We start from the raw sequence: 144,179 nt of genomic DNA, 5'->3' as shown, positions 1-144,179 counted from the left end.
AGTATTATAGTAGCTATATTCGTGTACATAGGGGCAGTATTATAGTAGTTATATTCTTGTACATAGGGGCAGTATTATAGTAGTTATATTCTTGTACATAGGAGCAGTATTATAGTAGTTATATTCTTGTACATAGGAGCAGTATTATAGTAGTTATATTCTTGTACATAGGAGCAGTATTATAGTAGTTATATTCTTGTACATAGGGGCAGTATTATAGTAGTTATATTCTTGTACATAGGGGGCAGTATTATAGTAGTTATGTTCTTGTACATAGGGGCAGTATTATAGTAGTTATATTCTTGTACATAGGGGCAGTATTATAGTAGTTATATTCTTGTACATAGGAGCAGTATTATAGTAGTTATATTCTTGTACATAGGAGCAGTATTATAGTAGTTATATTCTTGTACATAGGGGCAGTATTATAGTAGTTATATTCTTGTACATAGGGACAGTATTATAGTAGTTATATTCTTGTACATAGAGGCAGTATTATAGTAGCTATATTCGTGTACATAGGGGCAGTATTATAGTAGTTATATTCTTGTACATAGGAGCAGTATTATAGTAGTTATATTCCTGTATATAGGGGGCAGTATTATAGTAGTTATATTCTTGTACATAGGGGGCAGTATTATAGTAGTTATATTCTTGTACATAGGGGGCAGTATTATAGTAGTTATGTTCTTGTACATAGGGGGCAGTATTATAGTAGTTATATTCTTGTACATAGGGGCAGTATTATAGTAGTTATATTCTTGTACATAGGAGCAGTATTATAGTAGTTATATTCTTGTACATAGGAGCAGTATTATAGTAGTTATATTCTAGTCCATAGGGGCAGTATTATAGTAGTTATATTCTTGTACATAGGGGCAGTATTATAGTAGTTATATTCTTGTATATAGAGGGCAGTATTATAGTAGCTATATTCTTGTACATAGGGGGCAGTATTTTAGTAGTTATATTCTTGTACATAGGGGGCAGTATTATAGTAGTTATATTCTAGTCCATAGGGGCAGTATTATAGTAGTTATATTCTTGTACATAGGGGCAGTATTATAGTAGTTATATTCTTGTACATAGGGGCAGTATTATAGTAGTTATATTCTTGTACATAGGGGCAGTATTATAGTAGTTATATTCTTGTACATAGGGGCAGTATTATAGTAGTTATATTCTTGTACATAGGGACAGTATTATAGTAGTTATATTCTTGTACATAGGGGCAGTATTATAGTAGCTATATTCGTGTACATAGGGGCAGTATTATAGTAGTTATATTCTTGTACATAGGGGCAGTATTATAGTAGTTATATTCTTGTACATAGGAGCAGTATTATAGTAGTTATATTCTTGTACATAGGGGGCAGTATTATAGTAGTTATGTTCTTGTACATAGGGGCAGTATTATAGTAGCTATATTCGTGTACATAGGGGCAGTATTATAGTAGTTATATTCTTGTACATAGGGGCAGTATTATAGTAGTTATATTCTTGTACATAGGGGGCAGTATTATAGTAGTTATATTCTTGTACATAGGGGGCAGTATTATAGTAGTTATGTTCTTGTACATAGGGGCAGTATTATAGTAGTTATATTCTTGTACATAGGGGCAGTATTATAGTAGTTATATTCTTGTACATAGGAGCAGTATTATAGTAGTTATATTCTTGTACATAGGAGCAGTATTATAGTAGTTATATTCTTGTACATAGGAGCAGTATTATAGTAGTTATATTCTTGTACATAGGGGGCAGTATTATAGTAGTTATATTCTTGTACATAGGGACAGTATTATAGTAGTTATATTCTTGTACATAGGGGCAGTATTATAGTAGCTATATTCGTGTACATAGGGGCAGTATTATAGTAGTTATATTCTTGTACATAGGGGCAGTATTATAGTAGTTATATTCTTGTACATAGGAGCAGTATTATAGTAGTTATATTCTTGTACATAGGAGCAGTATTATAGTAGTTATATTCTTGTACATAGGAGCAGTATTATAGTAGTTATATTCTTGTACATAGGGGCAGTATTATAGTAGTTATATTCTTGTACATAGGGGGCAGTATTATAGTAGTTATGTTCTTGTACATAGGGGCAGTATTATAGTAGTTATATTCTTGTACATAGGGGCAGTATTATAGTAGTTATATTCTTGTACATAGGAGCAGTATTATAGTAGTTATATTCTTGTACATAGGAGCAGTATTATAGTAGTTATATTCTTGTACATAGGGGCAGTATTATAGTAGTTATATTCTTGTACATAGGGACAGTATTATAGTAGTTATATTCTTGTACATAGAGGCAGTATTATAGTAGCTATATTCGTGTACATAGGGGCAGTATTATAGTAGTTATATTCTTGTACATAGGAGCAGTATTATAGTAGTTATATTCTTGTATATAGGAGGCAGTATTATAGTAGTTATATTCTTGTACATAGGGGCAGTATTATAGTAGTTATATTCTTGTACATAGGAGCAGTATTATAGTAGTTATATTCTTGTACATAGGGGGCAGTATTATAGTAGTTATATTCTTGTACATAGGAGCAGTATTATAGTAGTTATATTCTTGTACATAGGAGCAGTATTATAGTAGTTATATTCTTGTACATAGGGGCAGTATTATAGTAGTTACATTCTTGTACATAGGGGCAGTATTATAGTAGTTATATTCTTGTGCATAGTAGGCAGTATTATAGTAGTTTCATAAGACACTGACACGTTGAATAGAAAGAATAAACATTTCACTTTATTTGGTGTAACATTACACTATAATAACAGATTATATACCTTTATTTTCACAACCACAACACATTAATCTCCAGCCTTATACTTTCTGTACTGGACATTGACATTTCCCATTTCTATCAGCAGCTCAATAAATAAATGATGGGTGACGACCTTTCTTAATCCTGGGCCTCATGTACAAGGACCAGGCGTTAGCCAAGCAGCCAATCACAACCGTCCTGTAATTCTGGTCTCTGGTCGTTAGCGGCGCCCTGCGCAGTTTATAAATGAGTTTTAGGAACATTCATTCTTTTTATGGAGAAAATGCTGAAAAATATCTGGATAATTTATAGAATTTCTCTGTTAAATATATAGATATTTTATTGTAAAAAAATAGGACACAGCTATAAAACTGCGGATAGCGCGGTACAATATATATATTCTGTGTATCACATTCAATAATTTATGATTGGGGGATTATTTTCAGCTCTTTATGTGCTTTGAAAACCAATGGACCTATTGAATATATACACTCACCGGCCACTTTATTAGGTACACCTGTCCAACTTCTTGTTAACACTTAATTTCTAATCAGCCAATCACATGGCGGCAACTCAGTGCATTTAGGCATGTAGACATGGTCAAGACAATCTCCTGCAGTTCAAACCGAGCATCAGTATGGGGAAGAAAGGTGATTTGAGTGCCTTTGAACGTGGCATGGTTGTTGGTGCCAGAAGGGCTGGTCTGAGTATTTCAGAAACTGCTGATCTACTGGGATTTTCACGCACAACCATCTCTAGGGTTTACAGAGAATGGTCCGAAAAAAAAAAAAAATCCAGTGAGCGGCAGTTCTGTGGGCGGAAATGCCTTGTTGATGCCAGAGGTCAGAGGAGAATGGGCAGACTGGTTCGAGCTGATAGAAAGGCAACAGTGACTCAAATCGCCACCCGTTACAACCAAGGTAGGCCTAAGAGCATCTCTGAACGCACAGTGCGTCGAACTTTGAGGCAGATGGGCTACAGCAGCAGAAGACCACACCGGGTACCACTCCTTTCAGCTAAGAACAGGAAACTGAGGCTACAATTTGTACAAGCTCATCGAAATTGGACAGTAGAAGATTGGAAAAACGTTGCTTGGTCTGATGAGTCTCGATTTCTGCTGCGACATTCGGATGGTAGGGTCAGAATTTGGCATAAACAACATGAAAGCATGGATCCATCCTGCCTTGTATGGAGCATCTTTGGGATGTGCAGCCGACAAATCTGCGGCAACTGTGTGATGCCATCATGTCAATATGGACCAAAATCTCTGAGGAATGCTTCCAGCACCTTGTTGAATCTATGCCACGAAGAATTGAGGCAGTTCTGAAGGCAAAAGGGGTCCAACCCGTTACTAGCATGGTGTACCTAATAAAGTGGCCGGTGAGTGTATATGAGGAGTGGTACTGTGCAGTATATATATATATATATATATATATATATATATATATATATATATATATATATATATATATATATATATATATATATATATATATATATATATATATATATATATATATATATATAGGAGGAGTGGTACTGTGCAGTGTATATATATATATATATATATATATATATATAAAAAAAAAATGCGAAACGCGTTTCTTCATTGTCGAGTTCACATTCCCGGTCGGCATGCGGTAAGAGTCCGTCACAATTCACACGTGTCACACATATCACGACATGCAAGAGATTGACACCCAGGACCCCCACGCGTTTCACGTTCCGGCATTCCCCTGCTGCATGCATATTGCACTGATAAACGAGGCCACGGAAAGCGCTGAGCTGCTGTTTGTTTTCTTGCCGCGGTATCACCTAGGACTGACTGTCCGCCACACTTTACACTACAGCCCCGCTCGCTGTGCAGTGTGTTCTCTTATGTGCACATTATAGGAGGTGGCGGTGGCTTTACGCACAAAGATAATTTAATGAAAAAGCAAAGTGATTTGGGGGCGATTAAACGACCCCTGAAGTCACTGTATTCAAGAGGGTCTCGGATGGACATGGAGATGCTGAGCTGCCCTACAGCCGATCCATGGATCCCGCGAGTCCTCTGCCCGGAGGATCTTCTCCTCGCGGCACTGACCGCTGCAGACGCTCGTCTCCCCTCCCAGCATCTCCACCTTCGTACCGTTGTCCCGAATCTTTGATCTTTGGTGATTCAGCTCCTTTTATTGGATTTTTTCCTCCTCTTCTCCGCCATCTTTCCCTTTAGTCTCTTGTAATTTACTTTCTAAGCGCTGAAGTTTGGCGAGGTTTTCTCGCAGTAATTTGCTGTCGGGGTCCAGCGTGGCGGCCTTCTTATAATAGGTTCGGGCAGCGTTATAATCCCCCTGGAGGAGATATATATAGTGAGAAGATCAGTAACGTCATAAAGTGAAGGTGTCTGTACATTAGGTCTCTAGTCACATCCAAAGCTGCAAGAGAAGATCAGTTCTGTCTCTATCGGGAGCAATTACCCCTGTAACCCTGCCTCAGTTACAGTAGAAAAAAAATGCACAGTAAAGTCATCAATATGGGGGGCGATGCATCAAGACCAGCAATTCTCTCACCGGTCTTGACGAGGGGACATGTTGGATCGGATGTTCCTGATTTATTAAAAGGCGTGCACCTATTAATGAGTCAGGCGCGCCGCTATGTGGGTCTCGCTACAAATCTTACTCCAGTTTAGATGAGTCGCCCCCATTTCCTTTATGCCATCTTAATAAACAAATTATATCAAGTAAATCATTTTTTATTTTACCCATGTAATAAAGTTTTTTTTTCCTTTTTAAATATTTTACTAGCATGCACTATATTTATTTTTCTACTTTTTACCGCATGCATGTACTAATATATATTTTGGCTTTTGCATTTAATTTACCTATTTATAAAATTTTTTTTTTTACAGATGTTACAGTTGTGGCCAAAAGTATTGACACCCCTGCAATTCTGTCAGATAATACTCAGTTTCTTCCTGAAAATGATTGCAAACACAAATTCTTTGTTATTATTATCTTCATTTAATTTGTCTTAAATGAAAAAACACAAAAAAAAATTGTCCTAAAGCCAAATTGGATATAATTCCACACCAAACATAAAAAGGGGGTGGACAAAAGTATTGGCACTGTTGGAAAAATCCTGTGATGCTTCTCTAATTAGTGTAATTAACAGCCCCTGTAACTTACCTGTGGCACCTAACAGGTGTTGGTAATAACTAAATCTCACTTGCAGCCAGTTGACATGGATTAAAGTTGACTCAACCTCTGTCCTGTGTCCTTGTGTGTACCACATTGAGCATGGAGAAAAGAAAGAAGACCAAAGAACTGTCTGAGGACTTGAGAAACCAAATTGTGAGGAAGCATGAGCAATCTCAAGGCTACAAGTCCATCTCCAAAGACCTGAATGTTCCTGTGTCTACCGTGCGCAGTGTCATCAAGAAGTGTAAAGCCCATGGCACTGTGGCTAACCTCCCTAGATGTGGACGGAAAAGAAAAATTGACAAGAGATTTCAACGCAAGATTGTGCGGATGTTGGATAAAGAACCTCGACTAACATCCAAACAAGTTCAAGCTGCCCTGCAGTCCGAGGGTACAACAGTGCCAACCCGTACTATCTGTCGGCGTCTGCATGAAAAGGGACTGTATGGTAGGAGACCCAGGAAGACCCCACTTCTTACCCCGAGACATAAAAAAGCCAGGCTGGAGTTTGCCAAAACTTACCTGAAAAAGCCTAAAACGTTTTGGAAGAATGTTCTCTGGTCAGATGAGACAAAAGTAGAGCTTTTTGGGCAAAGGCATCAACATAGAGTTTACAGGAGAAAAAAAAGAGGCATTCAAAGAAAAGAACACGGTCCCTACAGTCAAACATGGCGGAAGTTCCCTGATGTTTTGGGGTTGCTTTGCTGCCTCTGGCACTGGACTGCTTGACCGTGTGCATGGCATTATGAAGTCTGAAGACTACCAACAAATTTTGCAGCATAATGTAGGGCCCAGTGTGAGAAAGCTGGGTCTCCCTCAGAGGTCATGGGTCTTCCAGCAGGACAATGACCCAAAACACACTTCAAAAAGCACTAGAAAATGGTTTGAGAGACAGCACTGGAGACTTCTAAGGTGGCCAGCAATGAGTCCAGACCTGAATCCCATAGAACACCTGTGGAGAGATCTAAAAATGGCAGTTTGGAGAAGGCCCCCTTCAAATATCAGGGACCTGGAGCAGTTTGCCAACGAAGAATGGTCTAAAATTCCAGCAGAGCATTGTAAGAAACTCATTGGTGGTTACCGGAAGCGGTTGGTCGCAGTTATTTTGGCTAAAGGTTGTGCAACCAAGTATTAGACTGAGGGTGCCAATACTTTTGTCTGGCCCATTTTTGGAGTTTTGTGTGAAATGATCAATGTTTTGCTTTTTGCTTCATTCTCTTTTGTGTTTTTTCATTTAAGACAAATTAATTGAAGATAATAATAACAAAGAATTTGTGTTTGCAATCATTTTCAGGAAGAAACTGAGTATTATCTGACAGAATTGCAGGGGTGTCAATACTTTTGGCCACAACTGTATATATATATATATATATATAATACTTACTTTTCAATATATGCATGTATGTATATATATATATATATATATATATATATATATATATATATATATATATATATTTTTTTTTTTTTTACACAAAATAAAAAAAGTTGACAAAGAAAAAAATATGAAAAAAATGTTTCCATAGATGAAACTTAGATGTCGGTAATGGCCACACTCACAACTGTAAAATTAATCGAACAGGAGTAAAATGTCCAGGATAAAAAAAATATAAAAGAAAAAATAAAATGAAACCAAAAATACCATACATTTTTTTTGCGATATAGAGGACAGTATTTTATATGTACAAAATTTTTTTCAATAAATATATATTTCTTTTCAATATAAGTTCAATATGAATTTCTTTGTACCATGTGCAGCTTTGGACGTGACTGAGGTACAGGCCACTATGAGACTCAAAATCCATTTCTCCACATGATGATAAAAGCCAATAGAATGGGGAAACAGTCAGTACGCTGGTGTCAGATTGGTCTTTCGGAGTTACCTGAATGTGCTTGATGCCCCCCATATTCATCCAGGCCTGGGCTTGTTTGGGACTCAGATCAGTCACACGACTGTAGCTCTAACAGACAAAAGGGGGAAATGTTACCTGGAGCGTTATAACTGTAGATTATAAGGTGATTGTAATACACCAGGGGAGGTACCTGGAAGGCCTCGTCCAGCCGGTTCAGCTCCCGCAACTGATTCCCTTTGGTGAAGTACAGCTCTGAGATTATTTTAGAATCCTGAGATTTCATCTGCAGAGCAATGTCAATCATGTCCAGAGCCTGAGAAAAAAAAAGAGAGGGGATGGGTCCATCAGAGCGGAGGGTCCGTCACAGAGGGGATGGGTCCATCAGGGAGAGGAGGGTCCGTCACAGAGGGGATGGGTCCATCAGAGAGAGGAGGGTCCGTCACAGAGGGGATGGGTCCATCAGAGAGAGGAGGGTCCGTCACAGAGGGGATGGGTCCGTCAGAGAGAGGAGGGTCCGTCACAGAGGGGATGGGTCCATCAGAGAGAGGAGGGTCCGTCACAGAGGGGATGGATCCATCAGAGAGAGGAGGGTCCGTCACAGAGGGGGATGGGTCCATCAGAGAGAGGAGGGTCCGTCACAGAGGGGATGGGTCCATCAGAGAGAGGAGGGTCCGTCACAGAGGGGATGGGTCCATCAGAGAGAGGAGGGTCCGTCACAGAGGGGATGGGTCCATCAGAGAGAGGAGGGTCCGTCACAGAGGGGATGGGTCCATCAGAGAGAGGAGGGTCCGTCAGAGAGGGGATGGGGCCATCAGAGAGAGGAGGGTCCGTCACAGAGGGGATGGGGCCATCAGAGAGAGGAGGGTCCGTCACAGAGGGGATGGGTCCATCAGAGAGAGGAGGGTCCATCACAGAGGGGATGGGTCCATCAGAGAGAGGAGGATCCGTCACAGAGGGGATGGGTCCATCAGAGAGAGGAGGGTCCGTCACAGAGGGGATGGGTCCATCAGAGAGAGGAGGGTCCGTCACAGAGGGGATGGGTCCATCAGAGAGAGGAGGGTCCGTCACAGAGGGGATGGGTCCATCAGAGAGAGGAGGGTCCCTCACAGAGGGGATGGGTCCATCAGAGAGAGGAGGGTCAGTCAGAGAGGGGATGGGTCCATCAGAGAGAGGAGGGTCCGTCAGAGAGGGGATGGGGCCATCAGAGAGAGGAGGGTCCGTCACAGAGGGGATGGGGCCATCAGAGAGAGGAGGGTCCGTCACAGAGGGTATGGGGCCATCAGAGAGAGGAGGGTCCGTCACAGAGGGGATGGGTCCATCAGAGAGAGGAGGGTCCGTCACAGAGGGGATGGCTCCATCAGAGAGAGGAGGGACCGTCAGAGAGAGGAGGATCCGTCAGAGAGAAGAGGGTCCATCAGTGAGAGGGGATGGGTCCGTCAGAGGGAGGAGGGTCCGTCAGAGAGAGGGGATGTGTCCGTCAGAGGGAAGAATGTCCATCAGAATTGGGAGGAGTTTGTCAGAATGGGGAGGGGTTTGTCAGAATGGGGAGGGGTTCGTCAGAATGGGGAGGAGTTCGTCAGAAAGAGTAGGGTCCAGCAGAGAGAAGGGCCTGTCAGATTGAAGAAGATTAGTGAGGGAGAGGAGGGCCCATCAGAAAAAGAAGGGTCCTGTCATGGGGATACCGCGAAAGAGAAAGGCCAGAAGATCGAGGAGTCTGGTTTCCCGAACTCCTGCATTGGTTGGAGTACTTCATCATCTTATTAAACAGTGCAGTTTTTTTTTTCTTACTGGTAGTGCAAAGGTTAATCAGTTCAGTTGAGCTCCTGGAGCTCTCCTACCTGGATTGTTTCAGTTGTTCAGTGTTGGCCACTCCCCTCTGCCATATATGCTCACCTCCTGTTGCACTTAGAAATTGCCAGTGTTAGTTCTTACTGCCTGGTTCTGGAGTTGGAGGTGCAGTTCGTGGTTGGCGGTGGCAATTGGAGATTTGTTCGGGAGATAGTTGCTTGGAGTTTTTGTGTGCACATCCTCATCTTCTCCTACTTTTTTTCTCCTTCCTTTAACATCCCTGTGTCCCACTGTGTTTTGTGAATGTATTTTGTATGACTGCTACTTTCATTTATCCCTGTCTGTCTTCCCTGGTTTGTCTGGTTAGTGTCATCTTATACACTTCAGCTTCCCACCTCCCTGGGTGGGGAAGGGGATAGATAAGGGTTGATACAGGAGCGTAGAAAGGAACAAGACCCTGGCATCTCCACCTTCAGGAGTAATGAGGGGACACGGATAGATTAGGGCACCCCTACTTCTAGGGCCAGATAAGCGCTCACAGTCCCAAGGCACTGCATGACAGGTACATCAGAGAGAAGGGCCTGGCAGATTAAAGAGAATTAGTCAGAAAGAGAAAGGTCCGTCAGAAAGAGGGGCATCTGTCAAGAGAGCGAGAAGGGTTTGTCAGAAAGATCCCATCAGAGAGGGAAGGATAAGTCAGAAGGGCCATTAGATAAACTAGTTCCTGTCAGAGAGAGAAAGGTCCATCCAACACATGAGGGCCCATCAGAGAGAAGCAGCAACTTATCCCAGCTCCCTGCTGCCGCTTATCTCAGGTGAATTATACTGAAAATCACGGCGATCAGATATGATCTGTTGAGAAACCTGGCAGCAAGTGCCCAGCTACACTGCCCCCACAGGTGAAAGGAAGTATTACATGTGCCTAGAGAAATAATGAGATGTATGTGTCGGTTCCAGAACAAGAGCAGCTCTGGCTAATAGATAGGGGTCCTGAATGCCCCCTCAGGTTAGATTATCAGTTAGTGGTTTCTACTGCATTTGGCAGAAGATTAGTCACCTTGGAGTGTTCTTCTTGTTTGCTGTAGATTGCGCTAAGCAGCCGGAAACATTCAGTACAGTCAGGAACCTCATCCGCTATGTGACGAGCAAGACCCTCGGCCTCATCTGTGAGACCCATCACAGCCTGGACCTGCGCCTGCAGAAATCCACAATACAGGGGTTACTCCAATACCAGGCAGATGGTGCACAGTTAATAATCACACTCAGCTGTCTGCTCACCAGTGACAGACGTAACTGCACACTATGGGGGTGAAGCGCTGTCGCCTCCTTGTACAGACGCAGAGCTTCATCGTATTGTCCTGTGTTATAATACAGAGCTCCAAGTGGGGAGATCACGTCAATATCCCGGGATAACTGCAGAGCCCTAAAGTGAGAACCAAGCAGAGAAGGTCACTAGATGGAACCAGAATCTTCACGTCTTTATGTAAGCAGTGTGCTCCCCCTAGTGGTGGCTGCAGACAGAATATTATCATGTATCTCTGTATACAGGGAGCTCCCCCTAGTGGTGGCTGCAGACAGGATTTTATCATGTATCTCTGTATACAGGGAGCTCCCCCTAGTGGTGGCTGCAGACAGGATCTTATCATGTATCTCTGTATACAGGGAGCTCCCCCTAGTGGTGACTGCAGACAGGATCTTATCATGTATCTCTGTATACAGGGAGCTCCCCCTAGTGGTGGCTGCAGACAGGATCTTATCATGTATCTCTGTATACAGGGAGCTCCCCCTAGTGGTGGCTGCAGGCAGGATCTTATCATGTATCTCTGTATACATGGAGCTCCCCCTAGTGGTTACTGCAGACAGGATCTTATCATGTATCTCTGTGTACAGGGAGCTCCCCCTAGTGGTGGCTGCAGACAGGATCTTATCATGTATCTCTGTATACAGGAAGCTCCCCCTAGTGGTGGCTGCAGACAGGATCTTATCATGTATCTCTGTATACAGGAAGCTCCCCCTAGTGGTGGCTGCAGACAGGATCTTATCATGTATCTCTGTATACAGGGAGCTCCCCCTAGTGGTGGCTGCAGACAGGATCTTATCATGTATCTCTGTATACAGGAAGCTCCCCCTAGTGGTGGCTGCAGACAGGATCTTATCATGTATCTCTGTATACAGGGAGCTCCCCCTAGTGGTGGCTGCAGACAGGATCTTATCATGTATCTCTGTATACAGGGAGCTCCCCCTAGTGGTGACTGCGGACAGGATCTTATCATGTATCTCTGTATACAGGGAGCTCCCCCTAGTGGTGGCTGCAGACAGGATCTTATCATGTATCTCTGTATACAGGGAGCTCCCCCTAGTGGTGGCTGCAGACAGAATCTTATCATGTATCTCTATACAGGGAGCTCCCCCTAGTGGTGGCTGCAGATAGGATCTTATCATGTATCTCTGTATACAGGGAGCTCCCCCTAGTGGTGGCTGCAGACAGGATCTTATCATGTATCTCTGTATACAGGGAGCTCCCCCTAGTGGTGGCTGCAGACAGGATCTTATCATGTATCTCTATACAGGGAGCTCCCCCTAGTGGTGGCTGCAGACAGGATCTTATCATGTATCTCTGTATACAGGGAGCTCCCCCTAGTGGTGGCTGCAGACAGAATCTTATCATGTATCTCTGTATACAGGGAGCTCCCCCTAGTGGTGACTGCAGACAGGATCTTATCATGTATCTCTGTATACAGGGAGCTCCCCCTAGTGGTGACTGCAGACAGGATCTTATCATGTATCTCTGTATACAGGGAGCTCCCCCTAGTGGTGACTGCAGACAGGATCTTATCATGTATCTCTGTATACAGGGAGCTCCCCCTAGTGGTGGCTGCAGACAGGATCTTATCATGTATCTCTGTATACATGGAGCTCCCTATAGTGGTGTCTACAGAGTCCTCCATAGTTCTTACTTTTTGTACCACATCTCTGCCTCCGAATTTTGGTTGAGTGACCGGTACAGGCGACCAAGATTGAGCATAGCCACGTGATGATTGGGGCGCAGTTGCAAAGCAAGAAGATAATGAGAAACGGCCTTCTGTGGAGCTCCTGAAAAACAACATCAGCTTTGTAAGTGAGAAATAATTTGCAATTACAATGTGTTTTATATTCTATTCCCTCCCAAAGCTGCATTAAAAAACTCCCACTCACCCACATCCACCAGAAACACCCCATAATTATTCTGCAGGTCTGAACTCTCAGGGCAGTTCTTGATTCCAGCCAGATACACTTCCTCAGCTTCCTCATATCTCTTCTGGGTAGGAAATAAGCAAGAAATAGCAGTTAAAAATGTTGTGGGGAGGGCGCAGCAGAAAATTTGTTCTACCCCCGATTCCTTGTATTTGACATGACCCAGTGTATCAATATGCTCTTTAAACAAAATACCTAAACAGTTACTCAGGGGTGGAGTTTGCCTGTAGTGAACCTCCAGGGAGGTCTAATTCTCATCCAATAGTGCTATGTGATTGGATGTTGAGGTGAAAGGGATGGACAATGGATGTTACTGATAGGAGTTATGACTGAAACATTGAAGTCAGAAGTAATCCCCCCATTTATACACGAGGTACATAGCTACTGCCCACTAGGGGAGCACCTTCACTTCCTCTTCATCAATACTGTATCACATCAGTTACGTTTCTGAGAATTTTATTAATACATTCCCTATGGTAGTCTGTATAAAGTATGGGTTACTCCTCAGGGTGGGCATAAATTACGCAAGAAATGCTGCCACCCTGGAGCTTTTAAAGAGTGTGTGTCGTGATCCAGGCCGGGTTTTGTATCCTGTTTCTTTTTTACTGTCTGATCAGGTCAAGGGTTAACTTTGCTCTGCCTTATTCTGGGTTCAGGTTTGTTATTTAGCTCTGATGCATCCTACAGGCGGTGTCAGTTATAGTTTCTGCCTGTGACTGCGTACCCCGATACATCCTGCTGCTTTTTATGACTGTACCCGTGTCTGTTTATTCCCTTCTTCCCGTCCCCACTCTGTGTTCCCCTTTCGTGTTTGGATTCTCTGGTACCCGACTTGGACTCTGACCTGCTGTTTTGTTTCTTGTCTTTGGCATATCTGCTCCTGACCGGTATTGACCCATGTGGCTTGTTTCTGACTCTGTGCTTGATTATTCCTTTGGTACTGCGCTACAGACTAATATCGACCCGGCTTGTTTACTATTCCGCTGGTGCGCTGCAGGTCTGCTCCTGCTGTGTGCAGTCTTCTCTCCACTCTAGTGGAGCTGCATCCACCTGCATAGCAGCAGCGTGACAGTGTGTAAACCAAAGAGTCTGGTATGTTAAAGAAGCGTAAAAGTTTCGTAAATCCACGAACAACTCATCCTAGAAGCAAGTACTTCCTGTCTGTTGGTCGTCCTCTGCTCCTGATGGGAGGGTCGATGACACAATGACATCATCAGGAGGAGGAGGAGGAGGAGTCAGCACAACATACAAGGCCGAATATACAGAATCTCGTCACAATCTCACCTGATCAGCCAGCAGGGACCCTAAACTGGAATATGCATCGGCAAAGTATGGACCATGGAGGAGAGACTCCTTCAGAATGACCTCAGCTTCTTCATTCCTGCCCTGAGTCCTGCAGAAAGTATGCACAGGCTGCACTACTGAGAGATTCTGAAGACGATATATCCCAAGGTTCAAGCTTGAGGGTGCACTACTGAGAGATTCTGGGGTCAGGAGGGGGGTCTGTGATGACTCGCTTACCTTAGTAAATTTCCCAGATTAAACAGTGCCCGGCTGTGATGCGGGCTGATTTCCAGCGCGTTCCGGTAATATTCCTCAGCCGCGGTAACGTTGGTGGTCAGGGTGCCGAGGTTGTTGAGAGCGCTGGGGTGCTGCGGATACAGCCTACGGCGGAGAGGAAATCCCTCAGCAAACAATCCGTATATCGAAATTATTTTTATACGCACTCATACAGTCATATCCAAAGCTGAATTCACAGTCCTGCTGCCTTCCTGTTAGCTCTCAGGACTAAGACCTGAGAATGAGGAGTAGAGGCGATCGGAACCTCCGCGTTGCATCGTCATATTCGCCACTATTGAATGCAGCTTTGGTGGTGACTGGAGAAGTGAATTAGATTGTAAGCTCTATGGGCGACAAGCGGCCATGCTTGTACCTTAGGACAGTTTTGTAGTGTTTTATCGCCTCCTCCTTCCGATTCTGGTCCTTAAGGAAATTGGCATAGTTGTAATGCACTTTGGCGTTATGCGGCAGCGTCTGAACTCCGGATCTGCGGCAGACGAGAGTCACTGATGACGGCAGCACAATGGCGCATTTCGACTTTACGGCTCCACTACATACCTGAACAGCGACTCCCGGGAGCGCCAGCACTCGCTCTGCGACACCGACTTACAGGAGAAGAGGACGAGGAGGAGGAGGAAGCCAAAAGTGGTGGCAGACGAGCCTCCAGGACCCGCCCGGGCAGAGAGTCTCTTCAGTCCATGGACGCAAAGAATACAGAAGCCCATGCTGGAGATGAAAGAAACAGAGTCCATGATCACCCAAACAAAAGTGACAGCAAGCAGACCTTTAACTTGCCAGTTCGTACCTGGGCATGTACAGGACGCGTTCGGCCACCACAAATCCAACCCTGAAGAAAAGATTACTGGCCGGTATGAAAGGGAAAATCAGGAAAAGAAGGCCGACTGTGACTTCCCGATGGCCCGTCCTCTGGGGAATGTTCCAGAAATACACATTACGATACAAGATGACATAGAAAATACTCAACATTATTGTTAAGTCTTGGCGAAGGATGATATGTGGTCGACCCGATGGATCCTCAGGGGTGGAGCTTGTGTACGTATCTTTGCATAGAATCTGACATGTTTGGGTAATCTGGCAGAAGTGTGTGTATTGTGTGTGTGTGTGTGTGTGTGTGTGTGTGTGTGTGTGTGTGTGTGTGTGTGTGTGTGTGTGTGTGTATATATATAGATAGATAGATAGATAGATAGAGAGAGAGAGATTACACAAGTATGCCAAGCTCCACCCCTGAGGTTCTGTCCAGGGTGCATGTATGTATGTATGTATATTATATATATCTTCTATGTTGTGCCTCATTACATCATTCTGTGACAAGAATAATAAAAAATGTGTAGTTTTCTTACCCTATAATGTAATAAATATATCTGTAATGTTCCGCAGCGAACAGGCTTTTTAGGTAGTGATACACCGCTATATGTTATATATACACACAGCACTACATTAAGGATATGATCCATGTGTGGATGTCACATTCATACTACTCCTCGGGGGCGGAGCTTAGGGAGATTTGGATAAAATGGGGTGTATCTGGAAATTTGGTAGTATTACAATGTGAAAGACAAAGTTATACTGTATACCCCCCATTGGGGGGTGAGAAGGAAGTAGAGAAGTGGTTTGTTTTTATGCGTATACATACATACACAGAACATTCCAGAAAAACTTATTATATTCCAGAACAATATGCAAAATACACACCTCTTATTTATTCTTGGCACAGGATGATGTAATGAGGCACAACTCTGAGGATAATATAATTCACAGTCACAGATATCAGTCATACCACCTAATAATAGTCCGGATGGAACCTCGGGGGTGGGGCTTGGGCAAATTTGCAATAAATGAAGCATAGCAGAAAATCTGTCAGTCTGAACGGCAGAGTAGTATCATGTCAGGTTTGTGTCTATATATATCTATGTATGTATATAAATATATTTCATTTCTCAGGTATCAGTATAGTACTACACATATGTGCTTTTCAGTAGTACAGGAAAGATGGGTGACATTAATTGGATTACAATCTGAAGAAATTCTGAGAAACTGCTTGCTAAATAGGAGAGTTAGGGGGTGTGAACACTGTCAGAGCAATGCGGTAAGAGCCAACCATAACAAGATCATTATGCAGCAGTGACCCGGGGTCGAGGTTATTAATACAAACTCGAGCGGGCGGTGTCCACGCCAATCAGATAAATTCTATAGCGGGTGTTGGAAAATATGGAGTTTCCAAGCGGTTATTTAACAGCATGAAATCTGCTTCCTGCTCAGACGATAACGATCAGGTACGAGAAGGAAACTCAGGGAGGAAGAATTGATTCTTGGGGCGGTTATTCACTGGCGGTGACCCTATTGGTCAGGGTGTGTTAATTACAAGTTACACTCAGTTTCAGCACATGAAATAATCTTAAAGGGACAGTAATCCTAAAAAGGAAAAAAATCTAATAAAAATATTGTACAAAAATAAAAAATGTATGTTCAATTTGCAGAGAATATGTAATCAACTACAATACATATTTCTACCACTAGAGGGCAATGTTTTAATAAAGGCTCCGGTGTCTGAACAGCACCCCCCATGGTCAGGAGTGGTATTGCAAATATTGTAATAAAAGGTTTCTTTCTGGAGATCTGCAGGACACCGTTGCAATAAAGAAATATAAAAATACCTTGCTCCCAGTCAAGCAGCGCAGGACGAGGGAGAGGAGGACGGCTGACAGCAGGAAAGTAGACATATTGCGGATGTCCAAGATGGAGTGGACGAGGGGAATGCTGCCCACCTGCCAGTCATAGCACAGAGTGAGAGGGCCGAGCAGCAGACAGGCATTGAACGCAAGGAGGTAGGAGAAGGTCAGGAACCTGCAATGCAGAAGAAAATATTATTATTATTTATTTATATAGCACCATTAATTCCATGGTGCTGTACATGAGAAAGGGGTTACATACAGGGTTATAGATATCAGTTACAGTAAACAAGTTTCCAGTGACGGACTGGTACAGAGGGGAGAGGACCCTGTCCTTGCGGACTTACATTCTATGGGATAGTGGGGAAGAGACAGAAGTTCGGAGGTGCAGCAGCTCTGACAGTGGTGAGGCGGCAGCTCTGGCGATGGCGAGGCGGCAGAATGGTTATTGTAGGCTGTAGGCTTTCCTGAAGAGATTGGTTTTCAGGTTCCGTCTGAAGGATCCGAGGGTGGTGGATAGTCGGACGTGTTGAGGCATGGAATTCCAGAGGATGGGGGATATTTGGGAGAAATCTTGGAGGCGGTTGTGTGAGGAACGAATAAGTGTGGAGGAGAGTAGGAGGTCTTGGGAGGATCGGAGATTACGTGAGGGTAGGTATTGGGAGATTAGTTCAGAGATATAGGGAGGGGACAGGTTGTGGATGGCTTTGTAGATCAGTGTTAGTAGTTTGAACTGGATTCGTTGGGGATTGGGAGCCAGTGGAGGGATTTGCAAAGGGGAGAAGCAGGGGAGTAGTGAGGAGAGAGGTGGATTAGCCGGGCAGCAGAGTTGAAGACAGACTGGAGCGGTGCAAGAGAGTTAGCGGGGAGGCCACAGAGGAGGGTGTTGCAGTAGTCGAGGCGGGAGATGATGAGGGCATGCACAAGAGTCTTAGTAGATTGTGGGGTGAGGAAGGGACGGATTCTGGCAATATTCTTGAGTTGGAGGCGACAGGAGGTGGCAAGAGTTTGAACGTGCGGTTTGAAGGACAGGGCAGAGTCGAGAGTTACCCCGCGGCAGCGGATTTCTGGTGCGGGAGAGAACGTGATGCCGTTTACCATAATAGATAGGTCAGGTAGGGGGGATACGCGAGATGGGGGAAAGATGATGAGTTCGGTTTTGTCTACATTGAGTTTTAGGAAGCGAGAGGTGAAGAAGGAGGATATGGCTGATAGACACTCTGGGATTCTGGACAGCAGAGAGGTGACATCTGGGCCAGAGAGGTAGATCTGAGTGTCGTCCGCATACAGGTGGTACTGGAAGCCATGGGACTTTATGAGTTGTCCTAGGCCAAGGGTATAGATGGAAAAAAGTAGGGGCCCTAGGACAGAGCCTTGAGGGACTCCAACAGAGAGAGGGCGGGATGAGGAGGTAGCGTGGGAGTAGGAAATGCTAAATGTGCAGTCGGAAAGGTATGAGGCAATCCAGGACAGGGCGAGGTCTTTGATGCCAAGGGAAGAAAGAATCTGTAGCAGTAGGCAGTGATCGACTGTGTCAAAAGCAGAGGACAGGTCAAGAAGGAGGAGGATGGAGAACTGTCTGTTAGCTTTGGCTGTGAGTAAGTCATTAGTAATTTTTGTCAGGGCAGTTTCGGTGGAGTGGTGGGGGCCGAAGCCAGATTGGAGGCTGTCAAGGAGAGAGTTAGATGAGAGGTGGGAGGAAATTTGAGCATGGACATGCTGCTCAAGGAGTTTTGAAGCAAACGGGAGCAGTGATATGGGGCGGTAGCTTTGCATAGCAGTTGGGTCAAGGTTAGTTTTTTTGAGGATGGGTGTGATGGTGGCATGTTTGAAAGCAGAGGGGAAGGTACCAGAAGATAGCGATAGGTTGAAGAGATGTGTTAGGGCTGGAATGAGCATGTTAGTGAGGTTGGGGAGCAAGTGGGAGCGGATGGGGTCAAGTGCTCAGGTGGTGAGGTGTGATTTGGAAAGGAGGTGAGTAAGCTCTCCTTCAGTGATGTTGGAGAGGGAGGTTATTAGGGAAGGGCAGAGGTCTGGTATATGGAGTGGTTGGGGTGGTGGAACAGTTAGGGTTTGCCTTGTTTGGTCGATCTTGTTTTTGAAGTAGGTGGCAAAGTCCTCGGAAGAGATGAGGGGAGTTGGAGGTGGCAGTGGTGGGCGGAGGAGGGAGTTAAATGTGCTGAACAGTTGTTTTGGGTTGTAGGATAGTGAAGATACAAGGTTAGTGAAATAGGTCTGTTTAGCGGAGGTGAGGGCTAATTTGAAGTCAAATGTAGCTTGTTTGAAAGCAGTGAAGTCGTCTGGCAGGCGTGTTTTCTTCCAACGTCGCTCTGCGACGAAAATATGATACATACTGTGTACCACAAAAGTGAGTAAACCCCACATGGTTTGGTACATATTTTATTATATCATTGTATCAAAGAGTTATATCTTCAATGTACAGTAGTCAGTGTACGCCTTGTATAACAGTGTAAAAGTGGTGTCCTCTAAATAGCTCAACACAAAGCCATTAATGTCTAAAAAGCTGGCAACAAAAGTGAGTACACCCCTAAGTAAAAATGGCCATATCGTGCCCAATTATCCATTTTACCTCCCCAGTGTCATGTGACTCATTAGTGTTATAAGATCTCAGGTGTGAATGAGGAGCAGATGTGTAACATTTGGAGTTATCGCTCTCACACTCTTTCATACCGATCACTGGAAGTTCAACATAGAGCCTCATGGCAAAGAACTCTCTGAGGACCTGAAAAAAGAATTGCTGCTCTGTACAAGACAAGCAGATTAAGGACATAGACTACTGGTCTGATGACACCAAGATAAACTTATTTGGTTCAAAAGCTGTCAAAGTGTGTGGCGGCAACCGAGTGCAGAGTACAAAGACAAGCGTGTCCTGCCTACAGTCAAGCATGGTGGAGAGAGTGTCTTGGTTTGGGGATGCATGAGTTCTGCCAGCAGTGGGGGCCACAGTTTTCATTGAGTGCCAACATGTACTGTGATATAGATGACGATCTCCTCCCTTCGGAAACTGGTCCACAGGGCAGTATCCAACATGATAAAAACCTCAAACACCTCCAAGACCCCTGCCTTGCTAAAGATACTGAGGGTAAAGGCGCTGGACTGGCCAAGCAGGTCTCCAGACCTAAACCCTTTTGAGCATCTGTGGAGAATCCTAAAACGGAATGTGGAGGAGCACAAGGTTTCTAATGTCCACCAGCTCCATGATGTCATCATGGAGGAAGGAAGAGGATTCCAGTGGCCACCGGGGATGCTCTAGTGGCCATCGGTGAAGCTCTAGTGACCTCCATGCCCAAGAGAAGTAAGGCTGTGCTTGAAAATACTAGTGGCCACACAAAATATTCACACTTTGGGCACAATTTGGCCATTTTCATTTAGGGGTGTACTCACTTTTGTTACCAGTTGTTTAGACTTTAATGGCGGTGTGTTGAGTTATTTGGAGGACACCACATTTACCCTGTTACACATTCCGCACACTGACTACTGTACATTGTATCCCAGGGTCAGATCTCCAGCGTTGTCACAAAGAATGATAGAACAAAATACTTAAAAAAAAAAAAAAAAAAGGGTGAGGGGTGTACTGACTTTTGTGATATACTGTAGAAGTAATGAGACCTATATTAGTTTGTGTCTGACGAACATGGAGATTATCATTGGATGCATCAGGTTACACACAGTGCGGCAACACCATTGTATGGACATTACTGGATTACACGTCCCACTCTTCCATTCCCAGGACCTGCACCGACAAGACGGCTCTCACCGCACAATGAGGATCCAGGCTGGATGCCGGCCACGTACCTGCTGAGGAGGTGAGGAGAGAAGGAGGCCGGATTGTCCTGCTCCGAGAACAATGGCATCGACCCTCCCATGATATAGACACGGAAACCCAACACCACAATCACCTGCGAGACACAAACATCAGTGCAGTATAGAAACCATTCAAGTAATTATATTCCTGTACATAGGGGCAGTATTATAGTAATTATATTCTTGTACATAGGGGGCAGTATTATAGTAGTTATATTCTTGTACATAGGAGGCAGTATTATAGTAGTTATATTCTTGTACATAGGAGCAGTATTATAGTAATTATATTCTTGTACATAGGGGGCAGTATTATAGTAGTTATATTCTTGTACATAGGGGGCAGTATTATAGTAGTTATATTCTTGTACATAGGGGCAGTATTATAGTAGTTATATTCTTGTACATAGGGGGCAGTATTATAGTAGTTATATTCTTGTACATAGGGGCAGTATTATAGTAGTTATATTCTTGTACATAGGGGCAGTATTATAGTAGTTATATTCTTGTACATAGGAGCAGTATTATAGTAGTTATATTCTTGTACATAGGGGCAGTATTATAGTAGTTATATTCTTGTATATAGGAGCAGTATTATAGTAGTTATATTCTTGTACATAGGGGCAGTATTATAGTAGTTATATTCTTGTACATAGGAGCAGTATTATAGTAGTTATATTCTTGTACATAGGGGCAGTATTATAGTAGTTATATTCTTGTATATAGGAGCAGTATTATAGTAGTTATATTCTTGTACATAGGGGCAGTATTATAGTAGTTATATTCTTGTACATAGGGGCAGTATTATAGTAGTTATATTCTTGTACATAGGAGCAGTATTATAGTAGTTATATTCTTGTACATAGGAGCAGTATTATAGTAGTTATATTCTTGTACATAGGAGCAGTATTATAGTAGTTATATTATTGTACATAGGGGCAGTATTATAGTAGTTATATTCTTGTATATAGAGGCAGTATTATAGTAGTTATATTCTTGTACATAGGGGCAGTATTATAGTAATTATATTCTTGTACATAGGGGCAGTATTATAGTAGTTATATTCTTGTACATAGGGGCAGTATTATAGTAGTTATATTCTTGTACATAGGGGCAGTATTATAGTAGTTATATTCATGTACATAGGGGCAGTATTATAGTAGTTATATTCTTGTACATAGGGGCAGTATTATAGTAGTTATATTCTTGTACATAGGGGCAGTATTATGGTAGTTATATTCCTGTACATAGGAGCAGTATTATAGTAGTTATATTCTTGTATATAGGAGCAGTATTATAGTAGTTATATTCTTGTACATAGGGGCAGTATTATAGTAGTTATATTCTTGTATATAGGAGCAGTATTATAGTAGTTATATTCTTGTACATAGGGGCAGTATTATAGTAGTTATATTCTTGTACATAGGGGCAGTATTATAGTAGTTATATTCTTGTATATAGGGGCAGTATTATAGTAGTTATATTCTTGTACATAGGGGCAGTATTATAGTAGTTATATTCTTGTACATAGGGGCAGTATTATAGTAGTTATATTCTTGTACATAGGGGCAGTATTATAGTAAAAAAGACCACTCAAAAATTATTAGTGGAATCCTAGAAACAACCAAAAAACCAAAACACAAGGATCCCTAAAATGTAACCTTTATTGATTATAAAAGCTAAAATCAGTTTGCTCCAATATAAGAGACAATAATGTTAGGAGAAAATTTTTTTTAAAAGATTAAAAACTAACTTACCCTATCAGGTGTCCTAATTACTGCACCCTACCTGACAGCGGAGGTTGGCACCCTAAGTTTCTGCGGTAGGCGCCCCCACTCCTCGACGGCTGGCCCTAATAGCCCTATTTACACCCTATATTCCCTAGTAGAGACCTAATCGTTCTCAGAAAAAATGAAATAAATATAAAAAAACAAGAAAATGCACAAATAAACTAGAAAAAAGCAAAAAATTGAACTCAGCAAAAAAACAGAATTATTTTTATCATATTAGACAAAAAAGGTCCCTAGTAGGGCATAACAAAACAAAATTATTGGATAACAATGCCAATATTTTGTAAAAATAAAAATTATCAATGTCTCGTTTATCCAACAAATATATCAGCGGGCCACTTCATCTCACACTGTTTCATATAGTCATATATATCCCGGGTTTTCAAACAATCAGATAGTACCCAAAAAAAGATATAATGTCCCTAATAGGACTACAGCCCACAAAAACAAAAACATCCCCGCAGGGGACCACCAGAGCAGATTGAGCAGTCAAAAAATAATAATAGTAATGCCACTCCACAGTATATTACTGTAGCATATGTTTCTACTCATCTGCATCCCAGAAGTGTTGTAGGTCCTGTGGTCATCCAGCTCCGCTGGTCTCCTGCCGGGATATTCACCCTAGATTGCCCGACGCGTTTCCCCCCCGTGGAAATCCTGGGGGTTCATCAGGGGACATGGAACAATGCCACAAAAAAAGATAGAGATGCAGGAGCGTATTCCATACCGTTGCCGTGTTATATGCCTGTCAGCTTCCTCCACGTGGGGATAGGCCACGCCCTCTCCTCGCGCACCCGGAAGTGTGTCATTGGAACGCACAAGCGTCACCGGGCGCCTGATATGACGCTCCAAGCAGGAACGCATACCAAGGGAATCACCCTCAATGGATACCTCTGCGCCTGCGTGTAGTCACAAACGAAAGTGCGTCACTGGAACGCACCTGCGCTCCAGCCACCTCACGTGACGTGTACCGAGGAAATCACCCTCACTTAATATAACACACCACGCATGCGTGGAGCTATAGCGTAGCGGTATACAACGCTACGGGGCTGCAAACTACATACCCCACCAGAGAATAACGTATGCAACGATCCAACCACAAAGCCGGATACGGGGCATGGGGAGCACACTGCCACATGACACAAATAAAAAAGGTTCGAACCCCTCACTCCTTATGAAGAGGAACACACAGATTTTACAATGAATAAACCGACATTCACCAAAAAGTAGGTATATTATGCCCAGATACCATAAACTAGCACCCATTGGATATCAGACCAGCAACATGATGAACCAACACTCCAAAAAAGAACATAATAGAATGAACAAACACAGAAGAACAAACTAATACATAAAAAAGAAAGAGATTAATATCCCCATTTATTGTAAGGGTACAAATCTACCCGACAGGTTAAATACTCATAGGGACCAAGATGGTTTTAGATGAAGCTCGCAAAGGAAATCTGCTCATTGAGGCCCAGAGGGCTCACCGACCTCAGCAGATAAATCCATCTCGTCTCCCGTTGTAGAATTTTTCTGTCCCAATCCCCCAACCTCACCGAAGGGGAAATCACCTCAATCACCCTAAATTTTTCTCCTAACATTATTGTCTCTTATATTGGAGCAAACTGATTTCAGTATTATAGTAGTTATATTCTTGTACATAGGGGCAGTATTATAGTAGTTATATTCTTGTACATAGGGAGCAGTATTATAGTAGTTATATTCTTGTACATAGGAGCAGTATTATAGTAGTTATATTCTTGTACATAGGGGCAGTATTATAGTAGTTATATTCCTGTACATAGGAGCAGTATTATAGTAGTTATATTCTTGTACATAGGGGGCAGTATTATAGTAGTTATATTCTTGTACATAGGGGCAGTATTATAGTAGTTATATTGTTGTACATAGGAGCAGTATTATAGTAGTTATATTCTTGTACATAGGAGCAGTATTATAGTAGTTATATTCTTGTACATAGGAGCAGTATTATAGTAGTTATATTCTTTTACATAGGGGCAGTATTATAGTAGTTATATTCTTGTACATAGGGGCAGTATTATAGTAGTTATATTCCTGTACATAGAAGCAGTATTATAGTAGTTATATTCTTGCACATAGGAGCAGTATTATAGTAGTTATATTCTTGTACATAGGGGCAGTATTATAGTAGTTATATTCTTGTATATAGGGGCAGTATTATAGTAGTTATATTCTTGTACATAGGAGCAGTATTATAGTAGTTATATTCTTGTACATAGGAGCAGTATTATAGTAGTTATATTCTTGTATATAGGGGCAGTATTATAGTAGTTATATTCTTGTACATAGGGGCAGTATTATAGTAGTTATATTCTTGTACATAGGGGCAGTATTATAGTAGTTATATTCCTGTACATAGGAGCAGTATTATAGTAGTTATATTCTTGTACATAGGGGGCAGTATTATAGTAGTTATATTCTTGTACATAGGGGCAGTATTATAGTAGTTATATTCCTGTACATAGGGGCAGTATTATAGTAGTTATATTCTTGTATATAGGGGCAGTATTATAGTAGTTATATTCTTGTACATAGGAGCAGTATTATAGTAGTTATATTCTTGTACATAGGAGCAGTATTATAGTAGTTATATTCTTGTATATAGGGGCAGTATTATAGTAGTTATATTCCTGTACATAGGAGGCAGTATTATAGTAGTTATATTCTTGTATATAGGGGCAGTATTATAGTAGTTATATTCCTGTACATAGGAGGCAGTATTATAGTAGTTATATTCTTGTACATAGGAGCAGTATTATAGTAGTTATATTCCTGTACATAGGGGCAGTATTATAGTAGTTATATTCTTGTACATAGGAGCAGTATTATAGTAGTTATATTCCTGTACATAGGGGCAGTATTATAGTAGTTATATTCTTGTACATAGGGGCAGTATTATAGTAGTTATATTCTTGTACATAGGAGTATTATAGTAGTTATATTCTTGTATATAGGGGCAGTATTATAGTAGTTATATTCTTGTACATAGGGGCAGTATTATAGTAGTTATATTCTTGTACATAGGAGGCAGTATTATAGTAGTTATATTCTTGTACATAGGGGCAGTATTATAGTAGTTATATTCTTGTATATAGGGGCAGTATTATAGTAGTTATATTCTTGTACATAGGGGCAGTATTATAGTAGTTATATTCTTGTACATAGGAGGCAGTATTATAGTAGTTATATTCTTGTACATAGGGGGCAGTATTATAGTAGTTATATTCTTGTATATAGGGGCAGTATTATAGTAGTTATATTCTTGTACATAGGAGCAGTATTATAGTAGTTATATTCTTGTACATAGGAGGCAGTATTATAGTAGTTATATTCTTGTACATAGGGGCAGTATTATAGTAGTTATATTCTTGTATATAGGGGCAGTATTATAGTAGTTATATTCTTGTACATAGGGGCAGTATTATAGTAGTTATATTCTTGTACATAGGAGGCAGTATTATAGTATATTCTTGTGCTCTGCGTATTATGGGGAACGATGACTGAACAGAACCCAATATTGCACTTTGCACTCACATGGAAGGAAATCAGCAGAGCTCTCTTCAGGAAGGGAGCAGCCACATCCCACATATTTCTGGATTGTTGAGCAGATGAGGCCCTAAATGTCAGAGTGAAGGATGGAGCTCGGTGAGCCATAAATACACATAGCAAATCAGAAATAAAACAGAATTCTCTGAGACGTCTGCTGTATATTTCTTTCTTCTGTTTCTGGGAAGCTGGTAATATGGCCTCCACTACAGCTTCCATGTAAATCAGCTTTCCCAGCAGGCAAAGAATGGAGTGAGGAATGTACCTCAGCATAGCGAGGACCAGGGTCGGACTGGGGTGTCTGGGGCCCGCAGGGGGAATTGACCCTAGGGGACCACCCTACAGCTATATGCAAATATCTGTAGGGAAGCATCGACTGTAAGACACAGGGGGCTCCTGCACATCTACTGTGCGCCCCCATAACTGGGATGTATAATTACGGTAGTTCACATTAATGGGGTTCTTTGGTTAAAACAAGTTATCACTGATCCATGGGCTCCACAGGATAGGTGATCGCTTAGGTCCGACCATTAGAAACTGCACCGATCGGAAGAATGGGGAAGTTTTACCCCTGACTGGACACTTATCCCCATTTTACAATGCAGCAGCAGGTGGGATGTCTGACCGCAGCTCCATTCGTTCTCTTTTGGGGCTTTTAGAAAAAAAACAAGTGCAGCCACTGAGGGAATGAATGGACCAGTGGTCAAGTCGAACTTGATGCTCCAGTCTAATGGGGATAAAAGCTCCACACTCTGGGTCCCAACAGTCAGACCCCGCCAATCAATACGTCATTACTAATCCTGTGGAGAGGGGATTAGTTTTTCCACAGGAAACCCCCTGTAAGTGCATCTCTGCCGCTGTGATCCAAGTATCTAATCTCTAATGGAAATAAAGAATCTTCTCCTAATTAATATCAGAGAGAACAAATGACTGCCATATACAACACAATCCACTATAACAAGACCAATAATACCACATACAGGAAGAAATACCACCATACCATGACCAGACCACATAGTGACCAAATAATACCACATACAAGGAGAACTACCGCCACACCATGACCAGACCACATACAAGGAGAAATACCACCACACCATGGCCAGACCACATAGTGACCAAATAATACCACATACAGGGAGAAATACCACCACACCATGACCAGACCACATAGTGACCAAATAATACCACATACAACGAGAAATACCACCACACCATGACCAGACCACATAGTGACCTAATAATAATAATAATAATAATAATAATACATGCAAGGGACAAATACTGCCACATCATGACCAGACCACATAGTGACCTAATAATACCACATATAAGGAGAACTACCGCCACACCATGGCCAGACCACATAGTGACCTAATAATACCACATACAAGGAGAAATACCACCATACCATGACCAGACCACATATTATCATCACTAGTGATGGCCCCACAAATATACACTGACATCATACTCCGCCTGCGATGGGTATGCGCACATAAGTTAGCTGTCTGCCGTTGCTGGGTCGGTGGCCTATTGCGAAGGGGCAATACATTTCAACTGAGTGTCCGAGGACACAAGCGGGCTCCCTTTGAGTCCTGCTTGGGGGCCCGCCAAAGCCCCGGGGCCCACCAGAGAATCCTCCGGTGTCCCGATGGGCCAGTCCGACCCTGGAGAGGACGACTTGTTATTCAGATCTATAGCTAAGCAAAGTGACAAGTCATAAGGAGTCTGCACAGGCGGCCATATTATCAGTCTTAATGTTAATATTAGCGTATTAATAGGCTCATAAGCCACAGTTATCATTAATGGTTGGAAGAGACGACTCCTGTACATTCTAATAGAGAGCTCCGACCCCAGCAAAATATCCAAACACCTTCTCTGACAAACCTTCGAAACCTCCTCAGACATAAGATTTGGAGATCGTACACCACACAGACCCCAAACACCGTCACACCAGTTTCCTTCACCAACATGGCGCAGGTCCCCAGCAACAGACTGAGCAGCAGGAGGAGGGGAGAAGAAGTACCGGGGAAACAATCGTGGGGAGGATTATCTTCTACGCTCCTGGAATAACACACAGATACCAATATAGCCATTATATTCTCATACATAGGGAGCAGTATTATAGTAGTTATATTCTTGTACATAGGAGCAGTATTATAGTAGTTATATTCTTGTACATAGGAGCAGTATTATAGTAGTTATATTCTTGTACATAGGGGCAGTATTATAGTAGTTATATTCTTGTACAGAGGGGCAGTATTATAGTAGTTATATTCCTGTTCATAGGGGCAGTATTATAGTAGTTATATTCTTGTACATAGGGGCAGTATTATAGTAGTTATATTCTTGTACATAGGGGCAGTATTATAGTAGTTATATTCTTGTACATAGGGGCAGTATTATAGTAGTTATATTCTTGTACATAGGGGGCAGTATTATAGTACTTATATTCTGTACATAGGGGACAGTATTATAGTAGTTATATTCTTGTACATAGGGGCAGTATTATAGTAGTTATATTCTTGTACATAGGGGCAGTATTATAGTAGTTATATTCTTGTACAGAGGGGCAGTATTATAGTAGTTATATTCCTGTTCATAGGGGCAGTATTATAGTAGTTATATTCTTGTACATAGGGGCAGTATTATAGTAGTTATATTCTTGTACATAGGGGCAGTATTATAGTAGTTATATTCTTGTACATAGGGGCAGTATTATAGTAGTTATATTCTTGTACAGAGGGGCAGTATTATAGTAGTTATATTCCTGTTCATAGGGGCAGTATTATAGTAGTTATATTCTTGTACATAGGGGCAGTATTATAGTAGTTATATTCTTGTACATAGGAGCAGTATTATAGTAGTTATATTCTTGTACATTGGGGCAGTATTATAGTAGTTATATTCCTGTTCATAGGGGCAGTATTTTAATAGTTATATTCCTGTACATAGGAGCAGTATTATAGCAGTTATATTCTTGTACATAGGAGGCAGTATTATAGTAGTTATATTCTTGTACATAGGGGCAGTATTATAGTAGTTATATTCTGATACATAGGGGCAGTATTATAGTAGTTATATTCTGATACATAGGGGCAGTATTATAGTAGTTATATTCTTGTACATAGGGGCAGTATTATAGTAGTTATATTCTTGTACATAGGGGCAGTATTATAGTAGTTATATCCTTGTACATAGGGGCAGTATTATAGTAGTTATATTCTTGTATATAGGAGCAGTATTATAGTAGTTATATTCTTGTACATAGGAGCAGTATTATAGTAGTTATATTCTTGTACATAGGAGCAGTATTATAGTAGTTATATTCTTGTACATAGGAGCAGTATTATAGTAGTTATATTCTTGTACATAGGGGCAGTATTATAGTAGTTATATTCTTGTACATAGGGGGCAGTATTATAGTAGTTATATTCTTGTACATAGGAGCAGTATTATAGTAGTTATATTCTTGTACATAGGAGCAGTATTATAGTAGTTATATTCTTGTACATAGGAGCAGTATTATAGTAGTTATATTCTTGTACATAGGAGCAGTATTATAGTAGTTATATTCTTGTACATAGGAGCAGTATTATAGTAGTTATATTCTTGTACATAGGGGCAGTATTATAGTAGTTATATTCTTGTACATAGGGGGCAGTATTATAGTAGTTATATTCTTGTACATACTGTAGGAGCAGTATTATAGTAGTTTACTCTTATACATTTATCTTGTTGTACCATTTATCTAGTTCAGTGTCCTAAAGCAGGATGATACATAGCACAGAGATGTCCTACCTTATGTAACAGAGAAATGCCAATAAGAAAAGTGCACAAGACATGACGTCCGCTCGCCCAACAATTCCAGCCACCTGCAGGGAACAACATTTTTTTTTCTATATTTTGTATATTACTTTGTTTTATCATTGTTGTACTATTGCAGTAGTTTACATGTGACTTACATGTATATGAACATTCAATTTACTGAAAAATGTGGACCAATTATGGCGGTCTAATTTATTAGTCTTCTTTTCCAGGAGGAGATATAATGTAGTATCTACAGATTTTACTCTACTTACCGCCTCCGTGTGCACGGGGTGTACAGCGAAGAGCAGGGATGAGGCCACCGCTTGCTTCCTGTCCTCAAAGACGGCGGTGCTGCAGATATACCCCAGCAGAGCGCTCACCATACAATGTAACGCCACATTTACTGCATGGAAATAAAACGGCTCCAGGCCGCTCCAGTACACGTTTACTCTGGAGGAGAAAGGAGCAGAAAAGTTACGGTATTATTGGCTTCTGGATAATGAATTTACTATGTTGTTCTCCTGCTATAGGATTGGCCATTTAAAGGGGTTTACATAACACTACTTTTATGTGACGAGAGGAACCCGGTCGCTGATACTTTACGGCTGACAATAAAGTGGGTGGGGCTAATACAAAGGGTGTGGTTTCTTATTACTACACAATTTTAAGATCCGGACTCATTGCTGCCACTTCACAACTTTTCAGAGCTTTGTTTCCATTTCTGGGTGCTTCTTGAAGTATGTCTGGGGTCATTGTCCTGCTGGAAGACCCATGACCTAGGAAGCAAACCCAGCTTTCTGACACTGAGCACTACATTGCCACCCAAAATCCTTTGGTAATCTTCAGATTTAATGATGTCTTGCACACAGTCAAAGCACCCAGTGCCAGAGGCAGCAAAACAAGCTCAAAACATCTTTGAACTTCCACCATATCTGACTGTAGGTACTGTGTTTTTTTCTTTGTAAGCCTCATTACGTTTTCGGTAAAGAGTAAAATGATGTGCTTTACCAAAAAGCTCTATTTTGGTCTGAGCTGTACACAAGATGCTTTCCCAGAAGGATTTTGGCATCCTGCAGTGTAGCTTTTTTTATATATCTGTGTCAGCAGTGGGGTCCTCTGGGGTCTCCTGCCATAGTGTTTCATTTAATTGACATGTAGACAGATAGTTTGCACTGCCACTGATGCACCCTAAGCCTGCAGGACAGCTTCAATTTCTTTGGAACTTTATTGGGGCTTATACACCACCCAGACTAACCTGTATTGCAACCTGTTATCACTTTTTCTCTGCCATCCATGTCCAGGGAGATTAGCTACAAGGCCATGGGTTGTAAACTTTTGATTATGTTACGCACCGTGGACAAAGGAATATAAAGATCTCTGGAGATGGACTTGTAATCTTGAGATTGTTGATATTTTCCAACAATTTTGGTTCTCAAGTCCTCAGACAGTTCTGTTCTCCATGATTACTGTGGCTCACACAGACACACAATGCAAAGATTGAGTCAACTTCTCCCCTTTTTTATCTGGTTTCAGGTGTGATTTTCATATTGGCCACACCTGTTACTTGCCATAGGCGAGTCTGAATGAGCATCACATGCTGGAAACAAAGTTGTTTACCCGCAATTTTGGAAAGGTCCCAACAATTTTGTCCGGCCTAATTTTAGGTTTTTGTGTGAAATTATGTCCAATTTGCCTTTTTTCCCCCCTTTGTTTTTTTTGGGGGGGTTGTTCCAATACACGAAGCAAATAAACATCATGTGTATAACAAAGCAGGGGGAATTGCAATAATTTTCTGGGAAAAAAATACTTTGTTTTCTCAAACAATTTCACGGGTGTCAACAATTTTCGTCATGACTGTAAATTGAGAAATTTCGTTATTATTTGATCTACTGAGGGGCCGGTCTGGTGACAACACCTGGAGTGGAACAAGTATCGGCTTTCACAGACGCGGGATCTTGTTACGCAGAGTAGAAAACCCGATACCATGTTACCTGGAGGCAAATCCTGAGTCAGGAGTCACCCAACTTATCTGTAAAATCGGATCTTCCCCTTTTTCCAATCGGGTCGCTGACTTTAACCCCTTAAATGCGGGATCATTCAATGACAGCAGCATTTAAGGCCTAGGAGAACATTGGACCCCCAGCAATTGCGATCGCAGGGTGCAGATGGGTTGCCACTGGCAGAGGTACCATGCACCATATTGGTCCACCTGGGATGCCCAGCTACAGGATTGTAAGTTATAGTCCAGCTGATCCAACGTTAAAAAAAAATAAAAAGTAAAATAAAAAATAAATAAAAACACACAAAAAAACAAAACACAACAAAACTTTTCTTTCCCTTAAGAATTAAGTAAAAAAAATGAAAAAAAAATAAAACAATAATTAACATTAAATATAAAATTGTTCACGCATATCGTACATGTCATAAATAACAAAAACGATACGGCTATTTTTAATTTTTTTTTTTTTTTACGTTGAGTCTCCCACACACAAAAAAAAATAAATTCACGTATACACCATAATGGGATCAGTAAAAAAAATACATCTCGCCTCTTGAGAAAAACAACATGACGGAAAAATCTAAAAGTTATGAGTTTGAGTAAATGGCGCCACAAGGCAATTTTTTTATCGTTATTTTTTTTTTATTTTTATTTTTAAGAACATGTAAATTGTAAAGCGCTGCGGAATATGTTGGCGCTATATAAAGATTATTATTATTATTATTATTTTAAAGCCACTATAATAATAAAAGTTTGGTCTCATCACCGTAATCACACTGACCTGGAGACTCATGTTGCCAGGTCATTTTTTACCCCACGAAAATGAACACCATAGAACCCCCCCCCCTCCAAAAAAAAAAAAATATATGATAAAAATGCAGATTTTATTTTTCATGTTTTGTGGTAATGTGAATGGCGCCATTCGAAACTACAACTTGTCTCGTAATAAAGGAGCCCTCCCTCGTACAGGACTGAGAGGTCGAAAAGTTATGGATCTTGGAAGACGGGGAGGAAAAACACGAAAGGAAAAATGGCCGAGTCCTTAAAGGGTTAAGAAGAGATAACAGCAGTGAGAGTGCCCCAATTGTGGCGCTGTACGGGGGCAGCGCAGGGGGTTAACAGGACAGATATTTCAGAAATGTAAGTATGGAGGACGCTGGAGCGAGAGGCTCGGCCACTTCTACAAACAAACCCCATATTTTTACTAGTCGATAACCGGGCTGCGCCGCCCCTTTAAGTGGTTGCAGATGTTTTTGGCTTCTCTATAAACAATCTCTTCCCCTTCTCTACTCGGAGGCGCCCCCGCTTACGGCTGGACTCCCACCAGCTCTGACATTATTGGGGTCCTATTATAGGTCTGCACCAAACCCTCAGCTGTGAGGAGAAGTGGTTTTAGGTGGAAATTTCGCTTCTGGGGTAAAGCAAACATGTTCCTACTAACAGCAAGCAGAGATCTTGAAAATAATAAACATGGAAGTTTAGGCCTCACTTATCTACTGGTAAAAGTGCCATTATTGCTCATGACAACCAATCAGATCGCAGCTTTTATTTTTCCACACTTGTTTAAATGATGAAAGCGGAGCTCTGATTGGTTGCTATGGGAGACAGTTTCCAGAAATGAGGCCTAAAAGTCTTTAAATTTACACACACCGGAGATGTCACTGTAGTTGGCGAGTCGGGTTCTTCTCACAAGGTCTCCATGCCAACACTGCACCTGACAGGAATCTCTCAGTAGTGCAGCCTCAGGCTTCAGGCCTGTCATTCCATGTGCTCATATTTCAGCCTCGATTCCACCGTCCAGTGATGGAGTTACATCCTTTGGTCATGCTGTGGCCGTATGTCATCATATAGTCCTACAATATATAGGACTTCTGTGAACTCTCGGGCCTCATTTTTTCACCCCACTGCCCCATTTTTCAAGCATCACTTCCTCAGAGCCCCTCTAATCCTCCCCCGACAATATGTATAAAGAACCTTATAGACACGATGTCTCCCAGGAGATTTTGGTGGTGCCTAGTTCCTCGTGGAGTCCCGAAGGTCTCGACTTTTTCTGCTATGTCGGGGTATAGTATTTGCCCATTACTATTTCGAAGCCCACCCCAGTGCCCAGAATTACCTGAAGCTGAGGACACACAGGGGTCGGTAGGACTTATGGCTCGTGTTGTCATCCATGGCCTTGCCCCAGAAGTCATTCTTAAAGATGGTGGACAGGTTGGTCTCTCCTCGGCTGTCCGGATTATTGAGTATCGCCCATACATCATCATGGACAAACTCACCAAACAAAGACCGGGCAAAGCATAGACCGGCAACAACTGCTGGAACTGCAAAAACCCAGATGCCAAGGTTCTCCACCATTGAAGGTTCTTTGGTCCTCATGGACATCCCTTTGGAATCGCCATTTTGGGGTCGACCCATGTACTGGGTCTTGGATAATCCATTAATGGTGGGTTTTGGTATCATTCCACCACCAGTGTAACCTCCATGGGTGGTGCTGGTGATACTGCGCCCGTTTCCAAGGGGCAACATTCGGAGGTTCTTATGACTTTTGTGGTGGGCGTCGTTGCTCGATACTTGTCTTTGGCTGTTGTTTCTTCCACCGTTGGCCATGATGTTGTATGGTTTCTCCTTGCCAACGTCTTGTACTTGATCATAGGAGACATTTTCAAGGATGACTTGGCCCACGCTTCTCATACTCTCCAACGTAGGTGTCGTCTCACATATTGAGGGGGAAATGTCCTTCACCCATCTTGATTTTTTTTCACGTTTGGAGGTCTACTTCTGCTCTCCGAGGAATGAACCCAACCGTCTCATCCTCATAACCACAGGGTACATCTGGTGCCCAACAATTTGGACATTACACATCACCGGCATTCCAGAATTTGGGCCTGAAAAATATTATAATATCTTAATATCAACTCTCTTAAAGGGGTGTTACATGGTGACGTCTTGTGAGCCAGTAACGTCCCACCTTCCCATGGATTCCCAAATCTAAAGCTTTTGAAAAAGTTTCTGCACCCCTTCACGTCTAGCCAGAGATTCCCATTATTCAACCCACAACTCTGTACTTCTTCTAGACATAACTGTTCTGCTGTCTCGCTTATTCTTGGTGGCTACCACAGGGCAGCGGTCTATGGGCGAGATGTCGCATACGATCATCAGACACTTCTAAGGTCAAGCTGTCTATGAACTAAATGTAAAGTTTCTAAGAAAAATGATCACTCTAATCCTCAGCTGCCGCTCTCTGACACCAGGTCTGGCTTTACTGTCTCTTTAAATCAGCTGTCAGCTCTTCATAGTACAGCTGTCTCTACAGACAGCCACACTCTACACACATTGCATATACCTCTATGTATACAATATACCAGCGCTCTCTCTTCAGCAGTCTGTATATACAATGTATCAGAGCCGTCTCTTCAGCAGTCTGTATATACAATGTATCAGAGCAGTCTCTTCAGCAGTCTGTATATACAATGTATCAGCGCCGTCTCTTCAGCAGTCTGTATATACAATGTATCAGCGCAGTCTCTTCAGCAGTCTGTATATACAATGTATCAGAGCTGTCTCTCCAGCAGTCTGTATATACAATGTATCAGAGCAGTCTGTATATACAATGTATCAGAGCAGTCTCTTCAGCAGTCTGTATATACAATGTATCAGAGCAGTCTCTTCAGCAGTCTGTATATACAATGTATCAGAGCAGTCTCTTCAGCAGTCTGTATATACAATGTATCAGAGCAGTCTCTTCAGCAGTCTGTATATACAATGTATCAGAGCTGTCTCTCCAGCAGTCTGTATATACAATGTATCAGAGCAGTCTGTATATACAATGTATCAGAGCAGTCTCTTCAGCAGTCTGTATATACAATGTATCAGAGCTGTCTCTCCAGCAGTCTGTATATACAATGTATCAGAGCAGTCTGTATATACAATGTATCAGAGCAGTCTCTTCAGCAGTCTGTATATACAATGTATCAGAGCAGTCTCTTCAGCAGTCTGTATATACAATGTATCAGAGCAGTCTCTTCAGCAGTCTGTATATACAATGTATCAGAGCAGTCTCTTCAGCAGTCTGTATATACAATGTATCAGCGCTCTCTCTTCAGCGGTCTGTATATACAATGTATCAGAGCAGTCTCTTCAGCAGTCTGTATATACAATGTATCAGAGCAGTCTCTTCAGCAGTCTGTATATACAATGTATCAGAGCCGTCTCTTCAGCAGTCTGTATATACAATGTATCAGAGCCGTCTCTTCAGCAGTCTGTATATACAATGTATCAGAGCAGTCTCTTCAGCAGTCTGTATATACAATGTATCAGAGCCGTCTCTTCAGCAGTCTGTATATACAATGTATCAGAGCTCTCTCTTCAGCAGTCTGTATATACAATGTATCAGAGCAGTCTCTTCAGCAGTCTGTATATACAATGTATCAGAGCCGTCTCTTCAGCAGTCTGTATATACAATGTATCAGAGCCGTCTCTTCAGCAGTCTGTATATACAATGTATCAGAGCCGTCTCTTCAGCAGTCTGTATATACAATGTATCAGAGCCGTCTCTTCAGCAGTCTGTATATACAATGTATCAGAGCTCTCTCTCTTCAGCAGTCTGTATATACAATGTATCAGAGCAGTCTGTATATACAATGTATCAGAGCAGTCTCTTCAGTCCATGTACCGTTGTCTCTGTCGGTCTCTATCTCTGTACAGTCCCTGCAGACCATACACTGTCCCTAGAGAGCAGTCTCACTACTACACCTCTGTCTCTCTCTTCATACAGGTGCAGTCTCTGTACACAGTGTCACCTGCAGTCTTCTCACCCAGGTGCAGTCTCCTCATCACTGTCTTCATGTCTCGTCTATATCCGGTGCACCGGGCTGTGCGGTCTCTTCATGTCGGTGTCGTCTCTCTGTAACTGCAGCGGCCTCTGAGGTACCTGGAGTCTCGGAGCAGGTAGCGGCCTCGGAGGTGTCTCTGTGGGACCTGCAGTCTCGGTGCTGTCTCTCTCTCCCGGTGCTGCCTCTCTCTCTCTCTCTTCTCCTCCCCGCACAGCTGCAAACACATCAGCCGCCTCCTCCCCGCGCATCCTCAGTGCAGCCTGTGCAGGGGCCTGGACTCAGGAGCTGTGCGGGAAGAACTACAAGTCCCAGCATGTGTCTGTGCACCCTCTATATACAACTACTACTCCCAGCATATGTCTGTGCACCTTCTATATACAACTACAACTCCCAGCATGTGTCTGTGCACCTTCTATATACAACTACAAGTCCCAGCATGTGTCTGTGCGCCCTCTATATACAACTACAAGTCCCAGCATGTGTCTGTGCGCCCTCTATATACAACTACAAGTCCCAGCATGTGTCTGTGCGCCCTCTATATACAACTACAACTCCCAGCCTGTGTCTGTGCTCCCTCTATATACAACTACAAGTCCCAGCATGTGTCTGTGCTCCCTCTATATACAACTACAACTCCCAGCATGTGTCTGTGCACCCTCTATATACAACTACAAGTCCCAGCATGTGTCTGTGCACCCTCTATATACAACTACAACTCCCAGCATGTGTCTGTGCACCCTCTATATACAACTACAACTCCCAGCATGTGTCTGTGCACCCTCTATATACAACTACAAGTCCCAGCATGTGTCTGTGCACCCTCTATATACAACTACAACTCCCAGCATGTGTCTGTGCACCCTCTATATACAACTACAACTCCCAGCATGTGTCTGTGCACCCTCTATATACAACTACAAGTCCCAGCATGTGTCTGTGCACCCTCTATATACAACTACAACTCCCAGCCTGTGTCTGTGCACCCTCTATATACAACTACAACTCCCAGCATGTGTCTGTGCTCCCTCTATATACAACTACAAGTCCCAGCATGTGTCTGTGCTCCCTCTATATACAACTACAACTCCCAGCATGTGTCTGTGCACCCTCTATATACAACTACAAGTCCCAGCATGTGTCTGTGCACCCTCTATATACAACTACAACTCCCAGCATGTGTCTGTGCACCCTCTATATACAACTACAACTCCCAGCATGTGTCTGTGCACCCTCTATATACAACTACAAGTCCCAGCATGTGTCTGTGCACCCTCTATATACAACTACAACTCCCAGCCTGTGTCTGTGCACCCTCTATATACAACTACAACTCCCAGCATGTGTCTGTGCTCCCTCTATATACAACTACAACTCCCAGCATGTGTCTGTGCACCCTCTATATACAACTACAAGTCCCAGCATGTGTCTGTGCACCCTCTATATACAACTACAACTCCCAGCATGTGTCTGTGCACCCTCTATATACAACTACAACTCCCAGCATGTGTCTGTGCACCCTCTATATACAACTACAAGTCCCAGCATGTGTCTGTGCACCCTCTATATACAACTACAACTCCCAGCCTGTGTCTGTGCACCCTCTATATACAACTACAACTCCCAGCATGTGTCTGTGCTCCCTCTATATACAACTACAACTCCCAGCATGTGTCTGTGCACCCTCTATATACAACTACAACTCCCAGCATGTGTCTGTGCTCCCTCTATATACAACTACAACTCCCAGCATGTGTCTGTGCTCCCTCTATATACAACTACAACTCCCAGCATGTGTCTGTGCTCCCTCTATATACAACTACAACTCCCAGCATGTGTCTGTGCACCTTCTATATACAACTACAAGTCCCAGCATGTGTCTGTGCTCCCTCTATATACAACTACAACTCCCAGCATGTGTCTGTGCATCCTCTATATACAACTACAAGTCCCAGCATGTGTCTGTGCTCCCTCTATATACAACTACAACTCCCAGCATGTGTCTGTGCACCTTCTATATACAACTACAAGTCCCAGCATGTGTCTGTGCACCCTCTATATACAACTACAAGTCCCAGCATGTGTCTGTGCACCCTCTATATACAACTACAAGTCCCAGCATGTGTCTGTGCTCCCTCTATATACAACTACAACTCCCAGCATGTGTCTGTGCACCCTCTATATACAACTACAAGTCCCAGCATGTGTCTGTGCACCTTCTATATACAACTACAACTCCCAGCATGTGTCTGTGCACCCTCTATATACAACTACAAGTCCCAGCATGTGTCTGTGAGCCCTCTATATACAACTACAACTCCCAGCATGTGTCTGTGCACCCTCTATATACAACTACAAGTCCCAGCATGTGTCTGTGAGCCCTCTATATACAACTACAACTCCCAGCATGTGTCTGTGCACCCTTTATATACAACTACAACTCCCAGCATGTGTCTGTGCACCCTCTATATACAACTACAACTCCCAGCATGTGTCTGTGCACCCTCTATATACAACTACAAGTCCCAGCATGTGTCTGTGCTCCCTCTATATACAACTACAACTCCCAGCATGTGTCTGTGCGCCCTCTATATACAACTACAAGTCCCAGCATGTGTCTGTGCTCCCTCTATATACAACTACAACTCCCAGCATGTGTCTGTGCACTCTCTATATACAACTACAACTCCCAGCATGTGTCTGTGCGCCCTCTATATACAACTACAAGTCCCAGCATGTGTCTGTGCTCCCTCTATATACAACTACAACTCCCAGCATGTGTCTGTGCACCCTCTATATACAACTACAAGTCCCAGCATGTGTCTGTGCACCTTCTATATACAACTACAAGTCCCAGCATGTGTCTGTGCACCCTCTATATACAACTACAACTCCCAGCATGTGTCTGTGCACCCTCTATATACAACTACAACTCCCAGCATGTGTCTGTGCACCCTCTATATACAACTACAAGTCCCAGCATGTGTCTGTGCACTCTCTATATACAACTACAAGTCTCAGCGTGTGTCTGTGCACCCTCTATATACAACTACAAGTCCCAGCGTGTGTCTGTGCACCCTCTATATACAACTACAAGTCCCAGCGTGTCTGTGCTCCCTCTATATACAACTACAACTCCCAGCATGTGTCTGTGCGCCTTCTATATACAACTACAAGTCCCAGCGTGTGTCTGTGCTCCCTCTATATACAACTACAACTCCCAGCATGTATATGTGCACCCTCTATATACAACTACAACTCCCAGCATGTGTCTGTGCACCCTCTATATACAACTACAACTCCCAGCGTGTGTCTGTGCTCCCTCTATATACAACTACAAGTCCCAGCCTGTGTCTGTGCACCCTCTATATACAACTACAACTCCCAGCATGTATATGTGCACCCTCTATATACAACTACAAGTCCCAGCATGTGTCTGTGCACTCTCTATATGCAACTACAACTCCCAGCGTGTGTCTGTGCTCCCTCTATATACAACTACAAGTCCCAGCATGTGTCTGTGCACCCTCTATATACAACTACAACTCCCAGCGTGTGTCTGTGCTCCCTCTATATACAACTACAACTCCCAGCGTGTGTCTGTGCACCCTCTATATACAACTACAAGTCCCAGCGTGTGTCTGTGCACCCTCTATATACAACTACAAGTCCCAGCGTGTGTCTGTGCTCCCTCTATATACAACTACAACTCCCAGCATGTGTCTGTGCGCCTTCTATATACAACTACAAGTCCCAGCATGTGTCTGTGCACTCTCTATATACAACTACAACTCCCAGCATGTGTCTGTGCTCCCTCTATATACAACTACAACTCCCAGCATGTGTCTGTGCACCCTCTATATACAACTACAACTCCCAGCATGTGTCTGTGCGCCCTCTATATACAACTACAACTCCCAGCATGTGTCTGTGCTCCCTCTATATACAACTACAACTCCCAGCGTGTGTCTGTGCGCCCTCTATATACAACTACAAGTCCCAGCCTGTGTCTGTGCTCCCTCTATATACAACTACAACTCCCAGCGTGTGTCTGTGCACCCTCTATATACAACTACAAGTCCCAGCGTGTGTCTGTGCACCCTCTATATACAACTACAAGTCCCAGCGTGTGTCTGTGAGCCCTCTATATACAACTACAACTCCCAGCGTGTGTCTGTGCACCCTCTATATACAACTACAACTCCCAGCATGTGTCTGTGCACCCTCTATATACAACTACAAGTCCCAGCGTGTGTCTGTGCACCCTCTATATACAACTACAAGTCCCAGCATGTGTCTGTGCTCCCTCTATATACAACTACAACTCCCAGCATGTGTCTGTGCTCCCTCTATATACAACTACAACTCCCAGCATGTGTCTGTGCTCCCTCTATATACAACTACAACTCCCAGCATGTCTGTGCACCCTCTATATACAACTACAAGTCCCAGCATGTGTCTGTGCACCCTCTATATACAACTACAAGTCCCAGCATGTGTCTGTGCTCCCTCTATATACAACTACAACTCCCAGCATGTGTCTGTGCATCCTCTATATACAACTACAAGTCCCAGCATGTGTCTGTGCTCCCTCTATATACAACTACAACTCCCAGCATATGTCTGTGCGCCCTCTATATACAACTACAAGTCCCAGCGTGTGTCTGTGCACCCTCTATATACAACTACAACTCCCAGCATGTGTCTGTGCGCCCTCTATATACAACTACAACTCCCAGCCTGTGTCTGTGCACCCTCTATATACAACTACAACTCCCAGCATGTGTCTGTGCTCCCTCTATATACAACTACAACTCCCAGCATGTGTCTGTGCTCCCTCTATATACAACTACAAGTCCCAGCATGTGTCTGTGCACCCTCTATATACAACTACAAGTCCCAGCATGTGTCTGTGCTCCCTCTATATACAACTACAAGTCCCAGCATGTGTCTGTGCACCCTCTATATACAACTACAAGTCCCAGCATGTGTCTGTGCACCCTCTATATACAACTACAACTCCCAGCCTGTGTCTGTGCACCCTCTATATACAACTACAAGTCCCAGCATGTGTCTGTGCTCCCTCTATATACAACTACAACTCCCAGCATGTGTCTGTGCGCCCTCTATATACAACTACAAGTCCCAGCATGTCTGTGCTCCCTCTATATACAACTACAAGTCCCAGCATGTGTCTGTGCACCCTCTATATACAACTACAAGTCCCAGCATGTGTCTGTGCACCCTCTATATACAACTACAAGTCCCAGCATGTGTCTGTGCACCCTCTATATACAACTACAAGTCCCAGCATGTGTCTGTGCACCCTCTATATACAACTACAAGTCCCAGCATGTGTCTGTGCACCCTCTATATACAACTACAACTCCCAGCATGTGTCTGTGCACCCTCTATATACAACTACAAGTCCCAGCATGTGTCTGTGCACCCTCTATATACAACTACAAGTCCCAGCATGTGTCTGTGCACCCTCTATATACAACTACAACTCCCAGCCTGTGTCTGTGCACCCTCTATATACAACTACAAGTCCCAGCATGTGTCTGTGCTCCCTCTATATACAACTACAACTCCCAGCATGTGTCTGTGCGCCCTCTATATACAACTACAAGTCCCAGCATGTCTGTGCTCCCTCTATATACAACTACAAGTCCCAGCATGTGTCTGTGCACCCTCTATATACAACTACAAGTCCCAGCATGTGTCTGTGCACCCTCTATATACAACTACAAGTCCCAGCATGTCTGTGCTCCCTCTATATACAACTACAAGTCCCAGCATGTGTCTGTGCACCCTCTATATACAACTACAAGTCCCAGCATGTGTCTGTGCACCCTCTATATACAACTACAACTCCCAGCATGTGTCTGTGCGCCCTCTATATACAACTACAAGTCCCAGCATGTGTCTGTGCACCCTCTATATACAACTACAAGTCCCAGCATGTGTCTGTGCACCCTCTATATACAACTACAACTCCCAGCATGTGTCTGTGCACCCTCTATATACAACTACAAGTCCCAGCATGTGTCTGTGCACCCTACAAGTCCTGGCGTCTGTATCTTGGTGACTAATATCATGTATTAGGTGTTGGGGGGCACATACTTTCTATCGGCTCCTGTATATCTGCAGTGCCCCAGGGTCCTGGTCGTCACAGTAGCATTGCTTTCCTCCCAGGGAGAGTGATGTTATGTGCGGAGGCAAGAAAGGATAATTGCATCCAGGTACCACAAACATGCAAGACTTCACACTCCAGGCCACCAGGGGGAGCTTTGGATCCTATTTACTAGGTAACTGCCCATATATATATAACTGGTAGTTTGGAGGGAAAGTTAGTGAGTTCCTGACAGAGCTCCAGGAGTGAGTTCCAGACAGCTGTCTGAGGAGGACAGAGGGTCAACGGAGCTGTGCATGCCACAGAGCTGCAGCTCCGGGAAAGAGACACATAGAAAGCAGAATTGATTGCAGTGAGCATGCAGGAGGGGAAGCACAGGAGAGGATACCAGAAGGGGACCAGCCCCACTCAGGCTGCCTCCTCTGAGGCGCAGAAATCCGGTAGCCGGAACACCGAGGTTGCCTTACATCAGAGACCGGCAGGACAGCTAATTGCACGTTACCTGTATGCACCCACACCCAGGAAGCACGGTGACACCCCACAGAGCCGGGTCATCTAAGGCTACTTTCACACTAGTGTTTTTGGCTGCACGTCGCAATGCGTCGTTTAGGAGAAAAAACTCATCCTGCAAAGTTGTCTGCAGGATTCGTTTTTTCCCCATAGACTAACATTACAGACGCATTGCGACGTATTGCCACACGTCGCAACCGTCGTGCGACGGTTGCATCGTGTTTTGGCGCACCGCCGCCATAAAAAACGTTACATGTAACTTTTTTGTTCGTCTAGTCCGCCATTTGCGACTGCGCATGCGCGGACGAAACTCAGCCCCCTCCTCCCCGGACCTTGCAATGAAGCAGCGGAAGCATCTTAAGACTGCTTCCGCTGCCAACGTCGGGCATTTTTTTCACAGTATGCGTCGGGCCGACGCAGTGCGATGGCCCCGTACCGACGCTAGTGTTAAAGCAGCCTTAGGCGTCTTTCACACTTCCGTCTTTTGTATTAGAGACGTATCGCGACGGATAGCCACACGTTTCATCCGTCGTGCACTGGATCCTGCGGAATTTGACGGCCCGTCTTTTCCATCTGAGCATGCCTGGAAGCATATTCCAACCCGGGGAAAAGTCTCTCTCTCTCAAACTCAGTCGACGCATCCGTCATAATACTGGATGCGTCACACACGTTTTCCTCTAGTTTCACAAAGTCCGTCAATGCGTCATTTCACTGCACTATGATGCACCGCCAACGACGGAAGTGTGAAAGAGGCCTAAGAGTCCCTATAAACAGGCTCAAGTCACCAGTCATACGGGTTTTGTCCTATCCTATATGGGGGACAGAGAGAGAGAGAACATCTGTGAGGACCTTATGTGAAGCTTAGCAGTAAGGGACTACACCACTACAGCACAAAGGAAGGCTTCTATTCTCCACCTGGATAAGGGGACTCTGGATTTGCCTCCAAACCGGCCGGACTCTACCTGCCCTGTGATCTGGGTGCTCTGGACTGTGGATGCTGAAACCAACAGTAAACAAGGTAAAGAGACTGCAATCCTGTGTCCTCGTTCTTCTCTGCACCTCTCACCATTCTACCATCTACACACTGGGAAGCCCTGGGGATACACTTCACCTGTGGGAAGGTATACCATCTAGCTGCCATAACATCACCCCAGCAGACCCCTTAAAGCAGCGTCGGTCACCCTGACCGAATACCACAGGTGGCGTCACAAACATAAACTTTATCCCTTTAAAGACCTTTCCCTTTTACATGGGCGCCCAGGGCCACGGAACAGGTCACAGCCACAGTGACATCCCCCTGTGAACCGCAGTACCGAGTACCCCTAGCTCCTGGGGTGACTCATATCCACCTCACATATGGAGGAATCACCCCTGAGGCGCCATCATTTATGTTGCCCGGAGAGATGTCCTATAAATGCCTGGACTGTGGATGTGGCTCCCAATAACTTCCCAGTAGGCTCTCTGCCCCCGCAGATATGAGGGCTTGTCCAGTGATGTGATGCCCATAAAAGTGTATAGGGCCCGACTACCTCCAGCTCACGGCGCCACACAGAGGTGCAACCTAGCACTGCACGGTCCGCACATGCCCCAACAGCGACAGGACCCCCAAACTGCCATCTCCAGTGTCAGAACAGAGGTCACTGTGGCACCGCTGGATTACCAGAAGATTGTCCTGGGGACCTGTCACCCCATCCCCCTTATGTGCCTGATAGATGGAGGGTCTTGAAGGAAAATGGGAAGAAAAAACTGAAAAGGACCTGGTTTTCGTGTGTAATGGAGCTGCTCGTCCCTCTTTCCATGTGGAAGGTTTGGGGTTTTGGCCATATTTCTCCCATGAAGACCACCTCTGGCCAGACTTCCCCGCCCTGTAGGTGGTGTAGCTGGGCAAACTGGTCGCTGCCAGTTCTGAATTGATGGCACTGCTGAACATCTTCTGATTTCGGAGGGACACTTGTACCATACGGCCACTGCGGTGTTTGGCACTATTACATCGGCCCCTCATTCAGTTCATACTATGGGGTAGACGTTCCTGCCGCTGGCACTATTGTGTAGATCAGTGGTGTCCAACCGTTTGGTGTCTCTGGGCCACATCGAAAGAAGAATAGTTGTCTTGTCCCGCACATTAAATACAAAAACATTAACGAAAGCTGATGAGCAAATAAAAAGGTCCATCCATAATTTTAGTAATTTCTGTCACCACAGATAAGAAAATAATAATTTTAATTATGCAGCGGCCTGTTCAGAAAAAAGTCCCAAGATTGTAATTACTAACAGAGAACAATGTAGAATAAAACACTACACTGAGACTGCTGTATACATATCTGAGACTGCTGTATACATATCTGAGACTGCTGTATACATATCTGAGACTGCTGTGTACAAATCACATAGGAGACACTGACACTGCTGTATACATGCCTAATAGGATACTCTGAGACTCTGCTGCGTATAAATCACATAGGAGACACTGAGACTGCTGTATGTACATCACAAATGAGATAGACTGCTCTATATACATCACATAGGAGACACTGAAACTGCTGATTATACATCACATAAGAGACACTGAGACTGCTGAATATACATCACATAGGATACACTGAGACTGCTGTTTATACATCACATAGGAGACACTGAGACTGCTGTTTATACATCACATAGGAGACACTGAGACTTCTGTTTATACATCACATAGGAGACACTGAAATTCTGCTGAATATACATCACATAGGAGACACTCAGACTTCAGAATGTACAGCACATAGGAAACACTGAAACTCCGCTGTATATACCTCACATAGGAGACACTGAGACTTCAGAATTAACAGCACATAGGAGACTCCATGACTGATGTATATACATCACATAGGATACAGTGAGATTCTGCTGTATATGCTTCACGTAGGAGACACTGACACTGCTGTATGTACATCACATAGGAGACATTGAGACACTGCTGAATATACATCACATAGAAGACACCCAGACTGCTGTGTATAAATATCAGAGGAGACAATGAGACTCTGCTGTATATACCTCACTTAGGAGACACTGAGACTGCTATATATACACATTACATAGGAGACATTGAGACTGCTGTATATACATCATATAGGAGACACTGAGACTGCAGTAAATACATCACATAGGAACACTGATACTGCTATATACATCACATAGGATACATTTAGACTGCTGTATATACATAATTGGAGACACAGACTGCAGTATACATCATAGGATACACTTACACTACTGTATAAAAGAGATAATAAGTACTGAGACTGCTGTATACATCATAGGATAACTCACATAGGAGACACTGACATTGATGTATACACACCACATAGCGGACACTGAGACTGCTGTGTATACATCACATAGGAGACACAAAATACTATGTATACATCACACAGGAGACATTGAGACTGCTGTACATACATCATATAGGAGACATTGAGACTGCTGTCTATACATCATATAGGAGATATTGAGACTGCTGTCTATGCATCATAAAGGAGACATGAGACTTACAATATGTATATACATCACATAGGAGACACTGAAACTGTTGTATATACATCACATAGGAGACACCTAGACTGCTGTATATATATCACTTAGGAAATACAGAGACTCTGTTGTATATACAGTACATCACATAAGAGACACTGATACTCTTCTGTATATACATTACATCACATACTGGAGATGAGGCTGCTATATACACATCACGTAGGAAATATTGAGACTGCTGTAAGTGTATTCTAGTGTAACCCATGTGTTGTATATCGATTACATAGGAGAAAAGAGACTGGTGTGTACATCATACGATACACTGAGACCAACCACTCGCTCAGACTCTGGAGATGCAAAGCTACGGAGCTACAGAGCTGCGATGGTGAGAGTGGGACAACAGAACAGAGCGTGTTAAATCCACCCTCAAAAAAAGTCCTGAAGCTGGATCTTTCGAGTGTCAGACTAAATCCAGTCTTCTGTGAATGCACAGCTCTCTCTACAAAAATTAAGCAGCCGGAAGTCGAAAAACTGAGTCCGCGGCTCGCTATGCATTTAAGCATTGCAGTCCATTGGAAATCTGTCTTGGGCAGCATTGACAGCCATCTTGGGTCATGTGTGGCTCGCGGGCCGCAGGTTGGACACCCTCGGTGTAGACATTGCTGTGACAAACATTGGTTATAAGATTGCAGCTATGTTATCACTGTGCAAATATGAGAATATGCTCAGGGGCGGTCTTAGAGGCGTGGCCATGGTATTCCGGGGTGGGGCTTAATTTTAAAAAGACACCCCAGCGATATGAAAAACTTAACTCTGATTGGTTTCTACTGTTAAAAAGGATAATATTGTTAAACGAGGCCCAAAATATGAAAAAGTCAGTGCGGTTTAAGTAAAATAAAGAGACAAGAAAAGAGAAATGAAGGGCAACAGTAAAATCCGACAGAATGAACTTTATTGTAGAGAAAAAACTACAATCCAAAGTTTTCTATGATCGAAAGATCCCGAACACGATGACGGAACAGCTACCACACCTAAAAGTCACCATATTTACAAGCAGAGATATAACCGGCCGTCCTGCAGCTCCAGCTCCCTCCTCTCCCCTTTTCCACATTAGTAGAGACCCAGGGTCCTGAGCATCATCCTCTCCACGCCGGTCATCTGATAACCATTCTTGTTAGCTGGAAATGTAAAGGATGGAATTAGAAATGTGTAAATCCTGAGGTAAGCCTCGATATCTAGGACAGCGCAGTGTGAACCAATGTGGCCACCATTGAAACAGAGGTTACCACTTACATGTTCATCATGGAAAGTCTGCCAGTTAACTGCTAAATTAGGAAGAATTCCCAGAATGACCCCTCGGGGGCGGCGTACAGTGGTGTGATGTCATCAGGAGGCGGGGCTTGTACCACAACTACTGTATATATCATCTAGACTACATTAGCTCTATATATATGACCGGAAGAGATGAATGCCTTACCGTATGCATAGCTGCTGAATCCCCACCTGTAGAGGGAGAGACACAGGATTAGATACACAGCTCATCTGCTGTATCACACAGGATAGGATTAGATACACAGCTCAGAAGCCACAGGTCCTATACTAACCAGTCCCAGCATCCGTTGGGATTGGACAAGTTGGACTTGGCCTGAGGATACAGGATGATGAAGTTGTTCAGATCGGCCACCTGGTTGTACCCGGTGTATCTGGCATATTTGTCACCAAGTTTTTCCCTGTAAAGCAAAAAGAAATGTGTCTTGTAATTATGCATCATGTGAACCGAAAACTCCTGTGAAACTACAACTCCCAGCATACACAGAGACCACAACCTAAAGGGGATGTGTCATCAAAAATCGAACTATTGTTTAGATGATGTGATATCACAGCTCACCTCCTCCCCCTCCTCTAATGACTGATAACACCTCTATATACAGCAGATAACACAGGATCCACCATTCACAATAGGTGATGTCACAGCTCACCTCCTCCTCCTGTACAATGACTGATAACACCTCTATATACAGTAGATAACACAGGATCCACCATTCACAATAGGTGATGTCACAGCTCACCTCCTCCTCCTGTACAATGACTGATAACACCTCTATATACAGCAGATAACACAGGATCCACCATTCACAATAGGTGATGTCACAGCTCACCTCCTCCTCCTGTACAATGGCTTAAAACACCTCTATATACAGTAGATAACACACGATCCACCATTCACAGTAGGTGAGGTCACAGCTCACCTCCTCCTCCTGTACAATGACTGATAACACCTCTATATACAGTAGATAACCCAGGATCCGCCATTCACAATAGGTGATGTCACAGCTCACCTCCTCTTCCTGTACAATGACTGATATCACCTCTATATACAGTAGATAACACAGGATCCACCATTCACAGTAGGTGAGGTCACAGCTCACCTCCTCCTGTACAATGACTGATAACACCTCTATATACAGTAGATAACACAGGATCCACCATTCACAGTAGGTGAGGTCACAGCTCACCTCCTCCTCCTGTACAATGACTGATAACACCTCTATATACAGTAGATAACACAGGATCCACCATTCACAGTAGGTGATGTCACAGCTCACCTCCTCTTCCTGTACAATGACTGATATCACCTCTATATACAGTAGATAACACAGGATCCACCATTCACAGTAGGTGAGGTCACAGCTCACCTCCTCTTCCTGTACAATGACTGATAACACCTCTATATACAGTGGATAACACAGGATCCACCAGTCACAATAGATGATGTCACAGCTCACCTCCTCCTCCTGTACAATGACCGATAACACCTCTATATACAGTAGATAACACAGGATCCACCATTCACAATATGAGATGTCACAGCTCACCTCCTCCTCCTGTACAATGACTGATAACACCTCTATATACAGTAGATAACACAGGATCCACCATTCACAATAGATGATGTCAGCTCACCTCCTCCTCCTCCTGTGCAATGACTGATAACACCTCTATACACAGTAGATCACACAGGATCCACCATTCACAATAGGTGATATCACAGCTCACCTCCTCCTCCTGTACAATGACTGATATCACCTCTATATACAGTAGATAACACAGGATCCACCATTCACAATAGGTGATGTCACAGCTCACCTCCTCCTCCTGTACAATGACTGATAACTCCTCTATATACAGTAGGTGACATTGGATCCATCGTTCGGCATAGATTATGTCACAGCTCACCTCCTCCCCTTCCCTTCACAATCCCCTTTGCCTAGATTACAGTTTGCCCAGTTTATACTTGGATACAAACATGGGGTCTCAGTCAGTCTTTTGCTTCTAATGTCACGATGAATAACATGACGTACAAGTCCAACAAATCCTAATGTCAGGGCTGTTCTCACCTTCCTTGCAGGCAGCCGTGGAAGACAATATGGAGTTTGCATACTGAAAAAAAAAATACAACTTACTTAGAAGAAAGATGGTAAAAAAGCTCAAACATCCCTGGTTAAGGTTTAGGGGCAGAGGGACACAACTTCACCCTCACTTGTGCTGACCCTCGTGCTTCTTGGATCGTGGTTGCAGGCAGGAGCTTCTATAATCAGGGTCCATTCTTTCATGCTATGCCCAACTCATTTATTTAACATGATTTTATAAAAAATGAGAACTTAGAAAACTAGAAAGTAGACCCTCAACCCATCCTACTTGCCATTTTTTTAATAGTTTTTCTCATAATTTCAACCCACATAAAACATCATATAGTATACAGCTTCCAAGATCGTCATTTAATACCAATATAGCTAGATGTTACCAGGGTCACTAAATACTGTCAAGGGTCATCATGTCCTGTCCAAACTAGACCACGGGACGGAGACTGCCAGGACCACTAGATACCACCAGGACTGCCAGAAACTGCCAAGACAACCAGATATTATTGGTACCACCAGAAACTGCCCAACCCACTAGATACTACAAGAACCACCGGAGACTGCATAGGCCACTAGATACTACCACCAGATGCTTCCAAGACCACTAGATACTACAACAACCACAAAATGCTTCCAAGACCACTAGATTATATCAGTACCACCAGAAACTTCCAAAACCACTAGATATTACTAGGACCACCAGATGTTTACAAGATCAATAAATACTACAAATATCACCAGAAATTGCCAAAACCACTATATACTACCACGACGACCTGATAATGCCAAGATCAGTAGACATTAGAACTGCCAGCAGATAAAATTAGCACCACCAGAAATGACCAAGACCACTAGATCCTACCAGGACCACTATATGCTTCCAAGACTAGTAGATACTACCAGAACCACTAGAAAATGACAAGACTTCTAAATACTACCAGGACCAACAGATGCTTCCAATACCACTAGATATTACCAGAACATCATAATCTGCTGAGAGCACTAAATACTACCCAGGACCACCAGATGCTTCCAAAACCACTAGACACTACAACAACCACTAGATACTTCCAGGTCTGCAAAGACCAGTAGATACTACCAGGACCACCAGAAACTGCCAAGACCTATAGATACCACCAGGACCACCGAAAACTTCCAAGACCACTAGATACTTCCAGGATCACAAGATGTTGCCAAGATCAGTAGAATTTAGAACGGCCATCAGATACTATTAGACTTTCAAAGACCATGACATAATGTCAAGGATATCATAAGCTACCATGTTCAACAAAGATCACTTGATACTTGGTACTGTTAGGTCTACTAGACATAACATCAAACTCATACACTACCTGGATCAGGAGATGTTGCCAGGATGAGTAGAGAGTACTAAGACCACCAGATACTAGAACAATTAGATAAAAACTTAGATCATCACATACTATCAGGCCCCCAGGAGCATATGATAATACGTAGAATACTATATACCATCAGGATAGTCAGCTGCTGTCAAGACTAGTAGAAACTACCAAGATCACCAGATACTATGAGGAATGTAAGAAGAAAACCAAGAACATCAGATACAACCAGGACAACCAAATACTGTGGTAGGCTTCTGTCAGGACCACCATATTCCATCAGGACCTCTAGACAGTATCAGAGCTGTAAGACACCGCAATGCCCATAAGGTACTGCCAAAGCTATCAGATACTACCAGGACCATAGGCTAAAATGCCACGGGCTAAAACACCATGGTCTAAAACAGTGACCAGAAGATACTATTAGGACAACCAGATACAACCAGGATCATGAAATAACACAAACACTATCAGATACTACCAGGAGGAGCAACTCTTACAAGTAACATCAAGTAACACCAGGATCAAAACAAGACATTTACATGTTTCCCACAATTCAAACCAGCAGTCACTGTGTCACGGTGGTAATGAGCACACGTTCCCAACGCCGTGCTACTCTCTGTGTTTGCTGCTCTGTTCCTCCCTGTGTCAGGCTGCCGCGCTGAGTCTGCATGCAGAACTCCTTGTCTTGTTTTCCCTGTTTCTGACTTGACTTGTTTACCTGTTGTGTCTGACCTCTCCACTCCTTCCCCAACTTCGAATAGTGAACCCCTGCTGCCTGCCCCATTCTCTGAACGTCTGACTACACTTCTGTATCACCTTTCTGTACCTCGTATACCTGCTCTGCCCCATAGGTCAGCTACTGCAGGTCCTAAGACTGCCCTGGAGTGACAACTGATGACTACCTGCAGCAAAGCCTATCCTCACCACCAAAGGCTTTAGCAAAAACCAGGTAGTCGCTTAGTCATGCCACTCCAGAGTAAGCCTGACCTGTGGCCCAGTGATTCCACACCCACCGCCGTCACATACTGCCACCAAAGTCAATCACTTACGTGCCCCACTCTGGCATGATGAAGGAACGTAAACATATCCAGCAGTGTCCATTCCGTAAGTTGAAGGAGCAGCAAGTTTAAAGAATTCAACCTGGTCAAACAAGATCAGCTGCAAGACAAAAGACAGAGCGAGAGTTGAAGAATTCTGAAGAAGGTCAGGAATAACCAACATCTTTTAAGGTCTCTCAGATATGGACCTGATGTACAGAGGCTTTCCACCTATATGTATTAATGTAGCAGTAAGAGACAGAAGTAACTGTTGTTAGTAGTTGCTCTTAAAGGGGCTATAAGGTGTATCGTGGTTGCCTAGAAAAATGAGCAACTGTTTTTGGAAGAAGGCAACCATAAACATTGCCCACCACATAGGCTCCTCTCCACTTTTAGCCTCATCAACCATTGAGCAGTGCAGAAACTATTCATGGAACTCATTGCTCTGCAGCCCGGATTTCTACGAAACTGGAAGAGTCCTTTTTTGTTACGAGTTAGAAGAGGGACTGACTTCATTTTGGCTACTAATCTGGACTTCTATGGAGGTAGATCCCCTTTAGTCAACAAAAAAAGTTCTGGAACAACCACAAAATTAGAAAGATGGAGGTGGCCTCTTTTTTCATAGATGGATTAGAAATCTCAACATCAAGGTTTTACAATTAAACCTGGGATAAACTAAACTTCCTGATAGCTAATCTAGGTATCTTGGGCAGAGTTGTTCTCGAAATGCTAAGTCAGACACAATCGTTCAGATAGAACTTTTTACCTGTCCAGTGAATTCTGCTCCGCTGCTTGGTTTCTGTGACAAGAAAAAGGTCAGAAATCTAAGTGATAGAGCTTTGTCTCAATCTAGACCTTCAAATCTTACAGAGATCGAAGAACTGCTCACCTCCAGCCCCCCTCCATAGATATGATTGAGAGCCTCATAGGCCCCATTATAGTTACAGTTGTTGATGTAATCGAGGTTTGTTGACCCGCAGACCCCTCCGTAGCTGTCTGTGGGCTGTAAACAACCACCAATATCAGAAATGACTACATTACTTACGAATGTTCAACAGTAATGAAAAAAATCTTCTCCCAAAGGTAAATATAATGAATTCAACCTGGAGTGTCCCTCGATAGCTTCCACCCAATGTCAACCCAATTACCGCAAAGATGTAGGCAGATACGACTCTCACCATTCCATGCTGAGCTGCGACGTCGTACACAGTCTTGAGAGCTCCGGAACCGGTGATGTAGGATGCATAATATTCCTCCTGCTTTTTCACCACACCTAAAATAAACAGTAGTGGTTATAGAACAAATGGGACCCACAGAAACCAACGGACAACCCTTTCAGTTCACTTAGCATCAACTTCAGATAAGGTTCCTCCACTTAAAAGTAGCTCCTCACATGCTGCTCTCATGAGCAACTATGCCAAAGGAAATACTCTAAAAAAAAAAGTGGTGATCCAGAACAGAAAAATCTGTCTGAAGATTTATAGAATAACCTATAAAATATACTATAGACCCTTTATAGAACTTTGAGGGTCTACACATTGCCCATGCTAAAATTAAATGAACCAGCCCTGGTATCTTATCGAGGTTGATTGTGTATAGGCAGCCCTAAGACAATTAGGGGTTACCTCTTCCACTACAAGTAGATGATTGATTCCAATGGCGGACCTCCACGTGAATAGCAGATATTCCAGGGTATACACACAGCTAAAGTTGGTTACACATGGTTGGGTCAAAGAAGACTAAAAATGGATCTATATTATTTTACTCACCTGGAACTACTACAGAATCAAGTGTTCCAGAAAAGATGTACACTCTGCTGTTGGCGAGGTTGGACAAGGGGTCGAGGAGTCCACTGTTGGCGTAAGTTTGAGTCTTGGATTTCAATGTGGCAACGTTGATACTTGTGGGCAGTTTCATACAAGCATTAGTTGCAGTGAGCAAGTTTCCTTGTGCACAATAGTATGGTCCTATGGGGACATCGAAAGAGAAGGTATTGTCAGAAAGAACCTTACCTATATAATAGCACAAAAGCGTGACGTTCCATTTAAGGCTGATAAATAATTGAAGGAAATTCTTTGTACCTCCAGCAAAGAGGCCAGCTCCAATTACTCGTTTAGACTGGGCAACATGGAACTGGTTAGCCATGTAGGATCCCGCGGACAGTCCAGATACAGACAAAGCACTTTCGAGATTGTAGATGGCTGTCAAAAGAAATATTAAGCTTAGGAAACGGTATTTAGAAGCAGAACCATTTCACTTCGGGTATTAAAATTGATTTTTCCTTCTTTCTAAATACAGACAAATATAACTTACCAAGCTTTGACTGTCCATAGCAGAGGCCAACCAGAGAGAGCAAGATGATGAAAGCCTTCATGCTTTCTGCCTTAGGATACTTTGAGGAGAAAGTCCTGACTAATGAAAGAGATATAGGGTTTTATATAATGGTCAAAACAAGTCTCAACCTTGTCGCGATAAGGACCTGATTTGAAGGCCTTGAAAAACATCTGTGTGAACAGCTTTAGCTTTAAATATAGGTTCTTTCTGATATAAGATTGAGGAAAGTAAACAAATAATCCATACTCATTAAAGGTACATTAATCTTTTCTGTCAAGGAGTTGATAAAACAAATTCGAGAGCAAAGTGACGTTGTAGGTTGTTTAATCTGTGAAGCTTTTCCAGTAAATATTTACAGTATGAACTATTCCTTTTATATTATACAGTATAGCTACCTACTCAGCATAAAACTATAACAAAGGTTAAATTCTATTCCTAATTAGCAAATAGAGGAATTTTTTTAAAGATATATCACAATTACAAAGTAGCTGGATTTGATATTTTGTTACTGTTTTGTATAAAAAGCAGAACAGGCATGTGGTTTAATCCCATTGCGGTTCCATGTTAGTAATTCCTAACTTATACCTATCCATGATATCTAAAAGAGAAAAATGTCAACTTTTCAACTCCTATCTTGGTGACACAATTATCTTGTTTGACTACACTCCTGAAATTTTGTTACAATTTTTTTTTTAATCAGGCACAATATCTGACATTCTTTAAGAGTTTTGATTTATAGTATATGCAGCTCCTTGATTACATTTTTCATGAGCTGTTCTATACAACACATGGTAACTGCTTAAACACCATAAAAACCCAACAAAATATTTTAGCAAAATGTGATTTTACTCATAATCAGTAAAAAAGAGACCTGTTGTAAAGGTAAATTTCACACTTAAAATGTGCATTTTATTTATTTTTCTGGGATAGAGTAGGCATGTGGTTTGATCCCATTGCGGTTACCTTTAAGTACCTCAGAACTTATATCTGGACATAAGAAATCTCCAGCAATGAGCGAAATATACTTAATATTGACTGATAAATGTTCTTCATCATCGACTTACCCTTCTGTGGCCTCCCGTATATATAGACCTCTTCAAGCTTCCTTTTATGCTAGCTGATTGACTTTATTGGTAATACAACAGTCTATCAATACCTGCCCAACCTTGGATCTAAAAATACAATGCATTATATAGTGGATTTTTGTGTTACAATTTAACTGGTCCTGCCAATACCCAGGATAATTATCTGATCCCTTCCTTGTAAACTGATCCATATTCAATGTGCACCATTAGGTTGTTGTTGGATTTGAATTATGTTGGTATATGTCTTTATAAGAAGGATATATCCAGATCACCACTCTATAAAGTTTTCAGGTAGGTTCTAAAGAAAAACCTTATAGAGGGCCTCCAAGTGCTCACGGCTAAGATAGAAAAATATCCTTTCTTCAACCTTCTCTATAATCACTTTTGTCAATTTTGTACTTTTTATGCTACATGGCTAAGTCCATGGCTATGGTGGGTTTAGGCATGCGATTGGAGAATATATTCATTGGAGACCCACTAACTCACTCTAAAACCTGGAACCTTTAGTGGAGATTGGAGAAATAATGGAGAATGATAAAGTTCCAGATTTACAATTTATTTTTTTCTGTCTTATGTGGTGGAGAAGTCAAAAACTTGAGCTCAGTATCCCACTAAGGCTACGTTCACATTAGCGTTAAGCTAATGTGCGTCGGGTTTGCGTCGGCGACGCAGCGGCGACGCATGCGTCATGCGCCCCCTATACTTAACATGGGGGACGCATGCGTTTTTTTTTGTTGCGTTGTGCCACACATGCGTCTTTTTTGCCGCAAGCGTCGGACCAAGAAAACGCAACAAGTTGCATTTTTCTTGCGTCCGATTTTCGGCAAAAACCGACGCATGCGTCGCAAAACGCAGCGTTTTTGCGTGCGTTTTGCCGCGTTTTTGCGTGCGTTGTGCGTTGCGTCGCCGACGCAGCGGCGCACAACGCTAGTGTGAACTTAGCCTAAGTGAAGAACATGCAATTTGCAACTCCATCACAACTCGTCCAATTGTGGTTGGTCTGGCCTGGAAGAGCGAACGAGGTGACTGTCTTTTCTAGCTAAGATGGAATGTCACTGCTGCAGCCAATTATTTGCCGCTGACTGGCTGCAGTGGTCACATAACATCCCTAATAGATAAGAGGGGACATGTTAGCCTGCCTCCTTGGTCAGCCATGCCTATAGCTCCATTCCCGAATGTTGAAAATAACAAAAACAAACACTAAAGACTATTAACTAAACTCTCGTGAGGAGGTCAGCTGAAAATCACCTTCAATTTCCTCTTTAAAATTATATTAAAATTCAGATACATTTGAGACTTGGAACATCTTTGTTTTACATTATTTGCATTTACAAATGTTTTCTATATTGAAAAAAAAAATTAGAAAAGAAAAAATCTTCCCATGTGAACCATTCCACAGAGAAACAAATACTGAGCAGGTGTAACAAGGCCACCATACATTACACCTTATCTGTAAATTGCAGCCTTGATGGCCTCATTAATGAGATACCAACTGCACACTTTTGATGTTTTATCCGCCTTCCAGTTAAATTTAAAGAAAAATATATGAAACTTGTGAGAAACAAGTTGCCGGTGAAAACTTCATGTAGCGAGCTGCCATGATCGGAGGATTGCCCTGATAATCTGACTGTGATTGGCCAAAGTCAGGCAAACCCCATACGCGGCACAAACCCTTGTCCATAACTAATTGTCAATCTTGCCTAAATTTCTGCCATTATTTCCCTTTCCAGTGCTTTTCTAGTTAGGAGATAACTTGCAGTCGGACCCCACTGATCCCAAGAACGGGGCTTTAAAATGCCTTGTCCAAATATAACCTTGACCCCTCATGTGCACCACGGCTCAGGCTCCGTTCATTCTTTATGGGACGGCTGTCACATCGGTGACTCGCACATGTCGTAAGTGCCACCCTACTCACTGTGTGTCATTGCCCTGCTCTTCCCGTTCGTGGGCTGTCTCGCTGAGCTGCCTCTTGTAACATTTCCAGCAATAAAATACTGCATCCTCCTGCTGCTTTTAAGTCTCCACCTGGGAGGGAGGCACGGCCACTTTCTGTAGGTATTTAACCTCATCTTGACAGAGGTGAGATCTGGTCTATTCTAAGGGTATGGTCTGGACCCTGAAGACACCCATTGCGTTATTTGAAAAAGTGTTATGCGTCTTTTACATATATTGTTTCATGGTAATATGTAACGTACAGAGTTAAACATAGGTTAGCTTTAGGGCATAAATAAGCGACTATAGGGTAAGATAGACTTTGGCAAGCATTATAAGTGTAATAGGTTTAATGTATGTAAATGCAGGGACAGACAAAGTTCTGGACTAGCCCATAGTGGGAAGGGAAAGCCCCAGTAATAGGGGACTGCATCCTGATAGCAGATCAGATAGGGAAGTTCATTAACTAACCAAGGTCAAGTTCAAGGTTCTATGGGCTGATAGATAAAGCAAGAATCTATCATTTGGGGCAGTGGGAGGCCTTACTAGAATCTCTTGAGGACATTCCTGCAACGTCTGGAGCTCAAGGCTCTGTATAGGTACTATGAAGAGTGGAGTTCAAGGGACGATGGACGTGTAACCGCGTGAAGGGAAGGTAACATATCCCGGGTGCTCTGCGGAACCGGACGGGAAGTATCTGAGGCTTCTACCTTGTACCTTTTGTCTCTGACCTTCCTGTCAGCCACCTTGTATATTGTATTATTGTATATGGCGATGGCTGCTCCTAGTATGCACCTGCACTAGCTTGGAAGTGCCGGTCAGTCTTTTGTCACCTGTCAGCCACTGCAGACCTGGGGACTGCCCTGGAGGGGTTCCTGGTGACTACCCGCGGCTAAGCCTATCCTCACCATCAGAGGCTCTTGTAAAAACCAGGTAGTCAGGCTCTCCAGGGTAAGCCCGGCCTGTGGCTCAGTGAGTCCACACCCACCAGTGTTACAGTTAGATCAGGCCATGGCCAAATTGGGACCCAGAGATCACAAATCTTATGTGCAAGTACTGTATTGTAATAACTCACTGCATGGCCTGCCATCCCTCACACACCAACTTACTCACTGCTCCAGGTCATGTTGTGACTTCTGTCTGCTGCCGGCTCCATGTTCTGTGTCTCTTGCTTTCTGCCTGCTCTCTGCATGCTTCCTGGCTGTGCGCATGGGGGGGGGGCGGCGCCAGAACTCTCTGGTTCTTATGGAATCAGGGTGCACCTGTCTAATGTGTCCCTGACCAATTACCAAGAGACCTCTAGTATTTAGGGCAGCTCCACGCTGTGGAACTTGCCTTGCAATGTGTTAACTCAGTGTCTTGCTACTGAGCTGCCAGGTTTTGCTCTGTGTTCCTCCTTCTCTGGAGGCTCTGCTCCTAGCTTTGCTTGGTTATTCTCTGTCTGCCCTCCAGGAGGCTGTATATCCTGGTCTCAGTGTCTTTGTTCTAGCCTTGCTTTGTACTTGTCTGTCCGCCCTCCTGGAGGCAGAATATCCTGGTCCCTGAATCTTTATTCCTGTACCTGGTCTCGTACCATTACCTTGTCTGAACGCTGTCCTACCTCTGTCTCCTTGTCTGTGGTTTCTTTCCCTGCTGGGTCTTTCCTTGTGTCCTCTCTCTTTGCCTGTGCTCCGCACTCTTGTGGCCCTGCACTCTTGCAGTCCGGCTTATGCTCCGCACTCTTGCGGCTCTGCCTGTTCAGTACTCTTGTGTCTCTATCTGTTTCTCCATACACCATTTCTTCCTATCTGTACCAGTACCTGCTGTGTGAACAGGACACTACCCAATCCATACACCACTCCTGCCCTGTGTCTCAGCCGTGCCTGCCTGCCTACTTGTCCGAGTTTCCGTGCTCATCTGCCAGTCGTGCCAGTCGCCCACACTCGTCCTAGAGTTCCTGTTTCCCAAGTGGGATCCGCAGCCACAGCCAGACACCACCCTGGAGTAGCACCTGGCAGCTGTCTGCCGCACAATCCTGACCTCACCATCAGAGGCTCCAGAGAAAACCAAGGCAGCGGTCCTAGTCACACCACCTTCCAGGGTAGTCTGGTTTGTGGCACAGTGGGGCCACAACCCTCTGGCTCACTCCTACCAGTCAGGACGCGAGTGTGACATGTATGAGGAGGTGTGCGCTCAATGTGGCCACTAGGATAGATCTGTTTCCATGAGCTGGCTCTGAAACAAGCTTCGGTTTCTCCTTGAGCCAGAAGACTGGCACATAGAGAACTTATGCATGTACTGTAGAGGCTTGGGACATTTTGTTTTCCAGTGCCCCGTGACACCTAGGGTTGGCCGGAGTTGACCGAGTTACCCTGGCATGGAAGGAGATGTCTATCTCTGTGTCTGCACATCTGGATTCCAGCTCTGCGGACAACTTCATCCATCAGGATCTGGTCCATCGACTTCAGCTCCTTATACAACAGGTGCTGATCCCCTGACTATTACCCCCATTGACAGACAACTCCTGGCAGAGATTTTTTGATTCATCACTCTGCAAGGCACATTACGGATTGGAGTCCTGCATGATGAAAAAAAAAAAATTCTCTCCCGATCTACCTACCCATAGAAGACGTGTCCGTCAGGTTTTGCAGCGCCTATGGGAGAACGATCTGTTTGAAGAGTTATCCAATGTGTCTTCGAAAGACCCTCCCTGCCTTTCCTCGGCTACATTGTTTCCACCCAGAGCCTCGAGATAAATCGGGACAAGGTTTCTGCTGTTCTCTGCTAGCCTCATCCCCAAGGCTTGTGTGCAATCCAGCAGCTCATGGGTTTCGCCAACTGATATAGACTATTTATCTTGCACTTCTCATCCCTCGTGGCTCTCATCTTCGCTTTAACCAAGAAGGGGGCTAATGTCAAGAGTCTGGCTCGCAGTTGAAATAGGCCTTCGCTAGAGCTCCAGCTTTGCACCACCCCGATTCCAACAAGCAGTTTCTCTTGGAGGCAGATGCCTCTTCTATCAGTGCTGGGGCAGTGCTCCTGCAAAGATCTTCTTTGGGGAAGTCTGTCTTTTTCTCCAAAACATTTTCGTCGGCTGAGCGAAACTATACCATTGGGATTGTAAGCTTCTGGCCATTAATGATGGTGGCTACATCTACTAGAGAGAGTCAGCTCTTTAGTCGTAATATACACGGACCATAACAATCTGACCCTCCTGCAGTCCACCCTGCGATTGAATCCTTGTCAAGCCATGTAGGCACTTTTCTTTGATTTTTTTTAACTTCAAATTACACTTCCGTCCTGCAGAGAACGTCAAAGCAAATGGTCTGTCTCGATTTTTTGATGTGACCGATTCTGTGGAGGAGCCTCAACACATCATTGACATGGCCAGGATTATTGAAACAACCCTGATCGTTTTAAAAGACATTCCTCCGGGAAAGACCTTTGTCCCTACTACTAGGAGAATGCGAATTCTGTGCTGAGGACACAAAGTTGGCTGGTCATATAGGCATACGCAAGTCCACCGAGCACAACGTGCTAGATACAAGTCCTCCAGGGGGACAAGCCTGCTAGTCTCTTTCAGCCTCTGTCATTTCCTTCTGCTCCCTGGCAAAACATAGCCATGAACTTCATCATGGACCTGCCTGTCTCTGGAGGTTGCAATACCCTCTGGGTCATGGTGGATCAGTTCTCTAAGATGGCTCACTTCTTTCCACTTGTCAGCCTTCCCATCGCACTTAAGCTCGCCATGCTTTTCTTCCTCTCCACATAGTCTCTGATCATGGAATTCATTTAACTTCAAAAGTGCAGAGAATTCTTTGCAAGCTGCTGAATATACAGCGGGATTTTTACTCTGCGTACCAACCACGATGCAACGGGCAAGTGGAACAGGTTAAACAGATTCTTGAAAATGACCTTCACCACTTTACTCTGCCCATCAGGAAGACTCTGTATAACTACTCCTCTGGGTGAAGTTTTCCTACAACAACCACGTTGGAGAGTCTTCTGCAGTTTCTCAATCCTTCATTGTATACTCTACTCCCAGCATCCATCCTCAAGCCAAGCACTCTCTTCTATGTCTATATCCCAGTAGTTACCGGGGGCAGAGGGTGTGGTCGCCCTGGGCCCCGAACTAAGAGGAGCCCATCCAGAGCTATGCTACCCTTAACTGTATCAGCGTGCACAGAGCGCCAATACAGTTACTTCCTGAGGCAGAGCAGGGAGACGCGATCTCCCTGCACTGCCGCTCTCTGTTCTGTAGACCACAGGATGCTGCGATCTACCGAATGGCCGACGCCAACGCACGTGCAGAACGGCAAAGTCCTGATATGGTGACGTTATCGCGGCACGCGGGGACTCTGACGTTCTGTGTGTGTGTCAGTGCTATGACAGCGTGCGGGTTCGCGCGAACCTCACGAGCGATTGAGATCTTGGATCTATAATACTACCCCCTATGTACAAGAATATAACTACTATAATGCTGCCCCTATGTACAAGAATATAACTACTATAATACTGCTCTCCTATGTACAAGAATATAACTACTATAATACTGCTCCTATGTACAAGAATATAACTACTATAATACTACTCCTATATACAAGAATATAACTACTATAATACTGCCCCTATGTACAAGAATATAACTACTATAATACTGCCCCCTATGTACAAGAACATAACTACTATAATACTGCCCCTATGTACAAGAATATAACTACTATAATACTACCCCCTATGTACAAGAATATAACTACTATAATACTGCTCTCCTATGTACAAGAATATAACTACTATAATACTGCCCCTATGTACAAGAATATAACTACTATAATACTACCCCCTATGTACAAGAATATAACTACTATAATACTGCCCCTAAGTACAAGAATATAACTACTATAATACTGCTCCTATGTACAAGAATATAACTACTATAATACTGCTCCTATGTACAAGAATATAACTACTATAATACTGCCCCTATGTACAAGAATATAACTACTATAATACTGCCCCTATGACAAGAATATAACTACTATAATACTACCCCCTATGTACAAGAATATAACTACTATAATACTGCTCCTATGTACAAGAATATAACTACTATAATACTGCCCCTATGTACAAGAATATAACTACTATAATACTGCCCCTATGACAAGAATATAACTACTACAATACTACCCCCTATGTACAAGAATATAACTACTATAATACTGCTCCTATGTACAAGAATATAACTACTATAATACTGCCCCTATGACAAGAATATAACTACTACAATACTGCTCCTATGTACAAGAATATAACTACTATAATACTGCCCCTATGTACAAGAATATAACTACTATAATACTGCCCCTATGTACAAGAATATAACTACTATAATACTGCCCCTAAGTACAAGAATATAACTACTATAATACTGCCCCTATGTACAAGAATATAACTACTATAATACTGCCCCTATGTACAAGAATATAACTACTATAATACTGCCCCTAAGTACAAGAATATAACTACTATAATACTGCCCCTATGTACAAGAATATAACTACTATAATACTGCACCTATGTACAAGACTATAACTACTATAATACTGCCCCTAAGTACAAGAATATAACTACTATAATACTGCCCTTATGTACAAGAATATAACTACTATAATACTGCCCCTATGTGCAGGAATATAACTACTATAATACTGCTCCTATGTACAAGAATATAACTTCTATAATACTGCCCCCTATGTACAAGAATATAACTACTATAAAACTGTTCCTATGTACAAGAATATAACTACTATAATACTGCTCCTATGTACAAGAATATAACTACTATAATACTGCCCCCTATGTACAAGAATATAACTACTATAATACTGCCCCCTATGTACAAGAATATAACTACTATAATACTGCTCCTACGTACAAGAATATAACTACTATAATACTGCTCCTATGTACAAGAATATAACTAATATAATACTACTCCTATGTACAAGAATATAACTACTATAATACTGCTCCTATGTACAAGAATATAACTACTATAATACTGCTCCTATGTACAAGAATATAACTACTATAATACTGCCCCCTATGTACAAGAATATAACTACTATAATACTGCCCCCTATGTACAAGAATATAACTACTATAATACTGTCCCCTATGTACAGGAATATAACTACTATAATACTGCCCCCTATGTACAAGAATATAACTACTATTATACTGCCTCTATGTACAAAAATATAACTACTATAATACTGCCCCTACGTACAAGAATATAACTACTATAATACTGCTCCTATGTACAAGAATATAACTACTATAATACTGCCCCTATGTACAAGAATATAACTACTATAATACTGCCCCTATGTACAAGAATATAACTACTATAATACTGCCCCTATGTACAAAAATATAACTACTATAATACTGCCCCTACATACAAGAATATAACTACTATAATACTGCCCCTATGTACAAGAATATAACTACTATAATACTGCTCCTATGTACAAGAATATAACTTCTATAATACTGCCCCCTATGTACAAGAATATAACTACTATAAAACTGTTCCTATGTACAAGAATATAACTACTATAATACTGCTCCTATGTACAAGAATATAACTACTATAATACTGCTCCTATGTACAAGAATATAACTACTATAATACTGCCCCCTATGTACAAGAATATAACTACTATAATACTGCCCCCTATGTACAAGAATATAACTACTATAATACTGCCCCCTATGTACAAGAATATAACTACTATAATACTGTTCCCTATGTACAAGAATATAACTACTATAATACTGCTCCTATGTACAAGAATATAACTAATATAATACTACTCCTATGTACAAGAATATAACTACTATAATACTGCTCCTATGTACAAGAATATAACTACTATAATACTGCTCCTATGTACAAGAATATAACTACTATAATACTGCCCCCTATGTACAAGAATATAACTACTATAATACTGCCCCCTATGTACAAGAATATAACTACTATAATACTGTCCCCTATGTACAGGAATATAACTACTATAATACTGCCCCCTATGTACAAGAATATAACTACTATTATACTGCCTCTATGTACAAAAATATAACTACTATAATACTGCCCCTACGTACAAGAATATAACTACTATAATACTGCCCCTATGTACAAGAATATAACTACTATAATACTGCCCCTATGTACAAGAATATAACTACTATAATACTGCCCCTACATACAAGAATATAACTACTATAATACTGCTCCTATGTACAAGAATATAACTACTATAATACTGCCCCTATATACAAGAATATAACTACTATAATACTGCCCCTATGTACAAGAATATAACTACTATAATACTGCCCCTATGTACAAGAATATAACTACTATAATACTGCTCCTATGTACAAGAATATAACTACTATAATACTGCTCCTATGTACAAGAATATAACTACTATAATACTGCCCCATATGTACAAGAATATAACTACTATAATACTGCTCCTATGTACAAGAATATAACTACTATAATACTGCACCATATGTACAAGAATATAACTACTATAATACTGCTCCTATGTACAAGAATATAACTACTATAATACTGCTCCTATGTACAAGAATATAACTACTATAATACTGCCCCATATGTACAAGAATATAGCTACTATAATACTGCTCCTATGTACAAGAATATAACTACTATAATACTGCTCCTATGTACAAGAATATAACTACTATAATACTGCCCCATATGTACAAGAATATAACTACTATAATACTGCTCCTATGTACAAGAATATAACTACTATAATACTGCCCCATATGTACAAGAATATAGCTACTATAATACTGCTCCTATGTGCAGGAATATAACATTTGGTCATTAGGTTTCCAAGTTTAAACATTTACAATAAGGTGACACAAATCTTGTTGTTGCTTCCGTTTTATGAATAACTCGGAATAAATTAGAATTTGAAGATTTTTATTTTGCAATGTGCAATGTTAAGTAAAGTGCGTAAAATTATGAATCCAAGCTCCATATTACAGACGTAGGAGGGTTGTGGATGAAGAATATGCAGTAAACATTATTACAGGAATATTCACCCATACATTTACAGAAATAATGAAGGAAACAAAAGAAAATTAAAGAAAAAAATTGTTAAAAAAATAACAAAAAAAAAATTGGTAAAGTTACAAAAGTTTCTTGAAACCAGAAGCTTTGTCTCCGTTGGGAGGAATGGACAGATGAGCGATTCACCAATATAATAAAATGACCTTAAAGGGAAAGTACGGATTTATTATAATCAGATTACATGGTATCTTGGTCGGGGGTCTTCTCGTTAATGGGGGTAGTAACGATGGCGATCCTTTAATATTGCCCCATAGTTCTCAGCATCATTCTCTGCACCCCCGTCACCTGGAAGGAATTCTTAGTGGCTAGGAGAGAAGAACATAGAAAATTGTGTAAGAGACATAAAATACTGATGTATTTGGCTTTTGTATCTTTCACAGCGATCCCTCAAATTTGGGATAATCAGCACAATGGCGGCCACAAGGCTCGGACGGGCAAATGATGGACGGTTGGCCCCGTAGTCATCAAATAGCGATTTCTCATATTCTCCTTAATAATAGATTCTTACCATAGACCAAGCCGGTGTAGCCCCACCTAAAAGGAAAAACAAAAAAAATCTGTAAAAGATCCAAAGCAAAACTACACACGGGTCTATGTGATGTATCGGAGGACAGAAATGGTCAAAAATAAACAGGACGATGAAGATAAAGAGGAAGAGGATTCCTAGAAATATAGAAGAACACAAAGATGAAGAAGAGAACAAGGGGAAGAAACACAAAGAAAGAAGCCAAGACCATGAAATTAACAGTGAAGAAGAGGAAGGTAAGGAAGGCAGAGAAAAAAAGAGGGGATGCGAGGAAGAGGGAGGCTAGGAAGAGCGAGGCTAGGAAGAGCGAGGCAGAGGAAGAGCGAGGAAGAGGAGCGAGCCGAGGAAGAGCGAGGAAGAGGAGCGAGCCGAGGAAGAGCGAGGAAGAGGAGCGAGCCGAGGAAGAGCGAGGAAGAGGAGCGAGCCGAGGAAGAGGAGCGAGCCGAGGAAGAGCGAGCCGAGGAAGAGCGAGCCGAGGAAGAGCGAGCCGAGGAAGAGCGAGCCGAGGAAGCGGAGCGAGGCGAGGAAGCGGAGCGAGGCGAGGAAGCGGAGCGAGGCGAGGAAGCGGAGCGAGGCGAGGAAGCGGAGCGAGGCGAGGAAGCGGAGCGAGGCGAGGCAAGGAAGAGGAGCAAGGAGAGAAAGAAGAGGAGCGCGGAGGAGCGAGGCGAGGAAGAGGAGTGAAGCGAGGAAGAAGGAGCGAGGCCAGGAAGAACAAAAGAAATATCGGAAAACGAAGTAAAAGAATAAGATCAGGCAGAGATAGAGAAGTAACTGAGACATACAAGAGAATCAAGATAAAAGAAGAACAAGCTGGACAAAAAAAAAAGGAGATAGGGGAAGAATAATGAGATCAGGAATAACGGGATGAGGAAGACAAAGACTAAAAAAAAGTGGCAGAAATTAAAGTAAGTAAATGACAAAGAAAGTGGGATAACTACAAAAATATAGAACTACACAAAGAAGATGTAAGAAATTAACAAGATGAAGATAAAAAGAAGCTGAGGAAGATAAAGAGGAGTCCAATGGAAGGAGGAGAAGGGGCAAAAGAGGAAGGAAGAGGCGAAAGAGGAAGGAAGAGGCGAAAGAGGAAGGAAGAGGCGAAAGAGGAAGGAAGAGGCGAAAGAGGAAGGAAGAGGCGAAAGAGGACGAGGAGGAGGAAACGAGGAGGAGAAAAAGGGGAAAGGAGGAGGAGGTAAGGAGGAGGAGGAGGAAAGGAGGAGGAGGTAAGGAGGAGGAAAGGAGGAGGAGGAGGAGAAGGAAAGGAGGAGGAAGGAAAGGAAAGGAGGAGGAAGAAAAGAAGGAGAAAAGCATGTTGTGGATAAATTCTATCCCAAACAGGAGAGAGCACTTGATGCTAGAGACTAAGAAGCCCTGTAAGGGCCGAGGGTCTTATTTTTGTGGTTGTACCCCAGGTCTAACACACTGATCTTATTAATTACCAGTCCCAGCATCCATTGGGGTTAGTCGCAATGGTTCTGGCCTGAGGATACAGGATGATGAAGTTATTGAGATCGGCCACCTGGTTGTACCCGGCGTATCTGGCAAACTTGTCACTAATTTTCTCCCTGCAAAAATAAAATGAAATTAAAAAAAAAAAAAAAAAAAAAAATAGACAAAAGTCTAAATGACGAGACCTTAAAAAACCTTGTTGTAGGTTGTAACACAGTTATTAAGTTAGAGGGAAAAATCTTCTTTTGGGATGAACATTCTGATCTTTTGTCTACTGCCCCTAAATATTGGAACATCTTATAGGGGCTCGTTGGTTCCTCATTTTCATGCTCTAATGACTGGACAGCAGCCAATAGCACAAGGACCTCCTGTCATGTGACCTCCAATCCTGTGACTGTGAAAAGGTCACATGACATTGACACCTAGTGATGTTACCATAGCAACCCCAGAGCAAGCAAGTTATTCTAGAATTACCATCTACGGAGCGAGGGTCTACTGAGGGGGCAGGCTAACCAGAGCTCTGGTACTTAAGGGGCCACAAACATGGTACAAATGGACCTTTCCCACCTTAAAGTTTGCGAGTTGATATTACCTGCCCTGAAGACAGCCGTGGAACGCAATATGGAGTCTGCACCCTGCAACGAATGAGGGTTATAATAAGTCTCTTACTCGCAAAACTACAGAATTTCTTAGAAAAAAAAGAATAAACGAGCACTTAAAGGGGCGTTCTGGTATTTGAAAAACATGGCCGCCTTCTATGAAATGTAAAAAAAGCCCCAAATCAGCGAATAGGTTTTGGTATTGCAGCTGAGCCTCATTCACTTCTATGGAACTGAGCTGCAATACCAGAAACAACCAATGAACAAGGGTGGCGCTGTTTGTTTTTTTTTGTAAAGAACTAAGCCATGTTTCTCTCATCTTGCACATTCCCTTTAAGGTGAAGATGACGCTCCTTTTAAAAGCAATAATATTTACTTGACCGTGACACTTACTTGCTCCATTACTACAAGCTGTGGGAACGTAAATGTAGCCCGCGGTGTCCATCCCGTAAGTAATAGCAGGCGCCAAATTGAAGAATTCTGATTGGTCAAAGAGGATTAGCTGAGAATAAAGCAGAGAATAAAATTAAAAACTTTCCCTCGTTATAGAGTCAGGTTGGGTGGGGGACAATAGACATGGAGGAGCTTGTTTAGTGCCCCTTACTGGATCTCATGGCCTCCTTGGAAAACAATGGAGGGATTTTACATTTATGTTGTAGTTCCCCTTTAAATACCCATAATCCTACCTGTCCTGACTGTCCAGCGCTGCTGCTTGGTTTCTATGAAAAAAGCAGAACAACATAAATAGCATTCAAAGGACTAGGATAAAGAAGAAAAAAAAAAAAAATTAGTTATCTCCCCACCCCCGAACATTTACCTGTAGGCCCTCGTGGATGTGATTCAGAGCTTCATAGGCCCCGTTATAGTTGCAGTTATTAATATACTCATTGTTCAGGGACCCGCAGGCTCCGCCATAGCTGTCCGTGGGCTGCCAAGGGAACAGTTGTCAATGACCAAATCAACAATAATACCAATTTAAATCATATGCTGCTCCTCGGGGGCGGAGCTTCTTAGAATATATGAAGGTAATAGCACAGGAAGGAAGAGTTTAAGGAAAACAAAACTTGGGAACTTTGCTACACAGATCTTTTCTATGTATTTAGAGTTGTCTTATGTCTTATACACCCGTCACAACCAAAGAGGAATTCTGCTGGTTACTGGAGCATTGTGGGAGATAACAGAAAAGTTACACAAATGATAAGCTGTGAAATAACATGTCCGATAACAGATACAGACTCTTTCTAAAAGGTCAGCCAGCAGAATTTCGATTGCAGCTCTGGAAGTAGCAAGGACTGCTCATGGGGACACAGCTGCGCTCACCATGGAATGCTCTGCCGCAATATTATACTCCGTTTTAATGGCTCCGGAAGTGATATACGCGGCGTAATAATCCTCCAGTTTTTTGGCCACACCTATAGGAGTGAAGAATAGAATGAAAAACTGCAAAACTGACACAAAAAAATAAACATTATGCAAAAATTATCACACCGGACAAGATTGGATACCTAGCTCAGCAGACTGTATCACACATGATTGCTGAGCTAGGTATCTAATCCTATCATGTGTGATACAGCCTGCTGAGCTAGGTATCTAGGTATAGATCACGGGTTCGGATCTCACCCTGGACGAGGACGGAGTCCTTAGTTCCGGAGAAAATGAACACTCGGCCACGGGCCAGATTTGATAGAGGATCTATTAACCCCGTGTTGGCGCAGGTCTGGGTGTACGCTTTTAGAGGGATCATGCTGATGCTGGACGGATACTTCATACACGCATTGGTCGCGGTCAGCGCGTTCCCAACGGCGCAGTAGTACGGACCTGTAAGAAAACACAGCACTCACGGAAATCAACGCAACCATGTAAAAAGCAATAAAAATGGCAGACGCGTCATGTGACAACATAGAAACACGGCGGCGTAAATCCCCGTTACCTCCTGCAAACATCCCGGCGCCCACGACTCTGCCGGAATGTGAGACGTGGAACTGGTTGGCCATATACGCCCCCGAGGAGATGCCCGAAACAGACACCGAGCTTTCCAGGTTGTAGGAGCCTGCGGACACGAGGCAGAGACGCGGTTTACAATGTAGGCGGCCAAAATAAATCATCAGAATAACCCCAAAATAATTACCGAAACTAGGAACAATCGGAACGGCGAATCGGCAGCACAACAGTTGTGAAAAAAAGATCAAAGTCATAAAAAATAAAATCACCAAAAATGTAAAATGATGTAAAAATACAGATCAGAATAAAAAAAAATAAATGTGAAAGTAATTATAGTAAAAAAAATGATATATAAAAAAAAAAAGTGTGTGTGTGTGTGTGTGTGTGTGTGTGTGTATATATATATATATTTTAAAAAATAAAAGTGGTGGTATTAAAAATAATAAAGGGAGTGACCCCACTCCTTGCAGTGCTCTGGGATGAAATATCTTTTGACTGGTCGTTACTTTAAGACTTTTATGATTAACATAAAGCAAAGGATAACATTACTGCAACACATCATAAAGCGAGCGTCGCCCTGTTCTCACCCAGCCGTGATTGTCCCATGCAGAGGCCGATGGCGGTCAGGAGGAGTATATAGCGCTCCATGTTTGGTGATGAATCCGCTCAGACGCGCGTTTTATATTCTCGCTGTAATCTCTGTGACCAGGTGTTTACGGGACCATGTGAAAAGCGCGAGCGGAGCAGCTCTCTGGCTCCAGTAATGATTAATCACCGACAACCTTCATTATATGTCCATTAGGAAAAGTCCACGAATGAAGTGAATTTATCCAGGAAACAGATACACAATCCCACCATGCTGACTGTTTCCATACATCAAACCCCCCCATACTACTGAGCAAACCTGATCTACATCTGGAGAAGGAGGCAAAGAAGACAACGAAGACCTGAGCATCTAATGCTGCAAATATGTATAGGGGCAAGGACTCAGCCAAAAGCCTCAAGGGCCAACTGGACGCCTAAGCCGTCCTCCCACCTTCCCAATTACAAGACTTCATAGTTCCTCATGGGCGGAGTCTCAAAGATCATGTGCGGTCAGCAGAGCAATAGAATAATAAAAGGAGAAATTTAGGAACTCTATGTTTGAACTCTTCTATGCAAATATTTGTTTTGTTATCCAAAGAGGAGTACATAGGAGGCAGTATTATAGTAGTTATATTCTTGTACATAGGAGGCAGTATTATAGTAGTTATATTCTTGTACATAGGAGCAGTATTATAGTAGTTATATTCTTGTACATAGGAGCAGTATTATAGTAGTTATATTCTTGTACATAGGGGCAGTATTATAGTAGTTATATTCTTGTACATAGGGGCAGTATTATAGTAGTTATATTCTTGTACATAGTGGCAGTATTATAGTAGTTATATTCTTGTACATAGGAGCAGTATTATAGTAGTGATATTCTTGTACATAGGGGCAGTATTATAGTAGTTATATTCTTATACATAGTGGCAGTATTATAGTAGTTATATTCTTGTACATAGGAGGCAGTATTATAGTAGTTATATTCTTGTACATAGGGGCAGTATTATAGTAGTTATATTCTTGTACATAGGAGCAGTATTATAGTAGTTATATTCTTGTACATAGGGGCAGTATTATAGTAGTTATATTCTTGTACATAGGGGCAGTATTATAGCAGTTATATTCTTGTACATAGGGGCAGTATTATAGTAGTTATATTCTTGTACATAGGGGCAGTATTATATTATAGTAGTTATATTCTTGTACATAGGGGCAGTATTATAGTAGTTATATTCTTGTACATAGGGGCAGTATTATAGCAGTTATATTCTTGTACATAGGAGCAGTATTATAGTAGTTATATTCTTGTACATATGAGTAGTATTATATTAGTTATATTCTTGTACATAGGGAGCAGTATTATAGTAGTTATATTCTTGTACATAGGGAGCAGTATTATAGTAGTTATATTCTTGTACATAGGAGCAGTATTATAGTAGTTATATTCTTGTACATAGGGAGCAGTATTATAGTAGTTATATTCTTGTACATAGGGAGCAGTATTATAGTAGTTATATTCTTGTACATAGGGGCAGTATTATAGTAGTTATATTCTTGTACATAGGGAGCAGTATTATAGTAGTTATATTCTTGTACATAGGGGCAGTATTATAGTAGTTATATTCTTGTACATAGGGGCAGTATTATAGTAGTTATATTCTTGTACATAGGGGCAGTATTATAGTCGTTATATTCTTGTACATAGGAGGCAGTATTATAGTAGTTATATTCTTGTCCATAGGGGCAGTATTATAGTAGTTATATTCTTGTACATAGGAGCAGTATTATAGTAGTTATATTCTTGTACATAGGAGCAGTATTATAGTAGTTATATTCTTGTACATAGGAGCAGTATTATAGTAGTTATATTCCTGTACATAGGGGGCAGTATTATAGTAGTTATATTCTTGTACATAGGAGCAGTATTATAGTAGTTATATTCTTGTACATAGGGGGCAGTATTATAGTAGTTATATTCTTGTACATAGGAGCAGTATTATAGTAGTTATATTCTTGTACATAGGAGCAGTATTATAGTAGTTATATTCTTGTACATAGGAGCAGTGTTATAGTAGTTATATTCTTGTACATAGGGGACAGTATTATAGTAGTTATATTCTTGTACATAGGGGCAGTATTATAGCAGTTATATTCTTGTACATAGGAGCAGTATTATAGTAGTTATATTCTTGTACATAGGAGCAGTATTATAGTAGTTATATTCTTGTACATATGGGCAGTATTATAGTAGTTATATTCTTGTACATAGGGGCAGTATTATAGTAGTTATATTCTTGTACATAGGAGCAGTATTATAGCAGTTATATTCTTGTACATAGGGGCAGTATTATAGCAGTTATATTCTTGTACATAGGAGCAGTATTATAGTAGTTATATTCTTGTACATAGGAGCAGTATTATAGTAGTTATATTCTTGTATATAGGGGCAGTATTATAGTAGTTATATTCTTGTACATAGGGGCAGTATTATAGTAGTTATATTCTTGTACATAGGAGCAGTATTATAGTAGTTATATTCTTGTACATAGGAGCAGTATTATAGTAGTTATATTCTTGTACATAGGGGGCAGTATTATAGTAGTTATATTCTTGTATTTGTTAGTCTATGATTACCATATGTATAATAGTATAAATGTTATGGTTTAGGATGGATTTTGACTGCATTGGTGGTGTATACGGCAGCATGAAACAGATCTGGCGCAGTTCAGTTTAGGTTTTGAGCTGCATATGAACACATTTCTTTATTTAAAGACGAATCTGTTAAAGGCTAGCCTTCAGATTTACATCAGTTATTTAGATTTAAAAGACTTGTAGTTTAGTCCATTCGCCAGCTCCTCGGGGGCGGGGCCAACAGCACATCACAGTTATGAAGTGCCAGAGCTGCATTGTTTCAGTCCATCAAAGATCAGTGGCAAATACTGGATGAGAAATGAGTAAAAAGTGCAGAAAACATAGAATCCGGGATCCCATCTCATTCTGCACGCAGTCCTCAATCTGTGGCACAATTTTCAAACTAGAAAAAAAAAAAACAACCCTCTGTTGTCCGAATAGTCCGGACCTTGGCAAGTAATCTCTTCATGTCGATACAATTTACAAAATATGTAAATACAGATTTCCCAGAGTTCCTTGTAACGTCCTCCTTCACTGGCTGACACGATGGGAGGTGCAGACCGTTTGCGTTGAGAGCTGCTGTTCGAGCTTCCGTGACACTGAGGGGGGGGGGGGAAGAAAACCACAAGATCTTTATTAATCAGTGGATCTTGGGCATAAAAATTATCATGAAGTTACAGATCGCCTTAAAATAAAAGGTTCTGCAACTTTCTAATGTGCTAAAAGCAACAGGGCAGCTGTAAAATGGAGGATAACGCTGAGCATGCTTGACCACTGCACTGAGAACTCTGCTGCTTCCTGTTAGCTCTCAGGCGCAGCCCTCCTCATACATTTATACTACATCACATGTACAGGGGCTCCGGGTATTGGGCATCCTCCTCGTCACCCCTTACCAACACATAGACATTTCCAGACATAACTGAGCTCTTGTTGGCAGCCATGGCCTCATCCTGCCGCCTCCGGTCACTCACCGGCAGCGTTCTTCCTCTGCTCCGACAACGTGTAGATCTCCTGCAGCTGCTTCTTCTGGTCATTGCTCAGCGAGGCAGTCAGGGAGTGATACCAGGCTGGGTCTCTGCTCTGTACACCTGTGAGTGAGAGCGGTTCAGGATTTCTGCTCTGAGGTTCTGAACGATGCAAACAGCACAGGAACGCAGGCAACTCACCCAACAAGGAGTCTGTGAAGAGTTGATACTCATCCAGGGCCCCATGACAGTCCAGGGGAGTGCTGAACGCCTCCAGTGCCGTCTCTTCTAAGGCTTCGTCGTCCCAGTCCTCATCGTCATCCTCCTCCTCATCCTCTCCGGCATTCTCCTGCATGGCCTGGCCGCTGGACTCCTCCTCGTCACTCGGGATCTCATCTAACGGAAATATTAGAATTGGCGTTAAGAAGCAGCACACAGCGGGTCACGGGCGATGCGAAGCAGCGGGTCACGGGCGATGCGAAGCAGCACGCAGCGGGTCACGGGCGTTGCGAAGCAGCACGCAGCGGGTCACGGGCGTTGCGAAGCAGCACGCAGCGGGTCACGGGCGTTGCGAAGCAGCACGCAGCGGGTCACGGGCGTTGCGAAGCAGCACGCAGCGGGTCATGGGCGTTGCGCAGCAGCACGCAGCGGGTCAGGGGCGTTGCAAAGCAGCACGTAGCGGGTCACGGGCGTTGCAAAGCAGCGGGTCATGGGCCTTGCGAAGCAGCACGCAACGGGTCACAGGCGTTGCGAAGCAGCACGCAGCGGGTCATGGGCGTTGCGAAGCAGCACGCAGCGGGTCACGGGCGTTGCGAAGCAGCACGCAGCGGGTCACGGGCGTTGCGAAGCAGCACGAAGCGGGTCACGGGCCTTGCGAAGCAGCACGAAGCGGGTCATGGGCGCTGCGAAGCAGCATGCTGCAGGCTTATGACCAATTTTTCCTAATTTCTTGTTCCCTTCATTCTGATGTATTTACCGTTCTCCTCGGTTTCGGTTTTGTTGGCTCTGGACGACGTCCGCTTTTCCGGATGGTCCCGGTGAGCACGCACTTGCTTCAGTCCGAGGAACAGCAGGAGAATTGAAGGCACGATGACGGAGGCCACAGCACTCACCGCAGCAGGTCTACCGGGGAGCTCCATGAGGATGCTGAGGCCGATTATACAGATCTTCCGGTCATGCAGCCTGCAGGTGAGTGAGGCGGTTAAGTCACAAAATGTAAGGCTGTCCCCCACCTGTCGACGGCTCGGCAGTCTCCATCACTCCCATAGACGTCAATGAAGAGCGAGAGCCCCACTGTGGAACCCCAGGGATGGGAGCACTTACCCCAGGAAGCAGTCCGTGTCGTTGACCCACTGATTGATGAACTGCGCAGTGATCGGCTCCGAGCTGTGGGGAAATCGGATCTGCTCCAGGGTGTTCAGGAGCAGCGCCGGATTATAGTACAGGGAGGCGATGGCCACCTGGAGGCACATGGTGCGCAGCTCGCTGGACTTTACTCCTCGCGTTAAACGCTCCAGGACCGCCTCCACGAAGAGCGGGATACACTGAGGGAAAACAGTGACAACTCCTGGGTCAGCGTCCGTCATAGTGGAGAGACGCCATAGGCCCAATCATAGACCTCGCCTAATTCTGCAGGGGGGAGTCCGTACTGAATGTGACCCCCTTTCTGGCCTCGGATCATTACATAATTCTAGAAGATCCGGAAAAAACAAAAACATAATTGCTAAATCCGGGAACAACGCCATCGTTGTGTGTGTGGCCGTGTCTGGAATTGCAGCTCAGCCCAAATTACAGAAAGGTGTTTTGTAGGATTGAAGGTCGTGATTCCTGGGACTCCCGGGGATCCCCATGTCTGATTCAGACCCTTCTAAATGGAGCGAGGGCGATCAGGCTCGCCATGCTGAACAGCTCGACTTCTGCTAGGTTTGGGGTCCCAGAGATCGGATCCCCCCAAAAAAATGTTGCACTTTCAATCTTCTGAAACCCCTTAAAAGAATCTTTTAAGCGATTCTTATGTTGACTCCCGCCAAAAATTCCAACAGCATCCCATACATCAGTTGTATAACCGCTGCCACCAATCACTGGCCTCAAAAGTCATGCAGCGAACATTAGAGTTGACGATTGGCAGGATGCAAGCCCAGCAGACATGTTGCTAGTCCAGGGCCACCAGACAGAGCCCTGCCAATTTCCTCATACCTGCGGCATCCCTGACATCTTTACAGGCTTGCAGGCCCGTGGAGTAACGTCACACGTGAATCGTGTTGCCATGTAGTGACGTCACACTTGGCCTAGTAAAATGAGAAGCTGACACTTCCGGTACTGGCGGGGACCAGGAGAGCGCCAGCTCTGGAGTTGCAGGGATTTCAAAAGGTGAACCTACGTTTAATTCTTTACTTTTGATGGTTTCCGACTCCAAGGAAAAATTAAAAACGAAAAAAAAAAATTTCTATTATGCTGATGAGACGATGACGACTCGTCCGTCCCCCGAGGCAAAGAATATAAGCGCAATAATACGGATTCAACATAATAACAAGACGTCACCTGATCGATCCCTCTTCCTTTACACTGCAGGACGATGACCTCCAGGAGTTTGGCTGCGTGACACTCGGCGTCTTCACCGGCGTCTCCCGTCAGCACCTGCAGGGGATACAATCATTGGGTCCCTCGCTGATCGCGGTGCTGGGTCACGTGCCCACGTACGGCCGCCCCGGGGCCCCCGCCTCACCTTCTTACACATGGTGTAAATAATCTCCAGGTGCTTGGGGTTGGACAGCAGCGTCTCCGTATCTACAGTGATGTAGTTGTGCAGCAGCGGCATCATATCTGCAGCCAAGAGAGAACATGAGGCGCTAAGTCTACGGGAGCGGCGCCGGGATCAGCGGGAAAACATGAAGGAGCTGAGACGCACGAAGACACAGAGTCCGAACCTGTGAAATACTCGTAGCAGTCCCTCTGGAAGACTTCAAAGAGGATCCCGAGGAGCTGCCACATCTGCGGGGAAATGGCCTGATTGGTGAGACTGTAAGCCAAGGACAGGATCTCCTCGTAAAACTCTGCAAAGGAAAAGGCAAGATCATACCAGACCCCCAAACCACAGGAGTCACAGCCGTATTATACTCCAGAGCTGCGCTCACTATTCTGCTGGTGCAGTCACTGTGTACATACATTACTGATCCTGAGTTACCTCCTGTATTATACTCCAGAGCTGCGCTCACTATTCTGCTGGTGCAGTCACTGTGTACATACATTACATTACTGATCCTGAGTTACCTCCTGTATTATACTCCAGAGCTGCGCTCACTATTCTGCTGGTGCAGTCACTGTGTACATACATTACATTACTGATCCTGAGTTACATCCTGTATTATACTCCAGAGCTGCGCTCACTATTCTGCTGGTGCAGTCACTGTGTACATACATTACATTACTGATCCTGAGTTACATCCTGTACAATACTCCAGAGCTGCACTCACTATTCTGCTGGTGCAGTCACTGTGTACATACATTACATTACTGATCCTGAGTTACATCCTGTATTATACTCCAGAGCTGCGCTCACTATTCTGCTGGTGCAGTCACTGTGTACATATATTACATTACTGATCCTGAGTTACATCCTGTATTATACCCCAGAGCTGCACTCACTATTCTGCTGGTGCAGTCACTGTGTACATACATTACTGATCCTGAGTTACATCCTGTATTATACTCCAGAGCTGCACTCACTACTCTGCTGGTGCAGTCACTGTGTACATACAGTACATTACTGATCCTGAGTTACATCCTGTATTATACCCCAGAGCTGCACTCACTATTCTGCTGGTGCAGTCACTGTGGACATACATTACATTACTGATCCTGAGTTACATCCTGTATTATACCCCAGAGCTGCACTCACTATTCTGCTGGTGCAGTCACTGTGTACATGCATTACATTAGTGATCGGAGTTACCTCCTGTATTATACTCCAGAGCTGCACTCAGGATCAGTAATGTAATGTATGTACACAGTGACTGCACCAGCAGAATAGCGAGTGCAGCTCTGGAGTATAATGTAGGATGATTACTATGTGACGGGTCTGTGTTGATCTGGATACAGACCTATTATGTGTTTCTGGAGCACGAGTCCCACTATCTGCAGACAGATTCCCTCCAGTTGCTGCTTCACCTGTGAATAATACCATCAATGAACCTTATGCGATATAATAGCGGTCGGTGTCGCTGACGATCCTCTGGGTGACGCGATTACTCACTTCCTTGTGATCCTCTACTACGGTCAGGACAATGTCGATGGTGTGCAGGATTCCCATCGCCATCACCGTCTTGTCTTCCAGTTCCTCGTATTCCTCGCTCTGCAGAACTTTCACAAAGATCTCCGCCTTAAAGAGAAACGCATCGGATAGAGGCGCTGAAGTCTGGTGTGGCCTCAGCTATGAGGTCGGACTTATAACAAGAGGACGAGATCAGCGGCTATCAACCAATGGCGCCGCTCGTAGCCCAAAACTTCCAAACCTCCGATTTACCAGGTGGCGGGTCATGTCGACGGCGATGGGCGCCACCTCCTGGCTGTACTCGCAGATCATCTTCTGTATGACACCGGTGAGGTCGTCGTTCTCGGTCTCTCGGACGACGTGGAGAAGTTCCTGCATGACGTGTCGGATGTACGGCCTCATATGCTCCTTAGCTGGGGAGGGGGTGATATGAGGATATCGGAGGGAGTTGGTTTCGGGGGTCTCAGGTGTGGGCCTGGCTGACTCCATACAATGGCAGCACTTACCGGCGCCCTGGTTGCTTATTAGCGTCTGCATGGCGATGGCGGCCTCCACTTTCACCGGCAGCTCCTTATCCTCCAGCAGGCTCTTCTTCGCCAGCTCCACGGCGTTCCTGAGGTTTAACTCGTTGTGAAATTTCAGCGTACTGAAAGAGTGGAGCACCCAACAGCACTGCAAGAAAGCAGAGGAGTACCTAGGATGGGTCACCGGCACCCGCACCCCACCGGTCAGCTGATTGCCAGGGTGAACACCATAGCTCCTCACACTGTGTAGTGGCCGTTCTCTGGTACTGCACCTAAGCTCTTATTGACATAAATATGACTTTAGCTGCAGTACCCAGGAATGGCCACTATATAGTATATGGCGCTGTCCTCGGTGCACATCCTGTCGCCAGTGGGACCTGCAAACAGCTGATCAGACCCTGAAGAAGAGTCAGAGCATGGGATTATAGAGTAGAAGTAGGGTCACATAAAGGACAAAGTTGGCCACCTTGTGGGGCAATATTTTGTGTGGCTTTTTTTTACATAAATACATGTATTTTGGTGCAACAATAATTTTTGCAATTGGGTTTCATTAAATATTTTGCACCGTTTGGCTCTTACAGGCTCTTGGTTTTCTTGAATCATTCAACTTTGATGTGGTCAGTGCCCATAAACCAGCCGAGAGGAGCTCAGAAAAAGAAAAACTTTTTTTTTTTGTTGAAAGCCTGAGATTGTGATCTGAAAATGTGAACTATTCCATAAAAAAAAAAAAAAAAAAAAAAAAAAAAAAACGAAAAACACAAAACAACTACAAGGATGCAGTCTATCGCAGCCCACTCTAAAGGGTAAGGGCTCCTAAAACCCTACCCCATCCCTCCAAGCCAGAAGACCACAGCGAGGGTGACGGACAAGTAGCTTCCTCTAGCAGAAGCCAGAGGAGACCCAATTTTGCTCCCAACATCTGCCTAAGATCCCACCCAAGCAAAAACTGGGAGTCATTGACTGTCACCTGCCCTTTTCGAGAGAGGAGAGCCAGGGGTTGTGCAGGTGGGAACCAGATGACCGCACACTCCCCCAAAGATCGTTCAGGAGAGGGAACAGGATCCTGAGAAGTCCTTCTGACAAGACCAGAGCACAAAAGGAACGTGACACACGGTGAAAAAAAAATAAAAAATTAAATAGTGGTGGGTGATCTCAGTGTAAAACAGACCGGACCCCCTACTGGGAAATTAAAAATTCTCCCATTGTTGCCAGAAGGCTCAGTACAAGGACCTGTGCTCAAAGTAAGAGTAGTGCAAATGTGCCACAGAACACAAGTGTTTCCGATGCGCATGGCGTTCAGTCACTAAAGGGTCACGGTGCACCTCGGGCAGCAATCCTCGGGAGCCGCTCTCCCCCAATGACTATATGAGCAAACTGGCGTACTAAGGCTTCTTTCGCACTTGCGTCGGTACGGGTCCGACGCTAAGCATCGGCGCGACGTACCGACGCACGTTGTGAAAATTATGCACGATGTGGGCAGCGGATGCAGTTTTTCAACGCATCCACTGCCCATTCTGAAGTCCGGGGAGGAGGGGGGCGGAGTTCCGTCCGCGCATGCACGGTAGAAAATGGCGGACGCAACGTATGAAAAAACGTTCCCTTGAACGGTTTTTCGTGCCGACAGTCCGCCAAAACACGACGGACGCGACGTATGGCCATACGTCACGATCCGTCGGCAATATAAGTCTATGGGCAAAAAAACGCATCCAGCGGGCACATTTGCAGGATCCGTTTTTCCCCCAAAACGATACATTGCGACGGATGCCAAACGGCGCAAGTGTGAAAGTAGCCTAACAAGCGCACCAAACCCAGTGTGCATAACATATCAATCTACTAGGGCGGCCCAGGTCAAGGAGGTCTTTTCGAAGGACACCACACTTCATCTTAGCCAAAAATATGACAGAATGACAGACATTCCTGTCAGGACGAGCTCACTGACGGGTTGTCAGGTGAAGAGATCGGCCATTTTGTCTCATTAGTGCAGATTACCTCACACACTGACCAGCACTTATATCCATACAGGACATGTGACCACATCAGGCCATGAGCCTCCTCCAATAGGAAAGCAGCTTTCCCACGTGAGGTGTTTTCCTATTGGAGGAGGCAGATGGCCTGATCTGCTCACATGCTCCTCCCCCTGCAGACTCAGTACGGATAAAAGCGCTGGTCAGTGTGTGAGGTAAACGACAATGACAAGAGAAAATGGCCGACATCTTTCCCTGAGAACCCGTCAGTGAGCTCGTCCTGACAGAAAAGTTTCTGAATTTCTCTCAGCTGATTTATGGCCACACATCATATTAAAGGCTGCCATAAAAACAAATTTAATTAAACAAAAAGGCCAGAAAATAAATACATTTTTCTCATTTACGGCTATTCAATATTATGCTATGTTAAAAAAATAAAAAATAAAAAAAACCAACCAACCTTTCATGTGAGGCCACAGGGATGTACAAATGAAGCTCGCTGACATAACGCCAGGGGGCCCATTCCAGAAGATGAAAGGGTTTTTTTTGTTTTTTTTTTAATGGAGAAGTAATAATTTTTAATAGCTGTAAATTAGACAAAAATTCATCTACACATTTTCTGCTTATATTAAATGCATTTCTTATCGTGGCACAACCCTTTTAAAGTTCAATATGCTGGGGAAAAAAAGTTAGTAAAAGCAAAATGATGCAAAATAGTAATCATGTAATTAAATTCAATAGCTAAAATGATTTTTAGCCCAAAATACTGTACGTGCATTTAGAGATTAAAAAAAAAAAAATCCCTAAAGGTGGTCAACCACCTAGAAATATAGCAGAAGGATAGGTGACATATAGGACAGTGTGCAATACAAACTGGAGGACAGTGATACTGGGAGATAAAGAAGGAGGATAGGTGACATATAGGACAGTGTGCAATATAAACTGGGGGACAGTGGTACTGGGAGATAAAGAAGTGGGATAGGTGACATAGGACAGTGTGTAATATAAACTGGAGGACAGTGATACTGGGAGATAAAGAAGGAGGATAGGTGACATATAGGACAGTGTGTAATATAAACTGGAGAATAGTGATACTGGGAGATGAAGAAGGAGGGTGAAATAGGACAGTGTGTGTAATATGTAATGAAGGATAACAAGAAGAGAAATAAAGGAGAAGGAGGGAGACACAGGACAGCATATAATAAATGGAGGGATAATGATATTGGGAGATGAAGAAGGAGGGCGACATATAGGACAGCGTATAATTTACAATGGAGGGATAATGATACTGGCAGATAAAGTAGAAGGAGGGCAACATAGGACAGAGTGTGTAATATAAAATGGAGGATAACAGTGAAAATAAAGAAAAAGAAGGGAGACATAGGACAGCATATAATATATAATGTAGGGTAATGATACTGGAGATAAAGAAGGTGGGAGACATAAAGGACAATGTGTAATATATTATGGAAGGATAATGACACTGGGAGATGAAGAAGTAGGGGGACGTATAAGACGAAGAAAAAGGGCAACATAGGACAGTGTGTAATATATAATGGAGGGATAATAATAATGGGAGATAAAGAAAATGGAGGGCAACATAGGACAGTTGTAATATATAATGGGGACATACAGAAGAAAAAGGTGACATATAGGACAGCGTGTAATATATTAAGCGTGGATAATGACAGTGGGACAGAAAGAAGATGGAGGGAGACATATAGGACAGCGTGTAATATATTAAGAGTGGATAATGACAGTGGGACAGGAAGATGAAGGAGGGAGACATATAGGACAGCGTGTAATATATTAAGCGTGGATAATGACAGTGGGACAGAAAGAAGATGGAGAGCGACATATAGGACAGCGTGTAATACATTAAGCGTCGATAATGACTGTGGGACAGAAAGAAGATGGAGGGAGACATATAGGACAGCGTGTAATATATTAAGCGTGGATAATGACAGTGGGACAGAAAGAAGATGGAGAGCGACATATAGGACAGCGTGTAATATATTAAGCGTCGATAATGACTGTGGGACAGAAAGAAGATGGAGGGAGACATATAGGACAGCGTGTAATATATTAAGCGTGGATAATGACAGTGGGACAGAAAAAAGATGGAGAGCGACATATAGGACAGTGTGTAATATATTAAGCGTGGATTATGACACGGGGCTATAAAGAAGATGGAGAGCGACATATAGGACAGTGTGTAATATATTAAGCGTGGATTATGACACGGGGCTATAAAGAAGATGGAGAGCGACATAGGACAGTGTGTAATATATTAAGCGTGGATTATGACACGGGGCTATAAAGAAGATGGAGAGCGACATATAGGACAGTGTGTAATATATTAAGCGTGGATTATGACACGGGGCTATAAAGAAGATGGAGAGCGACATATAGGACAGTGTGTAATATATTAAGCGTGGATTATGACACGGGGCTATAAAGAAGATGGAGAGCGACATATAGGACAGTGTGTAATATATTAAGCGTGGATTATGACACGGGGCTATAAAGAAGATGGAGAGCGACATATAGGACAGCCCACGTACGTTAATATATAAAAGGGAATAATGACACTTGTTTGGCGGGTTAGTGTGTCTGATGTGTATAGTGTGACGCCCCCAGAAACCCTGCGACTTACCCGTGCTCGGATATATCCCAGCTCTGACATGAACAGGGGGAAGATGTGGTTCTGGATGAAGACCTCCATCTGGTCCTTGTACACAGATTTCTGTAAGTAATTATAATCATCCGGTCATGCATATATTATACCGCACATGTAATAACGATATCACTCTATGAGGGCGCAGTAAAGGGGCTGATAAAGGATTTATGTGTAGCATTAAATGATGCCAGGCAGCAGTTACCTTTAATAAAATGTCAGCCAGGGACCCCAAAACGTGCAGTGCACCGTCCACCTTCCGAGGGTCCACAGAGGACACAGTGAGGATCTGGTAGCAGAAGTTCATCATCTTCGGGAGGACCTGGAGCAGAGACACACAGTGAGCAGTCCTCCAGAGCTACACTCCTCGGAGCATCCGACGCCGTCATGTCTCACCTCCTTCCGCTTCTTGGAGGCCGTATACAGGAAATTCTGTGCCGCCGTAGCGGGAGAGACGTAATCTTCGAAGACATCTACAGGGGGCGACAAAATACAGCTCGTGTCAGGACATGGACTAATGGCCGACATGTGACCGGAAGGACAAGGGGGCTCAACACTTACCGAACTTCATGCGGATGTATTCATAGGGGTCATCCTGCCACAAGTCCTCATCCTCATCCTTATAGCACATGAGAGGGAAAATCACCTCCTCCGAAATACTCTACAAGAAAGCAGAAGAGTGAGTGCAGCTCTGGAGTATAATACAGGATGTAACTAAGGATCAGTAATGTAATGTATGTACACAGTGACTGCACCAGCAGAATAGTGAGTGCAGCTCTGGGGTATAAAGCGGGATGTAAGTCAGGATCTGTGCAGTAGAAGTTACCACCTGCCACTGGTTATACTGGGACTCTTTACTGGTGATTCATGTGTTATCTCTAGGTCGGGTATCACCTGCATGTTTGGCTTTAGTATCTTCCATGTGGCGGCGTGTGAGACCCCCAGATTCATGTAGTTCAGGGTTTGCTGTAGCACTCGGGGGGCCACGTACTGCTTCTGTCTGTGGAGTTCTAAGACTTTCAGCAGAACCTAGAGCAGTAACATCACAGGTCAGCATTCTCCTCGTACTCAAAAACATGCAGTGACATGTAAAAGTATGTGCACCCCTGGTCAAAATTAGTTATTGTGAACAGTTGAGCAAGTTGAAGATGAAATGATCTAGAAGGCCAAAAGTTATAGATGACACATTTCCCTTTGTATTTTAGGTTAATTTTATTCAAAAATTACAAAAAGGCAAATGGGCAGATGGAAAAGTTTGTGCATGCTGCATGGTTAGTACCTAGTAACATCCTCTTTTGCAAGCATCATGGCTTGTTAACACTTTTTGCAGGCAGACAAGAGTCTTTCAATTTATGTTGAGGGATTTTCCTCCTTTTTTCCTTGGAGAATTCCTCCGCTTCTGTGAGATTCCTGTTCGTCTTCTTTCCTCTGCTGTTTTGAGGTCCAGTCACAGATTATCAATGATGCTCAGATCAGGGGACTGTGAGGGCCATTGTAAAACCTTCATCTTGCGCCTTTTGAGGTCGTCTATTTTGGATTGTGACGTGTGTTTAGGATCATTCTCCATGTGTAGCAGCCATCCTCTTCCTCTTCTCACCTTCAGCTTTTTTACAAATGGTATTATGTTTGCATCAAGAATTTGTTGAAATTTCATAGAATCCATTCTTCCCTCTACCCGTGAAATGTTCCCCGTGCCATTGGCTGCAGCACAACCTGAAAGCATGATTGATCCTCCCCCATGCTTAATGGTGGGCGAGATGTTCGTTTCCTGAAATTCTGTGGTCTTTTTTCTCCACAAACCTTTGATCATTGTGGCCTATTTTAACCTCATCAGTCCACAGGACTTGTTTCTAAAATGCATCAAGCTTGTTTAGATGTTCTTTTGCATACTTCTGACGCTGAATTTTATGGTGAGGACGCAGGAGAGGTTTTCTTCTGATGACTCTTCCATGAAGGCCATATTTGTGCGGAACAGTAGAACAATGTACCTCAACTCTAGAGTCTGCTAAATCTTTCTGAAATCTTTGCAGTCAAGCAGGGGATCTGATTTGCCTTTCTATCAATCCTTCAAGCAGCTCTCACTGAAATTTTGCTTGGTCTTCCAGACCTTATCTTGACCTCCACTATCCCTGGTAACGGCCATCTCTTAATTACATTTAGAACTGAGGAAAGGACAACATGAAAACGCTTTTCTATCTTCTTATAGCCTTCTCCTACATTGTGGGCCTCCACCATTTTAATTTTCAGAGTGCTCGGCAGCTGCTTAGAAGATCCCATGGCTGCTGTTTTTGGCACAAGGTTAGACGAGGCTGGGTTCTTATAAAGCTGGGAAATTTGCATCACCTGGGCTCAGCTCACAATGATAGTGAACAAGTCATAACCCTAACAGGGTAACTAAGGTCTGAAGCCTTGGTCCACGTAATCTGACCACATAAATCTCCAAGGGTGCCCAAACTTTTGTATCAGCCGATTTTCTCTTTTGCAATTTTTAAAATGTAAAAGATGAAAACCCCTCTAATTTTTTTTTTTTACCTAAACTACAAATGAAGTGTGTCACCTGTAACTTTAGGCCTTTTAGAGATCATTTAGTCTTTAGCTTCCTTAACTGTTCATAATAGCAGTAATTTTGACCAGGGGCGCCCAAACTTTTGCATGCCACTGTATACGTAAAAAATCCTGAGAAGATCCACGTTACCGTCAAGACCCCGACCGCGTACGTCTTGAGGAAGAATTCGGAGAACTCGATATATTCCTTGGTGACGCTCCCAGGACTCCCGTATCTGACGAGAAAGAATAAGCGGAGTCAGTGGAGAAACACTACAGGGGGCGCCACGTCAAATCTGACGACTTAAAGGGGTTGTCCGAGAGCTGGAAATAATTAGGCTCATTTCTAGGGGGCTTATCTATAATGCAATGATCACCACCGTTACCGCTCAAAGAGGCGCGTGATGATGTGGTGCGCCCACTTCTTACACTTCCACCACACCAGCTCCGGACGGTCGTCTTCATCCACCTGCAGGGTCTCCTGATAGAAAAAGGAGGCAAAATGAGAGACGTGGAGATCTCTGGCCAAGGTCCGTTCCTCTGTTATTCCTCCTGGCTAGTGGGGGGCTACAGGGCTGTGACAGGAGGGGCAGCAGGAGGGCACTTACAGGAGGGACGTCCCGGTCAGCGATGCTGCTGAATATTCCCATCCATTGCGTCATGGTCGGATTGTTCACCAGCTGGAGCGGCAGCGTGTACTGCGGACAGATACGAGAGCGGTGACAGGTCGGGTCATGGAGGATGAGGACGGAGACCGCCAGGGATCTGCTACGTCAGGTGGTCTCCCTGCGAGCGGTGATCTCCTACCTGGATCAGGGCGTAGAAGATCTTCAGGATCTGCTTCTGCATCAGGACGGAGTAGTGCGAGGGGTCCGGGAGCAACTGCACGATCTGCTGCTGGAGGCGCGGCAAGAAGATCTGCATGGCGGCCACCAGGGGGGCGCGCTCGTCCGCCTTCTTATACCTGGAGGAAGGGCAGAAGGTCAGGAGCTGACAACCGCTCCGACTGGGCACGATGCGATAGTTGTCAGAGATTACTACCCACCGAGCCCTACTCTTCATTACATTACTCACCGATCCCTCCTCTCCCCTAATACACTGCTCACCGATCCCTCCTCTCCCCTAATACACTGCTCACCGATCCCTCCTCTCCCCCAATACACTGCTCACCGATCCCTCCTCTCCCCCAATACACTGCTCACCGATCCCTCCTCTCCCCCAATACACTGCTCACCGATCCCTCCTCTCCCCCAATACACTGCTCACCGATCCCTCCTCTCCCCAATACACTGCTCACCGATCCCTCCTCTCCCCCAATACACTGCTCACCGATCCCTCCTCTCCCCCCTCTCCCCCAATACACTGCTCACCGATCCCTCCTCTCCCCCAATAGACTACCCACCGATCCCTCCTCTCCCCTAATACACTACTCACCGATCCCTCCTCTCCCCTAATACACTACTCACCGATCCCTCCTCTCCCCTAATACATTACCCACCGATCCCTCCTCTCCCCCAAAACACTGCTCACCGATCCCTCCTCTCCCCTACACTGCTCACCGATCCCTCCTCTCCCCTAATACATTACCCACCGATCCCCCCTCTTCCTGTTGACCAATGTTGCTCCCTAATCTCAGTCATCGCCCTGCGCACCCCCGCACTCCCCGGCAGCCCCCGTTCCTCACTCGTATGTCTTCACCAGCTGGTAGAGGCACAGCAGGCTGCCCATCCAGCCCCCCGTACTCGCTGCCTGCAGGTAGAAGCCGATCTTGTCCACCACTCCGGTCCAGCGCCCGGGGAAGTCGTGCTTAATGATGACACGTAAGCAGAGCGTGAGCTGAGCCCTGCGGGAACATCACACCGTTACCCTGAGGAGCAAGATAAAGCCGCCATGTCGGGGGCTACAGCACCAGAGTCCTGCACCTCCACACCTCACAAGGTCGGGGGAGCGGATGATCCCCTCCACTATGTTCTCCCGGATCTGCTGACGATCATTCTCATGGATGTTGAATGGAAAAACTATTTCACCGACCATGGGCTCCCGGTCCGGCCAGTACTGAGTCACCATGTTCTTCAGGTAGATGGCCGCTGCCGCACGAGAAAACAGAGAGCAACGTCAGGAGGGAAAGCACAGATGTAGCAGAGCTGAACCAGCGGAGGACGCCAATATATGACGCCACATACAAAACCATCACTGTGCTGTATTATACCCCAGAGCTGCACTCACTATTCTGCTGGTGCAGTCACTGTGTACATACATTACATTACTGATCCAGAGTTACATCCTGTATTATACCCCAGAGCTGCACTCACTATTCTGCTGGTGCAGTCACTGTGTACATACATTACATTACTGATCCTGAGTTACATCCTGTATTATACCCCAGAGCTGCACTCACTATTCTGCTGGTGCAGTCACTGTGTACATACATTACATTACTGATCCAGAGTTACATCCTGTATTATACCCCAGAGCTGCACTCACTATTCTGCTGGTGCAGTCACTGTGTACATACATTACATTACTGATCCTGAGTTACATCCTGTATTATACTCCAGAGCTGCACTCACTATTCTGCTGGTGCAGTCACTGTGTACATACATTACATTACTGATCCTGAGTTACATCCTGTATTATACTCCAGAGCTGCACTCACTATTCTGCTGGTGCAGTCACTGTGTACATACATTACATTACTGATCCTGAGTTACATCCTGCATTATACCCCAGAGCTGCACTCACTATTCTGCTGGTGCAGTCACTGTGTACATACATTACATTACTGATCCTGAGTTACCTCCTGTATTATACCCCAGAGCTGCACTCACTATTCTGCTGGTGCAGTCACTGTGTACATACATTACATTACTGATCCTGAGTTACCTCCTGTATTATACTCCAGAGCTGCACTCACTATTCTGCTGGTGCAGTCACTGTGTACATACATTACATTACTGATCCTGAGTTACATCCTGTATTATACCCTAGAGCTGCACTCACTATTCTGCTGGTGCAGTCACTGTGTACATACATTACATTACTGATCCTGAGTTACATCCTGTATTATACCCCAGAGCTGCACTCACTATTCTGCTGGTGCAGTCACTGTGTACATACATTACATTACTGATCCTGAGTTACCTCCTGCATTATACTCCAGAGCTGCACTCACTATTCTGCTGGAGCAGTCACTGTGTACATACATTACATTACTGATCCTGAGTTACCTCCTGTATTATACCCCAGAGCTGCACTCACTATTCTGCTGGTGCAGTCACTGTGTTCATACATTACTGATCCTGAGTTACCTCCTGTATTATACCCCAGAGCTGCACTCACTATTCTGCTGGTGCAGTCACTGTGTACATACATTACTGATCCTGAGTTACATCCTGTATTATCCTCCAGAGCTGCACTCACTATTCTGCTGGTGCAGTCACTGTGTACATACATTACATTACTGATCCTGAGTTACCTCCTGTATTATACCCCAGAGCTGCACTCACTATTCTGCTGGTGCAGTCACTGTGTACATACATTACATTACTGATCCTGAGTTACCTCCTGTATTATACCCCAGAGCTGCACTCACTATTCTGCTGGTGCAGTCACTGTGTACATACATTACACTACTGATCCTGAGTTACCTCCTGTATTATACCCCAGAGCTGCACTCACTATTCTGCTGGTGCAGTCACTGTGTACATACATTACACTACTGATCCTGAGTTACCTCCTGTATTATACTCCAGAGCTGCACTCACTATTCTGCTGGTGCAGTCACTGTGTACATACATTACGTTACTGATCCTGAGTTATATCCTGTATTATACCCCAGAGCTGCACTCACTATTCTGCTGGTGCAGTCACTGTGAACATACATTACACCCCAGAGCTGCGCTCACCATTCTGCTGGTGCAGTCACTGTGTACATACATTACACTACTGATCCTGAGTTACCTCCTGTATTATACTCCAGAGCAGCACTCACTATTCTGCTGGTGCAGTCACTGTGTACATACATTACATTACTGATCCTGAGTTACATCCTGTATTATACCCCAGAGCTGCACTCACTATTCTGCTGGTGCAGTCACTGTGTACATACATTACATTACTGATCCTGAGTTACCTCCTGTATTATACCCCAGAGCTGCACTCACTATTCTGCTGGTGCAGTCACTGTGTACATACATTACATTACTGATCCTGAGTTACCTCCTGTATTATACCCCAGAGCTGCACTCACTATTCTGCTGGTGCAGTCACTGTGTACATACATTACACCCCAGAGCTGCGCTCACCATTCTGCTGCGCTCGCTGTACTCACCCGCCTGGCGGACAGGGAACTCCACCTCATCAGACACAATGATCTGCAGTAATGTCGGGGCGAAGCTGATGATCTTGTAGGACTAGAAGAGAAGTTTGGGGTCAGGGTGACGTGTGGATTATTTCCCCCGGCGCAGTGACGTCCTGACAACTCCTGGGACAGAACTCTTCTATAATTGTCACTTTGAGTTGTCAGACCATTTATTTGCCTAATTGTGAAACATTCACCGTGACCATCAGACCCCCCCTAAAACTAATGAGAAGAGGACTCTTCCTGCCTTGCACATCGTCAATTGCAGCATTTTGGGGCAGGTGATTATTGCCTGGGGGGGTGCATTACCCTCTCTCTCACCTGGTTGAGCTCCGTCTCGGCCGCCAGCCGCATCTTGGGGTCGATGGTTCCCCGCAGCGCCTGGATTATCCGATTCGGATCCATGACGACCCCGAATAGACAATAACAGATTGAAAAATCAAACGGCCGTAAAGCAGGAGCGCATCATCTCTGCGCCTTCCTTTACAGCTGTCGTAAAAATGACAGCCAAACAGATGCTGTTTGAAAAGAGAATGTTAGCCTAGGGTAGCGCAATAAAGCACAGTACGGATGGTCACGTGGGACAGTTTTGTGCGGATGAACGAAATAAAGTATAGTACGGAATGCGGCGTGGGACAATCTGTACGGAAAGAGGCTCTGTGTACGGAAGGCGGCTTGGGACAGTTTGTACAGAACTAGACGCGCTGTGTACGGATCGCGATTTGAGTCATGTTGTACGGATAACACATAATAAACACTTTCGCGGTCTTTGCCAGTGGCACATTTGGGGGACATGTGATTCTTACAAGTTTCCTCCCACCACAGTCTTCACCATATTCATCTAATTAGTAAAATTAGACAAATTATGTGACAAATATTTACTCATCTGTAACCACCAGTGTAAAAACCTGTTTGGGGGGGGAAGATCCAGTGGGATTTTGCACTTTTTACGCCATTTCTGGGCCTCTAGACTTGCAGCTAATGGGAGGACTCTTCTCAGGTGTCTGGCGGGCGTGGCTAAACCCGAGCAGCCTGGTGGGCGTGTCTAGAGCTCAGCAGTCTGATGGGCGCGGCTAAAGCTCCGCTGTCTGGTGGGTGTGGCTAAAGCGAAGCAGTCTGGTGGGTGTGGCTAATGCTCAGGTGTGGCCCCGCCCAGCACAGGTGTATATAGTTGGGCTCAGGTGGGCTTTTTCCTGTAGGAAGCTGTTGGGTGGTACGATATCGCGGAGTGTTGTGTCAGAGGACGGTCAGTGATCGCTGGTAATTAACTTCTGGTGGGATTTTGGGGGTCTCTGTTTGTTAATTGGGATATTTTAATGGGTTTATTAACCCTTTCTGTGCAGTTTGTGTGTTTTTTTTTTTTCCTGGGAGGTTTTGGTTCCTTCATTGATTGCCTATGCTTTTTTCAGTAATATGTGATGTATAAAGTGGCTGATAACTGTGAGCAGTAGCGGAAAGGTGCGAGTGCATCAGAATAGAGACTTTCATCAGCCTAAATCTGGATTTGTGTCCCGAACTGTCATTTTAGGAACCAGTGGGGCCCCTGGGTGCAGCACAAGTCTGTATTAACAGATACAATATGTGATCAGATTGAACATCACAGCTGAGGGTTTGTTGCAGTGTAATCTTTGTAGGATTTTATATATATTTTTTTTTTCTTCCCATCAAAACGTATAAACAACTTGCTTTAAGTCAGTATTTCTATCTCCAAGCTCCTATCCCAATATGTAGTAGGGGTAATATTTTGCTAATGTCTCATAATAGAGATGTAGTGTAGTTCTTCTGATTGTCTCCTACCCCATGTGCAGGGCATTGCAGTAGCTTAGATAGATGACCACTAACAGATAAGTGTCACTATGAGTCGTTTTTATCCATACGGAAGCCCCTGTAATGCCCTTCACATGGGGTAAGAAATGGTGAATCATAAGAACTATACACTTTTTTTTTTTTTTTTTTTTTTTTTTCTAATTGGAGTAATGTTGTAATATCTACGACATATTGTTTGAGTATCTTGATGATTTGAGTAACCTGGAAATGTTGTAGAGATACGAGGGGAAAGCTGGTCGTCCTTGGTCCCGCCATTGCGTGCACAAAGCACCGTAATACTGTGTCCATGTCTCCCTGGTCCATCACTTGTGGCGATATTATGACAGAACCCCAGACCGGCAGATGATGAGAGTTGTACTTTTGCCGCATCGTCCTGGTATTTTATATTCCTTTTTTGCCCCCAGGCTATCCTGGCGCCATGGTCCAGCTGTCGCCATCCAGTCCCGCTGGCAACGGGCAGCGCTCCCTCCTCGCGGGGGACGGTAAGCCCCATCCTGAGCGCGGTCAGTCCCCGCTGCTGTCCACGGCGCCCCCGCTCCAGGTGTACGAGACGTACATGGAGAACGGCTTCATCAGCCTGAAACACAAGATCCGCAACATCGAGAAAAAGAAGGTAGAGGCCGACGTTGTGCCGCAGGACGGGGCTATCGGAGGTCGTGTTTACTCGTTAATTCAAAATGGCCGCCTTGCATCCACCTCCTTGGTGTTGGCCTAAATAAACCAATCAGGGCTCAGCTTTCATCTATTTTCCCTTTTCTGAAAAATGAAACCTGCTTTGTGATTGGTTGCTATGGGCAACTATCGATTGTTTTCGTAATTGAGGCCTAGTCTGTAAGTTGTGGGGGGATGTGGTTCTTCATCTATGCATCTTTTTTTATTTTTATATTTTTTTGGGAGTGCAGACACCAAAAAACACTGTTAAAAATAAAAAAATTACCAAATGAGAAAATGTATAAACTTTTTTTTTTTTTTTTTTCCTCCAGGTCAAACTAGAAGATTACAGAGAACGTCTTGGGAATGGAGAGATTCTGAATCCAGATCAGCTGGTATGTGGTGGTTAATTTTTTTTTTTTTTTTTTTTTAAATCTGACCGTTTTGTGTACACAGCTCCTGTGCAGACATGGGTGTCTCCATGGTAACAGACTACCACTATTTCTTACTAGTCTTTGGTTGCCATGTTCGAGGAAGGCATAGAATTGATCATCTTCGATATTTCTAGCCAATGTCCCTCTGACGACACTTCAGCTCCTGAGCAGGAAGTGTTATCATAGGGACATGTTTGAGGTTCTTCTCATGGAATACCTGTAAATCTGCAGGAAAGTCTTTGCATGCTGGGAGTTGTAGTTTCCCCACAGCTTTGCATGTCTTGCAGGAGGCCGTGGAGAAGTACGAGGAGGTCGTCCACAATCTGGATTTTGCTAAAGAGCTACAAAAAGTCTTCTCATCCCTGAGCCAAGAAGTAAGTCTGAGGTCGGTGTGCTTGTTTCCTGAAATACTCTGTGCTGCTGGAGACCCACAAAACGTCTCATAACTCGGGTTTTCACGGTTGTCCCGTGACCGCTCTCATCCCAGTTCTGATGTGTAGCTGGGGGTTTGTTACAGTGTATCAGGATCAGTACAGCTGGCCAGACTGACTACTGCTTTCCTCCCAGTTACTTAAGGCTCAGAAGAAATCTGTCAGACGGGAGCAGGTCCAGAAGATTGAGGCGGAAAAGAAGCGTCTACGCTCGGTGCTGGAGGTCCAGTACTTGCTACAGGCGTTCTCCCAGGATCACGTCCAGCAGGACTTCAAAGATGGCGTGAACGGAGCCATGTACATCTCCTCTAAGGAGCTGGACGGTCTCTCAAAGTTCGCCAAACTCGTCTGTCACAAAAGGTTTCCACACATGAGGTGAGATGGTTAGAAAAAAAAAAAAAAAAGATGGACTCCGGAGCTGCACTCGCCTATTTTTTTTACTGATTCTGTATTGGACTCCAGCGCTGCACTCGCTGTGCTGCAGTGTTATTGGTGTTGGTCTCATTTCAGTCTAGAAGACGAGATGGATCAGTTGTCTGTTTATCTGTGGAACCTTCTGGAAGGCAATGAGAAGACGGTGGCTGGGACGAACTGTGAGTAGTCCTGGAATTCTTGGCCTTCACTCTATGGTGGTGATTTCTATAACGTTGGGGAGGTAGATTGTCCTGTGCTCCATATTGACCTCCCAGGGTGTTGTACATCACAGCATCTACTCATCATGGCCAGTCATTGCCATGTGACTTCCTCTAGTCTGAAGTCTTGGTTGTATCCCTTAGATAAGTCCCTAAAGGACCTGGTGGCCCGGATGCTGGACTGTGGATACTTCGAAAGTGTGCCAGATCCTCCACCTGAGAAACCGGAAGTCTTACCAGAGAAACCATTGAAAACTGAAACCAGCCCAGTGTCTCCAACTAAAGCAGACGATCAAGGAGTAAAGTCCAACATGGCAGGAGGTGACAACTGGTCTATTCACACCGGTCAATAGCTTGTTTCTGTAGAACACTACCTAGGTCTACCGGCCATGTTGGGTATGGCAGTTCGGCTCCTCTGAAGTGTGTGGGTTACCTCTCAACCCCTACAAAGGGGATGGTACTCCTGCATGGTTGCCCGAAAAAAAACCCAAACTACAGCCATGTTGAGGGAGGGTGGAAGTAGCAGGAACTTCAGTCTGTGTGTGTGTATATATAGCATGGATCAAGATGACTCCCAAGTCTCAGAGCTGGGTCTAAAATACCTGTGACAGTACAGATCAGGTGGAGTGATTGATCAATGTCAACTAACTTGCAGATTATGTCCCTAGGGTCTTCTGTGGTGCATGTGAAGTCAGGCCCTCCTTCTCTCCAGGATCAAATGACGGTGAGTCGGGTAATTCAGCCTCTAAGGACACCTAGGATAAGTCTATGGCCGGCTTGTTGTATTGGGCGTACCTGGTATCGGCAACCTTGTGTCCTTCCTGCTGCCATAACTGTTCCCCTGATTTCTAGCCCGCCATCAGGCATTGTGAACCAAAAATCGAGCGCTCTCCTCAAACTACTGAGATGCCGAAACCAGTGCTGGTGATGAAGCCCTGGACGGGAGCCACTGCTGTGAAGCTCCAAGAACAACCGAAGAGGTGGCAATCTCCATTATCGCTGTTGCCTCTGACAAAGCCCTGGGAGACGAAGAGTGTCCCTCAACCTGCAGTCCCTCAACCAAAGAAATGTGAACTGGAGGCCCCGAAGGAGGTAATCGGTCCCTGCCTGGTGCAGAGTCTTGGCATCTAGATGCCCACCGATCTAATAGCTGGGGTTTCTTAGATGTGTGGTGGTAGCACATCGCAATTTTGACTTAATTGCCAAAAAATAGAGGGGGAGAGACTTTCTGGCGTAATGGGTAAGTCTCCAAGAAGCTGGTATTTCTGAGATCTGAAACCTGGCATCCTACTGGGTCTTCTGGTGCAGGAACATGGACGTGGCCTTTTAAATGGGGCATGGCGTAATACATTGGTTATTCCTTAAAGGAGAAGGCTGTGACTATTTCTTCAAGGTGAAATTAGTCTGGGTTTCAGGGACAGTTATGATTCCCTGATAAATCAAGCCTCTGGGTGTAGGTGCCAGCGAGGCCACGTAGACCTGGTACCTCCTCCATCCGCCCCCCTTTTTTTAAATTTTTTTTTTTTCTTCCCTCTCTGTACTACCACCATCCGCTTAAGGATGTGGACAAGACTCACCATCTTGGACCCATGAGCTACCAGTTCTGCCTTCATTAATGTTGTCTCTTGTTTTAGAGACGTGAGCGGATGCCAAAACCTCAACCGGAAGTAAAAGTTGTGACTCTACTCAAGGTGAGGGTTTTCTTCTGCTTGTTCTCTGGAGACCTCAACCATGTGGGCCACAGTTGACTTCAGAGCTAAGAATTGACAGGTGGCACACGAGGGACACAGTCATTCTATCACCTCCACAGATCATTCACCATTTCGATTCTTACTGATTTGCACAACGTGTCCATTTATCGCCAGGATCTGAAGATGCCCCCTGTTCCTAGTGTGCAGATTGCAGTGAAGAGGAGGGAAGCCCCTGCACCGATCTCTATTGCCCATGTTTCGTCAGCTGAAAACTGCACCCAGGTCTGTGTGAAATGCTACATGTACGAAAGGCCTAGAGGTGGTCTTATTCTCTCCCCACTCCCCCAACTTGGGTTGCTATAATTGGGGGCACCATGGGCAAAATGGAGTATGAACATGGCCAAAGACTTGTCAACATTGCAATAAAGGGTACTGCTGTGTAGCCTTCAGGCACTGGAGGACCATGTGGATGATATTCTGGTGTTTCTGCTCCTCCAGCCTCATCGTGTGACCTCCCAACCAGCAGCTGAATTCTGCTTCTCACCAACTCTTCCGAAAGATCCTGAACTGCGTAAACAGAAACTGGAGGATCTCATTGATGAGATCAAAGGCACCTACAACTTCATGCAGGCAAGGCTAGCCTGGATAGCTACCAGACTACTCTGAGGGGGGTGGGGAAGGATTGCTTTGGGGAACATGCTGTACAAATATAATCAAGGCCCATAATTTTTTTTTTTTTTTAATTTTTTTTTATAGGACTCAATGTTGGATTTTGAGTTTCCATCTCCAAGAGCAGCATCACCAGGGCTTGTGATAGAAGGTGAGCGACTCCAAAGACAACGGAAAGCGTCTGACAGTGGAGAACTTCTTGTTTACTTTGACCTAGTCTAACTGCTAACAAGGAGTAGCTTATGACCTAACTTTTTTTTTTTTTTTTTTTTTATTACCATGTGGTTTCTTCTAGTTCCAACGGTGCCATGTGAAACCATAGAGGGTCTGAAGGATCTGATTGTACCAACTGAAAAGGTAACCATTTTTGGTCATATGGCACCTCAGTATAACAACCCCTGGTCTGCTCTGTTGTAAGGCTGCATGTTCTTGGTTTTTGCCTTTTGGATGGTTGGCCCATCAAGGTATTGGCCTACTGAAAGTTCATTCTTTTCAGGTTTCCACCCCACCACTCTCAACAGAACCATCAGTTGATCCAGTCTGTCCTGTTCTATCTGAACCAGAGGACCTTCCGACACCTGTCTGCTCCCCCATAAAAGTAGGTAGAAACTCCTATTGGTGACTACATAAGGCTTGGCAGTGCAGGTTCATGAGCTTCCATCTATCCATAGCAGGTTCCTATTTCGCCAGCCCATAAGGTGGAGGTTCTTGTGTCAGCACCTATCTATGTCCCAAGCGCTCAGCTCCCTGAGGCTCTTCCAGAGAGAAGTCTGGTGAGTTTGCAGTTTTGAGGTTAATGTATTGTCTTAAAGGATCTACTGAAGATGGTGGCTTGAGGAGCTGTTCTAGTTTCAGAAATAATGTTTGACCTTCAGTTTCTTGGAGTTTTCCGTAGAGCTATCACCAGCTTTCTGACAAAGTTGTAGAGGCATTTCCCAAATACTTGAATTGGTGCATTGTAGTCATCTTCTGTGATCATGGGTGGTATGGCTTATGTAGCATTAGGAGGCCCCTGGTGAAGCCTTGGGATCTTCCATATGGTGTTTCATATTGATGGAATACATTTTTGTCCTTCCAGACTCCTGTGCCTCTGCAAACCGAGCCGCTGCAGTCTCCAAAGACTCCGACCAATGTGCCACTCTTGCGGCCTAAACAGGAAAGAACCCCATTATCTGCCAGGAGCACCCCAACATCCACGCACACTTCTCCCTTCCAAGGAATGCAGGCCGTAAGTCTTGGCCATCATGGATCGGGACCCTAAAGTCAGGAGTTCTGTGCTTTCTGTCACAACTGGGGGGGAGGTATCATGCCAATCGGAGTTGCATAGCTGTAAACAGTTCACTCCAGCCATAGTAATGGGTTGAAAAGTGGGGTAAAGGACCCTTTTAAAAATGTATTGTCATGACTAGAGATGGGATTTGATTTTTAACATGTCGCCCTCCTCCATCCAGGTTTTTAAAGTGAGCCCTCCCTTGCCGGCTCGTCAGGAGATCGATATTAAGGAAGAACCCCTGTATCCCCTTGAGTATCAGCAGACCTACAGCACTGCGAGTACTCAGACTCTTCCTCATGGCTTACTAGATCAAAACAGTGGAGATCTGCCCTCCCTTATACCAGAGCCGCTAGTAGGTAAGCTACGGGATTGGCTTCCCCCTGAATGTGACTGGTAACCTTCTGGTAGTGCAGTTAGTAACTGGTGGGCTTCAGTTTGCACTCACGAGTCTGTCCAGACAAATGGAGCTGCAGAATCGGAAGGAGTGAGATTAAGAGCTAATTTTGCCCAGAGAAAGGAGTGTTCACAAGTCCCAGACCATTTCTGTGTCCATCTTCTCTTAGGTGGTCACTATCCTGGAATCCCACCTGTGAGCAATGGAAGCATGCCAGTCTACACCTCCACCCCCAACCTCCTGCCTCGCATCCCCCAGCAATGTATGGGCACCAGAGGTGGGATCATGAGGGGAACCAGCCGCGGAGCCCGGCTCATGACCAACGGCTATCGCTGCCAGACAAGTTTTAAAGGCAAGTGCACTTGTATTTTGTACATGATCTCATTCTTTACCATAATGAAACTTTTATTATTTGTTTAGGGCCGGAGACCTATAGAGGAACCCAATGTCCCCCTAATGGAAGCTTTGGACATGCTCCCTGCCCTGGGAGAGACTACACAATCGCACAGTATATACCACGGGTAAGACTACCTCCATAGGAGGATGAAAGTCTATAGCTCCTCTCCTAGTTTCCCCCTGGTCTTTCATGGCTTTGGGTTGGACATATAGAAACATTGTCTAGCCTTGTGTATGAGCTGCTGACTTTCATTGCATTCTTTAACTTCTGTGTTAACCATTTTAGGATGCCACCTCCCATCTGTGCCATAAGCGAGGATCTATCGCTCCGGTCAGCCGCTCCACCTCAAGAAGTACGTACTCTGAGGAGCCTGATCGAGGTCACTGCTCAACTTTGCTGAGGCTTTGCTTGGCCCTGTATGTCGCTGGTAGACATCTTGTCGAGCTGGCCCAGAGTCAGTTTATTGGATGACTTAAAAAGCCATATCAAATTTGAGATGAAGATAACTGGGGAGCTGGCTACGCCTTCTTATAATCTATAGTTTTTCCAACAGGTTGGAGTGATTCATCCCAGCTTGGGAACCCAGAAATGGAAGAAAGTTTCAACAGTACAGACTCCGGACAGGGGGACTCGCGTAGCATGACGGCAATAGATGTGTCCATGAGCAGCGGCCAAGCTGCCACCATACTGCCGGTCCATGTCTATCCTCTTCCTCAGCAGATGAGGGTAGCTTTCTCCTCAGCCAGAACATCTAATTTTGCTCCTGGGACACTTGACCAACCAATCGTGTTTGACCTCTTGCTCAACAATCTGGGCGATACCTTCGACTTCCAGGTTGGGCGTTTCATGTGCCCAGTTAACGGCACCTACGTGTTTATATTCCATATGTTAAAACTTGCTGTGAATGTCCCGCTGTACGTCAACTTGATGAAGAATGAGGAGGTAATGGTGTCGGCCTACGCCAACGATGGAGCTCCTGACCACGAGACTGCCAGCAACCATGCTGTCCTGCAACTTTACCAGGGTGACCAGATCTGGCTGCGGCTGCACCGAGGAGCCATTTATGGCAGCAGCTGGAAGTACTCCACTTTCTCTGGGTATTTACTGTATCAGGACTGACTAGATGTGAATTTGGACCCACTGGTGGAATGGTGGGAAGGACCAGAGACTTAAAGTTGGACCTTATGACCTGGATGCAGATCAAAGATGTTGTGACTTTGCACGGTTGATGCACAATATAAAGGTGTAGTGATGGGTCAGTGGCATAAATAAATGATTGCAATCCAGTTGTGTGGTCTTGTGTTCTTGGTGGTGACCATGTTGCCCTATTCCATTCATAATGTAAGGGGGAACTTTGCTGTTTAGACTGGGACAGAATCTTGAAGGGATTAAAAATTAATGATTGTTATGTAGACCTATCTAGGGTTCAAAGTACAGGATAGTAACACGATGTGCCGATTCCTTGGCCATGGACCATCCTTAATGCAAAAGGTGAAGTTGGACGCTTGTTTTGTCTAACTTCTCCTTCTGTATATACATGTATTGTAATGAATGGAAACTGCTTCAACATGGCTGCCCCACTTGTTTATTTTCAATCACATACTCTAAACCTATGACACAAGTTCGGGATCATCCCAATCACAAGAATATCTCATTGTGCAGGTGATGAACGTCGGGTTAGGAGTTTGGTGTTTCCTTTGCTGACTTTGCTTTTTATGATACCTGTGGGAAAACAAAAAAAAAATTGATTTAGAACTGAGCAAGGTGAACGAGAGGGAGAGACCTGATCTTAAGAGCGCTCCCCCACCCCCAGGGATCTAATCTAAAAGTCCAATAGCTTTTGTGTGCAGGTGATGTCACTACTCAGTTTCTCACCTCTGTGATGCGCTTTACTTCTGGCCGTACTTTAACCTCCCTGATTATAATAATGGCTGTCAATCTGTTACTAAAATCCATCAAATCTCACTCTCTGACCAAAGTTATTAAGCTTAATCTAAAACGTTTTGATAACAATAAAAATATTAAACTTTTGGCACTTACATCTGTAGATGAGAAGTGGCACAAAGGCCAAGGAGCAGATAATGGTGACTCTTATAATGGTGATGAAGCTTCTCTCAGTCACAATCTGCAATAAAAGCATTGAAAACAAAAAAAAAAATAATCTTATTACATGATGGGGAGCTCCCTGTATACAGAGATACATAAGATCCCGTCTGCAGCCACCACTAGGGGGAGCTCCCTGTGTACAGAGATACATGATGAGATCCCGTCTGCAGCCACCACTAGGGGGAGCTCCCTGTGTACAGAGATACATGATAAGATCCCGTCTGCAGCCACCACTAGGGGGAGCTCCCTGTATACAGAGATTCATAAGAACCTGTCTGCAGCCACCACTAGGGGGAGCTCCCTGTATACAGAGATACATGATAAGATCCTGTCTGCAGCCACCACTAGGGGGAGCTCCCTGTATACAGAGATACATGATGAGATCCTGTCTGCAGCCACCACTAGGGGAAGCTCCCTGTATACAGAGATACATGATGAGATCCTGTCTGCAGCCACCACTAGGGGGAGCTCCCTGTGTACAGAGATACATGATGAGATCCCGTCCGCAGCCACCACTAGGGGAGCTCCCTGTATACGGATTATACATTTAACTCCGTAACACAACAGTATAGGCTAAACTCCCACTAGAGGTGGCTGCTGGCAGAAATTTACTACATAACTGTGTATGCAAAGTATTTGAAGCTCATGAGTTAGAAAAATAATGCCCTGGCATTAACCAGCATAGAACTGTGGATCGAATAAAATAAACCAAACATCTGTTCGCCCATTTTTCTCAGAAAAGCACTTACTGGAAACACCTTGCTTGTCACTACAACTGTTTCACAGGGTCTTGAGGTCTTCTCCTCTGTAGGAGGTGTAGGTTCCTATGGAAGGAGAACAGAGAACTTGCTGGATTCCCCTTTCGCTGTACTAAGTCTTGTTTACACGCTACCTGTTATGTCCTCTCTATATGGCCCTGTCGGGTCTCCTCACTCACTCTGTATGGCCCTGTCGGGTTTCCTCACTCTGGATGATGTTGTTGGGTCTCCTTAGCATTTCTGTATGGCGCTGTTGGGTCACCTCACTCACTCCGTATGGCGCTGTCGGGTCGCCTCACTTTCTGTACGGCCCTGTCGGAACTCCGTACTCACTCTGTATGGCCCTGTCGGGTCTGCTCACTCATTCTGTATGGCACTGTTGGGTCGCCTCACTCACTCCATATGGCGCTGTCGGGTCTGCTCACTTATTCTGTATGGCCCTGTCGGGTCTCCTCACTTATTCTGTATGGTGCAGTTGGGTCTCCTCACTATTTCTGTATGGGCCTTTCGGGTCTCCTCACTCTGGTTCTCTTATGCGAATACTATGGATATTTACTATATGGAGATATTATTTAGACCCTATATAATAGTACTATCAGACTATAGCAATAATGACAGGGAAAGGTCTCATCCAATGTTTCGCTACTTAATCACAGGACCTACAGGAATCCGATGACTTGCACTAATTACACAGGTCTGCAAGAGTAAAATTGTTTAAAAAGTAAGGTGATTTTTTTTTTTTTATAGACTTTTGAATTGATCACTTAACTCAGTAAAAATATCGATTAAAATTCCATCACGTGCAGTTTATTTTTTCACAAACACTGACTCCATAGGCTTTTTCCTACACTGAATTTTGACCCCTTCGTGTGACTTTTAGTGTCATTAGAGTGGTTAGAAATTAATGGATACTGTGCTGTGATTGGCTGCTATGGGCAGAGATCTTTTTCACAGTGTGGTGGTGTCCATAGCATCCAATCGGAGAATATCTTCAGTTTACCTCAGCAGTGTAAGAAATGAAAGCTGTGATTAGTTGTTATGGGCAGTAAAGACTGTTTTAGTTTTTTGTTTGTCACAGTTCATAAGTGTGGTGGTGTCCAGAGCAACCAATCAGAGCATAGCTTTCACTTTACCTCAGCAGTCTAAGAACCGAAAGCTGCACTGTGATTGGTTGCTATGGGGAGCAAAGGCAGATTTTCTTTTTTTTTCGTAAGAGTGTGGCGGCGCTGCTTACCACGATTCCTGTCAGTATTCAGTGGTTGTGGTGGATTAAGCTTCTAACAATGTGATCGTAATTCATCCCAACAACTTTTCCTACATTTGCGGTTTTGTAATGAAGAAACATGATGGGTTTCGATAGAAAAGTATGATATGAGGTACTGTGGTGCAAAACTAGGTGATCGGGACAAGTCGTCGGCACTACATGTGTGTCCTGAATGTGTAGACGAACTACAACAGTGGTCGAAAGAGAAGGAAGCTTTTGTTTTGGCGTGCCGATGATCCGGAGGGAACCGGGCACTCATAGTGATGGCTGCTACTTTTATAAGTGGAACGTGGAAGGATTCACACTTAAAAATAAGAAGCAAATGATATACCCGGACCTCTCATCAGCGAGTCGCCCGAAGCCTCACAGTCCAGGAATACCTGTCTCTTCACCTTCGGAGAAACTTGAAGGTACACGTGATTCAGAACATGAAGAGCAGGATTCTGACGAAGACTTTCACACTAGTCCAACGAGCGCCAGATTTTTTTTTTTACAGCTGAAATTAAATTATATAGTCTGGGACTTGGACTTTCCTTAATATTATTCTGAACTTTTAGGCCCTAGACCAGAGGTCTCCAATGTATCTGACCTTGAGAGCCACATTCAGCTCTGAGAGAGGGTCGCGAGCCACATTCAGTTCCCTCCCCCTCACAATAGTGGTAACCAAAGCCCCCATTATAGACATAATGGTAACGAAAGCTTTTCCACAAAAATCACTTCAAAGCAGTATACTTAGATCCAGGGGTTCCCATAATACCCCCCATTCAATATTCTCCTATAAAGCACTCTCAAGACACTGCCACATCCAGCTTCAAACACCTCATCTGACAGGTGGTATCATCTTGTCTCGAGCGTACCATACTTAAATTATCTCAAAACACCTAAGACCAGTATATGTGCATCCAGATCTGCTCTTCTGTGGAGGGCTGCTCACAAAATTCACCGTTTTCAGATGTGCTCTTCATACCTGTTTGCTAGACCTGGAGCAAATGCACCAACATGGCAGACGGCTGCGTGCCACAATTCATGGGCCTGCGAGCCACATGTGGTTCCCGAGGTACAGGTTTCCCCTGCTCTAGACTAAAGAAAAATAACCTATTTTTCATGGTACAGAAGAAGAGAAAAGGAATTCCTTCCATACTTTTCTCAAGATGGTGCTTTAGTGTATAGCAGTGATGTTCCTGGGCTGATGGAAAATTATTACATTGAGTACAACGTGAGCAAGTACTTAATCCGAAAAAACGTCTGAAAGCTGCTACTGCACAATGGCAGTAAGTGTGCGTGAGTGCCTGTATCGCATTCTGTGCACTCGATGGAAGGCTATAAGAACGTAGACTTCATTCTCGAGAAACTTAACTACAAGAATCAAGGATGGTCAATATGTGGTGACCTGAAGGTCCTCTCTTTGCTCTGTCGGCAGCAAGAAGAATACACAAAGTACCCAAGCATATGGTGTGAAAGGAACAGCCTGGATAGGACTCCTCACTGGAGCCAAAAAAGTTGGCCAACGAGAACATCTTTGCAACCTGGACTCGAGAACATAGCTGCAGAAAGTTTAGTTGATCCTACTAAAGTTTTTCTGCCACCACTTCACATTAAGCTTGGAATGAAGAAGCATTTTGTAAAAGCTCTACCGAATGAAGGAGAGACTTTTAGGTACCTGTGCACCAAATTTAAGGAACTGTCCGAAGCAAAATTGAAGGAAGGCAATTTTGTATGTCAGGATATATACGCAAACTCATGTGTTCGAAGCAAAAAATGAAAGCTGTTGAGAAAAAGGCAAAAGGTTTGGCATTTTTTTTAAGAAGTTGTGAAGAAATTTCTAGGTAAGAACAAAGATCCAAAATTTAGGCCATCATGGAGAACATGCTGAAACATTTCAAAGCCTTGGGTTGTCTGGTGAATTTGAAGTTACATTTTTTACATTCCTATGTGGATGACTTTCCTGCAAACCTTGGTGCTGTTAGTGAAGAGCAAGGAGAAAGATTTCATCAAGATATTAAGAGGATGGAACGACGATACCAAGGTAGATGGATCGTGAAGATGATGGGGGACTACTGCTGGATACTAAATAGAGAAGATGCGCAGGCCTTCAGTAAGAGAAAAGGGATCACGAGAAAAGGAAAAGGCGCAGGAATTAATTTACAATAAAGTTGTAGAATGAATATTCAATACATTTTTAATAGTGTACATTTTTGGCTACAATAAATATTTTTCTTGTTCATCTCAATTGTACATAATTTCACACTCGTTTTGTGCAAAAAACTACGTGATGGTTAAAAACAGAAGTGGTTTTTTATATCAAGCCATAAAAAAAAAACATACGAATCAGCCATTTGATTTCAAACAACTTTCATAAACCCAAATTTTGCATACCTGTGTTATTGGCAATTAATTCACTGCCACCTTGGGTTTTGAGGGGTTGTTGATGGTAACTAGAGATGGGCGAACCCAAACAGTAAAGTTTGGGGTCTGTACTGAGCACCTACTGTTCGGGCATGGACTCCAAACACGGACTTCACCGTGAAGTCCGTGTTACTGTTCGGGTTTGACAGCCCCGAACACAGGGTGTGTCTTACTCTGACTTGTGCATGACAGAGCGACAAACACTGCCTCTGATCAGCGGTAAAATCACTACCACCCGACAGACAGCCGCGGTTCACACGCTGCCAAATGACAGCATGAGCCTGCAGCTGTACTCAGAAGTAACAAGTTTACCTCTGGTCACTGGCGTTGGCTGTCTTTTATTTTCAATTAAAACCCCCCACATTTTTAGTTTTTAATTTAAAAATAACAAACACAGTTATACTCACCTAACGCACATTTCACTGAAACCAACGTCACCTGTAAAAAAACAAACAAAAATATAAACCAACCACATCCCTCTTCTGTCCGTAGTTTTGTCCCACGCCGCAATCCATGTCTGAGGATAAACAGTTTACAACCTGGACAGTGCCAAAATGAAACCATCCAGGCTAAGAACCACTGATGAATAAGCTGCTGCGAGATAAGTCTCAATGACCAGCAGTGACGTCATCAAGGTTACCGATGGTGACTTGGGCTGCGTTCCCAGCCAGACCCCTGAACTGCGATGACCTCGGTGAGATCACTGCGAGCACAGTGAGAAAAAGTCTTACGGTGCAGCGCTATGGTCAGAGAGTTCACCAGGAGAAATTAGACTTTTTCTCACTGTGCTTCTGGTGATCTCATTTGTTTTATTACAGGAGACGAGGGCTTCAATTAAATGGTCATTAGGTGAGTATAACTGTGTATTTTTAAATAAAAAAAGAAAAGTGTGTTTTTTTTTATTTCAAATAAAATACTTTCTGTGTGTTTATTTGTCATACAACTATAGGATTAGTAATGCATAGGTGTCTTATAGACGCCTCTCCATTACTAAGCCATTGGCTTGATGTCATCAAACAATACAAGGGTGACGTCAACCCCACAAATATGAAACTCACTTGCCACCGCTACAGGACAAGAGGGCAGAGCCCGCAAATAGCCAAAATTGGAGCATCTAATAGATATGCCTTTTCTGGGAGGCTGCTGGCTGCTGTTTTTAGGCTGGGGGAGGACAATATCCATGGCCCCTTAGCAGCCTGAGAATACCAGCCCCTAGTTGTCTGCTTTAGCTTAGCTGGCTGTCAAAAATGGGAAGGAACCCATGCCATTTTTTTAAATAATTAATTTAAATAATTGAAAAAATGTCATGATGACCCCTCTTTTCTTGATAACCAGCCTTGCTGAAGCTGATAGCTGAGGGTTGAAGCCCGCAGCTGTCAGTTTTGCGTAGCTGGTTATCAAAAATACAGGGGAACCCACGTAGTTTGTTTTGGTAAAAAATTATTTATTTAGAGCGCAGGTGCTGACTCAAGAATACTCGCATCATCCGCTGCCTGCACTCGCTGTTATTAGCGGCAACAGGTGTAAACTGATGGTAGCAGTATGATATTACCGCTGATCAGAGACAGTGTTTGCCGCGCTGTCATGCACATGGGAAACATTGGATGTTTGGGCCATCAAACTTTTTTAAAAATGTTCTGCTGAAACTGCCAGACCGGAACATCCAGGGGTCCGCCCATCTCTAGTCACAACCACACACATTTTCTGGAAAGTTTAAAAAATAAAGTACAAGAACTTAGAATTTTATATAACTGATGTAAGAAGATAAAAAGCTGAATACAGCTACAAGGTCTCTCCTCACAAAGAAAGGCCGATACCTCAGTTTCTGAAGGAATCACTTTAGGGTGAGACATTTCAGGTTCTACTGGAACAAAGACCAAAGCAACCCGAGGACCATTCATATCATCATCTTCATGATCAGCTTCTTCTTCCACATGCTCTGGTCCCAAAATATAATACATGTGGAAATGTTCATTACTAATTACTAATTTCAATAACGGTCAGCTATGTAAAAGAATATAACTACTATAGTACTGCCCCTATGTACAAGAATATAACTACTATAATGCTGCCCCTTTGTACAAGAATATAACTACTATAATACTGCCCCCTATGTACAAGAATATAACTACTATAATACTGCCCCTATGTACAAGAATATATCTACTATAATACTGCCCCTATATACAAGAATATAACTACTATAATACTGCCCCTATGTACAAGAATATATCTACTATAATACTGCCCCTATATACAATAATATAACTACTATAATACTGCCCCCTGTGTACAAGAATATAACTACTATAATACTGCTCCTATGTACAAGAATATAACTACCATAATACTGCCCCCTATGTACAAGAATATAACTACTATAATACTGCTCCTATGTACAAGAATATAACTACTATAATACTGCCCCTATGTACAAGAATATAACTACTATAATACTGCTCCTATGTACAAGAATATAACTACTATAATACTGCCCCCTATGTACAAGAATATAACTACTATAATACTGCCCCTATGTACAAGAATATAACTACTATAATACTGCCCCCTATGTACAAGAATATAACTACTATAATACTGCTCCTATGTACAAGGATATAACTACTATAATACTGCCCCTATGTACAAGAATATAACTACTATAATACTGCCTCCTATGTACAAGAATATAACTGCTATAATACTGACCCTATGTACAAGAATATAACTACTATAATACTGCTCCTATGTACAAGAATATAACTACTATAATACTGCCCCTATGTACAAGAATATAACTGCTATAATACTGCTCCTATGTACAAGAATATAACTACTATAATACTGCCCCTATGTACAAGAATATATCTACTATAATACTGCCCCTATGTACAAGAATATAACTACTATAATACTGCCCCTATGTACAAGAATATAACTACTATAATACTGCTCCTATGTACAACAATATAACTACTATAATACTGCCCCCTATGTACAAGAATATAGCTGCTATAATACTGCTCCTATGTACAAGAATATAACTACTGTAATACTGCTCCTATGTACAAGAATATAACTACTATAATACTGCTCCTATGTACAAGAATATAACTACTATAATACTGCCCCCTTTGTACAAGAATATAAATACTATAATACTGCCCCTATGTACAACAATATAACTACTATACTACCGCTCCTAAGTACAGAATATAACTACTAAAATACTGCTCCATGTACAAGAACATAACAACTATAATACTGCTCCTATGTACAAGAATATAACTACTATAATACTCCTCCTATGTACAAGAATATAACTACTATAATACTGCCTGTTATGACCCCAATGGCAGAGGGTCTCAGGAATAAATACCAAGTCTGCAAACACAAAAAACCAGCTCATAGGGCAGTGGTAACTGGGCTGACCATATATCTAATCCTAGCACCACAAATAGCATTAGCCGGGGAACGTGCCTACGTTGGTTCTAGACGTCTCGCGCCAGCCGGAGAACTAACTAACCCTAGAAGGGAAAAGAAAGACCTTTCTTGCCTCCAGAGAAAAGACCCCAAAAGTTGGATACAAGCCCCCAACAAATAATAACGGTGAGGTAAGAGGAAAAGACAAACATAAGAATGAGCTAGGTATTTAGCAAAGAGAGGCCCACTAGCTAATAGCAGAATATAGTAAGATGACTTATATGGTCAGCAAAAACCCTATTAAAATATCCACGCTGGATATTCAAGAACCCCCGAACCGACTAACGGCCGGGGGGAGAACACCAGCCCCCTAGAGCTTCCAGCAAGGTCAGAACTCACATTTAGTACAAGCTGGACAAAAATAGAAGCAAAGCAAATAACCCAAAAAACAAAGAAGCAAGACTTAGCTTAATTTTGCAAGAACCAGGACCAGCAGACAGGAGCAACAGAAGGATCTGATTACAACGATGCCAGGCACTGGACTAAGGATCCAGGAAGTTTATATAGCGACACCCCTGGACTAACGACCCAGGTGAGTGCCAAACTGAAGAAAGACAATCCCAGAGTCATATCACTAGTGACCACAAGAGGGAGCCAAAAAGTCTAACTCACAACAACTGCCCCTATGTACAAGAATATAACTACTATAATACTGCACCTATGTACAAGAATATAACTACTATAATACTGCCCCTATGTACAAGAATATAACTACTATAATACTGCACCTATGTACAAGAATATAACTACTATATTACTGCTCCTATGTACAAGAATATAACTACTATAATACTGCACCTATGTACAAGAATATAACTACTATAATACTGCCCCTATGTACAAGAATATAACTACTATAATACTGCACCTATGTACAAGAATATAACTACTATAATACTGCCCCTATGTACAAGAATATAACTACTATAATACTGCCCCTATGTACAAGAATATAACTACTATAATACTGCACCTATGTACAAGAATATAACTACTATATTACTGCTCCTATGTACAAGAATATAACTACTATAATACTGCTCCTATGTACAAGAATATAACTACTATAATACTGCTCCTATGTACAGGAATATAACTACTATAATACTGACCCTATGTACAAGAATATAACTACTATAATACTGCTCCTATGTACAATAATATAACTACTATAATACTGCTCCTATGTACAAGAATATAACTACTATAATACTGCCCCTATGTACAAGAATATAACTACTATAATACTGTCCCTATGTACAAGAATATAACTACTATAATACTGCCCCTATATACAAGAATATAAGTACTATAATACTGCTCCTATGTACAAGAATATAACTACTATAATACTGCACCTATGTACAAGAATATAACTACTATATTACTGCTCCTATGTACAAGAATATAACTACTATAATACTGCTCCTATGTACAGGAATATAACTACTATAATACTGCCCCTATATACAAGAATATAAGTACTATAATACTGCTCCTATGTACAAGAATATAACTACTATAATACTGCACCTATGTACAAGAATATAACTACTATATTACTGCTCCTATGTACAAGAATATAACTACTATAATACTGCACCTATGTACAAGAATATAACTACTATATTACTGCTCCTATGTACAAGAATATAACTACTATAATACTGCTCCTATGTACAGGAATATAACTACTATAATACTGCCCCTATATACAAGAATATAAGTACTATAATACTGCTCCTATGTACAAGAATATAACTACTATAATACTGCACCTATGTACAAGAATATAACTACTATATTACTGCTCCTATGTACAAGAATATAACTACTATAATACTGCACCTATGTACAAGAATATAACTACTATATTACTGCTCCTATGTACAAGAATATAACTACTATAATACTGCTCCTATGTACAAGAATATAACTACTATAATACTGCCCCCTATGTACAAGAATATAACTACTATAATACTGCCCCCTATGTACAAGAATATAACTACTATAATACTGCCCCTATGTACAAGAATATAACTACTATAATACTGACCCTATGTACAAGAATATAACTACTATAATACTGCCCCCTATGTACAAGAATATAACTACTATAATACTGCCCCTATGTACAAGATATGGAAATGATCATGTGTCTTTACCTGTATTCACATTTATGTTGCGCTTTATGTCATTGAATAGCCCGGGGATCTCCACTCGGCAGCAGTACGTCCCTGCATCCTCCTCTGTCGCCCCGATGATAGAGAGGGTCACGTCCCCCTGTTCTATATTCCCCAATATCTGGTATTTTCCGGATTTTCTCCAGGTCACTTTGTCACCATCAGTGTTGATGATTCTGTTATTACACCCAGACAGTGGACAGGGTCCTCGCCCCCAGCAGACGCTGTTCGTCCAACTGTGTACAGTATACGTGCAGGAGAGCCTCATAATACCGCCATATGTCTGTACCTTGTCTGATCCCAGGAAAGCTGTAGAAAAACTCCGCTATTGAATGGTTTCTGGATAAATTGGATTGGAAACAATTTTGAACTCCGTATTAGGGGAAGCATAAGGGATACAAGGCTGCGTGATGCAGTCCTACCTGGGTGAAGCAGGAGGATCAGTCCAACAGTGAGGAGGTCCTGGTGCATCATAGTCTGCGACAATATGATCAGTGCTGGGGTCATTGTCGTATGATGCAGGTTACATGACGGAAATGTGGCTGCAGTGGTTACCGGTCAGACAGCCGCGATCAGAGCACAGGATGTGTCTGACTAACGCGTGGGGCACAATAAATAGGGCATCTATGTGATGGTTCAGTTACAGGGTCCAAACCAGAGACCCCCAAACTCTATCCAGGTCCGGCTGTGAATTCTGAGGAATGTCAGTCAAAAAGAAATTTATATATACGGTAGTTATATTCTTGTACATAGGAGCAGTATTATAGTAGTTATATTCTTGTACATAGGAGCAGTATTATAGTAGTTATATTCTTGTAGATAGGAGCAGTATTATAGTAGTTATATTCTTGTACATAGGGGCAGTATTATAGTAGTTATATTCTTGTAGATAGGAGCAGTATTATAGTAGTTATATTCTTGTACATAGGGCCAGTATTATAGTAGTTATATTCTTGTACATAGGGGCAGTATTATAGTAGTTATATTCTTGTAGATAGGAGCAGTATTATAGTAGTTATATTCTTGTACATAGGGCCAGTATTATAGTAGTTATATTCTTGTAGATAGGAGCAGTATTATAGTAGTTATATTCTTGTACATAGGAGGCAGTATTATAGTAGTTATTTTCTTCTACATAGGGGCAGAATTATAGTAGTTATATTCTTGTACATAGCGGCAGTATTATAGTAGTTATATTCTTGTACATAGGAGCAGTAATATAGTAGTTATATTCTTGTACATAGGAGCAGTATTATAGTAGTTATATTCTTGTACATAGGTGCAGTATTATAGTAGTTATATTCTTGTACATAGCGGCAGTATTATAGTAGTTATATTCCTGTACATAGGAGCAGTATTATAGTAGTTATATTCTTGTACATAGGGGCAGTATTATAGTAGTTATATTCTTGTACATAGGGACAGTATTATAGTAGTTATATTCTTGTACATAGGGGCAGTATTATAGTAGTTATATTCTTGTACATAGGGGCAGTATTATAGTAGTTATATTCTTGTACATAGGGGGCAGTATTATAGCAGTTATATTCTTGTACATAGGGGCAGTATTATAGTAGTTATATTCTTGTACGTAGGAGCAGTATTATAGTAGTTATATTCTTGTACATAGGAGCAGTACTATAGTAGTTATATTCTTGTATATAGGGGCAGTATTATAGTAGTTATATTCTTGTACATAGGAGCAGTAATATAGTAGTTATATTCTTGTACATAGGGGCAGCATTATAGTAGTTATATTCTTGTACATAGCGGCAGTATTATAGTAGTTATATTCTTGTACATAGGGGCAGTATTATAGTAGTTATAATCTTGTACATAGGGGCAGTATTATAGTAGTTATATTCTTGTACATAGGAGCAGTATTATAGTAGTTATATTCTTGTACATAGGAGCAGTATTATAGTAGTTATATTCTTGTACATAGGGGCAGTAATATAGTAGTTATATTCTTGTACATAGCGGCAGTATCATAGTAGTTATATTCTTGTACATAGGGGCAGTATTATAGTAGTTATATTCTTGTACATAGGGGCAGTAATATAGTAGTTATATTCTTGTACATAGCGGCAGTATCATAGTAGTTATATTCTTGCACATAGGAGCAGTATTATAGTAGTTATATTCTTGTACATAGGGGGCAGTATTATAGTAGTTATATTCTTGTACATAGGAGCAGTATTATAGTAGTTATATTCTTGTACATAGGAGCAGTATTATAGTAGTTATATTCTTGTACATAGGGGCAGTATTATAGTAGTTATATTCTTGTATATAGGGGCAGTATTATAGTAGTTATATTCTTGTACATAGGAGCAGTATTATAGTAGTTATATTCTTGTACATAGGAGCAGTACTATAGTAGTTATATTCTTGTATATAGGGGCAGTATTATAGTAGTTATATTCTTGTACATAGGAGCAGTAATATAGTAGTTATATTCTTGTACATAGGGGCAGCATTATAGTAGTTATATTCTTGTACATAGCGGCAGTATTATAGTAGTTATATTCTTGTACATAGGGGCAGTATTATAGTAGTTATAATCTTGTACATAGGGGCAGTATTATAGTAGTTATATTCTTGTACATAGGAGCAGTATTATAGTAGTTATATTCTTGTACATAGGAGCAGTATTATAGTAGTTATATTCTTGTACATAGGGGCAGTAATATAGTAGTTATATTCTTGTACATAGCGGCAGTATCATAGTAGTTATATTCTTGTACATAGGGGCAGTATTATAGTAGTTATATTCTTGTACATAGGGGCAGTAATATAGTAGTTATATTCTTGTACATAGCGGCAGTATCATAGTAGTTATATTCTTGCACATAGGAGCAGTATTATAGTAGTTATATTCTTGTACATAGGGGGCAGTATTATAGTAGTTATATTCTTGTACATAGGAGCAGTATTATAGTAGTTATATTCTTGTACATAGGAGCAGTATTATAGTAGTTATATTCTTGTACATAGGGGCAGTATTATAGTAGTTATATTCTTGTATATAGGGGCAGTATTATAGTAGTTATATTCTTGTACATAGGAGCAGTATTATAGTAGTTATATTCTTGTACATAGGGGGCAGTATTATAGTAGTTATATTCTTGTACGTAGGAGCAGTATTATAGTAGTTATATTCTTGTACATAGGGGCAGTATTATAGTAGTTATATTCTTGTACATAGGGGGCAGTATTATAGCAGTTATATTCTTGTACATAGGGGCAGTATTATAGTAGTTATATTCTTGTACGTAGGAGCAGTATTATAGTAGTTATATTCTTGTACATAGGGGGCAGTATTATAGCAGTTATATTCTTGTACATAGGGGCAGTATTATAGTAGTTATATTCTTGTACGTAGGAGCAGTATTATAGTAGTTATATTCTTGTATATAGGGGCAGTATTATAGTAGTTATATTCTTGTACATAGGAGCAGTAATATAGTAGTTATATTCTTGTACATAGGGGCAGCATTATAGTAGTTATATTCTTGTACATAGCGGCAGTATTATAGTAGTTATATTCTTGTACATAGGGGCAGTATTATAGTAGTTATAATCTTGTACATAGGGGCAGTATTATAGTAGTTATATTCTTGTACATAGGAGCAGTATTATAGTAGTTATATTCTTGTACATAGGAGCAGTATTATAGTAGTTATATTCTTGTACATAGGGGCAGTAATATAGTAGTTATATTCTTGTACATAGCGGCAGTATCATAGTAGTTATATTCTTGTACATAGGGGCAGTATTATAGTAGTTATATTCTTGTACATAGGGGCAGTAATATAGTAGTTATATTCTTGTACATAGCGGCAGTATCATAGTAGTTATATTCTTGCACATAGGAGCAGTATTATAGTAGTTATATTCTTGTACATAGGGGGCAGTATTATAGTAGTTATATTCTTGTACATAGGAGCAGTATTATAGTAGTTATATTCTTGTACATAGGAGCAGTATTATAGTAGTTATATTCTTGTACATAGGGGCAGTATTATAGTAGTTATATTCTTGTATATAGGGGCAGTATTATAGTAGTTATATTCTTGTACATAGGAGCAGTATTATAGTAGTTATATTCTTGTACATAGGGGGCAGTATTATAGTAGTTATATTCTTGTACATAGCGGCAGTATCATAGTAGTTATATTCTTGTACATAGGAGCAGTATTATAGTAGTTATATTCTTGTACATAGGGCAGTATTATAGTAGTTATATTCTTGTACATAGGGGGCAGTAATATAGTAGTCATATTCTTGTACATAGGAGCAGTATTATAGTAGTTATATTCTTGTACATAGGGGGCAGTATTATAGTAGTTATATTCTTGTACATATGGGGCAGTATTATAGTAGTTATATTCTTGTACATAGGGGCAGTATTATAGTAGTTATATTCTTGTACATAGGGGGCAGTATTATAGCAGTTATATTCTTGTACATAGGGGGCAGTATTATAGTAGTTATATTCTTGTACATAGGGGCAGTATTATAGTAGTTATATTCTTGTACATAGGGGCAGTATTATAGTAGTTATGTTCTTGTACATAGGGGGCAGTATTATAGTAGTTATATTCTTGTACATAGGAGCAGTATTATAGTAGTTATAATCTTGTACATAGGGGCAGTATTATAGTAGTTATATTCTTGTACATAGGAGCAGTATTATAGTAGTTATATTCTTGTACATAGGAGCAGTATTATAGTAGTTATATTCTTGTACATAGGGGGCAGTATTATAGTAGTTATATTCTTGTATATAGAAGCAGTATTATAGTAGTTATATTCTTGTACATAAGGGCAGTATTATAGTAGTTATATTCTTGTACATAGGGGCAGTATTATAGTACTTATATTCTTGTATATGGGAGCAGTATTATAGTAGTTATATTCTTGTACATAGGGAGCAGTATTATAGTAGTTATATTCTTGTACATAGGGGCAGTATTATAGTAGTTATATTCTTGTACATAGGGGCAGTATTATAGTAGTGATATTCTTGTACATAGGAGCAGTATTATAGTACTTATATTCTTGTACATAGGAGCAGTATTATAGTAGTTATATTCTTGTACATAGGGGCAGTATTATAGTAGTTATATTCTTGTACATAGGGGCAGTATTATAGCAGTTTTATTCTTGTACATAGGAGCAGTATTATAGTAGTTATATTCTTGTACATAGAGGCAGTATTATAGCAGTTATATTCTTGTACATAGGAGCAGTATTATAGTAGTTATATTCCTGTACATAGGGGAAGTATTATAGTAGTTATATTCTTGTACATAGGGGCAGTATTATAGTAGTTATATTCCTGTACGTAGGAGCAGTATTATAGTAGTTATATTCTTGTACATAGGGGCAGTATTATAGTAGTTATATTCTTGTACATAGGAGCAGTCTTATAGTAGTTATATTCTTGTACATAGGAGCAGTATTATTGTAGTTATATTCTTGTACATAGGAGCAGTATTATAGCAGTTATATTCTTGTACATAGGAGCAGTATTATAGTAGTTATGTTCTTGTACATAGGAGCAGTATTATTGTAGTTATATTCTTGTACATAGGGGCAGTATTATAGTAGTTATATTCTTGTACATAGGGGCAGTATTATAGTAGTTATGTTCTTGTACATAGGGGGCAGTATTATAGTAGTTATATTCTTGTACATAGGAGCAGTATTATAGTAGTTATAATCTTGTACATAGGGGCAGTATTATAGTAGTTATATTCTTGTACATAGGAGCAGTATTATAGTAGTTATATTCTTGTACATAGGAGCAGTATTATAGTAGTTATATTCTTGTACATAGGGGGCAGTATTATAGTAGTTATATTCTTGTATATAGAAGCAGTATTATAGTAGTTATATTCTTGTACATAAGGGCAGTATTATAGTAGTTATATTCTTGTACATAGGGGCAGTATTATAGTACTTATATTCTTGTATATAGGAGCAGTATTATAGTAGTTATATTCTTGTACATAGGAGCAGTATTATAGTAGTTATATTCTTGTACATAGGGGCAGTATTATAGTAGTTATAGTCTTGTACATAGGGGAAGTATTATAGTAGTGATATTCTTGTACATAGGAGCAGTATTATAGTACTTATATTCTTGTACATAGGAGCAGTATTATAGTAGTTATATTCTTGTACATAGGGGCAGTATTATAGTAGTTATATTCTTGTACATAGGGGCAGTATTATAGCAGTTTTATTCTTGTACATAGGAGCGGTATTATAGTAGTTATATTCTTGTACATAGAGGCAGTATTATAGCAGTTATATTCTTGTACATAGGAGCAGTATTATAGTAGTTATATTCCTGTACATAGGGGAAGTATTATAGTAGTTATATTCTTGTACATAGGGGCAGTATTATAGTAGTTATATTCCTGTACGTAGGAGCAGTATTATAGTAGTTATATTCTTGTACATAGGGGCAGTATTATAGTAGTTATATTCTTGTACATAGGAGCAGTATTATAGCAGTTATATTCTTGTACATAGGAGCAGTATTATAGTAGTTATATTCCTGTACGTAGGAGCAGTATTATAGTAGTTATATTCTTGTACATAGGGACAGTATTATAGTAGTTATATTCTTGTACATAGGAGCAGTCTTATAGTAGTTATATTCTTGTACATAGGAGCAGTATTATAGCAGTTATATTCTTGTACATAGGGGCAGTATTATAGCAGTTATATTCTTGTACATGGGGAGCAGTATTATAGTAGTTATATTCTTGTACATAGGCGCAGTATTATAGTAGTTATATTCTTGTACATGGGGAGCAGTATTATAGTAGTTATATTCTTGTACATAGGCGCAGTATTATAGTAGTTATATTCCTGTACATAGGGGCAGTATTATAGTAGTTATATTCTTGTACATAGGAGCAGTCTTATAGTAGTTATATTCTTGTACATAGGAGCAGTATTATTGTAGTTATATTCTTGTACATAGGAGCAGTATTATAGTAGTTATATTCTTGTACATAGGGGGCAGTATTATAGTAGTTATATTCTTGTACATAGGCGCAGTATTATAGTAGTTATATTCCTGTACATAGGGGCAGTATTATAGTAGTTATATTCTTGTACATAGGAGCAGTCTTATAGTAGTTATATTCTTGTACATAGGAGCAGTATTATTGTAGTTATATTCTTGTACATAGGAGCAGTATTATAGTAGTTATATTCTTGTACATAGGAGCAGTATTATAGTAGTTATATTCTTGTATATAGGGGCAGTATTATAGTAGTTATATTCTTGTACATGGGGCAGTATTATAGTAGTTATATTCTTGTACATAGGGGCAGTATTATAGTAGTTATATTCTTGTATATAGGGGCAGTATTATAGTAGTTATATTCTTGTACATGGGGCAGTATTATAGTAGTTATATTCTTGTACATAGGGGCAGTATTATAGTAGTTATATTCTTGTACATAGGGGCAGTATTATAGTAGTTATAATCTTGTACATAGGGGCAGTATTATAGTAGTTATAGTCTTGTACATAGGAGCAGTATTATAGTAGTTATATTCTTGTACATATGGGGCAGTATTATAGTAGTTATATTCTTGTCTATAGGGGCAGTATTATAGTAGTTATATTCTTGTACATGGGGCAGTATTATAGTAGTTATATTCTTGTACATAGGGGCAGTATTATAGTAGTTATATTCTTGTATATAGGAGCAGTATTATAGTAGTTATATTCTTGTACATAGGGGCAGTATTATAGTAGTTATATTCTTGTACATAGGAGCAGTATTATAGTAGTTATATTCTTGTACATAGGAGCAGTATTATAGTAGTTATATTCTTGTACATAGGAGCAGTATTATAGTAGTTATATTCTTGTACATAGGAGCAGTATTATAGTAGTTATATTCTTGTACATAGGAGGCAGTATTATAGCTGTATTATGTACAGCATTATAATGGTTCTTACCACTCAGGATCAGGTGATAGATGAACGTTCTGGTTATATATATTCTGGTCGCTGCTGGAGAATCTGATTCTTATATTGACTAATTCTGTTTTCACTTCTCTTATACAGGATTCTGGATTTCCGTTTTTCTCCTCCGTTATCTTTGTCATCTTCCTTCTCACCTTCATTACAAGTTTTCTCGTCATCACTAATTTTTCACCCCATAACCTCCAATGATTTACTATCAAATACAAATATTAAAGCTATTAGTGCCAGACAGCGAGATGATGAAACCTCCATAGGATTTCCTCAATACAATAAAACTGCCATTTATTGTTTCTTGTTGCAGCACAAGTGTCAGTAACACCAGAGGCCGCACATCCGGCAATCACTGCTGTCAGGACGCATCCGATGCCCCAATAATAACAATCCCGCCATAGAGCGAAGTCTGACATCATTATCCCAGATCATCTGCCAATGGCAGCACACTGCAGAACTGACCGGGCGCCGTATAGTGCTGTTATTAGGGCAGTGGATTACAGAGCGATCGGACGTTCTGCTGTATCTCATCCTCCCCTGTGATACTCTGCTGTATCTCATCCTCCCGTGATACTCTGCTGTATCTCATCCTCCCGTGATACTCTGCTGTATCTCATCCTCTCCCGTGATACTCTGCTGTATCTCATCCTCCCGTGATACTCCGCTGTATCTCATCCTCTCCCGTGATACTCTGCTGTATCTCATCCTCTCCCGTGATACTCTGCTGTATCTCATCCTCCCGTGATACTCCGCTGTATCTCATCCTCTCCCGTGATACTCTACTGTATCTCATCCTCTCCTGTGACACTCTGCTGTATCTCATCCTCCCCTGTGATACTCTGCTGTATCTCATCCTCCCGTGATACTCCGCTGTATCTCATCCTCTCCCGTGATACTCTGCTGTATCTCATCCTCCCGTGATACTCCGCTGTATCTCATCCTCTCCCGTGATACTCTGCTGTATCTCATCCTCTCCTGTGACACTCTGCTGTATCTCATCCTCCCCTGTGATACTCTGCTGTATCTCATCCTCCCGTGATACTCTGCTGTATCTCATCCTCCCGTGATACTCTGCTGTATCTCATCCTCCCCTGTGATACTCTGCTGTATCTCATCCTCTCCCGTGATACTCTGCTGTATCTCATCCTCCTGTGATACTCTGCTGTATCTCATCCTCTCCCGTAATACATTGCTGTATCTCATTCTCCCGTGATACTGTGCTGTATCTCATCCTCCTCTGTGATACTCTGCTGTATCTCATCCTCCCCTGTGATACTCTGCTGTATCTCATCCTCCCCGAGATCCTCTGCTGTATCTCATCCTCTCTGCTGTATCTCATCCTTCCCTGTGATACTCTGCTGTATCTCATCCTCTCCCGTGATACTCTGCTGTATCTCATCCTCTCCCGTGATACTCTGCTGTATCTCATCCTCCCGTGATACTCCGCTGTATCTCATCCTCTCCCGTGATACTCTGCTGTATCTCATCCTCCCCTGTGATACTCTGCTGTATCTCATCCTCCTGTGATACTCTGCTGTATCTCATCCTCTCCCGTAATACATTGCTGTATCTCATCCTCCCGTGATACTCCGCTGTATCTCATCCTCTCCCGTGATACTCTGCTGTATCTCATCCTCTCCCGTGATACTCTGCTGTATCTCATCCTCCTGTGATACTCTGCTGTATCTCATCCTCTCCCGTAATACATTGCTGTATCTCATCCTCCCGTGATACTCCGCTGTATCTCATCCTCTCCCGTGATACTCTGCTGTATCTCATCCTCCTCTGTGACACTCTGCTGTATCTCATCCTCCTGTGATACTCTGCTGTATCTCATCCTCTCCCGTGATACTCTGCTGTATCTCATCCTCCTCTGTGATACTCTGCTGTATCTCATCCTCCCCGAGATACTCTGCTGTATCTCATCCTCCTGTGATACTGTGCTGTATCTCATCCTCCTCTGTGACACTCTGCTGTATCTCATCCTCCCCGAGATACTCTGCTGTATCTCATCCTCCTGTGATACTCTGCTGTATCTCATCCTCCCCTGCGATACTCTGCTGTATCTCATCCTCTCTGCTGTATCTCATCCTTCCCTGTGATACTCTGCTGTATCTCATCCTCTCCCGTGATACTCTGCTGTATCTCATCCTCTCCCGTGATACTCTGCTGTATCTCATCCTCCCGTGATACTCCGCTGTATCTCATCCTCTCCCGTGATACTCTGCTGTATCTCAACCTCTCCTGTGATACTCTGCTGTATCTCATCCTCCCCTGTGATACTCTGCTGTATCTCATCCTCTCCCGTGATGCTCTGCTGTATCTCATCCTCCCCTGTGATACTCTGCTGTTTCTCATCCTCCCCTGTGATACTCTGCTGTATCTCATCCTCCCCTGTGATACTCTGCTGTATCTCATCCTCCCCTGTGATACTCTGCTGTATTTCATCCTCCTGTGATACTCTGCTGTATCATCCTCTCTGCTGTATCTCATCCTTTCTATCGGTGACGTCAGTGACACGTGATGGGGCGGGGCTTCCAGCCGGGCAGTGGGCGTGGCTGTGTACTGTGTTTAGAGCGTGTTTTGCGCCGGTGACGTCGCTCGGGGGCGGGGCTGCGTCAGGTGACGTCGCGGCGGATGCTTACGTGGCTCTCCTGTCCGGCGCCGGTGATTCTGTCAGTCGGAAGTTCCCGGAGAGATGGCGGAGCCGCACAAGCAGGACATCGCCGCCATCTTCAAGCGGCTGCGCTCGGTGCCCACTAACAAGGTGAGACCGGGGCGGAGGAGCGGCTGTGAGCGCCGCCATATGGAGACACCGGGAGGTGCGGGGACACCGGGGCGACAACTCCGAGAGTGAGGCAGGAATCAGGGTTGTCAGCGAGAGCGTGACGTGATTGTGGGCGGAGCTGACAGCGGCGTCCCCGGAACCCCGGAGGGTCCGAGAGCGGCGTCCCCGGAACACGGAGGGTCCGAGATCGGCGTCCCCGGAACCACGGAGGGTCCGACAGCTGCGTCTCCAGAACACGGAGGGTCCGACAGCTGCGTCCCCGGAACACGGAGGGTCCGAGAGCGGCGTCCCCGGAACCCCGGAGGGTCCGAGAGCGGCGTCCCCGGAACCCCGGAGGGTCCGAGAGCGGCGTCCCCGGAACCCCGGAGGGTCCGAGAGCGGCGTCCCCGGAACCCCGGAGGGTCCGAGAGCGGCGTCCCCGGAACCCCGGAGGGTCCGAGAGCGGCGTCCCCGGAACCCCGGAGGGTCCGAGAGCGGCGTCCCCGGAACCCCGGAGGGTCCGAGAGCGGCGTCCCCGGAACCCCGGAGGGTCCGAGAGCGGCGTCCCCGGAACCCCGGAGGGTCCGAGAGCGGCGTCCCCGGAACCCCGGAGGGTCCGAGAGCGGCGTCCCCGGAACCCCGGAGGGTCCGACAGTGGTGTCCCCAGAACTGCGGGGGTCCCTATGTGGCGATTGCTTTAGTCCTGACTCGTTATTTCAGGTCAGCAGCTAAGTGACGACATCGGGCCCCACAGATGGGACAAAGGTCCTCGGGGCCCGGACAACAGAGCAGAGACGGGACCTTTGTCCTCCCCGACCGCTGTTACCGTCCTGGTGCCGCCTCATGTGACCTCCAGACCTGAACGTGACGGAGTCCAATAATCCGGACACAGAACGAGAACTGCCGGATTACAGGGATTTACAGTGACCATAAATTATGACGGACACCTGTAATTAATGACTAATGTATGTACACAGTGACTGCACCAGCAGAATAGTGAGTGCAGCTCTGGGGTATAATACAGGAGGTAACTCAGGATCAGTAATGTAATGTATGTACACAGTGACTGCACCAGCAGAATAGTGAGTGCAGCTCTGGGGTATAATACAGGAGGTAACTCAGGATCAGTAATGTAATGTATGTACACAGTGACTGCACCAGCAGAATAGTGAGTGCAGCTCTGGGGTATAATACAGGATGTAACTCAGGATCAGTAATGTAATGTATGTACACAGTGACTGCACCAGCAGAATAGTGAGTGCAGCTCTGGAGTATAATACAGGATGTAACTCAGGATCAGTAATGTAATGTATGTACACAGTGACTGCACCAGCAGAATAGTGAGTGCAGCTCTGGGGTATAATACAGGAGGTAACTCAGGATCAGTAATGTAATGTATGTACACAGTGACTGCACCAGCAGAATAGTGAGTGCAGCTCTGGAGTATAATACAGGATGTAACTCAGGATCAGTAATGTAATGTATGTACACAGTGACTGCACCAGCAGAATAGTGAGTGCAGCTCTGGGGTATAATACAGGATGTAACTCAGGATCAGTAATGTAATGTATGTACACAGTGACTGCACCAGCAGAATAGTGAGTGCAGCTCTGGGGTATAATACATGATGTAACTCAGGAACAGTAATGTAATGTATGTACACAGTGACTGCACCAGCAGACTAGTGAGTGCAGCTCTGGAGTATAATACATGATATAACTCAGGATCAGTAATGTAATGTATGTACACAGTGACTGCACCAGCAGAATAGTGAGTGCAGCTCTGGGGTATAATACAGGAGGTAACTCAGGATCAGTAATGTAATGTATGTACACAGTGACTGCACCAGCAGAATAGTGAGTGCAGCTCTGGAGTATAATACAGGATGTAACTCAGGATCAGTAATGTATGTACACAGTGACTGCACCAGCAGAATAGTGAGTGCAGCTCTGGGGTATAATACAGGATGTAACTCAGGATCAGTAATGTAATGTATGTACACAGTGACTGCACCAGCAGAATAGTGAGTGCAGCTCTGGGGTATAATACAGGGTGTAACTCAGGATCAGTAATGTAATGTATGTACACAGTGACTGCACCAGCAGAATAGTGAGTGCAGCTCTGGGGTATAATACAGGGGGTAACTCAGGATCAGTAATGTAATGTATGTACACAGTGACTGCACCAGCAGAATAGTGAGTGCAGCTCTGGGGTATAATACAGGAGGTAACTCAGGATCAGTAATGTAATGTATGTACACAGTGACTGCACCAGCAGAATAGTGAGTGCAGCTCTGGGGTATAATACAGGATGTAACTCAGGATCAGTAATGTAATGTATGTACACAGTGACTGCACCAGCAGAATAGTGAGTGCAGCTCTGGGGTATAATACAGGATGTAACTCAGGATCAGTAATGTAATGTATGTACACAGTGACTGCACCAGCAGAATAGTGAGTGCAGCTCTGGGGTATAATACAGGGTGTAACTCAGGATCAGTAATGTAATGTATGTACACAGTGACTGCACCAGCAGAATAGTGAGTGCAGCTCTGGGGTATAATACAGGGGGTAACTCAGGATCAGTAATGTAATGTATGTACACAGTGACTGCACCAGCAGAATAGTGAGTGCAGCTCTGGGGTATAATACAGGAGGTAACTCAGGATCAGTAATGTAATGTATGTACACAGTGACTGCACCAGCAGAATAGTGAGTGCAGCTCTGGGGTATAATACAGGATGTAACTCAGGATCAGTAATGTAATGTATGTACACAGTGACTGCACCAGCAGAATAGTGAGTGCAGCTCTGGTGTACAATACAGGAGGTAACTCAGGATCAGTAATGTAATGTATGTACACAGTGACTGCACCAGCAGAATAGTGAGTGCAGCTCTGGTGTACAATACAGGAGGTAACTCAGGATCAGTAATGTAATGTATGTACACAGTGACTGCACCAGCAGAATAGTGAGTGCAGCTCTGGGGTATAATACAGGATGTAACTCAGGATCAGTAATGTAATGTATGTACACAGTGACTGCACCCGCAGAATAGTGAATGCAGCTCTGGAGTATAATACAGGAGGTAACTCAGGATCAGTAATGTATGTACACAGTGACTGCACCAGCAGAATAGTGAGTGCAGCTCTGGGGTATAATACAGGAGGTAACTCAGGATCAGTAAGGTAATGTATGTACACAGTGACTGCACCAGCAGAATAGTGAGTGCAGCTCTGGGGTATAATACAGGAGGTAACTCAGGATCAGTAATGTAATGTATGTACACAGTGACTGCACCAGCAGAATAGTGAGTGCAGCTCTGGGGTATAATACAGGATGTAACTCAGGATCAGTAATGTAATGTATGTACACAGTGACTGCACCAGCAGAATAGTGAGTGCAGCTCTGGTGTACAATACAGGAGGTAACTCAGGATCAGTAATGTAATGTATGTACACAGTGACTGCACCAGCAGAATAGTGAGTGCAGCTCTGGTGTACAATACAGGAGGTAACTCAGGATCAGTAATGTAATGTATGTATACAGTGACTGCACCAGCAGAATAGTGAGTGCAGCTCTGGGGTATAATACAGGATGTAACTCAGGATCAGTAATGTAATGTATGTACACAGTGACTGCACCCGCAGAATAGTGAATGCAGCTCTGGAGTATAATACAGGAGGTAACTCAGGATCAGTAATGTATGTACACAGTGACTGCACCAGCAGAATAGTGAGTGCAGCTCTGGGGTATAATACAGGAGGTAACTCAGGATCAGTAATGTATGTACACAGTGACTGCACCAGCAGAATAGTGAGTGCAGCTCTGGGGTATAATACAGGAGGTAACTCAGGATCAGTAATGTAATGTATGTACACAGTGACTGCACCAGCAGAATAGTGAGTGCATCTCTGGGGTATAATACAGGGGGTAACTTAGGATCAGTAATGTAATGTATGTACACAGTGACTGCACCAGCAGAATAGTGAGTGCAGCTCTGGAGTATAATACAGGATGTAACTCAGGATCAGTAATGTATGTACACAGTGACTGCACCAGCAGAATAGTGAGTGCAGCTCTGGGGTATAATACAGGAGGTAACTCAGGATCAGTAATGTAATGTATGTACACAGTGACTGCACCAGCAGAATAGTGAGTGCAGCTCTGGGGTATAATACAGGAGGTAACTCAGGATCAGTAATGTAATGTATGTACACAGTGACTGCACCAGCAGAATAGTGAGTGCAGCTCTGGGGTATAATACAGGAGGTAACTCAGGATCAGTAATGTATGTACACAGTGACTGCACCAGCAGAATAGTGAGTGCAGCTCTGGGGTATAATACAGGAGGTAACTCAGGATCAGTAATGTAATGTATGTACACAGTGACTGCACCAGCAGAATAGTGAGTGCAGCTCTGGGGTATAATACAGGATGTAACTCAGGATCAGTAATGTAATGTATGTACACAGTGACTGCACCAGCAGAATAGTGAGTGCAGCTCTGGTGTACAATACAGGAGGTAACTCAGGATCAGTAATGTAATGTATGTACACAGTGACTGCACCAGCAGAATAGTGAGTGCAGCTCTGGTGTACAATACAGGAGGTAACTCAGGATCAGTAATGTAATGTATGTATACAGTGACTGCACCAGCAGAATAGTGAGTGCAGCTCTGGGGTATAATACAGGATGTAACTCAGGATCAGTAATGTAATGTATGTACACAGTGACTGCACCCGCAGAATAGTGAATGCAGCTCTGGAGTATAATACAGGAGGTAACTCAGGATCAGTAATGTATGTACACAGTGACTGCACCAGCAGAATAGTGAGTGCAGCTCTGGGGTATAATACAGGAGGTAACTCAGGATCAGTAATGTATGTACACAGTGACTGCACCAGCAGAATAGTGAGTGCAGCTCTGGGGTATAATACAGGAGGTAACTCAGGATCAGTAATGTAATGTATGTACACAGTGACTGCACCAGCAGAATAGTGAGTGCATCTCTGGGGTATAATACAGGGGGTAACTTAGGATCAGTAATGTAATGTATGTACACAGTGACTGCACCAGCAGAATAGTGAGTGCAGCTCTGGAGTATAATACAGGATGTAACTCAGGATCAGTAATGTATGTACACAGTGACTGCACCAGCAGAATAGTGAGTGCAGCTCTGGGGTATAATACAGGAGGTAACTCAGGATCAGTAATGTAATGTATGTACACAGTGACTGCACCAGCAGAATAGTGAGTGCAGCTCTGGGGTATAATACAGGAGGTAACTCAGGATCAGTAATGTAATGTATGTACACAGTGACTGCACCAGCAGAATAGTGAGTGCAGCTCTGGGGTATAATACAGGAGGTAACTCAGGATCAGTAATGTATGTACACAGTGACTGCACCAGCAGAATAGTGAGTGCAGCTCTGGGGTATAATACAGGATGTAACTCAGGATCAGTAATGTAATGTATGTACACAGTGACTGCACCAGCAGAATAGTGAGTGCAGCTCTGGTGTACAATACAGGAGGTAACTCAGGATCAGTAATGTAATGTATGTACACAGTGACTGCACCAGCAGAATAGTGAGTGCAGCTCTGGTGTACAATACAGGAGGTAACTCAGGATCAGTAATGTATGTATACAGTGACTGCACCAGCAGAATAGTGAGTGCAGCTCTGGGGTATAATACAGGATGTAACTCAGGATCAGTAATGTAATGTATGTACACAGTGACTGCACCCGCAGAATAGTGAATGCAGCTCTGGAGTATAATACAGGAGGTAACTCAGGATCAGTAATGTATGTACACAGTGACTGCACCAGCAGAATAGTGAGTGCAGCTCTGGGGTATAATACAGGAGGTAACTCAGGATCAGTAATGTATGTACACAGTGACTGCACCAGCAGAATAGTGAGTGCAGCTCTGGGGTATAATACAGGAGGTAACTCAGGATCAGTAATGTAATGTATGTACACAGTGACTGCACCAGCAGAATAGTGAGTGCAGCTCTGGGGTATAATACAGGATGTAACTCAGGATCAGTAATGTATGTACACCGTGACTGCACCAGCAGAATAGTGAGTGCAGCTCTGGAGTGTAATACAGGATGTAACTCAGGATCAGTAATGTATGTACACCGTGACTGCACCAGCAGAATAGTGAGTGCAGCTCTGGGGTATAATACATGTATGTTTCCTTCTATATTTCAGGTTTGCTTTGACTGTGGGGCGAAGAACCCGAGCTGGGCCAGTATCACGTACGGCGTCTTCCTGTGCATCGATTGCTCGGGGACGCACCGCTCTCTCGGTGTACATCTTAGCTTCATCAGGTGAGCCATTTTGGGGCGTCTGCTCGTGGATGGAGGACTTGCTGTGCCTGTAGTGGGTTCCTGCATTATCTCCCCATGTGAGCGCTGCTGGTGGTGGATCGGCCCCGGGGCCGTCATACCTGATCGTTCCGCTCTCCAGGTCAGATATGGCAGCTCGGTGCTCGCTGTCCTGCGCTGCTCCTGTTTCCCCTTGTTCTCCGGGTGATCGGTTTTCCCTGTTGTCTCCGGCTCCTCGCTGATGTTCGGGGCTGTGTGACGCTGACTGACCTCGTTCTTGCTGATGTTTTCTAGATCCACTGAACTGGACTCCAACTGGTCGTGGTTCCAGCTGCGCTGCATGCAGGTCGGGGGCAACACGAATGCGGTGAGTAGTGTCCTGTCTGATCAGAGGCGTCCGGACCCCACAGTGCCGAGGTCGCTACCTCCCCCGCATGGTAAACACCCGTGCTACTGTTGCTGAGGCCGCTAGATCCATCACACACTAATAGGATGAGCCCGTCCTAACAATCCTATTACCACCCACACTGTGTAATTCCCGTCCCCTCATGTCAACCCTGTCAGGGGAGCTGAGGTACGGGGGGCTGTGTGCTGGGGTTCTCATGGGTTGGATTAGAGGTGGGCAGATCATTTTCACTCGGGGCCACATGAGAGACTGTGACTGTTATGGAGGCCAAACTTAATTCTGTGCAGTGTGTCACCTCCCCGCGCCGTAAGATGGCCTTGCACAGCCTTCCCGTCACCTCCCTGTGCCGTAAGATGGCCTTGCACAGCCTTCCCGTCACCTCCCCGTGCCGTAAGATGGCCTTGCACAGCCTGCCCGTCGCCTCCCCATGCCGTAAGATGGCCCCACACAGGCTGCCCTGCCCTTCACCTCCCCATTCCGTAAGATGGCCGTGTACAACCTGCCCGTCACCTCCCCTCGCTGTAAGATGGCCCTGCACAGCCTGCCCATCACCTCCCCGTGCCGTTAGATGGCCCTGCACAGCCTGCCCGTCACTTCCCCGCCCCGTAAGATGGCCCTGCACAGCCTGCCCATCACCTCCCCGTGCCGTAAGATGGCCCTGCACAGCCTGCCCGTCACCTCCCCGCACCGTAAGATGGCCCTGCACAGCGTGCCCCCCACAACAATGTAGTGGGATGTTATTCACAGCCAAATCCCCCCTTCCACACACACGTGCACAGTGGGCCGGCCGTGCGTGGTCATAAAGCTAGTCGCTAGCCCCGTTTCCTGGCTGTGCTGCTCTGGCTGCATCGTGTACTGACGCGCCGGCTCGGTGGTGGAGGAGCAGATGCTCTCGTTCCATCACTGTATTCCTCAGTATCCGCAGATACCGGTAACCCTGGGACGCCAGCAGGGGGCGGCAGCGTGTGGAGGACACCATTGTTCCCAGCCCTGTCGCAGCTTGCATTAGACCATGTGTACATCTTGCCTCCTCTTACGACGCTCACATTGATACACCTTGGTCGGCGCCGTGTGCGGCCTGGTATTTTGCATGGGACTGATCGCTTGGGCTTTCTCTCCTGCAGACGGTTTTCTTCCGGCAGCACGGCTGCTCCACGACTGACACCAACGCCAAATACAACAGCCGCGCCTCCAACCTGTACCGAGAGAAGATAAAGACCCTCGCCACGCAGGCCACCAGGAAGCACGGCACCGACGTAAGTGTATGCCGTAAGACGGCTGCAGTACCCACGTCTGCCACCGGAGGGCAGCCTCCATCTGACATGTCTGTATTAATGGCAGCTCTGGATCGACGGCTCCGGGGCCCCACCGCTGTCCCCCAAGGAGAAGGAGGAGGACTTCTTCGCATCTCACGTCGAGGTATGAGGGATATTTTGTATGTTGGACTGTAAAATACCGTGATATACTCCAGCGTGTGTCCGATGACTTCCTACTAATCCGGAATATGCATCACATTGTGGATTAAAGGTCTTCTCCTTTCTCCCACAGCATGTCAGTGATCCGGACTGGGAAGAGCCGCCGACTGCAGATGAGCTGTTAACCCCGAATGTTCAGCAGCCCATCGTCCCTGATGGCAAAGAAGGTAATGGGCAGTCCCATGTAAATTCTGTGGAAAGCATAGATCCTATTCTGTATGCTGCCCTCAAATGTGACCTGCTGTAACCCCTGGGATCGGAGGACCCCTTTAACTCCTTGATGGAGGCTTCCTTAATCTTATGCTTAACCCTCTGATTTTCTCTGGGTTTGTCACCTGATCGGGGTCACAAGAGAGATCGTGACTGTTCTGGAGGCCAAACTTACTGTGCGGAAATATGTCACCTTCCCGCAGCCCTTACCACCGCGCAGTATGTTGTCTTCCCGCAGCCCTTACCACCCCGCAGCATGTCGTCTTCCCGCAGCCCTTACCACCGCACAGTATGTTGTCTTCCCGCAGCCCTTACCACCGCACAGTATGTTGTCTTCCCGCAGCACTTACCACCGCACAGTATGTTGTCTTCCCGCAGCCCTTACCACCGCACAGCATGTCGTCTTCCCGCAGCCCCTACCACTGCGTAGCATGTCGTCTTCCCGCAGCCCATACCACTGCACAGTATGTCGTATTCCCGCAGCCCTTACCACCCCGCACCATGTCGTCTTCCAGCAGCCCTTACCACTGCGCAGTATGTCATGTTCCCGCAGCCCTTACCACCGCACAGTATGTCGTCTTCCCGCTCCCTTACCACCGCACAGTATGTCGTCTTCCCGCTCCCTTACCACCGCGCAGTATGTCGTCTTCCCGCAGCCCTTACCACCACACAGTATGTCGTCTTCCCGCAGCCCATACCACCGCGCAGTATGTCATCTTCCCGCAGCCCATACCACCGCACAGTATGTTGTCTTCCAGCAGCCCTTACCACCGCTCAGTATGTTGTCTTCCCGCAGCCCTTACCACTGCGCAGTTTGTCGTCTTCCCGCAGCCCCTACCACTGCGCAGCAAGTCATCTCCCCTGGATTGTTAATTATGTGGGAAAAAAAAAAGTACCCCTGCTTAGAAAATGGGTTCCTAGTCACTAAGTGATGTGCGGATGTCTGCAGGTAACTGGGATGTTTCTTGTGTTCAGTTTCAGGTGGTCCGGATTCGGGGCCGAGCGTCGACTGTCTCAGCATGTCCCCCAAGGCGGCACTAGGTAAGCCCTCTCCTCCGCCTCCTGCGACGCCTCCTTGCGGGAAATGCAGCTTATAGATCTCCTGATGCCTCGTGGATGTAGGTGATGTCAGCAGTCCCCTGTGGGCACGGCGGAAGTCGGATGTCAGTGATGTCATCGCCTGGATCCATGACATCACAGAGATCGTTCTCTTTGGGTTTCTGGACTTGCTGTCGCTGTGTAATCCAACCCGAAATCCCAGCAACTCTTCAAAGGGAGGCTCTGAGCCAGTGTCGCCCCCTTGTGGTCATGTCGCGCTCATGTAAACCTGTCTTGTCTGTTTTTTATCTTCCATGTTGCAGCCGACTCAGTGTCTGCAGGAAGCGCTGCACCTGCCAAAGGTGATCCTCCTCTTGTTACCTGCAGCTTCAGCTGCTTCCTCCTCCTGGTGGTCTGTGCTCTCCTCCTCCGCACCTCCCCACAATACGCCGCATGCCCATAATCCTCCACAGCCAAATCGGCAAATGGTCCAACCCGTTGAGCTTCTTAAAGTGCCGCTGCAGTTTGATATTGTCGCGGCCCTTTACATAAGCTCATCCAGGAATCGGTGGAGAAACTCCTCTACGCATCTCTATCCTTTCTTACATGTAATTATGAAATTCCTTTAATCCGGCTTTCAAGAGACCAGATTCCAGAGAGAATGACTGCTGCAGATGTTGGGGTGACCATATTTATATCTCCCAGATATTATACAGATTGATCTATGACTGATAATGTCAGGTTAAAGGAATTTCAATGGTAAATTCTGCTTTTAGGCACATCACTCTACCAATTAAAATGTTTTTCGGTGATAGATATCTACTGCTGTGTCATGGTGATCACATCGGTGGGGGACCGCTATGGGGTCCTCACTCACTCCAATAATAAGAACACATGTTATCTGCAATATAAAAAAGGGCGAGTGGATCCACGTTTGGTTTCTATATTTGGGGGGTTTGTTACCCTTAAAGGGCCCACACATGGGGTCTTCCCATCTTCTGCGAATGGAGCAGAATTGCTTTTAATGAGTCGTCCTGCATCGTACAGATGGAATTTGTGTTTAGATTTCACACCATTGTTGAGATATCCACTTGCAGTTAGTGAATGATGAGCAATCTTTATTTTTTTTTTTTTTTTTTACATTCGGAGGCTGGATTTTCATATTCGGCATAATCCCATTCACTGACAGCAAGAAGAGATTTTGGTCAATTGATCCATAACATGTATTAAAAACTACAGAACAGAGTTCGGGGGCTGACACCTGTCTTTTCTGGAAGTGGTCGATTTTCAGACGCCTACATAGCAGCCAGCGGTGACGTCGACTGTCCCTAATCAGACCGATTTCCGGGACTTCCTTGCTGTGAAGAGCTGCTGCAATTCTGCTCTGTGGCTGCAATTTAATTCTGTCACCAGCAGGTGTCGCTGTTGCAGAACTAAAATTTGAGTCAATGGTGCTGGCCGGTGCAGTGGGATCTCAGCGTGCAGTTCTGCTTCACCGGCCCTGTACACACCCTGACACTTCCAAAACGTGAAGGTTTTTTTTTTCTTTGGCTGATTCCATGAGAAATGAATGGCTGCCCTGTGTAATTCCTGCAGACTGATGATGGCCGATAGTCCCTGTCCGTGTCGGCTGCAGGTTATTAATCGTTATGTTTTTGCCTGCAGAGGTCAGTTCACTGATCAAGAAAAAGCCAGGACCAGCTAAGAAAGGGGTAAGATAAGACATTTGGGGTTCATTTACCTAGTTGAATCATTTCAGACATCACCAGGCATGTGTTGTGCTTCAGAGCTGCATTCCTAATTCTGTTGTTTGGAAATGGTAAACATGCTGAGCTCAAAATATAAGTGACTGTACAGTGCCAGGTATAGATTTATGATGAATAATGAAGCATGCTGGGAGAGTTCTGCTCTGAACCCTGCAGAGTTCTAAATGCAGCTCGGTAAATGTGCAGTAATATAAATGGACATGAATGCCATAGCTATAGGTGCTGTTAAAGGTAACGGTGTCGTCTTGTAACACCTCTTCATGTTGCAGCTTGGGGCCAAGAAGGCCGGTCTGGGGGCCCAGAAAGTGAGCAGCAAGAGCTTCAGCGAAATCGAGAAACAAGCCCAAGCCGTAGACAAGATAAAGGAGCAGGAGATGACGAACACGCGTAAGAAATCTGAAGAGCCCATGTGAGTACAGCAGCAAACCCCTGCAGAATAGCGAGTGTAGCTCCGGAGTATAATCCAGTATATGGAGGTAATGCACATTCTATAACCTTCCTTCCTACCTCTTTAAACCAGCGTCTCCTCCTTGCGTCTGGCTTACAAAGATCTGGAAATACAAAAGCAGAAAGATGAAGAGAAGCTGAAGAATCTACCTGCAAAAAAGAAAGCTGAAGCAGAGCGGCTCGGGATGGGTTTTGGAAATCGAAGGTAAGACACGTAAATTGGGGATTTATCCATTTAGTAGAGTGACTCCACTCCCCCACATGAAGAGGTACTCTGAGTCACAATGTGTGTGTGTGTGAGTGTATATATATATATATATATATATATATGTTGGTGCCTGTTTGTGGCCCCCATTACGGTCCCTTCCTTCACATTGCACATTTGGTCACTTTTCTCTTAGTCCTACCTCACCTTGCAACTACACGCAGAGGTATACTTATTTGAAGGGGGTGATACATGGGGGGCTCTGTATTTACCTCTGATCACATAAACCCTTCCGTCTCTGTCCTCAGTGGGATCTCCCATTCTGTCCTATCCGAAATGCAGACCATTGAGCAGGAAGCCCCCAGGGCTGCCAAACCCAAGAAAGTTTATCAAGATGACGCCCAGGACGACTTCTTCTTCAGTGGCACCAGCAGCTCCCGGTCTCGGTGAGATATTACTAGCGATGTAAGGCAGTGTTTCCTTAGAGTCAGATGACTCCAGCCTGCAGCTAATAAACAGGGAGGCTCCTGGGCTTAGATCACCAGGGGAGACCGGCAGCAGAGAAACCTGATCCCGGCTGCTGCACCATGTGGATTCTGCAGTCAGTCCCAACCGCAGCATCTAGGTGGTATTTACCGTATATATTTTTTTATATTTTTAGTTTGTTTTGACTTTTTCCCCCTCCACTCGCTATGCGCAGATACCGGGACGACCCACCTGAGCCGGTCAGCAGTTCATTCCTGAGCTGGGACGAGCGATCCGACGATGACTGGAAGAAGGAAACGACCAGTACCAACTACGACACAACCCTCAGCTCCAAGACCAGCAGCTACGACGAGCGGTACGTCCATCGTGCAGCCGGCAGAATTGTGAATGCAGCTCTGGATGTGATTACAGAAATCCACACACAAAATCTTATAAAACCACTAAACAAAGTTAGAGCGGTACTTCTGGAGTTACATTTTACGTATGATTGGTTAGTTTCTGACCTCCGGACCCCCGTAAGTCACAGATAAGACCAGGACTGTGCTGTAGTACCGGGCGCAGCCACCCCTGTACGTACGATGCTGTGCCTGAATGACGCTCCTGTGAGCACCGCCGTCCGGCCTGTGTAGGGGTTCAGATGTTGGATTCATTCCTAATATCTATGGTTTTTCGGAGAGATGTTCCTTACTCGCTTGTAACTTTACCTTTTAAGAAGTTTTGTTCTTCATCTTTAGCCCAGCGACTCGTCGTAAGCCCGATCTGGATCCCGTTCCAGTTTCAGATGACGCCCAGAAAAAATTTGGCAGCGCAAAAGCGATTTCCTCTGACATGTTCTTTGGGAAACAAGACAGTGCGGATGTGAGTGTAATAAGATCGCTTGTTAAAGGGGCAGAGCGAATATTATGTATCCATATACGGGGAGCTCCCCCTAGTGGTGGCTGCAGACAGGATCTTATCATGTATCTCTATATACAGGGAGCTCCCCCTAGTGGTGGCTGCAGACAGGATCTTATGTATCTCTATACAGGGAGCTCCCCCTAGTGGTGGCTGCAGACAGGATCTTATGTATCTCTGTATACAGGGAGCTCCCCCTAGTGGTGACTGCAGACAGGATCTTATCATGTATCTCTGTATACAGGGAGCTCCCCCTAGTGGTGGCTGCAGACAGGATCTTATCATGTATCTCTGTATACAGGGAGCTCCCCCTAGTGGTGACTGCAGACAGGATCTTATCATGTATCACTGTATACAGGGAGCTCCCCCTAGTGGTGGCTGCAGACAGGATCTTATCATGTATCTCTGTATACAGGGAGCTCCCCCTAGTGGTGACTGCAGACAGGATCTTATCATGTATCTCTGTATACAGGGAGCTCCCCCTAGTGGTGACTGCAGACAGGATCTTATCATGTATCTCTGTATACAGGGAGCTCCCCCTAGTGGTGGCTGCAGACAGGATCTTGTCATGTATCTCTGTATACAGGGAGCTCCCCCTAGTGGTGGCTGCAGACAGGATCTTATCATGTATCTCTGTATACAGGGAGCTCCTCCTAGTGGTGACTGTAGACAGGATCCTATCATGTATCTCTATATACAGGGAGCTCCCCCTAGTGGTGGCTGCAGACAGGATCTTATCATGTATATCTGTATACAGGGAGCTCCCCCTAGTGGTGACTGCAGACAGGATCTTATCATGTATCTCTATATACAGGGAGCTCCCGCTAGTGGTGGCTGCAGACAGGATCTTATGTATCTCTGTATACAGGGAGCTCCCCCTAGTGGTGACTGCAGACAGGATCTTATCATGTATCTCTGTATACAGGGAGCTCCCCCTAGTGGTGGCTGCAGACAGGATCTTATCATGTATCTCTGTATACAGGGAGCTCCCCCTAGTGGTGACTGCAGACAGGATCTTATCATGTATCTCTGTATACAGGGAGCTCCCCCTAGTGGTGGCTGCAGACAGGATCTTATCATGTATCTCTGTATACAGGGAGCTCCCCCTAGTGGTGGCTGCAGACAGGGTCTTATCATGTATCTATATACAGGGAGCTCCCCCTAGTGGTGGCTGCAGACAGGATCTTATCATGTATCTCTATACAGGGAGCTCCCCCTAGTGGTGACTGCAGACAGGATCTTATCATGTATCTCTGTATACAGGGAGCTCCCCCTAGTGGTGGCTGCAGACAGGATCTTATCATGTATCTCTGTATACAGGGAGCTCCCCCTAGTAGTGGCTGCAGACAGGAACTTGTCATGTATCTCTGTATACAGGGAGCTCCCCCTAGTGGTGGCTGCAGACAGGAACTTGTCATGTATCTCTGTATACAGGGAGCTCCCCCTAGTGGTGGCTGCAGACAGTCTCATCGTGTATCCTCTGTCTCGCGGCCGCTCTCACCTCAGCCTTTGGTTATATTATGTGCCTCGAGCCTTATGATGGGTGATTGTTCTTTGGCTCTGGTGACTTTCTCCCTGTATTCACCTTTCTGTCCTCTCCCTGCCCAGTATGAAGCTCGGTCCCGGCTGGAGAGACTCTCGGGCAGCGCGTCCATCAGCTCCGCCGACCTGTTTGATGAGCAGAAGAAGCAGCCGTCAGGTACCCGATGCCGCGCCCCAGTCTGCACTATTCTGCGTATAGTGGATAATGGGGGTCTCCACCTTCCCTCAGTCCAACTGGAGAGAAGGATCACGAGGGGGCGCTATACATCCCCATCACTAATGACTGCTGCTGGTCACAACGGTGTGACGTCTTATTAACATATTTCCATTTGCTTTACAGCAAATTACAGTCTGTCCAGCGTCATGCCGTCCGCCCCCGACATGGCCAACTTCAAGCAAGGGGTGAAGTCTGTGGCCGGGAGACTCTCTGTGCTCGCCAATGGCGTCATGACCACTATCCAGGTAAGAGATCTGTCCAGAGATCTGTCCGGAGAACAGTGCGTGATTCCCAGCCTGCATTATCCTCCAGAGCTGCGCTCACTATTCTGCTGGTGCAGTCACTGTGTACATACATTACATTACTGATCCTGAGTTACATCCTGTATTATACCCCAGAGCTGCACTCACTATTCTGCTGGTGCAGTCACTGTGTACATACATTACATTACTGATCCTGAGTTACACCCTGTATTATACCCCAGAGCTGCACTCACTATTCTGCTGGTGCAGTCACTGTGTACATACATTACATTACTGATCCTGAGTTACATCTGTATTATACCCCAGAGCTGCACTCACTATTCTGCTGGTGCAGTCACTGTGTACATACATTACATTACTGATCCTGAGTTACATCCTGTATTATACCCCAGAGCTGCACTCACTATTCTGCTGGTGCAGTCACTGTGTACATACATTACATTACTGATCCTGAGTTACATCCTGTATTATACCCCAGAGCTGCACTCACTATTCTGCTGGTGCAGTCACTGTGTACATACATTACATTACTGATCCTGAGTTACATCCTGTATTATACCCCAGAGCTGCACTCACTATTCTGCTGGTGCAGTCACTGTGTACATACATTACATTACTGATCCTGAGTTACATCCTGTATTATACCCCAGAGCTGCACTCACTATTCTGCTGGTGCAGTCACTGTGTACATACATTACATTACTGATCCTGAGTTACATCCTGTATTATACCCCAGAGCTGCACTCACTATTCTGCTGGTGCAGTCACTGTGTACATACATTACATTACTGATCCTGAGTTACATCCTGTATTATACCCCAGAGCTGCACTCACTATTCTGCTGGTGCAGTCACTGTGTACATACATTACATTACTGATCCTCAGTTACATCCTGTATTATACCCCAGAGCTGTACTCACTATTCTGCTGGTGCAGTCACTGTGTACATACATTACATTACTGATCCTCAGTTACATCCTGTATTATACCCCAGAGCTGCACTCACTATTCTGCTGGTGCAGTCACTGTGTACATACATTACATTACTGATCCTGAGTTACATCCTGTATTATACCCCAGAGCTGCACTCACTATTCTGCTGGTGCAGTCACTGTGTACATACATTACATTACTGATCCTGAGTTACATCCTGTATTATACCCCAGAGCTGCACTCACTATTCTGCTGGTGCAGTCACTGTGTACATACATTACATTACTGATCCTGAGTTACATCCTGTATTATACCCCAGAGCTGCACTCACTATTCTGCTGGTGCAGTCACTGTGTACATACATTACATTACTGATCCTCAGTTACATCCTGTATTATACCCCAGAGCTGCACTCACTATTCTGCTGGTGCAGTCACTGTGTACATACATTACATTACTGATCCTCAGTTACATCCTGTATTATACCCCAGAGCTGCACTCACTATTCTGCTGGTGCAGTCACTGTGTACATACATTACATTACTGATCCTGAGTTACATCCTGTATTACACCCCAGAGCTGCACTCACTATTCTGCTGGTGCAGTTGCCTTGTACATGCTTATGTTCTTCTTTTGCAGGACCGTTACGGATCATAACCTCGTCCCTCCTCAGATAGAAGTCGCTTTTGCTGCGTTGCCGGGGGTCCCATGTGTCGTGCCCCCTCCTCGGAGGCGGTGAAGGATATGGGCGGTACCTCGGTGTCCCTGCTTGGCAGGAAGGGAAACCCGTACACATTCTTTGTGCCTTTAATAATTAGCTGCAGTGCATTGTGGGAACGTATGCGCTCTTTTGTTTTTTACTTTGATCTCTAATAATCTGGTGGATGTTCGGCCATCGCCCATCAGACCTGGAACTCTTAGGCGCCCTTTTAAGACGTATCCTAAGGAGACGGTGTGCGCCGACCCAGCAGACGTTCCGGGCTTAGAAGCCGATCTGTGTAATTTTTAATTGAGAATTTAAGTTTAAAAAAAAAAAAAAAATTCCTTTAATCCGGTGGAATGTTTCTGGATTATCAGACGTTTGCACGGAATTAGATTGAGTTCTGCCGGGAGGTGAAGATGAAACACTAAAGTAATATTTGTCTCAGCCCCAACAGGTCGTCAGACTTTCTAGATTATCAGATGCCGGATTAAAGGAATTGCGCTGTATATAATTTGTGCAGGGTACACACAATGTTGGTTCCGGATTATTGGATTTTAGGTTGAATTGGGCAGACGCGTGGATCCTAAATATAATTCTGTGGTCAGTCATGGATCCGGATTATAGGACGCCGGATTACTGGACCTGTATGTGGGTAAGATTTGTGCTAGGTTAGGGGATTATTGTGCAGTGTCGTGGGGCTGCACGGAACATGGCGAGTGGTCCTCAGGTATACGGCAAGATCCGCCCTGTGTATATACGGTATACGCGGTGTGGTATAGACCCGCCGCCCGTGTGATCTATAGTCATTGCTCACATTGGATGCCGTCAATCCATGTGGCGGATGATCAGGGGGCCGGAGTTACTCCATCAATATTGGATTGGGGTGTCAAAAACACACAAACATTCCTCTTAAAGGTTACGGTTTATGGTGGGAGATGAAGGGTTAAAATTCAGGGTAGGACTTACATCTGTAGTGGAGAACCTGGGACCAGACGACCTCTCTGTGACCAGAGCATTAGTCTGATTCCCAGCAGCAGTCGACAGCAAAGCCGACGCAGCTTTGGATGTGACTGTGAGTGAGTATAGATCACGGCGTACCTCGGTATGAACATGGTTTTGTACCTTTTATGCACAATGATAATCGGAGGTGGCGCTTAGGTTTCCACTCACTTAAGGTTTTATTTTTCTTTAGGAAGTTAATTTAATTGTAAAATGTTTGAATTTGCGGATTTCTCAGTGAATGGAGCAAAAATTTGCTGTGTTTTAGACAGCAATGTAACTACATTCCTAGAAAAGTGATGGGTGTGTGTGTTTTTGTTTTTTTTTTCCTCTTCCTTTTTGTATATTTGTCTAGTTTGTTAATCCCGACGCCCACGCCAAGTCTCTTTGTAATGATTTGTATTCCAGAATAAACTTTACATTGCAAAAAGATGGTTGACTGGGTCTGTTCTTAAATGAGTGCCGCCCCTTTAAAAAGGAGCTTTAACCAGAGTTTGTTTTTAGATTTTTATCATTCTTACTTTTCCCCTGAGTATTCTGAATTTTATTTTTTTTAAATCCACCATATAGTTCCGGAGATATGACACTTTTTTTTTATTTAGTGCTACTTTTTATTGGTACCGCAGGGGCGGTGCTCAAGGTAATTATGCGGTGCTGCGTCTGGGTACGCCCCCATGGAATCCTGTGAACCAGGTTTGCTTATATCTCTGGAACCGTATGACGGATTTGAAAAATGAAAAAAGCGTAAAAATCAAGTGAGGAGGTGCAATAACGTAAGTGCAAAAATTGGACACATTTACAAAAAAAAAAGTATTAGAACGAAGTGTCAATTAATAACCAGAACTCGCAGCCGTAACATCCCCTTATAGACCAAGTCGGTAACCTGTAGCTCTCCAGTGTTTGTAAGAGGACAAATCCCGTCGTAGTGGGAGGAAATCCATATACTGGATCCTCCTATAGCACAAAGAGTATACGATACATACGTATGGTCAGAAGTACGGGATACATGATTCAAGAGCTTCACTGCACAACGTAAAGGTTCGTGTTACAGTATGGTTTCTACCTTCTATCACCTAGTGTCTATTATCTCCTTGACAAATGACGGAGGACAGGCGTCATTAACCACGCGGAGTTAAAAATACATTATCCGCTACCTTTGTAGATGTCCATTATTCCAGCTTTGTGCCATTGAAAGGTGATACCGAGAGCGAGGCGCTGGGCGCGGTGCCGCCTTGTGTCTTGTTTCTCCAGCACACACTGATACGCTGCAGTACAAATGTTTGGTTTGTAAAGGAAACATTATCCCCCTACCACCTGTGAGCTGCCGCTTATATTTCCACATCCCCCTAATCAGTCACCTGCAAACGAGCCTGGCTGTCGCCCGAGTGGAGATAAGCAGCGGCTCAAGGGGAGTGGAGAGAGCGCCCTGAAGCACACAATTGTTTCATAGTCTACTCAGTATGACTTGTCTTTTAGTTATTCATCTAAATGTATCTAAACTAGGGTTCAGCAATAAGATGTGCCGGACCTTGGTCCAGTGGCCGCTGGATTTTAGCCCTGCAAACCACCTACTTTCTGGGAACCTCAGCACCTTTTCTGACCCAGCATGACATCATGCATTGTGGCTCCACAATGACTGTTGCATTGGGTCTACTAATTTAAAGAGACATGGGGAAGCCAGCAGGTAGGAGGAGGTTTGCAAGGTTTTCGCAACTGGACCAGTCCTCTGAATGTTTTTGATCAACTCTAATCTAAATGTCATGGGTTATCATGCCCCCATCTGATAAACCGTGTCCCATGTCTATCTATGTGCTACTTCGTCTTTAAAGAAAAAATGTTTCTTGTAAAATGAAAGCAATTGTATATTTTTTTTCAAATTGGCTAGATTTGTCTCTTTCATTTAGATATATTTCACGTTATAAACCATATATATATCTTCATGTCGTTTTTGGCAAAGGGTACAGCAATGGGCTCCTGATTTACCCCTAATGATATTAACTTCTGTATGGGAGCTTTTTGAGATGACTGAATATCAGATCCTCCCATCCATAATAAAGAGATTAGCATTAGGCTATACATAATACATGACTCTTGATCATACTGTCTACTGAATTAATTATCTAGCCTGTAATGTGTGAAACTAATTAGTTTGTGTAGCCACTATGCTCAACATCACTTAGCACATCTGTTCAGGAGTATGTCACTTGGGCACACAATGAATTTCCCTTTTAGTTTTGACATGGGGTACATAGACGTGCACTTGGTTTATCCCAAGTGATATTAGGCTATATAATGGTGCTTTTCAGGACAAGTAGAGACATTCCCTTGCCCCCCAAAATATTCAGATATATTTTCAAACAGATAATATAAAAGTGTGGAGAGATGGGGGAGGGTGAGGGGGTGTCAGAAGGTCTCCTGGACCACTAGCTGCAACTGCATGGACCAGGGATCATCCCACCGAATGCCTGCTCTCCTTTCACGTGGGCTTAACGCTACACAGACAACACAGGGAGAGGGTAAAGCAGTGTGGCAATACTTTATTGAACCACAAAACAGGCAGATGACATGTAGAACTGTCACAGCAAAATACCTAAGATGGGTACACATTAGAGTCAGCCTGGCTTCTCTGAACATCTCCATGGAGCCAGGCGACTGATGGAACCCATTCCTGGCTTTCACAAACGTATCCATGGTTTAGCGATGGTCAATGGGGCAGATCTGTGTTCTTCCAGCTGGCGCCAAGGTCCCCTTAGCTGCCATTCTGTAGAATGATAAAATCTGTGTGCCTCGTGATGGAGCCGTGATGTCTTGGCTGCTGTCCTGTAGAGTCTCTGGTCTTTTGAATGTCTTGGCTGAATCTGTGTCTCTCATACAGAGGCATATAACCTATTTTTATAGATAACAAGTGCCCTTCATTCAGTAGTCACAGAATGCTGACAAGATCAACTCGCATTATTTGATTATTTATTTTATTTGCATAGTTTTTCCTCCTATTTTTAAAAGTCAACAAACTAGATGGCCTGGACAATGTGCAATCTACATATCAGCAAACATCATTGTTTCGTGACCCTTTATCACTAGTCATCCAGGATAAGAGCACAATGTTACAACAAATTGTTAACTTGCAAATATTACAAACTTACACAAGCAAAAGTCTGTTTTCTTGAGCAACCAGAAAGAAACCCATAAATTCAAAAGTCAACATATAGATAAGTCTATTCTTCCTGGCTTGGTGAAGATAGAAGTCTGGATAATTAAGATACAATGCTATGTCCTCACAAAAAGGAATAATATAGGCTTGGTGAACCAAGTATCTAGGCTTATCATGTGTATCTAAGCCTATTACTTTTGATTACATAGTTTAACAATCATTTCATGTGTGATACTGTCTGCTGAGCTTTTATCC

The 144,179-nt window shown here is 43.6% G+C and overlaps 7 protein-coding genes across 12 annotated transcripts; 2 read left to right on the top strand and 5 right to left on the bottom strand.

The window, feature by feature from the left end:
- Window positions 1–4,352: 4,352 nt before the first annotated feature.
- Window positions 4,353–37,138, bottom strand: TMTC1 (transmembrane O-mannosyltransferase targeting cadherins 1). Of its 3 annotated transcripts, none has more exons than XM_077266944.1 (20): window positions 37,040–37,138; window positions 34,226–34,994; window positions 30,383–30,560; window positions 30,102–30,175; window positions 28,188–28,364; window positions 26,286–26,367; window positions 20,911–21,014; window positions 17,080–17,269; window positions 15,210–15,331; window positions 14,963–15,130; window positions 14,778–14,891; window positions 14,366–14,509; window positions 14,129–14,237; window positions 12,806–12,908; window positions 12,568–12,703; window positions 10,889–11,033; window positions 10,668–10,805; window positions 8,013–8,135; window positions 7,853–7,930; window positions 4,353–5,123 (listed from the first exon to the last, which is right to left on the bottom strand). In XM_077266944.1, the coding sequence occupies exons 2-20, from the start codon at window positions 34,798–34,800 to the stop codon at window positions 4,962–4,964; spliced, it is 2,922 nt and encodes a 973-aa protein (XP_077123059.1). In that variant the 5' UTR covers window positions 34,801–34,994; window positions 37,040–37,138; the 3' UTR covers window positions 4,353–4,961. The 3 variants fall into 3 exon arrangements, with proteins under 3 accessions (XP_077123059.1, XP_077123060.1, XP_077123061.1); XM_077266945.1 differs by having other exon boundaries at window positions 36,924–37,129; XM_077266946.1 differs by lacking the exon at window positions 28,188–28,364.
- Window positions 37,139–48,035: 10,897 nt separating this feature from the next.
- LOC143774098 (poly(3-hydroxybutyrate) depolymerase-like) lies at window positions 48,036–60,889 on the bottom strand. The gene is made up of 12 exons (XM_077261398.1): window positions 60,871–60,889; window positions 55,234–55,332; window positions 55,002–55,121; window positions 54,690–54,887; window positions 54,099–54,193; window positions 53,810–53,923; window positions 53,687–53,719; window positions 52,933–53,041; window positions 50,499–50,541; window positions 48,705–48,830; window positions 48,578–48,603; window positions 48,036–48,278 (listed from the first exon to the last, which is right to left on the bottom strand). Exons 1-12 carry the CDS (start codon window positions 60,872–60,874, stop codon window positions 48,211–48,213), a joined length of 1,035 nt encoding a protein of 344 aa, XP_077117513.1. The 5' UTR covers window positions 60,875–60,889; the 3' UTR covers window positions 48,036–48,210.
- Window positions 60,890–66,146: 5,257 nt separating this feature from the next.
- Window positions 66,147–72,178, bottom strand: LOC143777032 (poly(3-hydroxybutyrate) depolymerase-like). Its single transcript, XM_077266943.1, has 11 exons — window positions 71,538–72,178; window positions 70,940–71,059; window positions 70,630–70,827; window positions 70,330–70,421; window positions 69,827–69,937; window positions 69,696–69,728; window positions 69,403–69,511; window positions 69,003–69,045; window positions 68,401–68,526; window positions 66,944–66,969; window positions 66,147–66,740 (listed from the first exon to the last, which is right to left on the bottom strand). Exons 1-11 carry the CDS (start codon window positions 71,596–71,598, stop codon window positions 66,673–66,675), a joined length of 987 nt encoding a protein of 328 aa, XP_077123058.1. The 5' UTR covers window positions 71,599–72,178; the 3' UTR covers window positions 66,147–66,672.
- Window positions 72,179–74,281: 2,103 nt separating this feature from the next.
- On the bottom strand, window positions 74,282–92,134 carry IPO8 (importin 8). Its single transcript, XM_077266939.1, has 25 exons — window positions 91,795–92,134; window positions 91,444–91,525; window positions 89,044–89,200; window positions 88,798–88,956; window positions 87,921–88,077; window positions 87,722–87,811; window positions 87,500–87,594; window positions 87,265–87,349; window positions 85,464–85,598; window positions 85,131–85,230; window positions 84,966–85,042; window positions 84,775–84,891; window positions 84,549–84,638; window positions 79,911–80,076; window positions 79,657–79,817; window positions 79,387–79,512; window positions 79,235–79,301; window positions 78,062–78,187; window positions 77,860–77,957; window positions 77,676–77,771; window positions 76,458–76,678; window positions 76,111–76,316; window positions 75,336–75,530; window positions 75,141–75,257; window positions 74,282–74,768 (listed from the first exon to the last, which is right to left on the bottom strand). Exons 1-25 carry the CDS (start codon window positions 91,876–91,878, stop codon window positions 74,701–74,703), a joined length of 3,075 nt encoding a protein of 1,024 aa, XP_077123054.1. The 5' UTR covers window positions 91,879–92,134; the 3' UTR covers window positions 74,282–74,700.
- Window positions 92,135–92,598: 464 nt separating this feature from the next.
- CAPRIN2 (caprin family member 2) lies at window positions 92,599–101,157 on the top strand. Of its 2 annotated transcripts, none has more exons than XM_077266942.1 (22): window positions 92,599–92,719; window positions 93,705–93,913; window positions 94,284–94,346; window positions 94,673–94,759; window positions 94,953–95,191; window positions 95,327–95,409; window positions 95,593–95,769; window positions 96,117–96,172; window positions 96,301–96,540; window positions 97,083–97,139; window positions 97,314–97,421; window positions 97,638–97,769; window positions 97,896–97,959; window positions 98,104–98,165; window positions 98,305–98,406; window positions 98,480–98,581; window positions 98,887–99,036; window positions 99,260–99,437; window positions 99,645–99,827; window positions 99,896–99,996; window positions 100,158–100,224; window positions 100,426–101,157. In XM_077266942.1, exons 2-22 carry the CDS (start codon window positions 93,719–93,721, stop codon window positions 100,989–100,991), a joined length of 3,012 nt encoding a protein of 1,003 aa, XP_077123057.1. In that variant the 5' UTR covers window positions 92,599–92,719; window positions 93,705–93,718; the 3' UTR covers window positions 100,992–101,157. The 2 variants fall into 2 exon arrangements, with proteins under 2 accessions (XP_077123057.1, XP_077123055.1); XM_077266940.1 differs by having other exon boundaries at window positions 92,624–92,733.
- Window positions 101,158–101,390: 233 nt separating this feature from the next.
- LOC143777029 (uncharacterized) lies at window positions 101,391–122,864 on the bottom strand. 2 transcript variants are annotated; one of them, XM_077266938.1, is made up of 5 exons: window positions 122,734–122,864; window positions 108,224–108,345; window positions 102,728–102,802; window positions 101,913–101,997; window positions 101,391–101,594 (listed from the first exon to the last, which is right to left on the bottom strand). In XM_077266938.1, exons 2-5 carry the CDS (start codon window positions 108,305–108,307, stop codon window positions 101,524–101,526), a joined length of 315 nt encoding a protein of 104 aa, XP_077123053.1. In that variant the 5' UTR covers window positions 108,308–108,345; window positions 122,734–122,864; the 3' UTR covers window positions 101,391–101,523. The 2 variants fall into 2 exon arrangements, with proteins under 2 accessions (XP_077123053.1, XP_077123052.1); XM_077266937.1 differs by lacking the exon at window positions 122,734–122,864 and adding an exon at window positions 112,058–112,452.
- ARFGAP3 (ARF GTPase activating protein 3) lies at window positions 122,718–141,205 on the top strand. 2 transcript variants are annotated; one of them, XM_077266935.1, is made up of 17 exons: window positions 122,718–122,855; window positions 129,074–129,192; window positions 129,484–129,556; window positions 130,720–130,851; window positions 130,937–131,014; window positions 131,144–131,237; window positions 132,256–132,321; window positions 132,642–132,680; window positions 133,984–134,030; window positions 134,354–134,493; window positions 134,605–134,736; window positions 135,045–135,182; window positions 135,437–135,577; window positions 135,957–136,080; window positions 137,725–137,815; window positions 137,999–138,120; window positions 139,711–141,205. In XM_077266935.1, the coding sequence occupies exons 1-17, from the start codon at window positions 122,787–122,789 to the stop codon at window positions 139,726–139,728; spliced, it is 1,623 nt and encodes a 540-aa protein (XP_077123050.1). In that variant the 5' UTR covers window positions 122,718–122,786; the 3' UTR covers window positions 139,729–141,205. The 2 variants fall into 2 exon arrangements, with proteins under 2 accessions (XP_077123050.1, XP_077123051.1); XM_077266936.1 differs by lacking the exon at window positions 132,642–132,680.
- Window positions 141,206–144,179: the final 2,974 nt, after the last annotated feature.

The sequence above is a fragment of the Ranitomeya variabilis genome, chromosome 5, assembly GCF_051348905.1.
Source record: "Ranitomeya variabilis isolate aRanVar5 chromosome 5, aRanVar5.hap1, whole genome shotgun sequence".
NCBI classification, from domain to species: Eukaryota; Metazoa; Chordata; class Amphibia; order Anura; family Dendrobatidae; genus Ranitomeya; species Ranitomeya variabilis.
The sequence above is the reverse complement of the archived record's forward strand: the minus strand, read 5'-3'. Positions and strand labels throughout refer to the sequence as shown.

Coding starts and splice junctions, on each gene's coding strand:
- IPO8 (XM_077266939.1), bottom strand. CDS start 91,878: ATGGATCCGAATCGGATAATCCAGGCGCTGCGGGGAACCATCGACCCC. Junction 87,350..87,499: donor ATCACGCGCCTCTTTGAGCG/GTAACGGTGGTG, acceptor CTTTCTCGTCAG/ATACGGGAGTCCTGGGAGCG. Junction 85,043..85,130: donor ATACATCCGCATGAAGTTCG/GTAAGTGTTGAG, acceptor CGCCCCCTGTAG/ATGTCTTCGAAGATTACGTC.
- LOC143774098 (XM_077261398.1), bottom strand. Junction 54,194..54,689: donor TGATTCTGTAGTAGTTCCAG/GTGAGTAAAATA, acceptor TGTTTATTTTAG/GTGTGGTGAAAAAGCAGGAG. Junction 53,720..53,809: donor TCTATGGAGGGGGGCTGGAG/GTGAGCAGTTCT, acceptor TTCTTGTCACAG/AAACCAAGCAGCGGAGCAGA.
- CAPRIN2 (XM_077266942.1), top strand. CDS start 93,719: ATGGTCCAGCTGTCGCCATCCAGTCCCGCTGGCAACGGGCAGCGCTCC. Junction 97,140..97,313: donor AAGTTGTGACTCTACTCAAG/GTGAGGGTTTTC, acceptor ATTTATCGCCAG/GATCTGAAGATGCCCCCTGT. Junction 98,407..98,479: donor CTGTCTGCTCCCCCATAAAA/GTAGGTAGAAAC, acceptor ATCTATCCATAG/CAGGTTCCTATTTCGCCAGC.
- LOC143777032 (XM_077266943.1), bottom strand. CDS start 71,598: ATGGAGCGCTATATACTCCTCCTGACCGCCATCGGCCTCTGCATGGGA. Junction 68,527..69,002: donor CACGGCTGTCTTCAGGGCAG/GTAATATCAACT, acceptor TTATTTTTGCAG/GGAGAAAATTAGTGACAAGT. Junction 66,741..66,943: donor CTACACCGGCTTGGTCTATG/GTAAGAATCTAT, acceptor CTTCTCTCCTAG/CCACTAAGAATTCCTTCCAG.
- TMTC1 (XM_077266944.1), bottom strand. CDS start 34,800: ATGAGAAGCGTGGGCCAAGTCATCCTTGAAAATGTCTCCTATGATCAA. Junction 14,510..14,777: donor CACTACAAAACTGTCCTAAG/GTACAAGCATGG, acceptor TCTCCGCCGTAG/GCTGTATCCGCAGCACCCCA. Junction 7,931..8,012: donor GGCTGGACGAGGCCTTCCAG/GTACCTCCCCTG, acceptor TTTGTCTGTTAG/AGCTACAGTCGTGTGACTGA.
- ARFGAP3 (XM_077266935.1), top strand. CDS start 122,787: ATGGCGGAGCCGCACAAGCAGGACATCGCCGCCATCTTCAAGCGGCTG. Junction 132,322..132,641: donor GTCCCCCAAGGCGGCACTAG/GTAAGCCCTCTC, acceptor TCCATGTTGCAG/CCGACTCAGTGTCTGCAGGA. Junction 134,737..135,044: donor ATGGGTTTTGGAAATCGAAG/GTAAGACACGTA, acceptor CTCTGTCCTCAG/TGGGATCTCCCATTCTGTCC.
- LOC143777029 (XM_077266937.1), bottom strand. CDS start 112,343: ATGAGGCTCTCCTGCACGTATACTGTACACAGTTGGACGAACAGCGTC. Junction 101,998..102,727: donor TGACAAGCAAGGTGTTTCCA/GTAAGTGCTTTT, acceptor CTTTTATTGCAG/ATTGTGACTGAGAGAAGCTT. Junction 101,595..101,912: donor GCCACTTCTCATCTACAGAT/GTAAGTGCCAAA, acceptor GTTTTCCCACAG/GTATCATAAAAAGCAAAGTC.